Source organism: Drosophila erecta, unplaced genomic scaffold (genome assembly GCF_003286155.1).
Source record: "Drosophila erecta strain 14021-0224.00,06,07 unplaced genomic scaffold, DereRS2 tig00000055-arrow-pilon, whole genome shotgun sequence".
In the NCBI taxonomy this organism is placed as follows: Eukaryota; Metazoa; Arthropoda; class Insecta; order Diptera; family Drosophilidae; genus Drosophila; species Drosophila erecta.
The window spans coordinates 1,441,359-1,580,430 of NW_020825200.1; the positions used below are offsets into that span (position 1 = coordinate 1,441,359).

The window sequence follows — 139,072 nt, forward strand, 5'->3', positions numbered from 1 at the left end:
CCACTGACCCAACAACTAGCATTAAGGTAAATCCCTTCAAGCACTTCAAGTGTTTGTCGGCGGCGTGGAAGGTGGGCGTGTTTGGCAAACACCCCATCGACGCATTTGAAGCGCGTCGAAAATTATAAATAGCGGTTATTATGAAGCCATAATTTATGCAAATGAAAGGTGGGAGTCCTGTTTCCAGGGTGGCAGAAAGGGCTGTGCTGTCTCGAGCTCCACGCAGGTCTAATTGTTTGATTAATGGTTTTGGTTTAGCGAAACTGCGAAGACCGCGGCACGTGCTGGCCAATATGAAAGGAACCACCCACTTCCTAGACCCAAAACCACCTCCTTCCCCAGCAGCACAGACTCCGCCGCCGAATCTGTAGGGCAAATATTGTTTCAATGCGGAAACTTACCTCTTAGGACGCCGCACTTGCCCCACGGCCACAGACAAACTTCAGACTCCGGCGGAGGATACGTATCTGCTGGATTCGCGCACGTATCTCTACTGCTACAGCGCCCGGCCAAATGCAAATATTCCACACGCATCCGTAGAGCTACACTGTGATCTCCCACTGTGGAAACTACTAAATGATTTAAATGAATAAGATCTGCAAATCGCTGCTAAGCGAATTTCAGTCTCTTCTGATAAAGACTTCTTCCTTATAAAATTGTGTATTATTTTTCAGTGCACTGTATACATACGAGTGTATCTGCAAGGTGGATATATCATGAGTTGCGTTTTCATGCCTTAGCCGGCCAAGGATTCTTGCTGCTTTTTCCACACTCTTTCAACAAGTTTGCTCGCTGGTTTTCATGTTTATAATAGGGGAGCAGTTTTCCCATGCCGCATAGTTTGGCGGAAGGGCAGGTGGAAGGTGGAAGCAAGGTGGATTTGGCCAGAACATTGAAATTGCATTGTTTGCCTTTTGGCCCGGCCGGGTACCTGGCTGTTTGCATTCCGGCTTGCGGCCGAGCCAGATATTTTATGCAGTTTTTATGCATCGCATATTAAAAGTATTGTTTGCCCAGTTAAGCCCCTGGAGTTGCAGTCTAATGGCGCCATATTTTGTGATTATTATGCAGGTACGAGGACTCGAGGACTAGACACGGTCATAATTTGGCCGACCTGACCAGCTCACCAGCTCTCCAGCTCTCGAACAACTATCCATAAAGCGGATATCGACGATTGCTTCATGGACACTGGAGCACAATGGTGGAGATGGATTCGAAGACGATGGCGAAGAAGTTGTTAAAGTTCCTTGGAGGAGGGGCACTGAAAGAGATAAAATAAAGTTTTCAATATGCAAAAAACAGCAGAGGATAAGATGGAGGGGAACAAAGTGTGCAGCAAATTGAAAACCCAATTGAAAAGTTATTGAAATTGCACAATAATTTCTTGAATTGCATGCCCTATTGAATTTCTGTTATAACTTTTTGTACACCCCTTCTCTTTTTCCGCTCCCCATTTTCCTAACTATCCTCTTTATATCTTCCTCTTAGCCATTTTCAAGCATCATTTGCATGGGCCAAGGAAAACTTGATGGCCCCGGGATCTTCCATTGTATTATTGAATTGTTTAATTATGGCTGGGAAACTTTTTCGGTTTCTTTTCAGTTTCTTCAGCTGACAATGAAGGCGGAATGCATTAATCGTGGCCCAATTATAAGTTTTTTATGACACTGTCCCCATTAGCAGATTCTAATAAAAAAGTGTTGGTATCTAAGTAATTTAGCTGCTAGGTGCCCATCTGCTGTGCGATTCACTCACATGAAATGAATGAAATGTGTTTGGTTTAGGCACTCGGCTTATTGAATCCTGCCGCTGGTGGCACTCCTGAATCAGGAGTCCTGATCCCGATGCTAAGTAATTGCCGGACAAAGGGACACTCAACTGCCGGCCATCCAAATTAAAAGCCAACTGAAGAACAATTATCCTGTGGATGCGACTGAGGGCAGCCTGAACCCAGGGATGCATAACAATAACAATTAAATCGTACGACAACTGCAAATTGAAGATGTTTGCAGGCGTAATCGAAGCGGAGGAGGCGGAGGAGCAGGACGAAAGGCAGGGCTCACCTGCTAGGCAGATAACGAAGGTTCCTTCCTCATCCTGCTTATGGCACGTACCTAAAAAGCATAAATAATGGGGCTGCATTTGAACAGGACTCTCATTTCTAACCCTGCCCCGATCCCGCCGAAGTCTGCTCCTCGAGTTGAATGCCAAACGCCTGGGTCCAAACAACGCCAATGCCAATGACGTCAATGCCAACGCCATCATTGTCACACACACTCATCCCCCACCCTCCCCCCTCCCGCACACACATCCTGGCAGCCAGGAGCAACAGCATCCAGACTAGGAACAATGTCGAGTCCTAGCCAGGACATCTACCTGCTGACAACCTCGACGGAGGTTTAGAATGGGAGTGGGGCAGGCAGACGACTACAGCAACACTGTACGAAAATATTGCTTGCCATATTGGTGTATTATTTGATACTGGTAATCCAAATAAGCTATTTTCAGGATCTGCCGAAACTTCGAGTTTCTTCGACTGGTTTTCGTCATAGCTCGGCCAAAAACAGTTGCTCAGACTTAAGAGTAACACTATTTAATATTTAATGATCGAGCCCATATCAATTTTTTTGATCCGTAAAAAAAAAATTTTTTTCAATTTTTCAATTTTTTGTAAGGGGTTACATCATCTTTTTTTGCGAAAAATGGCAAAAATTTTACATTTCAAACTGTGAATGCCATCCGAAAGAGAATTTTATTACGAGTTCAACGATGTATGGCATTCTATATTTGGACAAATGGTTTAAATGGTTTCGGGAAAAAATGGTATTATTTTTGACCAGAATATCAATTTATGAAGAGGGTACTATTTTTCCGAGATTTTTCGTCATAACTCGGCCAAAAAAAGTTTCACAGGCATAAGAGTAACTGTTTTTACAGCTAATGATCGAAACTAACCGCCCATATAATATTTTTTGATACGTAAAAAAAAAAAATTTTTTTCCAATTTTTCCATTTTTTGTAAGGGGTTACATCATCTTTTTTTGCGAAAAATGTCAAAAATTTTACATTTCAAACTGTGAATGCCATCCGAAAGAGAATTTTATTACGAGTTCAACGATGTATGGCATTCTATATTTGGACAAATGGTTTAAATGGTTTCGGGAAAAAATGGTATTATTTTTGACCAGAATATCAATTTATGAAGAGGGTACTATTTTTCCGCGATTTTTCGTCATAACTCGGCCAAAAAAAGTTTCACAGGCATAAGAGTAACTGTTTTTTACAGCTAATGATCGAAACTAACCGCCAATATAATTTTTTTTGATACGTAAAAAAAAAAAATTTCTTTCCAATTTTTCCATTTTTTGTAAGGGGTTACATCATCTTTTTTTGCGAAAAATGGCAAAAATTTTACATTTCAAACTGTGAATGCCATCCGAAAGAGAATTTTATTACGAGTTCAACGATGTATGGCATTCTATATTTGGACAAATGGTTTAAGTGGTTTCGGGAAAAAATGGTATTATTTTTGACCAGAATATCAATTTATGAAGAGGGTACTATTTTTCCGAGATTTTTCGTCATAACTCGGCCAAAAAAAGTTTCACAGGCATAAGAGTAACTGTTTTTTACAGCTAATGATCGAAACTAACCGCCAATATAATTTTTTTTGATACGTAAAAAAAAAAAATTTCTTTCCAATTTTTCCATTTTTTGTAAGGGGTTACATCATCTTTTTTTGCGAAAAATGTCAAAAATTTTACATTTCAAACTGTGAATGCCATCCGAAAGAGAATTTTATTACGAGTTCAACGATGTATGGCATTCTATATTTGGACAAATGGTTTAAATGGTTTCGGGAAAAAATGGTATTATTTTTGACCAGAATATCAATTTATGAAGAGGGTACTATTTTTCCGCGATTTTTCGTCATAACTCGGCCAAAAAAAGTTTCACAGGCATAAGAGTAACTGTTTTTTACAGCTAATGATCGAAACTAACCGCCAATATAATTTTTTTTGATACGTAAAAAAAAAAAATTTCTTTCCAATTTTTCCATTTTTTGTAAGGGGTTACATCATCTTTTTTTGCGAAAAATGGCAAAAATTTTACATTTCAAACTGTGAATGCCATCCGAAAGAGAATTTTATTACGAGTTCAACGATGTATGGCATTCTATATTTGGACAAATGGTTTAAGTGGTTTCGGGAAAAAATGGTATTATTTTTGACCAGAATATCAATTTATGAAGAGGGTACTATTTTTCCGAGATTTTTCGTCATAACTCGGCCAAAAAAAGTTTCACAGGCATAAGAGTAACTGTTTTTACAGCTAATGATCGAAACTAACCGCCCATATAATTTTTTTTGATACGTAAAAAAAAAAAATTTTTTTCCAATTTTTCCATTTTTTGTAAGGGGTTACATCATCTTTTTTTGCGAAAAATGGCAAAAATTTTACATTTCAAACTGTGAATGCCATCCGAAAGAGAATTTTATTACGAGTTCAACGATGTATGGCATTCTATATTTGGACAAATGGTTTAAATGGTTTCGGGAAAAAATGGTATTATTTTTGACCAGAATATCAATTTATGAAGAGGGTACTATTTTTCCGCGATTTTTCGTCATAACTCGGCCAAAAAAAGTTTCACAGGCATAAGAGTAACTGTTTTTTACAGCTAATGATCGAAACTAACCGCCAATATAATTTTTTTTGATACGTAAAAAAAAAAAATTTCTTTCCAATTTTTCCATTTTTTGTAAGGGGTTACATCATCTTTTTTTGCGAAAAATGGCAAAAATTTTACATTTCAAACTGTGAATGCCATCCGAAAGAGAATTTTATTACGAGTTCAACGATGTATGGCATTCTATATTTGGACAAATGGTTTAAATGGTTTCGGGAAAAAATGGTATTATTTTTGACCAGAATATCAATTTATGAAGAGGGTACTATTTTTCCGAGATTTTTCGTCATAACTCGGCCAAAAAAAGTTTCACAGGCATAAGAGTAACTGTTTTTACAGCTAATGATCGAAACTAACCGCCCATATAATTTTTTTTGATACGTAAAAAAATTTTTTTCCAATTTTTCCATTTTTTGTAAGGGGTTACATCATCTTTTTTTGCGAAAAATGGCAAAAATTTTACATTTCAAACTGTGAATGCCATCCGAAAGAGAATTTTATTACGAGTTCAACGATGTATGGCATTCTATATTTGGACAAATGGTTTAAATGGTTTCGGGAAAAAATGGTAATATTTTATAACCAGAATATCAATTTATGAAGAGGGTACTATTTTTCCGAGATTTTTCGTCATAACTCGGCCAAAAAAAGTTTCACAGGCATAAGAGTAACTGTTTTTACAGCTAATGATCGAAACTAACCGCCCATATAATTTTTTTTGATACGTAAAAAAAAAAAATTTTTTTCCAATTTTTCCATTTTTTGTAAGGGGTTACATCATCTTTTTTTGCGAAAAATGTCAAAAATTTTACATTTCAAACTGTGAATGCCATCCGAAAGAGAATTTTATTACGAGTTCAACGATGTATGGCATTCTATATTTGGACAAATGGTTTAAATGGTTTCGGGAAAAAATGGTATTATTTTTGACCAGAATATCAATTTATGAAGAGGGTACTATTTTTCCGCGATTTTTCGTCATAACTCGGCCAAAAAAAGTTTCACAGGCATAAGAGTAACTGTTTTTTACAGCTAATGATCGAAACTAACCGCCAATATAATTTTTTTTGATACGTAAAAAAAAAAAATTTCTTTCCAATTTTTCCATTTTTTGTAAGGGGTTACATCATCTTTTTTTGCGAAAAATGGCAAAAATTTTACATTTCAAACTGTGAATGCCATCCGAAAGAGAATTTTATTACGAGTTCAACGATGTATGGCATTCTATATTTGGACAAATGGTTTAAATGGTTTCGGGAAAAAATGGTATTATTTTTGACCAGAATATCAATTTATGAAGAGGGTACTATTTTTCCGCGATTTTTCGTCATAACTCGGCCAAAAAAAGTTTCACAGGCATAAGAGTAACTGTTTTTTACAGCTAATGATCGAAACTAACCGCCCATATAATTTTTTTTGATACGTAAAAAAAAAAAAATTTTTTCCAATTTTTCCATTTTTTGTAAGGGGTTACATCATCTTTTTTTGCGAAAAATGGCAAAAAATTTACATTTCAAACTGTGAATGCCATCCGAAAGAGAATTTTATTACGAGTTCAACGATGTATGGCATTCTATATTTGGACAAATGGTTTAAATGGTTTCGGGAAAAAATGGTATTATTTTTGACCAGAACATCAATTTATGAAGAGGGTACCATTTTTCCGCGATTTTTCGTCATAACTCGGCCAAAAAAAGTTTCACAGGCATAAGAGTAACTGTTTTTTACAGCTAATGATCGAAACTAACCGCCCATATAATTTTTTTTGATACGTAAAAAAAAAAAAATTCTTTCCAATTTTTCCATTTTTTGTAAGGGGTTACATCATCTTTTTTTGCGAAAAATGGCAAAAAATTTACATTTCAAACTGTGAATGCCATCCGAAAGAGAATTTTATTACGAGTTCAACGATGTATGGCATTCTATATTTGGACAAATGGTTTAAATGGTTTCGGGAAAAAATCGTATTATTTTTGACCAGAATATCAATTTATGAAGAGAGCACTACTTTTCCGCGTTTTTTCGTCAAAATTCCGCCAAAAAAAGTTTCACAGGCGTAAGAGTAACTGTTTTTTACAGCTAATGATCGAAACTAACCGCCCATATAATTTTTTTTGATACGTAGAAAAAAAAAATTTTTTTTCCAATTTTTCCATTTTTTGTAAGGGGTTACATCATCTTTTTTTGCGAAAAATGGCAAAAATTTTACATTTCAAACTGTGAATGCCATCCGAAAGAGAATTTTATTACGAGTTCAACGATGTATGGCATTCTATATTTGGACAAATGGTTTAAATGGTTTCGGGAAAAAATGGTATTATTTTTGACCAGAATATCAATTTATGAAGAGGGTACTATTTTTCCGCGATTTTTCGTCATAACTCGGCCAAAAAAAGTTTCACAGGCATAAGTAACTGTTTTTTACAGCTAATGATCGAAACTAACCGCCAATATAATTTTTTTTGATACGTAAAAAAAAAAATTTTTTCCAATTTTTCCATTTTTTGTAAGGGGTTACATCATCTTTTTTTGCGAAAAATGGCAAAAAATTTACATTTCAAACTGTGAATGCCATCCGAAAGAGAATTTTATTACGAGTTCAACAAGGTATGGCATTCTATATTTGGACCAAAATTAATGCCTATATTATTTGACCTTCACCATCCCGCTCATTTTCACCGTTCAATATTTCAAATTTACTCCCGTTTTTTGCACTGTTCATCGGAATTATTGGTAGCTGTCCACATGGCCAAGAACCAAACACAAAGGGAATAAGTGACTGCAACTGGGAGTGGAGAGGAGAACTGGGAGCGCGACAGCTAGAGGGGTGGATGCGGGCCGTGGGGCGGGGGTTTTAGAAGACAGGCAAATGGGTTTCGCCCCCTGACACGCTGAACTCTCAAAGCGAAATGAGAAAAATCCCCACACACGGACGACACCGGAAACTGGGACAATCACAGCCCACGCCCCTGCACGCCACCCTCCCACATCAGACGCCCATGTGCCCACACCCACGGGGCGGACGAAGCGGGGCTGGTAGCATCAAAAAGCAATGGCTTAAGTGCCCTGGCATTGTGAGGCTGACAGGAGCAGAATGCGTCCAGAGCTGGGGGCTGCGCAGGGGGACAGGGGTACAGGAGAGCCCCACTGCCACTGCCACTGCCGCAGGAGTGTCGTGTCACCCATTGTTCTTTTCACCACTTTTTTCTTGTGTACTGCGCCCCAGAGTTGTGCAAGTGAAGAAGGTGCCTTTGGTGGAGGTGCCGTGCACTGAGAGAAACGCACTTATAACAACGATAAGGGATATATTTAACGAGAATGTGTTCAACTGTGCTCGAACTGTACTGTACACACGCTTGGTTGAGATGGGCTTAGTGGACAGGAAGGTAGCATACTTTTTCCCAGTGCAGCTGAAGGTGTTCGACAAACCGCTGCAGTGGGCGGCGGAGGGGGGCGGGAAAAAGGGAAAACAGGGATGCAGCGGCGAGTTGATTACGGGCAGTGCCCCTCGGGCGGACTTAAGTGGGCTGACTGACTCGCCAGAACATGGAGCACCTTTTGTTGTAATGAGTTTCGAGTGCGATTTTTGAATGTGCCGCTCTGGCCGGCGGAGAGAAATGCGCCCCTCAGCCCCTCCTCCCCGCCCACCGAAGGATTTTCCCTTTTCAGATTTTTAAGCGGCTTATGGCGGATCGGGCGTGGAAAATGGGGGCGTGGCCGAGCAATTCCGTCATTTCTGGCTGCCATGGTCACGAGCGGGAATTTCGGTGAAATTATTTTCGGTTTCATTGCGGACACCCAAATCCCTCAACTGCAGTGGAGAAAGCTTTTCAAGTGGCAGGTGTCTCATTTGGTTTAAAGTGTAAGGCCATTCAAGGGAAAATATTTTCTAAATGCAATAATGTACTTTTATAAATATAGTTGTACAGCTAAGAAACGCAATACTCTGTTTCCTAATTACTGAAATATAATTATTAGAAAACACGCATATTTCGAAATTAAAAATTTGAATTTTCCACCAGCTTAAATGTTGATGTATTTATTTAATTTAACTGGATTACATTCAAATCAATTTCATGCCAATTCCGAAACACCAAAAGCATTTTGGACTTTCGTTTTAATTATCGCCGTTCCACAACTAAAACGCAATGCAATTAGCATTAAATGGAAAATAAAACCGAATAGACAAACACACACAATTAAAACGAAATTCGGCTTTAAAATGGCCAACGAATTTCCGAACTTCCGAATTTCCGAATCAGAAATTAAATGAACTGATCAACGAATTGAACTGCCTGCGAAATGGGGCGGAAAGAGGCGAGTGGAAAGAGGCGTGGTCCAAGGCCTTTGTAAAATTTCCAATTGCAGTTGCCAATTACAGAGGAAAGTGCACGGAAAACCCTGTCCGCCTGCAGGCCCTTTTTGTGAGGTCCCAGCAAATTGAATATGAAATGAAGAGAGTATTTTCGGGGAAAATGTGTAATTTTATAGTGATGAAATTAAATGCCCTGCAGCTCAATATGCCAAAGAAGAAATGTTGGCTCAAAAACGCACTAACAATAAGCAAACATTTTTGCAATGACAACTAAATAAACTCGCCGAAAACTGAGATAGAAATGGACCTGGTCTGCAAACCAATACAAATATGCTCAATGGTACACGGGAAAAAGTCGAAGTTCCTTTTCAGCCCAAAATAGGTGGGAGATGTCCGCTCCTCCATCGCATTCAGCTACACTTTTTGCCCAGTGCACCTGCCATCCATTCGCTCGAAATGGACCCCACAAAAATCAAACTGACAACAAATCCCAATGACAAAATCAAGCAATGGCAATCGATAGCTTCCCCAGTAAATGGTCATGTTTCGGTCTGGCAGCCAGGACGAATCCTGGAGGGGCTCCGTGCTCCACGGGGCTTCGAGGACGAGCAGTTGCCTCTGTCGAAATGTCAATGCAATTGTCATTGTCTTTCCCCCTGAACATCGCCCTGTTTGTAGTTGCTTCTCGTGTTTGCCGTATGCATCATCAATTCGGTCTGTCCAGTGGCAGGGTTTGTTTTCCGGTAGGATCGGGCCAGGAATCGGGATCGGGATTGGGATGGGTAGGGGTAGGGGTATGGGTGTCCTGCCAGCTGCTGTGGCCCTTCACATTGATGGGTTAGACAACTGAAATGCAATAACCGATTCGAACTACTTATCGGATGAGTTGGGGAGCGGAGCAAGTGCAGCAGTTAGTCAAATGAGGAATACGTTTACATCCCGTCCTTTATGACTTATATTTGCACATAATACAGATATTGTGCTATTTATTCGCACTTATTAAATGTTCATCCTGCTTTACAACCCCATTCCGAGTGCTCCTTCGACCTCTGAGTTTCCCTCTCAACTGGCGAGTTTCCAAATCGACTTGAGCACGTTTTTCCTGCCCGAACTTCCTTGGGCTCGAAGTCGTGAGGCAAACAAGTGAAAGGCTTCTCCTTCGAGGACTTCTTTTGGCCCTTGGCTTATTTCAGCCGTTGGACTGCTGGTCCAGATGGGCTTGCATCTTTAATTGGAATCAAATTGGACTCTTTCGTTTTTATGAATAATTGAAGTGGGCCAAGCAACTTAACCGATCATCCCCCACCCTCTATCAATTTCAATTACATAATAATCATTTCCGTCTGGCCTCGCAGGGTCGCAGGCTTTTCCGACGAATTTCCCGGGCTGCGCGTGTCTGTCACTCATAAATGCCAGACTGCGAACCGATGTTAGTTACAGAGATGGTCACGTGATTGAGAAAATGCCCAATGGTTAAAGGGTAGTTTCATTTATAGCTTTCATTTTTCAATCCACAAGTTCTTAAGTATAGTGTTTGTTCTTAAGATACATCCAACTAAACTTCAAGTTCAAGTGTCGCGCTGGCATCTCTGCCGATATGGAGCTATGCCAATCTCATCGGGGGAGCTGCGCTGGCATTTGCTGCAAGTTCATGCCAATTAGGGCTAATCAAATTATTTATAATGCTCAACCTAATTTCGCCTAGACGAACGTCACTCCTGCAGCTCCCCTTCTGCGCCTCCCCCTTCTCCCCTCCTGTAACCCAATAAAAAGTGCGCCAACGTGAAGGGGGAGTGAACACTTTCGCTACTTGATGCCGCCATTCTGCCAACTTTTGCAATAACCACTTAAAATTCACTCAGCTGTGAATTATGCTCACGACGCGGAGTGTTGTTCCTGCTCCAAGGCGAAAACAGGGACGTGGACGTAGGGGATCCATCATTTTCCGGTTCTCTGAAAATTCCCACGACAATCCTACACCTAAACAGTTAGGAAAAAATTATATTAAATACAAGTTAGCGCCCCTTTCGAGGTCAGAGGCCTCCGGCCATGGAAGCCAGTGGCAGTGGCCGCATGTGCCGCTGATGGTGGGCGTGGCAGGTCCTCGTTATGGGGCGTCGATTTTAATTTGGCCCCGATGAGGATGCAGTCGAGTGTGTGACTTTTGGCCACCCAGCGGATGTCGGGCAATGCGGCGATTGAGTCCTTAAAGGTGTGAGCTCTTTATTCCGAAAGGGTGAGCGCCTTCACTTTGTCTTGGCACAAAAAACAAAGCAAAGTGAGTATAAGGCATTTGTTTTTAATTTTAATTCATTTGATGTATGTTTGCTGTAGAGGCGCTCTTAATCAAGCGCGAACTAAAAACTTGCAGAGTGAAAATCTTATTAGCCAGCCACTTACAGGCGCCTCAGCTGGTGGCAACTTAATTTGTCAACTCGACTGTAATTTATCTATCCCACTCCCGGAATCTGAACAGCGCTCACTCTTCAGCCTGCGACTCATTCATTATTGTAATTTATTTGCAGCTGAAAAATGCCAAATATTTATTTAATTTTCGAGTATTCTTCAATTTATTTGTTTGCACAAGACCGAATCGCAGACAGATCCAGCCAGAGTGCCACCCCATTTCCCACTCTGCCAGGCTGAGTGACATTTGGCAGGGCATATCGATTGCGATTAGTCGAAAATTTTCAATTTTCTTGGCAGAAATGTCAGGCTGGCGAAAAGCCGCCTCGAGCGCAGTGTACAAAAATGAGGAAAAGAACAAAGGAACGGCGCGCAGCAGGAAAAATGTACAAAAAATGTGCGGAAAACAAACTTTTGGTTTTGCGCTTCTGGTGATGTTGACACCCGATGGCGGCTTTCCCCCTGGCCTCCACTATAGCCTAGATATCTCCCCGGACTCCGTGGCAATTTGCCTTCTTGGTGTAACCACTGTGAAAATATTGTGTGGCATTATCGGCACGGCACAGTGGGTCAAATTGGGAAACTAAATTTCCATTTATGCCTTAATCGTTCCCGGAGTAATAGGAAACATCCCATCCTCGAACGAGCCAAGTAACTTGTGAAGATAAATATTACCGCGCTGAAACTTACAGCAATTTCCATCGAGTGACCACTGTGCCGGAGGAAACAATGCCCATGTCGCAGGGATGGTTGCCATGGTCCCCGCTCCATCTGTGTCGGTTCGCCTTGTAGTACAGTGAAGCTCGTGGGTTGGGCAGCCTGACGGGCATCCCCCAATCCCCCCCAATTCTCTATTCGAAATCCATTTTGTTTGCCTTATGGATTTGCGGGGCTTAAAGTGGCTTCGCCGCTTCGTTTGCTTCATTTTGCCATTGTTGAAAATTTCAAGTTGTGCCCCACAACAATCCCGAGCCGAAACCCCGGAAAACCTCGACGTCAAGTGTGTCGTCTGGCCGCTGTTTTGTTTTATTTTCCCATGTTGACTATTGGCTTAGAGTTATGGGCCAGCGGCAAAACTGTTTACAATCGCGAAAGGCGAAGGCGTCGGATTTTTGTTGGCGCCCTAAGACTTTAATTGGGGGCGCCCCCAAATAAAAGGCGCTAATTGGGAGGGGCGGAGTTTGTGCGGCGGATTAGCTGATGGCTGGGGAAAATCCAAAAGGGATCTGCACCCAAGCTCCGGTCAACAGGTGGGATTTGGTAGTTAACATGTGGACTTAAAGGGCCTTTTGAAAGTATTTAAATGCAGTGAAACTAATAATGATTTGCATACAATATTCCTTTCGCTGCTGATTTATATTACAATAGTCTTAAATTATACATATTAATTATACCCTTCCGCATGAAGAGGGGGGTGTTGGTTTTTATTGGCTTTCCTTTTAGAAAATTCCCTCAAATGCGCGTTACTCGTGTTTTCCCTCCCTTTTGCAATTAAACTTTTCTGGCGTTTCATTTATTCCGCTTGGCTTTATTTGCTGAATTCTCGTTTTCGCATTTGATTTATCAGCGCTTCTCATTTCCGTTTTGGCCATTGATTATCTCCAGCAGCTTCTGCGTCCTTTTGGTCCTCTTGGTCCTTTGGCGTGCGTGTGTGTCCGTGAATCGCTGTATCCTTGTATCTCACAGCTCGTTGTAAACTCGTTCTGGCAGCTTTAATGTTTGCCTAAGCGGAAATGGAAAACTTTTGCACGTAGTCCTTCGTTTTCTAAGTGGCCAAGTAGAAGAATGCACGTCTCGGCTGCTATTTTGTTGCCCCAGCGATCGAGCATGAAAAGTTTTGGTTTCATTTTGGCCGTACACGTATTTGCACCCGCACACATTCCATTGCCATGTAACACTTGCCAGGATTTCTTTAAGGACCTAAGCGGTGAGCGGGATCCAGATGGTCTGGGCTCGAATTTGCACGCACGTCTGCTCATTAAATACGCATAGAAACAAAACTGAAATGAATAGATGCTGGCTTGTCAGGGGCGCAGCTGCAACTTCAAGGGGGTTCCTTAAAGTCAGCCATTGAGAATAAAGAGATGCAATCCTCATTGGAATATTGTACATAAGTTTGTGAGAGATTAGTATAGCCATGTGCAGCTTTCAGTCATAGTCTTGCATCTTCATAAAACAAGTTTACCTCGTTCTATGCAATCTGCACACCCTACTTGGCTTTCTAAGCCCCTGGAACTCTGAGGACACGCACACACTGGGATGTGTGTTGTGCTAGATAATGAATCTTCCGATTCCCGAATTCCCTCCCGATGCCCCCGACCCACAAGCGCTTTTGTATCCATCGGATTGTCTGTCTCCGTGTGGCTGCCTCTGTTGAGCTGCTGTCTGCCCTATTTGCTTTTATTGTCTTCAACTTTATTCATATCCTGTTAAAATGTATAACTTTGGGTTTTCGGGTTATAAATTAAATACGAGACTTGGCGACGAGGATGGGCAGGGGAGGTTAGGCCCCTCAAAGTAGACGATTGTGTTGATAAACTGCGATATGCAGCATAATTAATGAGCTTGTCATACAATGCCAATATTTTACATTAAACACACGCACACACACACACCCGGAGAGACTTGTTTGACATGTGCATTGTGTACTTGAGGCAAATGTGTAATGGTTTTAATGAGTAAATTACATAATGCACTCGAAATCTCCGAGCTGCAAGCCATGCAATTAAATTGAGATAATTGCTTTCGATTCCCCAGCAGCCTCCACAAAGCGCCACTTCTTATAGAGGTATTCATCCTAATTAACTCTTACCTGTGTTATTTGCGGTCCTTGATGTAGCGAAACTCGACAGGTCATCAATTATTGAGCGAAATCACTGAAAATTGTCCAGAAGAAAAGAGAAACCGTTGAGGCACAAAGGAGCTGTGACTCTTGGTTACTTTTCATCAGCTCCGTGCAGCAAAATGTGGCATAAAAACAATTGATGTGGCTGCAATGGACACTTTGCACACTTTTTAGATACTCTATACCTGAACCATTTAGGTGACCATGCTGGCTTTTTAACGCAGCCCAATGTGATTTGAAGTAATTACCCCCAACTAAGGGTATAAATAATGAAAACCACTTGAGCAAGTCAAGCCAAGCCGAGTGGAAGACGTTGGAAATCAATAAACACAAGCACAGACACAAAGCCAGAGTGGGAAAATGGCAAAGTCGAAATGCAAGACGAAAACGATAAAAATCAAGTTCATTTACCAAGCCCAAAGAGGCAGGAGGCAGGGGAGCCCAAACAGGTGGAGACACAGCCAGATAGCACACCTGGTTAGTTTGTCGTATTTTTTCAGGAGCTGCTGGTTGCCTGGCATTAAAGTTAATAGAAAAAGTTGCTGTTGGCCAAGATTCAATCATGCGATATAAATAAGCAGCACACACACACTGAGACCGAAAAGTTGGCGGCCAGGTAAATAAAACAATGGTCAAAGTCAGCACCCCTTCAGCTCTGCTCCACCCGGAAGAAGTGCCCTTACCACAGTGGGAAAACGATAAGAAGTCACAGAAACTTTTCTCCGCTCCTTCATTTCCCGGCTTTCCCATTTTTTGTCAGTCTCAAGTTGAAAAATTACACAATGCAGGACAGTTGGGAGCGCTAAGTTTTTTGGCCTTCTCTATTCTGATATTTGCTGTTGATTGAAGTTTGCATGTTGACTATCAGCCAGGAGGAGCAACTCGGAGTAACTCAAATAACAACTTAAAATGCACCCCTCAAATTGAAAAGTGAAAGGGGCAGAAGGTGAGGAATTGATACCCAAGACATTCAACCTATGAAAATATTAAATCAGCAAAATAAGAGGAACGCTTCCATTAAATACCCCATGGCAACGCCTTTAATCTTTAAGTCGAAATCAGGCTCCTGCCATCGATGTTCTGCCCCCGCCGCTTCAGATTAAATCCGTTGAAGCATGTGCCCGCATATTGAAATCTCATTTAATTCAATTACAAAGCGCCACAACTTAAAGCGGCAAAGGTCTTCAGGGGTCAGCCACTGAACTCCACCCAGATTTCTGCCCCACTCGGGGTTTCACTTACGATTATTGCCTACTTTTCAGGGTGGCAGGACGGGAGCTGATGGAGAGTGTACAACACGGCTTATGCGCCACATGCAACATGTACGAGTGTGCCTCCTTCGGCGAACGTATCTGCACCCCACGTATATACTTTACATGCTCGGATTGTCATTGAAGCGCTTAGACATTTTATTAGATTGTTCCAAAGACCATCGCCAGGATATCGCCCCTTGGCTCGACTGCCCCGAGATTTATGCACATATGCTAAGCTCAGGCAATCGAGGGTTGTCCTGCGGACAAGGGGTTGTCTGCTGACTCCTGGCCGCCTGAGTTTTCCGGCTGTCCCTGCCTTTCTTTGCTTTTCTTTTCGCCTGCCTTGGCATTTTCCCGCTTTCCCGCTTTTCCGGCTGCTTGTTCCCCAAATTAAAATTGATTTGATTTTTGTGTGCTCCCTCCTTGACTTCTGGGTTTTTGCTAATACGCCTAAATTGCACATGTCCTCTGTGGGCATCCTTGGAATTTTTGTAATTTTTGTTAATAAGGGAATAAGGGGATCAAGGAATTTTAGTTCTGACTAAAGGGAAAAGTGTGCGGTTTGCCTAGATTTGTTTTAGATATCATGTGCTTATCGCCGATATAGACATAAGCCCTTTTACCCACAATTCATTGCGCTGAGCTCCCAAAGCAATCAATTAAATGTAACTCGCTCAAAGCGCTACTTAAAAATCCAGACACAACCCAGCCCTAGGAATTATGCAAAGAATTTGTGTAAATTCCCCCATAATATGCTGTTCCCCCAAAACAAAGAACGTTAAACATCTATGCATGCAAGAATGCTAGAGATTTTTTAATGAAGCCAGGCACACGCCTGGCACACAAATCTCCCTGGGATTTGACGAGCGAAAATTAATGCGAAATCGAAAAATCATTTACCGTCGCTTATCGCAACGACGACAGGCAGATTGGAGGGCCAACGCTGCGTATGCGCAATGCGGCGCAGAGTGGAGCTGGAGCTGGCAAGTAGCTTATTTAAATTATCAACACGTTCGATACTCAGCTCCACGGGTCGCCATGGCCATATGTTTGGTCCATTAAGATAAGCGTCAATCGAATGGAGAGCTGGAAAACGGGAGCTGGGACTCATCCACGGGGTGGTTCGGAATTTTTAGACGGAGCGAAGCTGTAAATCCGGCAAATGTGTAAAATATTGTGGGGCACGTTTTAAAATTACCATCAATAATGTAGGCTGAAATCAGCCCGAACACGGAAAGCCTCGCAGGGTGCTTTTCCACCTAGATTTCCCCGCTTTCCCAGCCGATGTCAGTGACACTTGGCCCGGTCCTTGGACTTTTGTTTAAGTCCCGGCGACAGGACTCGTTTCCCAGTTTGATGGCTTGATAGGCATCAGAGCTCGGCCCTTCCTCTTTGTGGGAGGCAGCAGGACCGGAATCCTTGATTCTTGATTTGGTTGACATTTTATTGTCTCCAGCTCGTTTCGTATTTATTGAAAATGTGTTTGCTTTGGGCTTAGAACGGTGGAGTTCAGCTTTTCAATAGAACTTGCACGGAAATGCCTTTAACTTAAAGTTGGGTACTTAAAGATATTAGACTTAAGTTTCAGACACTGAAGGCGGTGAAAAATAAATATGAAATTACTCCTTGATAACATTTCCATTTACTGCCGGAAAGGGCGTTTACTTTCGCCTCGATTCGCCCAACATTTTCTTTTATATTTCCTCTTTTAGCCACCTTTAACATTCTGTTGTGGAAGCTGCCACCTGTGCCGAGTACTCTTTGCTGCCAAAAGCCGATTTTCAGAGTATTTCATGCTTTAATCCGCACAGTTGTAGTCAAAACTCCGCCAGTGCGTCCCTGTCAACCCTTCGTCCTGGGTCCTTTCAGGTAAATGGACTGGCCGTAGAGGCAGACGCATTCCGGAGCTCGCAATTCAATAAAAATGCCAGAGTTGTGCGGCGTTTTCTATTCGCGCTGGCAAATTCGTTTGGTCCTTTGGCCAGGACACGGATTCGGATTCGGACTCGGATTCGAGCCAGCCACCCAGCGCCCAGTCCATGGTGCCAACTTTTGCATTAATCACTTTTGCAAGCTTTCCGCTGCGAGGACCATGAACAAAAAATAAAGAAATAGCGCACGAAAACCAAGAAAATCCCTACGCAAAGGCATAATAAATGGTGGGCGAGACAAAGTGAGTTGGGGAGCTGGGAAATCGACAAGTTGGGAGTTGGGGAGCTGGGAAATTGGGGAGTGCAAAACCCCGACGAGACCCTTTAATCCGCTGTGCAAATGAGCGTAGGCAGAGTGGAAAATTTATGGTCTCTATGGCCGTCTGTCGCTGTTACCTATTTTTTGGAGCAGTTTCATTTTTTCGGCGCACTTTTCACTTTGGGAATTGTGCATGCGAGAGCTGGGTAAAATATAGATGTGGAATTTGATATAGAACTCTGGCAATATCCCCTAATAGAGGCCCTTTCGGCTCCGCCAGCGTTCAATCAATGAAAGTGCACACATATTTGGCGCTTTTTCGCTTGTTTTCGCAGGCAGTGATATTTATTTTGAGTGCCTCGCATTGATGAAGAGCTTGATGCACGAAATTTAAGGGCATTTTTTGGGTTAATTATTGTTGAATTTATATGGATTGCACTTCCCGCACTTCCGTTTCCACTAGCACACAAGTATCAATCAAAAATTGCCCCTGGAAATTGCGAGTATAAAAGTGTTTGCTTTGGATAATTTGGAAACTTTTAAACTCGCAGCGAATCAACTCGAAATTGAATATTCATTTGGTTTACACTTTCCCGCCCTCCTTCACTGGACTCATTCATTTACTTTGCGTCTCGGTCCTCGGGCCATTTGGCTGCTGCGATGTAAATTGTCAAATTAATGTTAAATTTGTTGTAAAATTCGGACGGCAAACTTTCGGTAATGTTTGATAATGGCCAAGTTTTGTCTGGCCAGAAGTATTATTAAATTTTTCTTCATTATTTATTGGCGCAAACTTCGCACTGCTGCCAGGCATCAAAATGGAGCGTACTTCGATAACAAAGTATCTCAAATTGGTGGTTAATTTTTAATACTTTTCCCTCTGTGGGCCGTGGCAAATTTAAAGCCTCGTCGCAAAATGAGTCCCATGTGAGGTGCTGCTTGCAAGAATTGGGCCAACCAAAAACTCAGTCAGCAGTGAAATTCTACTTGTTTCCCAGCTCCAGCTTCCTCCGCAGAAATTCAGCAATTCTGACGCAAATTGGGCTTACATACCTGGCCGAGTAAGGAGCGTTTCGGTGCTGAAGACACTGCCCACCAAATATTGCCACCAACTAAAACTATAAGTACAAGTGAATTAATTTCCCAGCGATATAATCCATATATTTCTGTTCAGACTTTAAGCTGCCTGAAGTTTGCGGTCCATATGGCTGTGAAACGCACTGTCTACGCACACAGACGCATGGTAAGTGCATTTGCACACACACATATGCTTATTTATGAACCGATTCATAAACCGCAATAAAACAGAAATGGCGCTCCCACTGCTGCCCCTCTGTCCCTCTCACCGACTGAAGCTGCTCCAATTTGGCCAAGATTGTGGGATGGGGCGGGGGGTGAGGCTGGGCGAAAAGCGATTTTGTGGGGTTTTGGAAGACAAAGTATGGCCGCATTGGGTTACGACTCCTTGCATCCTAATGCGACTCCTGCGGTTTGCATTTGAATGCAATTTGTGGCCAAAGCCGAGATAAAAACTAAGGCAATTGGCGAGGCTTATGGGCCAAATGAAATGTCTGGATAAATGTATGACAATGGAGCCGAGTGAGCCCTAAACTTTTGGAGTGGTTTCTGGTATATGGTTGTCAGGCCATTTCGAATTGGCTGCCTTGCAATAACCTGGGAACTTTGAAATCTCCGAATAATGCAGTTAAATAAAAATCACATTTAAAATTTGCCAAGGGAATTGCTTTCGCCTGCTTTCATGGCGCTGGATGTGGCTTTAAGCTTAAATTCAAAAGCTGCCACTCCAAGTTTTGAAAACGTTAACTGCTCATAATTCTGGGAATTTGGTAAGAGGCCTTTCCCGTTCCAGCGAGCCGCATAACTCGCGTTTATGTGTTTATTAACGAACCGCAGCCGAAAGTTGCCAGCCAGATCCAATAAAAATATTAATGACGTCTAATAAAAAGAGCGGGTATAATATTCGCCAGCCAGCAGGCCACAAAGCGATTAACCCAGAAGGTCCTAGCAACTGGGCCCGAAAGCAGCCTAAAGCCAGAAATATGCAGCGAAATAACAAGAAAATACTCGCTGTTAACGATAACAAATCGCCAACGGTTAACAAGCGACATTAATTCCCATTCGCCGGGGCATTTATTGGCTAATTAAACTGGGGGCATGGGAAGCATGGGAAGCAGCCAGCCTGCGGCTATTCTGTCAAGGAATTACGAGGCAATTAATAATTTTTGACAATTTACACAACATTGCGCATCGGCCGAGATAAGAAGTGAAGGCGCCTCGGGCTGAAACCCTTTAGTAATTTGTCCATTTCGCTAATAATTTCATCAACAGGACATTTTCACCGCCTCGGCCTTTGTCTTTAAATTCGCATTTATTTTTAAGTGCGCAGAAAGAGGAGCGCACTTTCTTTTCCCTCTGCGACTGACAACTTGGAGTGCGGTTGTCCTTTTTATGATTTTCCCTTTGGCCCAAAAACAAACCAGCAGCCATGCCATCAGTTTGTTTATTCGCTTAACTTGCGTTAAAATAAATCAATTATTTTAATTCGCGCTGACAACTCGCGTCATTTTCAGGCCAACTTTTTGCCCGCCGTTCCCTTGACATGGGATAAGGATGCGGAAAGGATGTGCGGGTTGAGTGGGGAATGTCATGCATAAAATGTCAATAGCAGATATGAATACGAATGACTGGCTTTATGGCTGTGTGCATATTTTAGAGAGCCTGCCATTTTTAACCGCAGTATTTTGAAATCAGCTAATACATCTCACTGAAATAACCATAAACCAATAGAAATTACTTAAGCCTTTAATAGCTTTGCCGAGCAGCTTGCAGTGCTCAGAAAGTTTGGACAGCACTTAAAAATGCGCCTGCCACGCCCCTGTGGCATCCAGCCCCCGAAATGTGCACACAGATAGATGCACGAAATGGCATTTGGAAATTTCAGTGTTGTATCCTTTGGCAAACACGCCGCGCGGAAGGGAGACGGGGCACTCAAAGCGCCAGGATATGTATATCCATTTCGCTTTTTCGAGGATTCTTCGCGTGCCATGTTAAGAGCTGCAACAACAATGGCTACAGCCATTGTGTATTACATGCGTGTGAACCAAAACTCAGACAAGAGGATTTCCCATTTCCCAGTTCCCATTTTCAACGCCCCCCTCCATCCAACGAACATTTCCATTCACAATCAAACATATTCACAATCGCAGAATGGAATTGTTCATTTTCCAACTTTGGCATTGGATAAGCACTTTTTGTGTTTATTTATTTAAGTGTTATTTCGTTTTACTTTCTGCTCTCGTGTGTGTGTGCGTGTGCCTGCGAAAATTGAGTTATAAACAAGTTTTTTGAAAATTGTTTAAATGGAAAGAACAGATTGAATTTCCCCCTGTCGAGGGGCGCGGGCCACTTGAGCTTATGTCAAGTGGAAAATCGGTTTGTTACAAGTGTCTGTCTGCGCTGTGTGGCTGCACTATGAATATGTTTTTGATCATCTTGATTTATTTATGTATGCAAATCGCCCAACGCTCCAAAGGGTTTTCCGCCCCACTTTAAAGTCCCCAATTCCTCCACGAGAAGTGCTCCTTTGATTGGCCGCTTCTTGGGTTGGCCTACTCAAGTTTCCAGTTGAACTGAGACCCGCTTGCAATTCTTTTATTGGTTTCATGGATGGCACTCTTTATTATTTCACTGATTTCAGCTTATTTAGTCTCAATCTAAAGCTACACAAATTTGTTACAGAAAGAGCTGCAGATTTTCATGAAATTCTTAGTACTTCGCCTTTAGAGGAGTAAGTAATTCAGCTGAAGTGAAACTGTGAACATTTCAAAGCCATAGAAGTAGCACCCAAAACTGAGTGCCACCCTCTGGATATTTGTGCTCCTCTGTTTCCAACTCTTTGAAAGCATTTCGCAGACAGAAGCCCTTGCACTGATAAGCTGGAAAATTAAACGAGCTGATATCTTAGCCCAGCTCCATGACCGCCCCCCTGCAAATTGGCATTGTTCTGGCTGCTGAAGTGCTGAACTTGCAGCACTTGCAGCACTTGCTTGCCACAATTTATGCATTTTCCATGGCATTAGCGCTGAAAGGCGTCGCAAATGAAATGCCATTCAAAAGCTTTTGCCTCTGCCTGCTCAGTTGGTTCGGCTGCTGTTGTCTGGTTAGTTGGTTACCTGGTTAGCCGCCCACCATGTCAGCCAACCAGCCAACCAGCCACCCACCCACAGGAGGTCACGCAAATTAGTGCAGCAACTGGAGATCGCAGCTCCGGAAAAGTTTCCTGGGCGGAAAACTGCCAACTCTGGCTGGGGAAACTTGTAAAAGTAACTAGATAACGCAGCAGCCAGCAAATTAAGTAGTATTCGGGGGAATCCCCATAAAACCCCCGGGATATTGGGGAAAGTCGGCTGGGTGCCATTGACCTCACTCAAGGTTCGATACCCAAGCTGATACCCAAGTTGAACTCGCATGATTGGCAATTTTTAATAGCGCAAAATGCTGGAAATTTTAAATTGACATAAAAGCATTTCAAGCGCAATTGAAATGTGTATTTAAATGAAATTGAATAATAAAGATATAATGAGAAAATAATTGCCAAATAATACAAGCTATTACAAGAATTGCATGAGGGGAGTGCCTATTAATTAGGCAGTTAATTATTTTCTACTCATCGACTTATAATTTGAGCTGTGCTAATGCCAAGTTTAATTTAGTCAGTTATCACATAAAACAGCGTATACATTGAAAACATCGTGTTAAAACCCCAATTATGCCCGTCATTAAAGCTGAAATAAAGCCAAGCCAATAGATGCAACTTTCTCTTTTCCCAACTAATTGCCTGAATATAAATAACTTTTTGCCCAAATCTCTGCGACATGTCAGAAACATCAGTGGAGTTGCCATCGCACGGCGTCGTTGAAATAATTAATAAGCTAATTAATCTATAATAATGTCAAATAATGAGCCAATATTTGAGCAAATATTGGTCCAGGAAAAGCGCCGGCGACGGTGGAAATGGCGATGATGACGGCGACGGGAAAGCGAGGGAAAGCGAGGGAAATTCGTGTTCGGCGCACTCAGTGTGTGTGAGCTCATTGAAATGCCATCATTATCGTGCTCATCATCGTTTACATGGCAAGTGCCTCATGGTTGCATGCCGCAAACGCTGCCGCTTCATTATCCTTATTACTCCTTTCGCTACAGTTCCCCAATCTGCACATGTGTGCGTGCACTGCGAGAAAAACATGACAGCATCCCGTCGATTCATGTTTTCAGAATGTCATGTTCCTTGTCATATATTGAATTTGTGTTAATTTGGGAAAATTGTGTTTTGTTTGTGAAATGTCCTTTTCATTGATCACTTGCAGGGTGTCATTTAATTGGCATTTTGCCAGAGTTTTCTTGCCGTGCAGCTAACCAACTCTGCGCTGGCGGGTTATTGTTTCCATTTTGATTTATGTCTGCCATCCTTGGGCTCCTCTTGGCCTCGTCTACTATTTTAACGTTGTTAACCAAATTGCATAAATTAAGTGCGTTCGTCTGCTTGAGTGGCTCTGGTTCAGGCTCTAGTCCAGGCTGTGCTCCTCCGCATCCTGGTCTCCGTGCTCTGGATCCATCTACTGTTTCTGGCTCCAAGGCTCCCACATCGTCCCTCGTCCTTCGTCCTGCATTTGTGTTGCTAATGTGCGCACATTAGACGCACATGTTGCCAACCGAATTGTGTTTGCTTTTTCCTAGCCGGCATTTTTTGTGCTCGACATGGGGAAATCATGTAAGGCAGCTGGAATATTTTATAATTGGCATGTAAATGCATCAGCTTATGTAATCCTTTGGCAGCCATAATGAAATAATTTATAATTCCCAGCATTGCCTTGGATTTCGCAGAATGAAGTCATGTGTGCAAGGCTAAAAGTCATTAAGATTAAGTTTGAACTAATTGTTTTGCCATGAATGAACTCATTAAGTTGTGTATGTTAGTCAGGGAAACGGCCAGATTTCTGCACAAGTGCTACAAATATACAGAAATACATTTATTTTCAAGAAACTCATATGCGGCATGAAACTTCTCTCATATGCAGTGCAAAGAATTTTGTACACTGCGTGTCTATAATTTCCGCTGGTTAGTGGAATGAATGAATTTCAATTGCACTGCGCCAATTTTAGTTAAGCCAATCAACAGAAATAAATTGTAAATATTTGCCCAGCTGTTGTTCAAACGTTTTGGAGCTCCATAGCAAATTGCCATAATTACCGCTCAATTATTGTAATAATATTTGCTATTGATATATCGACTATATAAGTGCGGTGTAGAGCAGGCTTTTCAGTTTTACAGCCTTACCATGAAATTGCTTGCATTGCATTTGTTATTCCTGGCTTCCATTTGCCTCGTTCGCAGTCAGGACAACGACGAGGATGTCCGGAGGATCATGAAGGAAATGGCGGTGATCCCCGACATTCTGGACGAGCCCCCGAGGCAGTTGCTTAGGGTAAGTTCAAACTGTGCTGTCTCTGCGACTTGACCTCTGCCATTTGATCACTAGGTCAAGTACGACAACACCTTTGATATCGAGGAGGGCAAGACCTATACTCCCACGGAGCTGAAGTTCCAGCCGCGACTCGACTGGAATGCGGATCCCGAGTCCTTCTACACCGTGCTCATGATTTGTCCCGATGCGCCGAACCGGGAGAATCCCATGTACCGCTCCTGGCTCCACTGGCTGGTGGTCAATGTACCCGGATTGGACGTAATGAAGGGCCAGCCGATATCGGAGTACTTCGGCCCACTGCCTCCAAAGGATAGTGGCATTCAGCGCTATCTTATTCTGGTGTATCAGCAGTCCGACAAACTGGACTTCGACGAGAAGAAAATGGAGCTGAGCAACGCCGATGGTCACAGCAATTTCGACGTGATGAAGTTCGCCCAGAAATACGAGATGGGCCCTCCAGTGGCGGGAAATGTGTTCCAGTCCAGGTGGGATGAGTACGTGTCCGAGCTGATGAAGACACTCTATGGTGTCAGTGAGTAACGAACGAAAAGCACACGAGCAACGGATGCAGATTTGATCCTTGGTGGAGTTTTAGGTTAAATACTATCTTCTGTGCGTAATAAACCCATTTAGCTAGTGACGAGCATTCCATAATTTAATGGTTTTCTATTATTGCTTGCTTGGGAGTCAATAGGGTCAATAGAGTCTATGGTGTCAGTGAGTAACGAACGAAAAGCACACGAGCAACGGATGCAGATTTGATCCTTGGTGGAGTTTTAGGTTAAAAACTATCTTCTGTGCGTAATAAACCCATTTAGCTAGTGACGAGCATTCCATAACTTAATGGTTTCCTATTATTGCTTGCTTGGGAGTCAGAGGGAGCCTCCCTTGGGGGATCAGCCGAGTGCAATGATATACTCTATCTGATTTGCCTCGAACGCCTTGATTGACTGGCTACAGTTTCCAAATCCCCGAGCTCTGAAACAACAAGAAACCAGTAATCTCAAGCAGCTTTGCACTCGGCACAAGCTCACTTCAACTTTGCAATCATGATAGGACGTAATGTTGGATTTCCATTTATATAAACTCGGGCAAGTGTGAAAGGTGCAACTTTCCCGGCGCGCTGGTAAAAGAAAAGCCCCGGGGTGGGGAGTGCCGTGCTTTCCACTTCCGCCTCCAGTTTCCAGTTTCCACTCAAATAGTAACTAAACGCAGTCGAGCACAAAGCGCTTTTTGTGGGCAATGGCAAATAACCTTAAGGTTAAGATTACAAGGTAATTTGATTCAATTCGAGTGATAGGCGTGCCAAGGCAACAACAAACGGCCCAAGATGGCAGCGGAGATGAAGACGGTTTTCCACGGGGCGAGCGGGGGAAAATACCCGGTGTTGGGCCAATTTCCCCAGTTTCCCAGCTTCAGTCGGATAGATGACAGTGTCAAGATAGGAATTGTTGCAGCTTTGCCTTTGCACCCCTCCAGCCAAAAAAGCCGTGCCCTCCTTGGGCTTTTTCTTTCGGCTTTCCTTCAATGAATTTCCTTTTTCCTTTCCGGCTCTCCTTTTGTTGGTATTTCTGTTTATCAGTTTGTGTATAAATTTGCCTTTATTCTGACATATTTAGTGGCGGTTCCAAGACAATTGTCTCGCCGATAAAAAGCTCAGAGATCTGGCTGCGATTTGCTTGTTACTCCATTAAAACGCCATTTATGGAGGCAAAATCCGCCTAGAATAATTGGATTTAGTGGGAAATGCTAGTCGATTGTTGTCATATAAATAAACGTTTCAGGACAAATGTATTGTGATAGCTTATTAAAAGCAAACCAGCAGAAAACGTGTGTGAACTTTACTCTAAAAAGTGTCGTTGTCAGGTCACTTCTTTATATACTTAGCTAGACTTTTGTTGACACAAATATTTCTGGAAAATCCAGCGTCATCGCCGATGGTAAACCTATGATAAATGGCCATTCCCAAGCCCCATCTCGCCGAGCTTAGCTCTAATTTCACGCTCGCCCGATCCCACTATTATATACTAGGAAACCCTTCTTTCCTCCAAGTTGCCAACGGGCGTATGAGTAATCTGGTGGCAATGCTCCTCCTCATCATCGTGGATTTTTTGCGGAAGAACTTTTCTTCTTATTATTTATCCCATGTGACAAATTTGGTGCACAAGACTTTGCACCGCATAATAAATTACGCGTTGCAGCTGGGAAGGCGAAAAAAGATAGAGAAATTAAATTATAGGGAAGAAAATGCGAGAGAGTTGCAAGTTTTCCATCGTTCGTCGGGATTTAAAAGTTTTCCGTGCACGTTTTAATTTAATAATCGCTGTCTGGAGTCGTTAAGTTGGGGCAAAGTTTTGTGGCCAGTTTACAGGATTTGACATTGCACTTAATCGCTTAAAAACGCTCTTAATTGGAGCGTTGTTTGCGTGAATAAATCATGTAATAAATAAACAAGCCGGCACACTTGTTGGCCATGCATTATTTATGGCCCGAATCAATAACTGTGACACTTTGCCCACCGCCTCCCCTGCATGCCAATGACTGATGCAGATGAGCAGGACCTGGATCCTGCACATCCTGCACATCCTGCGGGCTTGGTCCTGCCAAATGTGCGAGCCTGCAACCGGCAGCCTGGCTCCTGTCACACAGTTAAAATGTGATAAATTCCATTAAGTGACAGGGCAACGCACACGAAATGCAAACTTAGAGATGGCCAAATCAGTCGGCATTAGGTCGTAAATTATGGCGATTCAGCCTGCAGTTTCAAGGCACACAGCTCCGAGGTGATTGCTCGTTCGTTCGTTCAATGAATTAATAAAGGCTTAATTATAGTAATAACCAAACTCATGCTGTTAGGCAGCTTCTTTAACAATTAGTTCCCTTTATGTTGATTTACTTTTGCCCAGCAGTAAAGTGGCATACATTACAAAGTAGCTTTGCACTCGCATCTCTAGTTGCGGTGGCTTCGCATAGAAATGTTTTGAATGGACAGCCAAGAAATCCATTTGTGTGGCGCCAAATCAAAATGTGGCAGTCAGGAACAGACACACACACTCGCAGGCACACACTCTACCCACACAATCGCATCTATGTGTGCAGCCTGCAAGCATCAAGTTGCATGTTGCATGTTGCACATTGAAAGCCAAAACTGACACCAGCAGACATTTAGTACGCATCGCATATTGAAAATGTAATTTGATTTCTGCCTTTTGCCACCGACTGTCCAACTTTCCATCTGCCTGTCTCCCTCTGCCGTACATCTCGCTCTCTCTGTCGCTCTCTCTGCATAGCCCCATCTAAATGTATATTCCCCCGATTGAGTGGTATTTCCACAGCAGTTTGCATGCCCCAGAGGTCCTTGCCCCGAGTCCTGACAGTTGCGTATTCTGCAGCCGAATAAACCCCATTGCAGCTCAAGGACTGAAAACTGGGTCAAGCCAAAACAAAAGGGGCGGGCTATCAAAAGGGACTGCAATTTGTTTAGACAACGAAATATGCCAGTGGTTTCAGTGGTATAAAAAATAGATGTTTAATGGAAGCAGCGCCCTTAAATAATGACTGCAAATGCATTTAAAGCTGCACTACCAATTCGGTTGAAAAGCTTCAAAAAGAGCATCATTTCCCAGCTCTTTAGCTCTTTAGGTTGCATGGAAACCATGCCCGGGAAAAGGGGCTTATCTGACTGCAGCACACCTGAGGAAGTTGCTGCACCTGACCCACTCCATGGGGGATCGGAACCCCACCCGCTGCACTTGTGTGCTGACAAAGCCTCTTGGGGCACTTAAATCATTATTTAATTTGAATTTAAAATGCAGCAAGGCATTTTCCACGGCTGTCGCTGTTTGTCGTCTGAAACAAAGCGCGGACAAATAAATAAAATAAAGTGCCAAGCTCATTACGAGCCGACTGCTGGACTGCTGATGATGATGATGATGATGATGACGATGGCGATGACGATGATGTGGCAACAAGTCGGAGTCGGGCATCACTTTCAACAATGCCCCGTGCACACGCACTCGTGCACAGTGGGGGCGAAAAAAAGTGGCCAACAAAGGCACAATGGCACACAGGGTCCACGCCCACAGCCCACCGCCCACCGCCCACCACTGGGCTCTCCCACTTGGCCGCCTGCATTGTTGGTTTTCTCGGGAGGGGCTGGAGGAAAAGCGGGGTGCAGGAAAAGCGCGGAACAGGAAGGGAAACAGCGCCAGCGGCATCTGGGGCATTGATGCCAGGTGACAGACGGCAAAATGGTGGCGCGTCCTTCTGTGAGGCACTGTGTGTACAATTTTCAGCCTGCATATGCCGCCGTTTCCCAGCTAATTGCCGGCTATTTACATTTTAAATCGCTAGAAACTTTAAAACCAAGTTTTCCACAAATGCAACTAAGTTCGGCCGACTGGAGAAACGCTGTAATTTCAGTCGCGGCGGATGAATAGTTAACATGGCTAAAACCTTTGCAGTAGCTACTCAACGTAATACCCCTTGTATGAAATATTTTAATCATTAATTTGATGGTATTTTTAGAGCTATTTCTTTAAGCTTTCTACTCTTCAGCCACGAATCAATCAAATAAAGAAAGAAGAAAAAACGCAACAAACTAAATTGCCGCACAAATTGAATCCCGAAGATTGCGAGCTCATGAATACGAAATGTGGTTTCGTCATATTCGAGATTCGGCACTTGAAGTATGTCAATCCTTTGTCGTTTCTGTGGCCCACCTCACTGAAAGTGACAAGTGGGGCAGGGAACAGCAAATATTTTGCCTCTAGTCAACCTGCTTCGGTATTCAGGAAGTATAAAAAAGCCACTGACTTTCTTACAGGGTACTGAGATAGCACGGGTATATTGGTGCGCTACAGTGTCTTATTTGTTATTTCTCTGATCAAGTGTTCCAGGAGTGACACTTCCCATTAGGACAGCTGTCAAATCCATCCGTCGACCATCCATACATACAAAAATTCGTCACTTGAAAGTACAAACTTTTGAGAGCTGGCGCCAACCCAAGATATGGAAATGCCAGCTTCTGTAGAGGATGACACACCTTGCTGCACCCGGAAATTCAACAGCAGTGCGGTCAAGAGGATCCAGAGGGAGCTGGAGGAGATGTCGCGGGATCCGCCGCCGCACTGCAGCGCCGGGCCGAAGGAGGACAACCTGTACGAGTGGACCTCGACGATCATCGGACCAACGGACTCCGTCTACGAGGGCGGCATATTCAAGCTGGACATACTCTTTCCGGTTGAGTATCCTTTTGTGCCGCCGAGTGTCGTGTTCCGCACGCCCATCTATCACTGCAACATCGATCGCCTGGGCTTCATCTGCCTGGACATCCTGAAGGAGAACTGGTCGCCGGCACTGACCATCTCGAAGATTCTGCTATCCATTTGCTCCCTACTCACCGACTGCAATCCCAGGGATCCGCTGGTGAACAGTATTGCCGTCGAATATCTGAACAACCGAGTGGAACATGACAAGATAGCGCGTCTCTGGACCAAACGGTACTGGAACCTTATCAGCAGTCTTACTATTAATAATTATTTATTTCACTTAGTTATGCCAAGGACGACTAGGGTCTGAAACTCTTAATGCCCCAAAAGCCATTAAGTCCGCCAAATTAAGAGTAGGTTCAGCCTTAAATCGACGATTTGTAGATCTTTTTGTTGTTCACCGCGTTGTTAAATGCAATATACCCATGCTGTTCGATCACTCGGTATCTCGCTGTCGGGACTGACTCCTTCGAACTTACTTTTCATTGACAACTTTGGAAATTGCTCATGCCGCAATTGGGGAACGTGGACCACGCCCACACACCTACGCCCCTTGTGGTAATACCTGCGAGTGGTCGAGCGATGGCGTTGCCAACGAACTTCGGCCGGGCCAAAACAAAAATTCGCTGGGGAATGGAAATGTTTTTTTGACATCCACTTCGTGCTTTTCATGCGAAAATATACACTTTGCGAAACAAAGGAAGCAGGCCAAGGGGCAAGGTGGCAAGGTGGCAAGGTGGCAAGCTGGCAACGTGGCAAAGTAGGTGCTCCACTCTGTTGCTTATCGATTTGAAAAATACATGAAGGGGAGCTGGGGAGCGGGAAACACGAAATTAGCACAGGCCACGTCGCTGCCAGAAACTGTCAAGTGTTGCATACTTTTTCGGGCAATTTGAGGGCCAAACGGGGATTCGCCGGAAAAACAGCAGCGAAGTGGAGCACATTTGCATGAAACTGGAGTTGGAGGAGGACAAACATTAGCAGAAGTCTGCCGGAGTTTGAAGCTCAACCCTTTTTGGCAGCCAAGCCCTTTGGCGAACCAACAACTGGGCTGCAAGTCAAATATGCTGCCAAAGTTATTGATGGCACCCGCACCAAAACAAATTTGCTCAAATCTGTTTAATGTTTTCCCATTTTTTGTGCCGCCCTTAGCCGCCCCAATCCCAGCCACCGCTTTTGATTTTCCCTTATTTTTTAATATTTATAAATATGCTTTCTCCCCAAACAATTTGTTTAAATGTTGCTGCTTCCTTCGGCTGTGTTTCTGATTGGCCGCATAGATCATTGTGATGAGGGTGCTGCAAAGGGTTGGGCTCTGATAATTCGAACGAGCTACATATTGGAAACGGGTCCAAAGATACATATTTTGAGCCATTCAGCTCTGCACGCTAAGTCACAAGCCTTATGAATCCTCATTACACTTTCGCCAGGGTCTTCACTCAGCATTTTCGAATTCTCTTTCATTAAGCATTCCCGAAAGCCGAAAAGCCAGGGCCGAACGTTGCAACTATTAGATACCCACTACAAAAATTAGGCAGTTTTAACTCAAAATATTATCTAAAAGGTGCAGCTGCACTACCCGGGCTGGAATGGAACCAAGCTACCTCTGCTACCCTGTAGGCGGCGGCTGCAAAAACGGGCGAAAATCCCCAACACACATTCGCAGCGTAATCAACAAAAGCACTAATTGCATAGAAGACACGCGCTGACATTGATGTCTGATGCGCCCAAGTGCGAGAGAGAGGGGCGGCGGCATATAGCGACGTCTCTGTCTGGCCGCCTGCAATTTCATTTCGTTTGCGCTCCATGTGCAGCGGTATTAACGTTACGGTTGCCATTTACCTCTGCCAACGAGGGCGCTGATGACGCTAAGCTGTCTGCATGCGTAGACACCACCCCCATTTCCCCCACTTTCCACCCATTTTCCACCCACTTTCCCCCATTTCTCCACCCGGCCGTCACACAACTTCATTAAGGCAGAGTAAACACACGCATGCAGTTTTCGAGCTGAAGCCGGGAGCAAAGTGTTTGATGTTGTTGCCTCTCCTCGGGCAGTTTAAAGTTACATTTTAGGATCTGCTCGCTGCACGTGGAAGGGGCGGCTGGTGCGGTGGGTGTGGCACCCAGACATTCCCGAATGCTCGGCGTATTTGCTCAGGTGAGTACTTTTGGTCTGGCAGCGATAGGAAGCACGAAGGACGCAGGACGAGTGCTTTAAGCCCAACAAAGTCGAAAATTAAATTGGGCAATGTGCAACTGCAGTGTGTATTAGATGAAGTGCTCTCGCTACGAAATAGCAAATCAATTGAATTCTTTACGAGACATTTTGCAGCAAAGTGTAATCGACGACAATTTGCCGCAGCTTCCTTTTAAATGTATGCAAATTAACACGATCTGAATAATTAAGTATAATTTGATGCCGAGACAGACTTTCCACGCATTTCCTGCGTCCCCCTGCGCCCGAACTTCACCTCATTTGGACCGGGCCCAAAGTCCATTAACAAAGCATAACGATGTGTCATGTGGCAAACACACACACGCACACACACACAATAACCGCAAATATCGCACTTGCTTTTGCGCCTTTCTCCGCCTGCTTTCTCCGCGGCTCTTTGTTGTTATTCATATTTACGAGGCTGCGTGTGCGAGTGTGAGTGTGAGCCAGCCTAACGAACTGCCAAATTACGCTGAAATAGCATTAAGAATTTACATTTTTCCCAGCGTGCTCTCTTGTTTGCCGTTTTGTGGACCGTCAAAAGCGAAAACGCCAACAAGTCCTTAATGACATTAAAAAGAAAGCGAATTTCCCCGGGTGTCTGTGGGTGCGTGTGGGGGAAATTATTATTATTCTGCTGGTCTGGAGCAATTTAGGCCGTCTTACGATCTATTGAGAAGCAAGGAAAAGAAAGAAAAGCAAGCTGACAGATTTTCCTGTTGACTTTTATCCCCAATTGCCGCCAATGCCTCTAGTGACCCAATGAATGTTCGAATATGTAGGTGATTTCCACTTGGCAATCGTATTTGAACACCACGAAGGACATACAGATGTGGCCAAGAAATGCTAAAAATGCCACAGAATGCTAAAAAAAAAAAAAAAGAAAACAGCGGAGGAACAAAAGTTGCATCAACTTGGGATGGGAAAGTTTTAATCTGCCGCATGCAAAACTTTAATCGAAAAGCTGCCAGCGCTGAGGAACTAAGTCAAACTTTTCAAATTGAAATATCAACATAAAAAGGCAAAAAGGCAAAATGGCAAAATGGCAAAGCCGGGAAACCGGCAGCCAGATAGGAAAAATTCGATTCGTATGTTTTGTCGTCACATGCCAATTGCGTGTTTGAAGTGCATGCAGAAATTTAAGCCGAAAACTTTGATCGCCTTTCAGTGCGACAGAGACAAATGTGAAAGTTTTCCGATGCTCTCGAAGCAGCAGGAAAAGCGGGAAAGCAGTTTGCAAAGTATGCAAAGGGCATGCAAACAATGGCCTGTGCTGGCATGCTCCTCCTGTTTCGTGGGCGCTGCATTTTCGCCACTTGAACTTGTTAACTTGGCTCTGGCACAGTAATGAGAACCATAAATATCCCTGATGGAGGGCACACATATTTATTTAGCCCGCTGAAGTGGAGCTTCGATTTACATTCGGGAAAAACCCATGTTGTTTGATTGGCAGTGCAGTAAAAAATGATATTTTCTGATATTCCGTGGAGGCTGTGAAGCGCACAGCAAATACCCTTTAGCAAACATCGACGGGCATGAGTACTATTAGTAACTTAGATGTGTGCCCTAGAAAAACTAGCCTGCTTAGCCTGCAACAGGCATTTTGCGATAAAAGCCAAGTCATTGCACAGCCGTTTTTAATTAACCAAATGTGTTTGCACGACGCAGGCCCACAATTACACTGGTGCACAAAAATACGGAGCGGAGCGGAGTAAGTAAATACGGCAGGCAAAATTAATTTGCCCAATGCAAATACTCGTATGCAGCATGTGGAAATGGTTCCGTATGTGCGTTGTCATAAATTTCGGCAGTCGAGCCAAAAAACCCCGAAAAGCATAAGGCAAACAGCCTGACAATTTTCGCTGACGCTGAGCTGGAGCTCGCCCACTATTGAAGTGCAAGTGAGTTAACCAAGCTCCAGTTTCTGCTGGCTGCTTCCAAGAAATGGCACCTGCCCTTGGATACCGCCACCCCCACTGCCGCGCTTCCATATGTCCTGCTAATATGCCAGGATTTCGGTCCTTGTCGGCTTGTTGCCAACTCTATGGCTACATGACTCTGCCAACTACTCCGACTGCAGTTGGTTGCCCGGCGGGCGACATTGCAAACAAGGAGCTCATTTTCGAGCGCTCCCGGCCACCCAGCAAGCATTTCCAGCCAGCTGGAGTGCAACTAGCTAGTATCTCACCTACCAACTTGTTCAGCAGCAACTTTGCTCGCTGGGTATCCAGCTGCATGGGCGTGGAACGTGGAGCGTGGAGCAGGACCAGACCGTGCTCATTATGCATAAATTCTCGCTGCGAAACTGCACTGAATTATGGCAAAGTTAATGGCATTATAATGCCAAAACGCTGACATCTGCCCGAGCCAAGAGCCCAGCGCCATCCCAAGAAATATCAAGTTGGCCAAGGGCACGAGTGCCTCGATTCCGAGCTGCTGCGAATGCTGCTCCTCCTTGGCTGCCGCACGGCTGACTTGTTGCCCCAAGGGCGGAATGACCCTCGTTTGTTGTCCGCTGTGGCAAACACGGGTCGCCATGTCACACATGGAGCCGCGGACTCAGACCAACACCTTGCAGTCCCACACCCCGGCACTTTAGCCATAATCTTTCCTTCTAATCGCGGGTCTGGAGTCACAGGACATGGATGCGAGGCTACACTTTAAAGCCACCTATCAGTGCAAACGCATCTAAGAAATACATTTTAATGTCCGGTACTCGATGCATTCCATACCCCCAAACTAATCAGGAATGAGGTGTTCCCTTTTTTTCAGTGCACGCCACAACAAGATGGTTGTTGTCCCCATTCGGCTCCATCGACTCGCTGCGGCGCTGCGCTCCCCAGATGTACTGTGTGTATGGGTGTACTTCCGCACACGCCGCACGCCGCCACCGCAAACTTGCGGCACTGAGCCCTGTTCTCACTTCCGGTTTCCGGTTTGCCTTTCGCCTCGGCTAGTTCGGTTACCGCTGCCGTTAACTTGTTTTGATTTTTTAATGGCTCGCCTGGCGACAGCGAGCGGAGCCTTTCGCGCTCGTAACTTAAAGCCCGAAACATGAACGGTGGCAGTTGCACCCTGGAGTGGTGCAGTAATGTACATTTTTCACAATTCGTCGGGCGACTTTTGTCAAATAGGAGAAGAACAGAGTCGTGAAAGATACTCGCCATTTGACGTGTTGCAGGTCTGAGTCTGGGCTTTTGTCATGCAAATTGTTCAGAAGCAAGGCGGCTTGTCGGCGGTGACGTTGATTGCTCATGAAGTGAAATTAAAAGCAAACAATACTCTACAAACGCTTTGGTATAATCGCCTTCGATGGTACAACTGGTAGGCGAAAGCTTACCCGAATTCACATCTATCTGAACTAAATCACAAGCTTAGGATTTATATTTTATTTTAATTTCCTCGAAAGGACTCGCCAATCTGACGTCGATACACCTATATGGCCCAGCAGGGATTCCCCGAATCAGGGAAGAACCTAACGCGGCGAGGCTTACCTTCCAGCCCATTTCCCCATTACCTCCATTAACCATTTTCGTGTTGTTCGCATGCAACTCTGGTTAAAAACAAAAGAGCTGCCAACAGGCAAGAAAAGCCACCGAGGAGCGGGAAAGCGTGGCAAGCGTGGCAAGTGGGGAGAAAGGTAAGAGGGAAATGGGAAATGGGTAAAGAAATACAGTTGACGTTAAAGGGGAAGCACACACGACGAGTCGAGTCAGAAAACTTTTGTTCGCATTGTTCCTCCAGCTATTGTTGTTGCCACTGGGTTTTCCTTTCGCTGTTGCTGTAATTGCGGCTGAAAAGGAGGTGGCCAAGTCGAGGGTCCTGCGCAGAGTCGTCGATTTTAATTACGTATGCAATTTATTTATTACCTTCGCCCGGAAATATTGTGCAATTGTGTTGCTCTTGCTCGCTGCGGATGTGGCGCAGGGGCGTAGCAGGAAAAGGGGGCGTGGCAGGGCAGCGAAGATTCAGCGTGCGGTTATGAAGTTACTTTTCATTTTCGCAAGTGAGTCCTGTCAGAAAATGCAGTGCAGCCACAAAGTGCCCCATGCTGCATGTCAGGGCTGCAACTTATTGGTTTAAGCAGGGCTGGGATTTTATCCACTTCATTTATAAGAAGACGTGATTCTTAACAGATCTGAATACGCCCACCAGCGAAACATCAAAGTTCATTGCTCAAATACAATGGCATCATTTCTCATTTCCGGCCCGCACAACATACATATTGTGCAAAAATTTGTGATAAATGATTTGGCTAAATGTGAGTTATGGGAGCCTAGCGGATGTGGAAAATCCTGCATTCAAGGCCCAGCAAACCGGCTATAAATTAGATTACCAGGCTCGGAAAAGTCCAGCCCAAAGAACCGTGACCATTACCATGGCGTGTGTCCAATAAATTAGCGTTTTCATTAGGAAAACAAGAGAAATTTGTTCACAATGTTGTCGTTCTTGGGCTCAGGAACACACATACTATACGAGTATACCTCGATCCCGTTCAAAATTGGTTGCATTACTTGATTAGTGTCCGCGCAGTGCTGTTATTAAAATTCAATCTAACATTTTAGCCCAGCAGTGGCAGTCCCGTGAGCTGATTGCATGTCTAATCGAATTTAACAACCTTTTCACCGTGGATTGGGAAAAGGAGCAGCGGGAAATAAACGAACTTCATATTAAGTGCAAATTCCGGCCTCAAACTCGTGTCATGCGATTCTGATTTGAAGCTCAAAGTCGTTAGGCTTTTCCATCCACTCTACGTAATGCCATTTGCATGTTGGTCACGTGACCGATGGAGGGACAGTAGGAGAAGTCCCTATTTCAGGGCGGTACTAGGGAATAAAGCCGATGGTTGGTCGGAAATAGTCAATGCGCCAAAGATTTTCGTTTACTTGTGAGCCACCATTTATAATTATGTTACTTCCAGCTGCACACGAAATGAGTTTAGATCACGCGTACTTCAATTTTGTTTTCACGATCTGTGACTATTATTAAAAACTTTAAATTATTCCAACCATTCATCCATAAACAAGAATTGAAATATTATAATTGCCATTGCATAATAGCACTAATGTATCCATGAGCTATTAACAACCACCGAATTGGAGAGTTCCCGAATGAAAAATATTAGAGTTATGTTCCTCTGTAAGTTGGTTTTATTTTTAAAATAATAAAATTGGGTTAAAATATTTTGGCGTATACGTCCACAGTAAGACGTTTAATATCGGAAACATACCAGTTCGAGTGAAATAGGTAGTCCCCATGAGGAACTGGAAGAACATCTGTTACTTGCTTATTAACATGATTTATAGAAAGTTTTTCCAAAATGATATCGTGCTGCAAAAGGAAGGAGTTCGTAAAAGAAACCTGACACTATAATGCTTTCTTTATGAAAACTCACATCATAGGGGCAGGAATGATTTAAGTTTGAGTAATCTTTAAATAAATTGTAAAGGTAAAAAGCAACTGGATTTGATTTTTGGTTTTTAAAAAACCTGCAGGCATCTACCGTAACATTATACAGAAAGGGCTTATAGCCATTTAATCTCTGAAATGTTGCTGCGTTGACCTGAAACGACAACATATAAGCATATATCATATATCATATACATCACATATCATACATATGATATAGATAAACAGAATTATGCTACATTTACGAACTTTTACTTTGGTAACGGGCTTCTGAAACAAGTGCGCTTTCACGGATAGATACTTGTACGTACGATTAATCGATTTTAGAAAGCAATAGTCGACTACTAAAAACTCTGGATCGTGGGTAATGCACTTAATGTTGGTAAACTCCAGTTTGGATATAGCCTAAAAGTTTAAGTGTTTAAGTGCGTTATTAGTACTGTACTGTTTTTAGGTTATTAGTAGGTTGGATATTTAAACTGTACTTACTAGATGAATCGTAAACAATAAAACACTCAGTTGAAGTAGGCGAACAGTAGAAATCATTTTCGACCGCAGTTATGAACAGTTTCGCTGGCAATAACAAAATGTACTCTTAATCAATTTTGCAAGCCGATTTAAATAGGAAAAAAAATTCAAAAAACATATAAAAAACAAGACAGAATGCTATATTCGAGTTCCCCGACTATCAGATACCCGTTACTCAGCTAGTGGAAGTGCAAACGAGAAATTTCAACATTTTCTGCAACATCGGTAGAAATTGGGAAAAAAGTAATGAAATGAAAAAACTTCAAAAGTGTGGGCGTGACAGGTTTAACCGGTTTGTGGGGGAAGAAGTGGGCGTGGCAAAATTTGGAAACAAACTTGCGCTGCAATTATGTCTCTGGAAGTTTCATGCTTAATCTCAACATTCTAGCTTCTGTAGTTCCTGAGATCGAGGCGTTCATACGGACAAACGGACGGACATGATCTTTTACTCTACGAGTAAAGGGTATAAAAAAAACAAAACCAGCTTACCTACTCTCCAATTTGATGGTTGTTAATAGCTCATGGATACATTAGTGCTATTATGAATTATAAGCAATGGCATTTATAATATTTTAATTCTTGTTTATGGATGAATGGTTGGAATAATTTAAAGTTTAACTACATAACAGTCACAGATCATGAATACAAAATTGAAGTACGCGTAATCTAAACTCATTCCGCAAGTGTACAAATAATATGTTACAAAAATAACATATTTATAAATGGTGGCTCACAGTGTTAATTAGTTCGAGTACAGTGAAACAAAAAATCTTTGGCGCATTGTTTAGTTCTGACCAATCATCGGATTTATCCCCTTCCCCTACGTCCCTCCATCGGTCACACGACCAACATGCAAATGGCATTACGTAGAGTGGATGGAAAAGCTCAACGACTTTGGAGGCCGGAATCTGCACGGGACTTCCACAGCACGGCTACACTTTTAGATTAAATTTCAGTGGGCGTCGTGGTATTGGGGCGTCCCAGGCATCCCAGGCGTCGTGGTTCGGTTAACCGCTCTTGAAGAGCAGAATGGCCACCTGGCCCAGGTAGAAGTAGATGAAGTGGCGCGTCTCGTGGGTCACATAGGATCCGAAGTTGCGGCCCACGATGCAGTGCCAGGTGGGGTTGTACTTCTTGTCGAACTCCTTCTTGATGAAGGCGGCGATGTCCTTCTCGATGTTGTACTTCTCCAGGGCCTGGGTGGCGCAGTCGACAGCGTCCTGCTGCATCTCCTCGCTCATGTCCGCGTTCTTGATCACCGCCTTGCGATCCGACATCGTGACTGGATTGGATTAGATTATCCCTCTTGCTGGTTATCTGCGGAAAAGCTTTGGGCGCACCTCAGTATTAGTACTATATTTGATTTTAGCCGACTCACTTTGGGGCTCTTGCTATCCGGCTCTTGCTCTGTTCAATGCTAATTTTTTGTGAGCTGCCGCTTTCGACTTCCGGTGCTATGTCAAACTGACGCTTGCTTTGATTTGCCTTTTTGGAATGTCAAACGTGCATTTCTCACTCTCGCTCTCGCTCCCTCTATCTCTTTCTCTCCTTTTTTCTCTCTCTCTCTCTCTTTCTTTCCCTACATCTACGGCTATTGTCAAACCAAAGACACTAGAATAATAAGCTGCGAAACGGCCATACATTTGTTTTGCACTATGCAGCCACTTTTTTGGTGGCAGCCATAATTGCTCTCTCCCCGCTCGCGTAAAATTGAGAGCATTCAAATCTAAAAATAGAATTCACTTGCTTGTGTGAGTGAAAACAGTAAGTAAAAAAGTGTGCATGTGTGCGTAGATTTGCTAGAAGACACGAAGAACCGAATTTGATTATTGTTTTGGTCAATTTCGTTGTAATCTATAAAATATTATTTATCAAATTAGAATATAACAACAACACACATTTTCTATTATAAAGTAATTTATGAAATTAATTAGGTACATTTTCTTCACCTATTACTATTTCTATGATGTATTTAAATATTTATCCTGTTAAGGCAATGCAAAATTAGAGTTTTTTACATGGTGGCAATCGATTACAAATAATATAGATTGAAAGTCCATAAACTTCTGAAGTGAAGGACATATTTTGTCAAATTTACAATACATGAGCATACGTGTGCACACAACAGTGATCGACGTCGCTGTAGAGCTTCTGGCTCTAGAGCGCTCTCTCTCTCTCTCTCTCTCTCTCTCTCTCTCTCTCTCTCTCTCTCTCTCTCTCTCTCTCTCTCTCTCTCTCTCTCTCTCTCTCTCTCTCTCTCTCTCTCTCTCTCTCTCTCTCTCTCTCTCTCTCTCTCTCTCCCTGGCTCTTCAACAATAATTCGAGAGAGCCTGGAGCCAGCACAACAAAATTGTGTACAAAAAATCGTATGGCGTTAGGCATCTTATTATTCTAATTGTCTTTGATTAACTGACGCTTGCTTTGATTTTCTTCTTTGGAATGTCAAACTTGCATTTCTCTTCAGACTATAATCTCTCTCTCTGTCTCTTCCCTACATCCAACCAAAGGCACTAGAATAATTCTAGAATACTCTAGAATAATAATTCTATAATTATTCTAGTGTCTTTGATCCAGTTGTAGGATTTAATTAGTTTATTAAAGGGAGATTTGGTTTAATTGGAATATATACAATGTATAAAGCGATTAAAAACGAATTATATGTTATTAGAATATTTACCGATATAAATCGGTGAGCTACATTTTTTAAGAATACATTTTGCCATTGCTAGCGAAACTGTTCATAACGGCGGTCGAAAATGATTTCTATTATTCGTCTAGTTCAACTGAGTGTTTTCTTGTGTTCAATTCATCTAGCAAGTACAGTTTGAATATCCAACCCACTAATAACCTAATAAAACACCTTTTTAGGCTATATCCAAATTGGAGTTTACCAACGTTAAGTGCTTTTCCCACCAGCCCGAGTTTGCCCTCTACGACTATTGCTTTATAAAATCGATTAATCGTACTTACAAGTACATTTCAATGAAAGTGAAATTGCTGAAGACGCCCGTTGTCAAAGTAAAAGTTCGTAAATATAGCATAATATTTATAGCATATGGATTATTATATTCAGTCGTTTCAGGTCAACGCAGCAATATTTCAGAGATTAAATGGCTATAAGCCATTTCTCTATAACGTTACGGTAGATGCCTGCAGGTTTTTTAAAAACCAAAAATCAAATCCAGTTGCTTTTTACCTTTACAATTTATTTAAAGATTACTCAAACTTAAATCATTCCTGCCCCTATGATGTGAGTCTTCATAAAGAAAACATTATAGTGCAGGTTTCTTTTACGAACTCCTTCCTTTTGCAGCACGATATCATTTTGGAAAAACTTTCTATAAATCATGTTAATACGCAAGTAACAGATGTTCTTCCAGTTCCTCATGGGGACTACCTATTTCACTCGGACTGGTATATTTCCGATATTAAACGTCTTACTGCGGACGTATACGTCAAAATATATTAACCCAATAAGGGTTATCCAAAAGAGAGAATGCTATAGTCTAGTCCCCGACTATCAGATACCAGTTACTCAGCTAGTGGAAGTGCGAACGAGAAATTTCTTAATTTTGTGGAACATTGATAGAAATGCGTAAAAAAATAAAATAATTAAAAAAAAAAGATTTAAATTTTTTCAAACGTGTGGGCGTGACAGTTTTGGGCGTTGCGTAAATGTCTCTAGAATCTGCATGCCGAATCTCAATCTTTATAGTTCCTGAGATCTCGTGTTCATACGGACGGACAGACGGACATGGCCAGATCAAATCGGCTATTCAACCTGTTACTCTACGAGTAACGGGTATACACATTTTTGTAATCGTAGAGCGCCCTAGAGCCAGAAGCTCTCTTGTACGCATACAGCGATGTCGATCACTGTTGTGTGCACACCTATGCTCATGTATTGTAAATTTGACAAAATATGTCCTTCACTTCAGAAGTTTATGGACTTTCAATCTATATTATTTGTAATCGATTGCCACCATGTAAAAAACTCTAATTTTGCATTGCCTTAACAGGATAAATATTTAAATACATCATAGAAATAGTAATAGGTGAAGAAAATGTACCTAATTAATTTCATAAATTACTTTATAATAGAAAATGTGTGTTGTTGTTATATTCTAATTTGATAAATAATATTTTATAGATTACAACGAAATTGACCAAAACAATAATCAAATTCGGTTCTTCGTGTCTTCTAGCAAATCTACGCACACATGCACACTTTTTTACTTACTGTTTTCACTCACACAAGCAAGTGAATTCTATTTTTAGATTTGAATGCTCTCAATTTTACGCGAGCGGGGAGAGAGCAATTATGGCTGCCACCAAAAAAGTGGCTGCATAGTGCAAAACAAATGTATGGCCGTTTCGCAGCTTATTATTCTAGTGTCTTTGGTTTGACAATAGCCGTAGATGTAGGGAAAGAAAGAGAGAGAAAGAAGGAGAGGAAGAGATAGAGGGAGCGAGAGCGAGAGTGAGAAATGCACGTTTGACATTCCAAAAAGGCAAATCAAAGCAAGCGTCAGTTTGACATAGCACCGGAAGTCGAAAGCGGCAGCTCACAAAAAATTAGCATTGAACAGAGCAAGAGCCGGATAGCAAGAGCCCCAAAGTGAGTCGGCTAAAATCAAATATAGTACTAATACTGAGGTGCGCCCAAAGCTTTTCCGCAGATAACCAGCAAGAGGGATAATCTAATCCAATCCAGTCACGATGTCGGATCGCAAGGCGGTGATCAAGAACGCGGACATGAGCGAGGAGATGCAGCAGGACGCTGTCGACTGCGCCACCCAGGCCCTGGAGAAGTACAACATCGAGAAGGACATCGCCGCCTTCATCAAGAAGGAGTTCGACAAGAAGTACAACCCCACCTGGCACTGCATCGTGGGCCGCAACTTCGGATCCTATGTGACCCACGAGACGCGCCACTTCATCTACTTCTACCTGGGCCAGGTGGCCATTCTGCTCTTCAAGAGCGGTTAACCGAACCACGACGCCTGGGATGCCTGGGACGCCCGGGACGCCCCTATACTGCGGCGCCCACCGATGTTTTCCGGAGGAGGTCGCCGAACACTCGTTCCTTGTCAACTCGCACACACACACGCGCAAACTCTCACACACACATGCACACATGCACACACGCACACTCGCACATGCACACTGGACGTTGCGTTGATACGTTTTGCCCAAATTCCAAACACTTCGCTGTGCTGACTTAACCTAACCCCTCTGATGCCAATTAAATTGAATGCTGGTCCTCATGCCTTACTTATGAATGGTGGGAAGGGGCTTAAGGCTTAAAGGCGCTATGGCCTTTATCGACTGTAGGCCACATTTTCCACGGCACACTGCAGACCTGAAAACAGGGGATAATGCTTTTTGGGTTAAGTCCTGCATTCATGGTGTCCTTCGGTTCAGCAGAAGGCAAACAATGGGAGCACGGAGACTCGGACACCTGGCTGTGGGCAAATAAAAATTGCTTAATTAAGTTAATTAAAATATTGTCGCTGTCCGCCGAGCTTCCATGTGCTGGCGGCGGTGGCATTTATGCGTTTTTATTATCACTGCGATTGGCCAATTTCGGACAGGACATCGTTTGGGTAATTATGCCAGCTCACGTCCAGGGCGCAATAATAATCATAAAAATAATATTAATAAAGTTCGCAGCGCGCCGGCATATGTATGAGTGTGTATTTTGCGAAATGCTTTTACACTTGGCCGGCAGGCTCAGCATATGAAAATGTTTTTTGTGTCGAGTGGGTGTTTATAGTTGGTTTGAGCCGCTTTCACAGTTCGACGACTTTTGGCCTTGTCTCCCCGGCCTTTCGCCATGTGGCACCCCGTTCCCGGTGTTCCGAGCCATTGCATCCCCATTTCCATTGGGCTGTTGGGTCAGACAGATTCCCATGCATATTTCATGGCTCGCTTAAGCGCGGCAGGTGCCGCACTTGAAGGCCAAAACTGGTCGTCAAATCGAAGTGCCTCGCAATCGGGTTTACGTCCAACGAGCCCCAGATAAAGGCCTTATTAATATTTGTACGCATTTTGCTACTTTATGCACTGATTTTTATGACATTACAGGCAGGGCTCCTAACTGTCCCGCTTCCCTTGAAAGTGGCGCCCACCTTTCGACCACCACATCCTGCGCCCACCTATTGCATTGTCGAAGTGAAGTTCCAGCTCTGTCTTCCTCTCCGGAAGACCGGGTCTCTGCCTCCACTGGGCTGAATGAGTGTGGTGCCTTCGCTCCGGGATGAGTTGAGTCTGCGCAGTGGGAGTGTGAGATTGAGTGGCACTTTTGAAGCGACGAGTAGATAGATGGCGCCAGCGAGAAGTTCGAATCGCGTTCTCGTCAGATTTCTAGATGCTGAAAAGAGCGTTTTTGAAATGCGTGTTGCAAATGCTTAGCTGCAGCAAAAGCTGTGCTACAACTCAAATCGCAGGAAAATATAGCAATATTAGGCCATGGCACTGCAGCCTATAGTTAAAATAAAATATTTGTCAAAAGCAGACCATGCATCTCAAATTTAGGAAGGAAAGTACATAGTGCTCGAGTTCCTAAGAGTAAAGGAACTTTTTAATTTCATTTCATTTATGCCCCGCAAAGATGATATTGCAAATCTGCTGGTAGATTCGCTCACCGCTTTGTTTTGTGCCCACATAATTCCAATTTAATCTCGCATAGTCGCATAGTCGCATTCGCCATTCGCCATTCACAGCCACAGCCATCAAGTGACTACAAATGAGCAAAACTCTTGACCTTTTTGTGCCCCGGGCGGAAAAAATGAACAAAACTTTTATAAATTACTGTCAGCAGCAGTGACCTCAATATAAAATTGCACAACATAACTTGAACACACACCGATGCACAGATACACCAACACACTGGCAGCGGAACAATTGCGAGTGCAATAGATACGAGTGTAATTGCATTTCTCTTGGCCGCTAGAAAGCTAGAAAAACCAACCCAGAACCACAGAAACATACGCACACTAATATGCTCACTTTTTGTGACCTCAGCAGCTATAATTATTGCCATTTTTTGCTGCCCAAGCACACGTATGTATAGTGTACATTGTACATCCATGTGTATTCATATATGAGCCAGCAAAGCGGGTCAGTCCAAAGTCAACATTAGTTTTATCGCAGTGCGGGTCGGGGGATTCCCATTCTCCACCATGACAAAAGTCCAAATTAAACATAAACAAGACGGGTGGCGGGGGCGGAGGGCGAAACAAACAATAAAAACCGCACCGGATAGAAAGTCGGGGAAAATTTTCATTAAACAAAAATAAATGTTCCGAATTTGTAACAAAAATTAAAATGGTACGTTGCTTTTGAGCTCGCTCTGCAAAATGTTCCAAGGATATAAGAGGCTTTCCAAGGAAAATAATTTGTTAAAATAGCTCGTCGATTGAGGAAAATGTTTATATTAACAAGAGTATCCACAGCTAATTTTGTTTAAATTGTACCATTTTGCACAATAATAATTCTGCTTTCTAATAGCCTTCTACACATGAATACACAGCGAATTTCCATCAGATTATTCGCTGGATAATCGCGCACTTAAACAAAAATAATCTGAAAACAGGCAACGGATAACAGAAGACCCTGCGAAGTGGCGGAAGTTGCATGCCCCTTCATGGTCTCTGCTCCCTTTTCGGGCTGGTGTGATGGATGAGGCTGCAAGGACCCGCAAGGACACATGCAGAAGTCACCCACTTGGGGAGTCGATTTTTCATTTGGCTTACGTATCATCAACCCGAGCTGGGCTCGTCTCGTTTCCCCTTTCTTTTTGGCCACTATCTCCGCCTGACCAACTCCATTGTCGTCAACGAGGCTGAGGCTCTTCCGCTTCATCCTGCCACTTTTCCCGTCTCCTGGCACTGCTGAGCTCCGGATTTGGGTGTCCATCTAATACCCCTTTGTTACCATTTGTCGCTTTAAGGCTGGCGGCTTTGCTGGTGGTGGTGATTAAGGAAACATGCTACGCCACATGGGAAAAGGGTTAACTGCAGCTGGATTAGGAGCATGTGCATCGCACTACCGTACTGGGTATCATGCAGTCCATACTACTCCGCAGCTACCCACTTATCGAGCTCCTATTGTCTCCTCTTTGGATCCCCACAGTACTTTTGAGGGCTTTATTTGCGTTATTGTTGCCTGTGATAAATTGTGCGCTTTTCGTTTTGACAGATGTCAGCGTTTGTCTGCCCAATGCGAACCAGAAGTCTTTTGGGTTTGTCTAGGCCGGACTGCAAGTCCTCGGAGGTTATCGTCCTTTTCTCATTTTAATTTTCCAATGCCTTTCAGGCAATCCAGTTCTCGCAACCTTTAACCTCAGCCTGATCTTTGACTCAACCATAGTTGTTGCAACATTTCAGACGCGTGTGTGTTTGTACGTTTTTTGCTGCTCGCAGTCGACTTGTTGACATTTTCAGGCCTGTCACAGGACTCTGAAGTCCTGCGTCTGAGATCCCCAACCTGTGTCCTGTCAGTCTCCAGGAACCGAGTCCTGTGTCCCATGTCCTGGCCCCATGTTCTCGTGTCCGTGTCAGGCGTCACTTTATGCCCCTGACAGCGGCAACAATTTTATTTACTTAATTTGGCTTTAGTTTGTCATTTATTTACTTGTTTGCCGCAACAGCACACCAGTTGGTCAAAGTGTCCACCCCACCGGGCTCCTCCGCCCGTTCCTGCTCCATATCTCCAGTCCTCGCTCCGATCTGGCCCGACTTCTGTTGTTGTCACTTTGGCGCTGCCGCTGGAGTTGCAGGTAGGGATTTTGATGTTGCTGCTCCTCGCTTTTATTTCGTTGCATGGGGCATGGTGCCATTAGCACACATGGAATGTTGCAGCCTTGAGCCACTTACTTAATCATTTCCATTTTTCATTACCTTATACCCGCTACATGAAAATCATCACTGAGCCTCCCTTTTGAACCCGCCGCCTTTGCCTTTCCAGGGTATCCCCCATTCGATTTGCGCATCCCCCAAGTCCCCGTCTGGTTTTATTTGTAGCACGGTGACACATTTTGCTGCCCGCACTTTATTGCATATCGTTGTCGGCTGTTGGCGGAGCGTGGCATTGAATTTTTTATGAAAATTTAGAGCAAGCTGCTTTTTGCCTTGTTTCCTGGCTGCTGCTTTTGCTTTTGCTGCTGTTGCACTTTGGCACCTTAATTAAATATTTATTTCAATCATTTTCGCAAATGGATGGACACCTCCGCCCATCAGGAGGCACGAAACCCATTCACGGCCGAGATTAAAACCTCCAACTGGAAAGGGGCGCTGGCGGTGGCGGGGGCGTGGCATTCGGGGCACTAACATTTGTCATTACACATTAATAGCGCACCATTAATCTTTTCGTGAGCCGGCAGCTGGGGAAGGGGGGCTCAGGCTCGGAATGAATGCCATTCTGGGGTCTGGACCTGAATCTGAACCTGGATCTGGACCCGAGTCGCCTGTCGCACAAAACCGTTAATTAATGTATGCCATTTAGCTGGAAAATTGCAAAAGGACACATACTCACGTACACAAATTGGTTTAGCAGGCAGAGATGGCAGCGTGAAACTAGAAATAGCCCAACTATTTCACAATAGTCACTTAAATGATTAATTTACGTATGAATGCAATCGCGGAACCTTTGAGTTACTTTCAAGCCACGTGCATCTGGCTTTCTACCTTAAGCGTTCAAATATATTATACCCTAATTTAATACCCTAAGTCACGTTGTCACCACTAGGGCATACGTGTTATGCCAGCCCATCATAATGAGCGGCAATTTAGTGCCCTTTTGAATGGTGGTGGCCGTGGGCTTGAGCCACTGGACGAGTGGCCTGCGGGGGAGGGGGGATTGGGTGGCTGGGTGGTTGGGTGGTTGGGTGGTGCGTCGTTGTCGCCACCACAAACAGCAAAGGCAAAGGCCGCAGTGGAAAGAGAGTGGGGATTGCGATTGGGTTGGGGTTGGGGATTGCCCAGCAGGTATGCTTGATTAATGCTTTATAACAAGGCTCGCACAAAGCTCACTCTGAATGCACACCCACGCCCACAGAAACCACAGGATGGCGGTTCGCGACCCTCACCCGCCCAGCCACCCGCCTCCTGCGTCCTTGCATTTTAACATTAATTTAGCGGAATGCTGGGTAAGACTATGAAAAGCTTTTCAGCACTGGTCGACACATGTTAATCCGCGTTGCTGTTCCAGCCAAAATCGCAGGAGCACTTGAATCGCGGAAATAATGCGGCTTCGGTAGTCGAAAAGCGTTGCCATTGGCATGTAATGATGCAAAAATTACATATTGCTCAGCAAGAGGTTATCAAAGATTTATCGATCGAATTGGTTTTAAAACATGTTCAACAATTTAATGTTCGTGTTACTTTAACTTTTGGTGCCTTTGTTTGCTTTGTGGCTTAAATGCGTTACCATTTACCAGCAGTCAGCTTACTTCGCACTGAATCTGAGATACCCCGTGGCTCTTTTTCTTGGCTTAATTAAATGAAGCTGTTAAAAAATCGCAGATTTCGTTTGACGCTCACAATTATTTTTACTTTTACTCCTCATGGCACTTTCCATTTTATGCGATTTCTTTTCACTATTTTCATGCATTTTCAGTTCTGCTGAGCTTTTCGCCCTTGAGTGCTTCCTGTGGCGCCCGTTCATTAGGCAGAAACGGAAGAAAAGCCAGGGAAAAGTTAAAAAATAAGGCCAAAAAATGTGTGTAAAGAGTTAAAAGGTTTATTCACTTTGCGCCATCTGACGTTTTTAGGAGTCGTGGGGCTAAGCCCGACTTTTGGGGGCAGGAGACACATTTTCCGAGCTGAACATTAAGTAATTATAAGTTGCCAGCAGTTGGCTGAAAGTTGCAAGTTGGCATCTGCAACTAGGCAAACATATTGCATGTCTACACCCTTGTAGACACCGGCAGACACACACACACATACACACACACACAGTCGCACACATTCGCACACTGGCGCACACTGCGTATGCGTAATGTGTTGAATAATTAAATTGTCAAACAATTGGCTTTTGGCAGAGAGACAGAGCAAAGATGACGGCAAGAAAATGCAGAACGCAACCGGGATTTATTGTCTTGCAGAATGCGAATCCAGTGAATGCGGAGAATGGAAAACGCTTAATCATCTTTAATTGAAAGCACTTGATGAGCTAGTCAAATGCCAATGAACAACGAACACGGAACAATGGCAAAATTCAGACAATCGGCATTATTTATAATGCTCTTTAATCTCCATCTGAATTTGCATTGCCTTTTTTCTATGAGTGTGTGCTCGCTGATAGGATTCAATTTCCTTGTTATCCCGAAAGCGTTTTCAATTAAACCATATTCATTATTCAGCAGATGAGCAAACAATTCCCTTTTCAATAGTTTATAATAATGCTAAGTCGGCTTATCGCAGCTCGGAGTTTTATGGATCAACTCAATGCTTCAACTCAAAGTAACAAGAAAAATGCTTCAATTAATTGGCATTTCATTAACACCAAGTAATGAACACGTGCATTTAGCAAATCTTTCACAGCAGCTAGGATTTAATATGCTAAGCTTTTAAGTTAAAATCCCCCTTTCTACTTGCAAAAGCTTTTAGGCAGATTGCCTGCATTTGGACGGATATTGAACCGCAAATCTGCTGAGTTGTTAACTACGTATGAATTGGCTTGAAGGGTTGAAATACCAGCGGATGCAAAAATGGACATATTAAAGCCAGCGCTTATGACTTATCACTTTTACTAGTTGTGGCAGTATGTTCTACGCATATTAACCAGTTATTCCCAAAGATGCAATACAATAAAATCCGGAACAATTTGCACTATGCAACCTCCTGGCCTTCGCCCTCCTCCTCCTCCCCCTCGTCGGCATCCGCATCAGCTTTCTTCAGGGCAGCGGAATCCCGCTGACTTGCCGCGGATTTTTGGGTACTACGACGACTTGGAGGCTTGGATTTCCGGGGAGGCGGTTCCGTGCAGCTGTACGGCGGCATATTGAACTCCTCCGGGTCGAACTCCTCCAGGGTTTCCAGACGCAAAGTGGCCAGCTCCGACCAGCAGCAGGGAAGGTCCTTTTCGGCCAACATTACCACCGGCAGTCGGGCGTCCGTCGCGGCCTGGACTCCCTTGGGAGTGCCATCGAAAACCAGGGTGCAGTCTGGTCCGGCGTCTCCCAGCCGCCTCATGGCAATCAAATAGACATCCGGCTCCGGCTTTGGGGCCTTCAAGTCCGCATCATCGGCGCAGATCACCGAGGAGAAACTCTCGAAGAAGTCCTCCCTATCCCGGATCTTAGTGCAGTACATGGACTCGGAGCACGAGGTGACCAGGCCCAGTCCCATGCAGCACCTGCCCAAGTGGGTGACCAACCGCTCTACTCCGGGCATCAGGGTGGGATTGGCAATCAAGTCGGAGGTTCGTTCATTCAGCTGGAAGCGAAAGGACTCCCAGCTCACGGGCAGATCGCATTTCCGGCAGACCATCTCGGCCATCTCAGCCGTTTCCATGGGACCACATTGCATCAGGACCGCTTCGGGAACCATCCTGTTGTAACTCGAGGCCAGCTCAATCAGGGCCCTCCTATAGACATGACGTGTGTCTATATGGGAAGTCTGGTCTTAGTTACATGGGCCATATGTGCGATGACTACCTCACCGAAAACGGCGCTCTCCAGATCGAAAATGCAATAGCTGATGCCCGGACTACAGCACATCGGTGGACAGCGGGAACATCCTGGCGGAGCCTTGCAAGACTTACAGCACGCACTGCACATTTTTGGGCCGAACTTAACAAATTTTTCAACACTTCAATTTTGTTCTACGAATTTGGCCGAGCACTGACATTGAAAACAAAGTGGACCTTCTCACTCACAATCGCACTCCTTTGTGGAGAAATTTCCTCTTATTTTTATTAGCTTACAAAAACACATGTTTTCTTATAGATCTGCTCTAATGGCTCATTCTCTCAAATTTAAAATGGATAGTTCGGCGGCTACGAAGCGCAAGGCGGCCAGCTCGGACCAACAGCAGGGCAGGTCCTTGTCGGCCAACATTATGACGGGCAGTCGAGCATCGCTCGCCGCCTGAACGCCCTTGGGAGTGCCATCGAAAACCAGGGTGCAGTCCGGTCCAGCGTCGCCCAGCCTGGACATGGCAATCAGGTAGACGTCGGGCTCGGGCTTGTAGGCCCTCAACTCCGGGTCATCCGCACAGACCACGGTGGAGAAGTTCTCGAAGAAGTCCTCCCGACCGCGGATCTTCGCGCAGTAGTTCACCTCGTTGCTGGAGGTGATCAGGCCCAATTCCAGGCAGGAGTTGCGCAGGTGCGGGACCAACCGCTCGATACCATCCATAAACGGGGGATTTGCAATCAGTTGGGAGGTCCGCTCGTTAAGTTCGTACCTAAACGATTCCCAACTCATCGGAATGTCGAGTTTCCGGCAAAACAGTTCGGACATCTCCGACGTCGTCATAGGCCCACTCTGGACGTGTAAAATATCTGGGATCCTCTTACCAAAACCACGAGCCAGCTCCTTGAGAGCCTTCCGGTAGACGTGGCGAGTATCTGAAAAGACACACTGCTTTACAAAGGCACTTCTTCAGCTCTAGTCTCACCAAAGACGGCACTTTCCAGATCGAAAATGCAGTAGCTGATACACGGACCGCAGCACGCTGGGGAACAGCCAGCACAAGCTGGTTGAGATTTGCAGGTCCTGCAGCCGGAAGTGCACATCTTCCTTTTCTCCCAGACGAATTTCGGGGCTGGAGAAATTTTCAACGAATTTAAATCAACATTATCTGCATCAAGGTCTAAAAATACGAAAATTTACACTAGAAACATGGTTATGTTGTCTATATTTCTCAAGCTTGACAAGCTTCAACATTTTATTTCAAACTGCATGGTATTGGTGTCTCATAAAGGAGGCAGTCCAAAATATTGTGGCCTGAACGCTTCCAGCGATCGCAGCCTCAAAGTGGCCGGAGCACTTGCTCGAATGGATACGAGAGGATCGGGCACCAGGACCACCTGCATGCCGGCGGCCAGAGCAGCCTCCATTCCAACCAAAGAAGACTCGAAGACGAGGCACTTGCTCGGCTCCGGCGAGTCCTCGAAACGAGAGGCGGTGGTGAGGAAAATATCCGGAGCGGGCTTGCCCATCTTGACTTCTTCGTCGGAGCCGCTCAAGACCACGTGGTGGAAGACATCGAAGAGCCTGGAGTGCCGGCGGGTCTTTATCCTAAACGAGTCCCGACAGCTGCCACTGCCGATCGCCATGGGAATGTGGCACTCCTCCAGGTGATGCAGCAGACGCTCCACACCAGGCATCAGTCGAATGGAACCCATTTTGCCACGACACTGAAGTTCCTGCTGGCTCTCAAACTCCGTCAGACTGAAGGGCAGATTGAAGGTGTTTACGATGAGCGCAGCCTGCTCGGAGTCCGGCTTGCCCATGCACCTCATCTTCAGATCGAAGCTATACGTGTGACCATAGGGCTCCAGAATGTTCTGAACGGATTCTGTTCTCAAACGCTCGCTGTCTATCAGCAGACCATCGAGCTCGAAAATGCAATGGGTAACTGGCTGGAAAAAGCAGCGCCTGGAACTCGCCTTTCTAGCCCCATCTTCCTCCGACATTTTAGTACACTTGAATTTAGGACTATTTTTTATTTCATTGATAGAAACTATAATGGAATTTTGACGGATCAATTTTGGCTGCTAGGCGCTAGCCGAACTCGAACTTGGAGCAGGTGTCAAGCGCTGGGAGGCCAAAGAGCTCGGGCCTAAAGTCCGCCATCGACTTGAGCACCATGCTGGCGCCCTTTTTCTGCTGCTTGGTAACTTGATCAGTTGGAATAAAGACCACTTGAATTCCAGCTGCTATGCCGCCCCTTAGGCCCACCGGAGCATCCTCGAATATGAGGCACTTTTTGGGATCTGCGGGCGGATTGAATCGCGAGGCGGCCAGGAGATATATATCCGGCTGGGGCTTTCCTCTTCCCGGTCCCAGTTCCGGGTCGTCGCCACAGACAACGTGGTGGAAGGCCAGAAATAAATCCTTGAAGGACTCGGCCTTCACTTTGAACAGGTTTTTAAACGAACTCGTCGCAATGCAGAAGGGTATGCGGTATTCGTGCAAGTGCAGAATCAGATCCCTGACCCCTGGCAGCAAACTCACATTTTTCATGTTCTTCTCAGTAGCCGCTTCGAATCGCTGGCGAAATTCGGCAGCTGACAGCGGCAGATTTAGATCCTTGACGATATGCTGGGAAAATGCACAGATCGGCATTCCCATATGCAGCGTCTGGTCGGCTTTGGTGTACGTGAGGCCATATGGAGCCAGCACCTCCTGAACCGTTTTGAGGTAGATGCCTTCGCTATCTGAAAAGCGCGCGGAAAATCATTTATTCAATCAATTATTTATGCAATCAGTTAAATGGAGGACTGTTGACCTATCAAGGTTCCATCGCAGTCAAAGATGACATGAGTGACGGGGCAGTAACACTTCTTGGAGGGCATTTCTACGATGGTCTATCGCAAGCTCTTCAAATCACAGCATGCTCCTTAATTTGCAGGGTGCGCCTTGGCCAGAATGTTGCCTAATGAATCCAAAAACTAACTACACAAATTTGTTACTCTGTTATTGATTTTCTTTTGAGAATTTTGAGAGACTATTCCGAGAGGTCCCGATTTCATTTTCACATTTTCATGCCCTTCGGGGATAGCTGCACTTTCGTATTTTTAGCTCAGTCTAATGCATGCGGCGCACGCTTTTTGGCCAAGACTCGCATGTTGTTACAAAGTTGCGTAATTGATTAAGCAGTTGGCAGCCAAGCCGCAAGAGACGTTTTCACCAGCGCGTCGCCGAAACTTTGGCTTTGGCCAATACGTGCCACAACATTTTGGGCTGAGAGGCTGGTGCATGCAGCATGTGGTGCGAAACTTTCTGCGGTGGGTGGAGCGGGTGGCGGGTCAAAGGTGAATGCGTCACGACGCTTGATTTTGGCACGGGTTTAATAGCCAAGCGCACCTGAGCCGTATAAAACGAGTTAACGAAATGTTTGCGCATTTTGATAACTTTCAGAGGGAGTTGACAACGGAAATTTACGATGTAATTATACCAGTTACGCGTAGAGTAAATGGGTATACTACATTCGTTTAAAAGTATGTAACAGACAGAAGGAAGCATTAATCTAAAAACCTGCATCAAATTTAGAAATTTATTTCTTTTTAATTTTTTTGTAGTTTTTCTGATGTAGAAATTCTAGATTATTAAAAAATGACCCAAGGCAGAACTTCTAAACTCCATAACTCAACTTATATTAGTCGGATTTTGAAGTGGCATACCTCTAAATGTTTCTGGAGCAATTCTCTAAAGAACTGCATTCAAATTTAGAAATTTATTTTTTTTTACTTTTTTTGTAGTTTTTCTGATGTAGAAATTCTAGATTATCAAGAAATGCCCCAAGGCAGAACTTCAAAACTCCATAACTCAACTTATATTAGACGGATTTTGAAGTGGCATACCTCTAAATGTTTCTGGTGCAATTCTCTAAAGAACTGCATTCAAATTTAGAAATTTATTTTTTTTTAATTTTTTTGTAGTTTTTCTGATGTAGAAATTCTAGGATATTAAAAAATGACCCAAGGCAGAACTTCTAAACTCCATAACTCAACTTATATTAGTCGGATTTTGAAGTGGCATACCTCTAAATGTTTCTGGAGCAATTCTCTAAAGAACTGCATTTAAATTTAGAAATTTATTTTTTTTTAATTTTTTTGTAGTTTTTCTGATGTAGAAATTCTAGGATATTAAAAAATGACCCAAGGCAGAACTTCTAAACTCCATAACTCAACTTATATTAGTCGGATTTTGAAGTGGCATACCTCTAAATGTTTCTGGAGCAATTCTCTAACGAACTGCATTCAAATTTAGAAATTTATTTTTTTTTAATTTTTTTGTAGTTTTTCTGATGTAGAAATTCTAGATTATCAAGAAATGACCCAAGGCAGAACTTCTAAACTCCATAACTCAACTTATATTGATTGGATTTTGAAGTGGCATACCTCTAAATGTTTCTGGCGCAATTCTCTAAAGAACTGCTTTCAAATTTAGAAATTAATTTTTTAAAAATTTTTTTGTAGTTTTTCTGATGTAGAAATTCTAGATTATCAAGAAATGCCCCAAGGCAGAACTTCAAAACTCCATAACTCAACTTATATTAGACGGATTTTGAAGTGGCATACCTCTAAATGTTTCTGGTGCAATTCTCTAAAGAACTGCATTCAAATTTAGAAATTTATTTTTTTTTAATTTTTTTGTAGTTTTTCTGATGTAGAAATTCTAGATTATCAAGAAATGCCCCAAGGCAGAACTTCTAAACTCCATAACTCAACTTATATTGATTGGATTTTGAAGTGGCATACCTCTAAATGTTTCTGGCGCAATTCTCTAAAGAACTGCTTTCAAATTTAGAAATTAATTTTTTAAAAATTTTTTTGTAGTTTTTCTGATGTAGAAATTCTAGATTATCAAGAAATGCCCCAAGGCAGAACTTCAAAACTCCATAACTCAACTTATATTAGACGGATTTTGAAGTGGCATACCTCTAAATGTTTCTGGTGCAATTCTCTAAAGAACTGCATTCAAATTTAGAAATTTATTTTTTTTTAATTTTTTTGTAGTTTTTCTGATGTAGAAATTCTAGATTATCAAGAAATGCCCCAAGGCAGAATTCTAAACTCCATAACTCAACTTATATTGATTGGATTTTGAAGTGGCATACCTCTAAATGTTTCTGGCGCAATTCTCTAAAGAACTGCATTCAAATTTAGAAATTTATTTTTTTTTAATTTTTTTGTAGTTTTTCTGATGTATGATGTTGTAGAAATTCTAGATTATCAAGAAATGCCCCAAGGCAGAACTTCTAAACTCCATAACTCAACTTATATTGATTGGATTTTGAAGTGGCATACCTCTAAATGTTTCTGGCGCAATTCTCTAAAGAACTGCTTTCAAATTTAGAAATTAATTTTTTAAAAATTTTTTTGTAGTTTTTCTGATGTAGAAATTCTAGATTATCAAGAAATGCCCCAAGGCAGAACTTCTAAACTCCATAACTCAACTTATACTGATTGGATTTTGAAGTGGCATACCTCTAAATGTTTCTGGAGCAATTCTCTAAAGAACTGCATTCAAATTTAGAAATTTATTTTTTTTTAATTTTTTTGTAGTTTTTCTGATGTATGATGTTGTAGAAATTCTAGATTATCAAGAAATGCCCAAAGGCAGAACTTCTAGACTCCATAACTCAACTTTTATTAGTCGGATTTTGAAGTGGCATACCTCTAAATGCTTCTGGAGCAATTCTCTAAAGAACTGCATTCAAATTTAGAAATTTATTTTTTTTTAATTTTTTTGTGTTTTTCTGAGGTAGAAATTCTAGATTATCAAGAAATGCCCCAAGGCAGAACTTCTAAACTCCATAACTCAACTTATATTGATTGGATTTTGAAGTGGCATACCTCTAAATGTTTCTGGAGCAATAAATTTAGAAATTTATTTTTTTTTAATTTTTTTGTAGTTTTTCTGATGTAGAAATTCTAGATTATCAAGAAATGCCCCAAGGCAGAACTTCTAAACTCCATAACTCAACTTATATTAGTCGGATTTTGAAGTGGCATACCTCTAAATGTTTCTGGCGCAATTCTCTAAAGAACTGCATTCAAATTTAGAAATTTATTTTTTTTTAATTTTTTTGTAGTTTTTCTGATGTAGAAATTCTACATTATCAAGAAATGCCCCAAGGCAGAACTTCTAAACTCCATAACTCAACTTATATTGATTGGATTTTGAAGTGGCATACCTCTAAATGTTTCTGGCGCAATTCTCTAAAGAACTACATTCAAATTTAGAAATTTATTTTTTTTTAATTTTTTTGTGTTTTTTTGATGTAGAAATTCTAGATTATCAAGAAATGCCCCAAGGCAGAACTTCTAAACTCCATAACTCAACTTATATTGATTGGATTTTGAAGTGGCATACCTCTAAATGTTTCTGGCGCAATTCTCTAAAGAACTACATTCAAATTTAGAAATTTATTTTTTTTTAATTTTTTTGTGTTTTTTTGATGTAGAAATTCTAGATTATCAAGAAATGCCCCAAGGCAGAACTTCTAAACTCCATAACTCAACTTATATTGATTGGATTTTGAAGTGGCATACCTCTAAATGTTTCTGGAGCAATTCTCTAAAGAACTGCATTCAAATTTAGAAATTTATTTTTTTTTAATTTTTTTGTGTTTTTCTGATGTAGAAATTCTAGATTATCAAGAAATGCCCCAAGGCAGAACTTCTAAACTCCATAACTCAACTTATATTGATTGGATTTTGAAGTGGCATACCTCTAAATGTTTCTGGAGCAATTCTCTAAAGAACTGCATTCAAATTTAGAAATTTATTTTTTTTTAATTTTTTTGTGTTTTTCTGATGTAGAAATTCTAGATTATCAAGAAATGCCCCAAGGCAGAACTTCTAAACTCCATAACTCAACTTATATTGATTGGATTTTGAAGTGGCATACCTCTAAATGTTTCTGGAGCAATTCTCTAAAGAACTGCATTCAAATTTAGAAATTTATTTTTTTTTAATTTTTTTGTAGTTTTTCTGATGTAGAAATTCTAGATTATCAAGAAATGCCCCAAGGCAGAACTTCTAAACTCCATAACTCAACTTATATTAGTCGGATTTTGAAGTGGCATACCTCTAAATGTTTCTGGCGCAATTCTCTAAAGAACTGCATTCAAATTTAGAAATTTATTTTTTTTTAATTTTTTTGTAGTTTTTCTGATGTAGAAATTCTAGATTATTAAAAAATGACCTAAGGCAGAACTTCTAAACTCCATAACTCAACTTATATTAGTCGGATTTTGAAGTGGCATACCTCTAAATGTTTCTGGAGCAATTCTCTAAAGAACTGCATTCAAATTTAGAAATTTATTTTTTTTAAATTTATTTGTAGTTTTTCTGATGTAGAAATTCTAGATTATCAAGAAATGCCCCAAGGCGGAAGTTCTAAACTCCATAACTCAACTTATCTTAATCGGATTTTGAAGTGGCATGCCTCTAAATGTTTCTGGCGAAATTCTCTAAAAATCTGCATTAATAATTATAAATTTATTTTTTAAATTTAATTTATTATAATTATACCCGCTACTCGTAGAGTTAAAGGTATCTGATAGTCTGGGAACTCGACTTGCTTTCGCTCTGGCTTTTACATTGGCACAATTGTAATTGATCCTAACTGAGCAAACCCACTTAGTAGCTGCAGAAGTCACTCCATTGCGAAACTTCGACCATCGCCATTGACTATCGAAGGATGGGCCATTTTATTACCTTTTATTGGCAGCGTTGGCTCAGTTGCAGTCGCAACCATTGACCGTAACGCATTAATGTCCTGTGGTCGCCAAATCGAACCAGAAGTTGTGCGATGTCGAATGGCGAATGCCGAATGGCTAACTGGTTCGCTGAGCTTGCATATTTTATGACCAAGTCCAACTTTAATTGGAACAATACCAATAAATGCCAAATGCAGATGGCCCGCAGGGAGAGCCAAAAAGTTTGATGTGCTTTGACCGGGATATCGAAGGACCCACCAACCAGTGCGGAAATCAGCTCAAGGGGACCCGTCCACATTCACCTCCACATTCACATCCACATCTACACTCGCAGTCGCGTTCACACAAAGCCACAAGGACCACAAGGATAACAACGGCTTTTGGCCGCCCTCGCTGCAAGTTTGCGGTTTTCGGGCACTGAAATGCAGGCTGGCAGACAAGCAGACCAGTTAACAATTCAATGAACGCAATTACAGCGCCCAGATTTCAGGTGGCAGGTGGAGAGTCCTCGTTGCCAGGACAGCGATTAGAGACGCGTTCAAATTAAACGTTTGCAACATATTGTTGCTGGTCAGCCAAGTGGGAATTTCCCTAACCAGTCCAAAAAAAGGAAGTAAATTCGTTGAATCCTTTGGTTGCGACCACAAGTTACTCTATACAATACTTGGCCTACTACTAGGCAATACTAATTAAAGTAGTGGAAACTAATTGGCAGCAGCTGAGGCACATCCCGTGATTGCTATACATAAGCACATAAAATATTCCCCATTAAAGGTGCTGTATAAATGGATCAATGCTGGATATCCTTCTACCCATACCGTGTACATAAAAAAAAGGTAAAATACCATAAATGTGGTGCTCCCAAAATGGCTGGCTGCATAATTTATGCACACAATTCGTCGCTGCATTCGAATGTCCTGTTCCCGGAGTCCTGTTCCCCTTTGGTAGCCACAACAGCTGACGCACAGCGTCCGGAAAATTGTCCGTCCTCCGGCCAGCCGTCCGATTAATTAAAAGGCATTTTATTGACTGGGAGGAGGAGGTGGCCAAATGGGGATCTGCCTGTGTGTGGAGTGGGCCACTTTTATCGCCAGTACCTTGCTGACAGCAAATTGCTTTAGCTGATTTGGCATTTTCCATTGAGGAGATGATAAATGAAAGGCGATTGAAGGAGGTGCCAACATGGATGTGGTGTGAAGTGCAGCTGGAACAAAGTAAAGTCAATTTCAGGGCATTTTAATGGAGGAATTACAGCATCAGCACTGAATAACGTAAGTGAATCAGGCGAACCTTAGTTGGTGCCCACAATTACACTCACTATACATTCTCCAGAATGCACCATAAAAATGGCAGCATCTTCAACCAACTGTCTTCAGTGGGCCCTTTAAAAGCCCTCCCATCCAAGGCCCCAAACTCAGGCGGTCAGACGGATCTGAGCCCTCGGGCAGCCGCAAGGAATACCAAATTGAATAAATAGGGTAGGATATAATCTCCAAAGAGTAACCCAATAGCCGGCGGGCAAACCGCAAAAACTGCAAGCCGGAATCGTCCTTTGGCACTCAATAAATGCTATCCATCTACATCTGTGTGTGCGGAGCAGGCTCAAATGTCAGTCACATATTCCTTCAATCATCAGGACGCTCCGCAGAGCGATTTCCCAAAGGATGCCAGTGCAACAATGTCCTGGCTGGGGTGGGTGTAAAACATGGGCACAAAGTCCAATTTGTTTGTAATGGCATTACTTTGTTTACAAAACAAATTTTGTATGCATAGCGAGTAGCAGGCGTTGTGGAAAGAGGAAAGAGGTGAGTTGGCCGGGGACTCCCACACGACCCACACGATTCCTAGCCCGATTCCTCGACTCTTGCAACAAATGCTGCAAAGCAGCTCGAAATGCCGCGGGAGCTGCCGCAGTCTGGGCAGCTGGAAAACAAAAATGGAAGGCGGGCAAATAAAATATAGACATAGATATACTTGTATACTATGTATATGTTTGTACAGCTTCTGAAAATCGTTGTACCATAAAATTTCCCCAATGGACGCTCGGAGTTTTCGTTCAGCGAGGACCTTTCGTCCTGCCTTTTCGCTGTTTAATTTTACAATTGTCCTTTTTCTTTATTCCTGTCCAGGGAACGAGATGAGTTGGTGGGCCAGGTCTATCTATGCGCATCCGTTCCAAGTGCGGTTTTGTGATTTATGCTCGTTTCTGTGGGCCGACATTTGTCTTGCTCACCAGGGCCGACCAAATAAGGCAGTCTTGGGAGGAAATGGGTTCACTTTAAATCACTATGAAATGTATTAATGAAGCTTTTAACGAAAATAAATACAACAAGTTCCCAGCACAGTGTAATTTCCTTATAGGCGGTAACGGAGTCCATAATCGATCTGATGCGCTGATTGAGACTGGCAAGTCACACTTTTATTTCAAAACAAGCTTACATTGCTCAAGTGTCATGCGGACAAGACTCCTGGGGAACTTTGCTCATGAAACCTATTTCCAGACCGGCTTTCCTTCCATAGTACTGAGCCATATATATCACCTGAACAGTGGGCAATCGCTTTCGGGTCTGGATGACAGCCCAATCTGTGGGATGCAGGAATCGAATTAGGGGCAAGTATTGATTAGTCACGGCAGTACACTCACGAAAACTGATTATTTTGCTGGCATCGAAGCACATAAATCGGATGGCAAAGTTCACATAATCGGTATCCAGAACGTACATCAGAACGCCCTCGGGAAATGCTGCAATTGAAAACAAGTTAACAATTGGCACTAGGCTAATTCCACAATTCGCTACCCGTATTCCTTGTGCCCAAGATATACCTCCCAAATTGGGGCTCTATGTTCAGAATGTCCGCCTTCCTCATCTTTACAGTGCCAGTTCTGTGAAAATGGCTTATAGAGCGACTTCAAGTAATAAAATCACTTACTGGTTGCTCAGTTCCCGGGCCTCCACTCTGAACTTGTTTTCTTCCTCCTCAACGAAATCCGTCGACTGACATTTTGGCACTCGCAACGAGAGATTGGGATACATCGAGTGGGTGTACCACTTGCCTTTGAATCGTTCCATGTCCAAATCCCCGACAGCACTCATATTGGAGGGGCAGGCGCCATTGAAAGCCCTCATGGCGATCGCCAGTTGAAGATGTAGGATCGCAGGGCTTTGAGAGTATTGGGTAGTGTATTAATATTCGTTTCACTGTGCGGGCTACACTCACACGAAGATCTTCCACTTGATCATGCTGGCGCGGTTTGAGGATAAATGGAAACTGAATCCGCTGGTCTGGCTTACTTGAATCTGCTGGATGCGGCTTAATGAAAAATAATCGAGATTATGCGGAGCACGTTACACCTAAAAGTGTGAAAAGATATGTCCAGTTGTGTATAGAAACTCTATAGAAAGGCACTGAATCGATTTTCTTCGTATTTATTCCTCGTAGTAACAACAAGCTAAAACTGGAGCCCCAAAGAACATTGAACAATCGATATGTGATCCCTGCGATAACATGACACTCAGTAACTCAGGAAGTTCATAAAAATGTCGTACAGACGCTCGTAGAGGCGTCGAAGCCACTCTCATGCCTTTTCGATGGCATTCGGCACGGTGGAGGACACAAAGTCATCCACATCGAGCCCAGTGGCATTGCCATCCAGCCCGGGACAGTTCTTCTGGACAGTATCGATGAGGAAGGCCTGGGATACGTCGTTGTCATCCAAGATCTTTCTGGCCGCATCCACAGCTTCCGCCGAAGGTTCGCGCTGACGCGTCAAGATCCAAACAATTTCTGCGATTAAAATAGTAGTTGTCATTATTACCATTAAGTGCTAGTCACTGCATCTTGGTTATGGCACAGTTGGCACTCCCCATTAACTTACTGAAATTGGCCAAAGGCGTTACACCGGTGCAGCTGTAGACGACGGCGTATGACTCGTAATCGGTGCCCAAAACCAGGTAGTTGGCCTTGGTCAATGGCTCTAAAATGAGTTGGTTAAGTAACAATGTTTGTTGAAGAGCACTTTCAATGTTGGCAGTAACTCACGCGAGGGGAAAAAGGCCACCGCCAGTTGACCGGGTCCAAGGACCTTGGCCTGCCCAGTGACATTCGAGGGTTGCCCGGTGCTGTTTCATCGATTTTTGATTAATTGGAGTGCTTCAGATTATGTTGCTCGTACTCACAATCGATTGACTGCCGCATTCACCACCGAAACCGTGCTGTTGTCTATGAGACTGTAGTTGGCGTAGATGCACTTCTTGCCGATCTCGAATGCAAATGGATAGGCCGCGTACTCGTACCAGACGCCCATGTACTGGAGTATTCACAAAAGTAATAATTACATACACAATGTAAACAATTATTTAAGCAGATGGTCATGTAATAAGCAATACAAAATGCAGCTCGAGCTGCTTACTTACTACTTAAAAATCTGGGAATAATTTAAGCTAGATTAGATAGTAGGGTCGATAATTAAAAAACATAGTCAAATACAAATATTTACTTAGAATGTCGTAACAACAGTGACCAATTCCTTATCTCATTGTTAAAGTTTTTCGCTGGGATCGTAGATCATTTGCACTATCAATTTTCAGAACTAAGAAGGTTTTGAATTGGAAGATGTGCAGCTTTGCTTATATCACTTAGTGCGATATATTCCCTTGTTTTTAAACTTTAGCTCGTTATCTGTTGAAACTTCATTAGCATGCCCGCCTTAAACCGATCGTCTAGACTTCCCTATTCTCCAGCCATCAGAATGAGATGAGTGACATGCGATGCGAGATGGATTGTCTAGGGCACTCACCGCTTCCGCGTCGAAGGTGTCCAGCAGCTTAACTTGTGGACACTTGCCGGGAAACGGCACCTGGGCGTGGGCCACCCACAGCGCCCCAAATACGAGGGGGATAAGCCACAGGTGCGAGCTGTGGGGATGAATAATGAAGGTAAATAGCTGGGAGCTAGGTGGAAGTTTAGTGGGTGGCGCTTACCTGGAGTGGTGATTCATAGTGCAAGCTGCGGGGAGATACGATTGCTATCCACGGAATGCGCGCGTATCCGTTCTACTTCTGGCTTAGAACTGAGGTTCGACTGCAGCTGCATTGTATCTTTTATACGCTGGATGCGAAGCTTTGCTTTTCGCGAGCGAGCTTTTCGAGTGCGCCGAATCGGATTGCCATGTGAACAAAAGCGAAATGCAGACGATCTGGATGAAGTATCTGAACATGCTGCTCTGAATCCATCCCCATGTAGCTCGCATAATTTCTGTATGCACATCGCGATGATTCGATTTCGATAAGGGCTTCCGCGTGCAAAGCGGAACAATTTGCACTGCAATTACTGGCGACAGTTAATTAGGAGAGATCGCGGGTGAGTAGGTTCAATGTCCTGAAATGGCGAAGTGAAATTCAGTGGTCAGTCATCAGAAATTCATTGCACTCACAAATCAGAATGATTATTAATTGCATATATTAATTGTTACAATTTCGCGTAGTAATTGAATACATAATATTTAATTCAAAGCTTGACTACTAAATACTCATTTATATGGTTACATAATTACATAATAAACTCATAAATAAATACAAATACAATGCACTTGTCAACCCACATAGCCATAGACCCTGCAGCCAGCGCTATAATATAAATAAATAATATTATAAATAAATATAATAAATAAATAAAATAAAAAAAATTATTACATAATTATGCCTCTTTGTGTTCATTTACTACCCAGTACTAGAAATAATACTACATCACAATACTTGTGCATTAATGATTTTAATAAAATATTTAAGATTAGCCACCACTGCATTAAAAATGTATAATAAATGGCATTTCTTAGCATCCACCAGCAGCGGAGCTTTTTGCTTCATGTGGATTGCGTTCGCGGCGCCCTCTATGCTCGCCTCTGCCAGCGCCATCTGTTGAGCGCTTTGCCGTCGCTGGTCGAAATAAGTAAATATTTTCGTATTTTTGAGGTTCCTTCAGCTCGTATCCTTTATCCTTCAGCTCGTTCGCGGACTGGTCAGAGGAATTGTTGACAGTGGCGGGATTTCTGCGGTTTTTCTCTTTGCAGCTGGGAAGGAGGAGAATTTAATTTCCCCATATATTATTAAATTAATTAAATGTGAACCACAAATTGAGTTACATGTGCAAAAATGCCCGCAGGACGAACGCTGAAGCGTCTGAGTGGATAAAGGGGTTTTGGGCGCCAGGGAGGTGAGGTGGGGCATTTCAGGTGATATATGGCTGAGCAAGGGTGGATTGGTAAGTTGAAGAGCATCATTATTTCTGGAGAAAACATCAGACACGAACAAAAATATCCGATTTTCATAGTGGTTTTCGTTCCCATTACATGACCGGCAATTGAATATGGATTATATTCAAAACGCTTCGATCCACCCTCGTTGGAACGCTCATATTTTTATCCACGTGCGGCTAGCGCAGATTTTGAATGACCAGCCAACTATTCGGGCCACGAAAGGAGTGTGCTTGCCCCATTTGGATGGATGGATATCCTGGCTCGGATTTGCCGTGGCTGCCACTGTTTGCTGCATGCAGCGTGTAGTAATTAAATTTAAAATATGTACGCATTTGCCGGACATCTGAGCTTAAAACAGGTGCAATCCTTGAGGGCTGCCGGTGGAGTGGGGTTTCAGGGATAATTTGATCAAAGGCAACCGAAAGCCTGCAGCTGGGAGTGGACAGATGAGAGCTGGTTATTACAGGGCATAAGTGCAGTTTTCGGTAGGTGCAGCCAGGGGCGTATGTCAGTGGTAGTGCAGAGGGGTCAGGCACTGCTGCCTTTAATTTCATCAAATTGTGATAAATAATCTTCCGGGTCAATATTTAATATTTGCCGAGCTTGGTCCCCATTGCAACCTGTCACTGTGGTGCACTTGTGCGGTTTAAAGTGCATTGGCAGTGGGAGATGAGTGCGTGAATATCAGATATCACTTGCTGTTATTATAGGATCTACTTCACTAAAGTTTCCCTAATGCAATCAAACTCAGTTGTTCCCACTAACCAGCCCACAAAATAAAGATACTTTAAGGATGAACGTATCTTTTATAGGGGTACCATTTTCGAAATAGTTTAGCAACTGCTTTAAATGCTTTTAAAAACTGCATCGTGTCACGTTGGCCTCTCGAAAAACCCTGCCCACAATTCAATCACTTTGCCATTTTAAGTGCTCGAATATTTTGCGGTTATTCATTCGCTTTATGGGCATTTTGTTGAATGTAATTTGATTTAAACAGATTTTTGCCAGATGCAGGAAAATCAGTGCAGTGCCACAGGATATGAGGATGTGCATATGGAGCACGCGTGTGGCCATTTAATTAAGTGGCTACCTTTAAAGCCAGCCGCCGAAATTGAATTAATTTTGATTATTGCTGCAGTTCAGCCCGGTTTTGATATCCTTTTCATAGCTCTGCACTGCTGCAATCAACAGTTGACATAAAAAAGGAGTCCCGAGGGCTTCACACTAAACTGTCGGCCAAATAACATCCAGGCGAGGACAGCTGGAGCAGCAACATCAAGTGGGTGGAGACACACTCCGGCGACCTTTAACCCGAGCGGGAGAGTTGCGCAAGTGGGGGTGGGGAGCTCCGCAGAATGCGTGGGAATTGCAAAACATGTCGCAATTTGTTCTCGCTTTTGTTGCCTGTCCTTTTGCATGCCATTCCCCAGGATATTACCAACTGCCCGTGTTCTGCTGCACACGCAATGGGCCATAGATTAGGATGGGTCCTGGGGAAGTACTGCCATTAAGCCGAGATATGGCCGAGAAGTCTGGGGAAAAAACTGCATGCTGCAAGTGGCTGTTCCCGAAAGGAATAATTTACTTGGAATTAAAGCCTGAGTCGCTAGGGTTTGTGCTTGGCGCTTGTTTGTTCAATAACCTCATTACGCCCATTTGAATTACACTCATATCTTCCTGTTTGATCCTGGCATCCAACATGACAACCACCTGATCACCTGCCACGCCATAAGAGCAGCCATATCCCCAGTTCTTGCACCTTATTTTGATGTGCAATCTTGGACAAATTTATTTATTTAGCACATTGTTTTTCGCATCGCTCCTTGGGGCATCAGTTGTTGAGGGGGCAAAGGGCGGAAAACGCGGAAAAGTCTGGCACACGAGAAAGGCAACATTAAGAACAATAACAATAACCACTGGTGGCAGACAACAAAGCGCGGGAAGGGCTCCACTTGCGAAAAGGACCAACTCTCGAAAGTATTTTGATTTGTGAAATGCTCGTAAGTATTGTCGTTTTTGGCGCTGGCGCTGGCGCTGGTAGCAATTTCTTAAATTTTTTATAGCGCATAACCTGTCTGGCGCACATGTGCACCCCCTCGAAGGAGCCCTCCCCCAACCCACCCACAAGCGCAGTGGCTCAAGCGCTGGAGGGCCCAAAGTCGCAGGACGAAGACGTTGCCGCTTGTTGGCAACGCTTATTGCATTATCCCCGGCTCGAGTCAGTCAGCCCAGGATATATGTCGGCCGATCTGGATGGTGGTGGTGGCAGTTGGCGGGGGCGGGTTCGGGGGCGGGGCTAGATATATCCGCGCCAACTGCCGCAGCTGATGCCACTTTTGGCTCGTGGCAGCCGCGAGCTGTTTGCCCGTTTGTTGTTATCCTGGTTATGGCTGCAGCCAAGGAGCCAACCGGCGAGCAACTCATATTCCTTCGGGGCACTGCGAATACTCTGCACCCTCCACGGGGATCTCGGCCAGACTAAAGACTTCTGGCAGGCGATACGTTCCCGCTTCAGCACTCCATCTAGCAACAAAAATTTAAGTTTGCCTCCTTGACTATGAAGCCTCTTCTCAATTGTGCCTAACTTTAATCAGCATCAGCATCGGCATATGCCCAGCGAAAACTGAACAGAATTATGAAATTGGCACGACTTCAGCTGGGCTCCCAGCCACGCCCATCAATCCCCCACTTCGCGCCTGGCGAGAAATGTTAATACCGAAAAAAGCAAACCATTTGCCGCAATGAAAATCGCGTAAATTTCATACTGATTGTAAGTGTCGCCGTTTTCTTGACGCTGCCATGAAGGCGGCCGCTAGACGGACAGTACACTGCGCAAAACTGGGCAGTGACAAACATTCGTGGTACTACCCTAACTGGAAGTAATGAAAAACTCACTTGATTCAACTGGAAACATCGTAATCGAGCTATATAAATGCAGCCTTAATCGTCCAGCGTTAATGCAATAAACGCTTGATATATGCAAGTGTGCATTTTTCTGAGTGCAGAGAGGAGCTGCAGACGGAACTGCCATTGCCGTCTGTTTCCCCATCCTTCACAGTTACTGCCCGATTCCCCCGACTTCCGGTTGGAACTCTGTGTTGGCTGTCGCCTGCAGATTGTCAGCATTGTCACAATTGCAATTTTTAGGATGGCAGGGGATCCGCTGATTTGGTTGCCATTTCACCATTTTACCATTTGAGCTCTTCAAGCATTTTGCGGGCATTTACCATAAGGAGCCAGCTCCCAATCCCAATCCCAATCCGAGTCCCAATCCCAATCCGAGCCAGAACGTCATTCGATTGCGTTAATAGCGGAGAGTGGCGACCAATGCCAGCTGCAAGTCTTGCAAATTGCAAAAGTTTCTTGCCACTTTTTGGCTTACTTCTTTGTTGTTTTTATGGTTTATGTGTGAGTGGATGCTTTATACACATGTAGTTGTCATCTTTTGTTCGAGGACTTTTTAGTTGGCATTCGAGGGGTATGAGACATTTTACAGAATCACTGAAAAGAACGAAAAATATTGATTTAAGTAATGTTGTTATAATCGACTCCATAACTCAAGGGTAATATCATATATCTAATTTCGTATAAATGTTATGATATTTTTAGTAAGCACCTTAGCAGCTTTAAGGACACCAGCTTTCAATCTGTTCCCCATGTCCCATTGATTCGGCAACTGCTCACTTTGTATTCGATCAGCTCCCATATTTGCCAGACTTCAGGCAACTATGATTAAAAAATAATTTCGCAAAAATATTGAATCACGTCGCGCACTTGGCAGCTTGGCAGTCAAAGAGAACGTTTGCTGGAAGACGGATGGCGCTTTTGATGGCCGAGAATCAAGTTTGTTTTTACGTGCCATGTAGTTTGGCCCCGGAACGTGGAGGACTTGGGCCTGGGGGATGTCAAAGGTCGGTCGCAGCTGCTGCAAATGGCTGGTGCTTTGGCGAAATGAGCGCTCCTGAGTAGATCCCAGTTCCAGTTCCAGTTCCAATACCAATCCCCCGCCCGCCCAAAACTCACTTTTGGCTATGAGAAATCGCTCGTCATTATCGACGCCTGCGAAAATCCGCCAGCTCAGACACACTCACATGCGAAGGCGCCATAAATTATGCTGCTCCCATACATATATACATTCTTATGCACACATATAGACATCTGGGGCCGTGAAAAATCGTGCCCCAAAAACTTTGACCCCGCCGCCAGGAACTCGCAACTTATTGAAAATCACTTAGACACACATGTGACGCCCTCTAGTTCGTGAGCATGAAAATGAAGCGGGAAATTCGGGGCTATAATTTATGTCTCGGGGATTTGAATTCGAGGGCGCAGGGTTAAGCCACCAAGAGCACCTATGAAAAGTTGCAAAACGGCCAGCGAGGGCTGCTCCAAGTATGCAAAGCCAAAGGATTGGCAAAATAAACCCAAAGGAGTGTCAAAAATCGGACAGCTGGACAGTTGGATATCCTTAGGACTTCTTAATAGACATGACCACCGGCTAAGACCACCGCCAGCATGTGACGACAAACTCATAATTTATGGCCACATCCCGGCCAGACGCCGAGTGCTATCTCTCCTGCTCCTGCTCCTGCTCCTGCTCCCACTGGTAGAATGCGTCCAGGATCTCAGTTTCAGTTTCGGTCGGCATTTCGAGCCTGTCAGTGTCGGCAGTAATTGTTTTCCTAATGGAGGGGAGTCCTGGATGGAGATCTGGAGAACTGGACCCCAAAAACATGACCGCACTTAAGTTGTCAGCCCAGTTATGGGCGTGGACAAATTTATGGGACCGAGCGAAACCAGATAATCGCCTCAGAAGCGGAGGGCAGTGGCAGTTGGAACGGAAACAGCTCCCTTTCATCTCTTGGGGGATTGAAATGCAACTGTGGGTACAGGAAGTGGCTTGAATGCAACCTTGAATGCAAAGTTGAAAAATGTAAGCTTACAACACTGATACCAGTGTGGGTCAAATCAATAGTTATAGGGTTTGTGATGAATCCAGCTTGGTGCACACTACAATGCAGTCAAACTTTCCGAAAATATTACTGCTGGAAGTCGGTTTTTAAATCTTGCTCCAAGTAGGCTTTGCAGCTAAATTAACAGACTTGTTAATAAAAAATCGTTGTGCTAAATTCCGTTTGAACTTGGTGCTTGGGCAGTGCGAAAAAGACAAAATCATGTTCCTGGACGACTATGGATATCCCAAGGAGGTGACTCCCGAAACCCTGAGCACCTACACCTACGATCTGGTAATTCTCCCACTACAATATTTCTGATTTCAAGAGCAACATTTTTTGTATAGCATGGCACCAAGCTGCTGACGTCGGCGGACTCCGAGATTTATCTGCCGCCGCAGTGGCACGGCACGATTTACAGCACTGAAAAGCTGCTGGACACCTACAGGCGGCGGTTCAACGTAAGTTGCCTTCGAGGAGCTGAAGACATTGATCCATCCATCCATTTACCAGCCCGATCCGGCTCTGCTGACCTTCCATGCCATGCAGCCCTATGAGCCCGAGTTCATCTGCGTCCAACGGGCCGTGGTGGAGCTGACACTCCTGCCGGCTGGCCAGAGCCTCTACAGCGACAAGGACATCGTGGTGTTCCTGATCAAGCAGCCCGCCCAGGAGCGGAACTCGCTGCTCACTAAGGAGCTGAGCACGCTGCTGGACTTCTTTCCGCACAACCACCACTACCACTCCAGAATCCTGGACGAGGGCATCGACGTGGTCTACGTGGACGACAAGGTCTACAACAATGTCCCGCCCACCAGTCACCACTACCACCGCCTGTACAATCTGCTCCGGAACATCCAGCCCGGTGCCGTGCTGAGCCTCTCGGGCACTCCTCTGCCCGATGTCCTGCGCAGTGCCTGCAGGAAGCCGGCCCAGAAGGGCAAGGAGTCGCACTGAGGCGCTGCCTCCTCCCGGGGAATGGTGTGCCTCCAAAACATTGTCATAGTCCGGTTTAATAAACTTTGTGACTGCAGAAGATTCGTCTGCTCGCCGATTGTTTGCATATCTGATGGCGACGCATTAGTCGCAGTTGGTTGGGCCAACTGTCTGCGCTTTCCTGTCTGCCAATTGATTTGATTAAGTCCTTGGAGCGGGAGAGGAGGTGGCCATCTGGAGATTATCAGGAGCTAGTCATTTTTTCATTACAATATTTATTTGGAGTAATGGATATATGTTTAAGCACCGCCCCACGAAGATTAAATCATAAGTAGTGGGCGTAGTTCCCCACAAATATATTCTCGCTTTCCCATTCCCCTTGTCAATAAATATATTTTTGGACTATGCAAAGCAGTCCTTGGCGTAAACTTTTAAGTCGCCCCCTTCGGCCCTCCAGCTCACATTAGTATTCATAACAAAATGTCATATATTACATATATTTTGGGCGTACCAATGGCCAAATCCCCTTGGGCAACGCACTGCGTGACATCTTTGTTTGTGGTCTGACCTCCTGAATGGCCAAAAAATAATCTCCTTTCCTCTCTTAGGGTCCTTGGGCCCTCGGCTATTCGATGGCTTTGCAATCGCTTTACTCTTTTGTTTTGTGCCTGGAATATCTAATGGATGCGGCAACTAATTGAGTTGCCTGCAAAGGATTTCGATTTCCTTCTTGCATTTGCAAATCCCTTTCAGAGCCAAATCGTTTTGGTTCCTTCGGTTGGGTCCGGCATTTGGGAAGGTCTCAGTACTTAATGAAGCGGATGTGAGGATTTTCTGGCACAAACAAATTCAGCGCAAATCAAAAAGTTAAACATTCCGGGGAAAGTTTTCAGCGAGAGTTGGCTGAGAAGTTGATGGGCATGTTAAGTTGGAACTGGATGCCAATTTAACAGATAATATAAATATGTCAAACTGGAAAAGTATGTTTTTGTGCCTCTTTGACCATCCAAATGGAATTCAAGCTCTTGATGTTTTTGTAAAATGTTCCCTTCCATCATCGAACAACCTGTTAGTCCGCACCTGTTCAATAATTGATGCAAATCTGTCAGCTCTGAGAGGCGCCACACGCGGTGGCATTCCCATTTCTGCTGCTGGTGTTGAGTACCTTGTTGTTTCAAACCTGCAACTTGTTCACAACTTTTGATGGCCCTTGCTGGAAAAGCCACACCATGGAAACTTCACAGCTGCTGGCTGAAGGAGGGCGAGGGGGTTTGCTGTGGTAACCGAGGACTACGGGACGCAGAAGCCTATGGACAGGCTGAAGTTATGTACAAGCTCCTGGGGAATGATAAATAGCCGGGCTCAAGTGGCTGCCCCGGCATAAAGCGACTGCAGGCCAAACGAGCTTCTCACCTTTTGGCCTCATGCAAAAGGCAGGAGACGGGCAGGTCCTGGAGAAAAGAAACAGGAAGGCTGCCCAGGATAAGCCCGAAAACGTAATGAAAATGAGATGAAAATTATTGCAACGTAAATCAGGCGCTCCTGAGGCGCCCAGCTGGGAAAATCCTTGGATGGAAAGCCTGGCTCCTGGCTCCTGGCTGGCTCCTTGCTATCCAGCCATCCAGCCATCCAGCCATCCAACTATCCAGCCACCAACTCCCTCCGCCGATTATCCCCCATCTGGCTAAACGGTTTCACTGCTTAATTTGGCTTTCATTGCTGCGGATTCGGTTCGCTTCCCGCCGCTTTTCCCTCCACTTTCCGATTTCGAAGCGGCCTGACATGAATTATTTAACGATCTCCAGCTGCGTTGATGCGATTTTCGCCAAGGATGCCTCTAAATTAAAGCCATAACAAGCTTAATGCAAAGACAACCGCAAAAGAGGGCATCAGCAAAAAACCCAAATGGGAATGGTCTTCTTCATTTGAGGCAACAATGTGTGGGTCAGAACAATAAGCGATTCCAATCCCCCCCAGGACTCCTTTTCCGCACATGCAAGGACTTAACTCTTTGTGCCGACGTCGACTTTCCAATTTCAAGTGAAAAATCCCGCGAATGAACATGTAAACAACACACTAGGTGGACCAATGCATCCCGACAAGGGGGAAAACTGGCAGCCAGGAGCGACAGGCAGGAAAACAAAAGGAAACCCGAAATGCAAAGAAAAATCTACTTAGAATGGCTGCGGTTCGTGTGGCTATATGCGAATAAATAGGTGTCCTATCTCGACTTTCAGCACTTAAATATGTAAATCAGATTTTTATGTCGTGGACAGCTGATTTCGCAAGGAATATATAGTGGCCTCTGTGAAATCAATAATTATATTAACCCAATGATAGCGATCTTTAGTGTTCTTAAGTGGGAAAAGTATGTAAAGAGTAGTTACATTATATTTAATCCAAGTTGATTCAACGTCCCCTTCGAATTCAGGAACTCCATCCCATGTGAGGCAGGGCTAGAAACCAAATGAAAACTGCTCTGCGGGAGGTCAAGCGAAGTATCTCTATCTGCGAACTGCAAACTGCAATGGCCGAAATGTATCTGTATCTGCAGAGTGCCAATGTGTCTGCGCGCACGAAACAGTTTGTGTGCATGAAACAGTTTGCAACAAACTCGTGCGTTTTCGGGGCGAAAAATCCTAAAACCAAACAGAAAGCGCTCTGCAGTTGAACCCACTTGAAATATATATTTTTGGCAGTGAAAATAAACCCCAGAACGGCGGAAAAAACTCCAAAAACTTGTTATAATAAATGGAATGAAGCGCCAACGCGTTGAGCTGCAGGAAAATGTTGCAACATCGGCGTGGCACCAACAAACTGCAGCCAGCGCATCCTTCGCATCCTTCGCAGATAATCCCTGCGAAATTTGTCTAACTTCCAGCCCAACCCCCTTTAAGGCTGATGAATGGCGCCGCTGCTGTGCAAATTATAATAGCAATTTGCATTATGTGGGTGGTCCGCCCTTGGCCCCCCAAGCCCCAAGCCCCAAGCCCCCAGATTGCCCCTCTTTTATGAGGCGGATTTAGGGGCACATTGTTGCCAGCTGCGTGGCGAATGAAATTCTAGATTGCCGAGTTAGTTATAGTTCCCCTGCCGGTGGCTTAATCACCGCGAGTTGTCAGCTATTCATGGTCAAGGACCACTATTTAAAATGAAAAGAGTTATGCAAAAACACTTCAAGGAAACACACTTGCAAGTACCCTTATCCAATGCCAATAAATATATCGCTTTCCTCAACCTAAAACAATTCGCTCCCTGTTCCGCATCACTGCTGACATCATCAGCTCCTCGGATGTGCTCCCCCATGAAGATATCCTCACATTCTAACAATCATCTAATTGAAATCGAGATGAGATCAACCGCACTAGCCCACACCAAACCAAGCCGAAAGCCATTCAGAACTGGGCTTGGAACCAATTCCACCCCGTGCAGAAATAATTGCAAATACATAAATAAATTGATGGGGACTGTGTGTTAGCGGGCTTTAAAGCATAATAAATTTTGAATGCGCCATTAGCATGATTTATGCCCATTTAATTTTTCATAACAATGAAAAAAGCACAACAAGGACGCAGGACGCGCAGGACACGCAGGACACGCGGGCTGACAAACAGGACAGGCCGGCATTAGCAGGACAATAGAGCAGGAAGTTTCGAAGGGACTGCCTCATCATAAACGGAGTGCATAAAAAATGCTCGAATGAGGCGACAAGCGGCAACATAATTGAATAGTAAAAGCGTTGCACTGAAATTAACCACCACAAAATGACGCAAATAATGCTGAAAGGGTGGGTGGCGCGGGTGGCCGTATGAACGGACGATTAAATTTCATTGAAATTGAAATTGAATTACATTAAAAAGGAGAAAAGGAATATAAAGCCAGCCAGCCGGGCAGCTGGCCAGCCGGGCAGCAAAGTGCAAAAGGCAAACGTCGGACAATAGTGCACAAATTAACTTACAAAAGCTAAATAAAAACTGCCATCGCGGCAGTCAACGTGTCGTGTGAATGGGTGGCTATACTACACCATACTACACTACACTACACTGAGCTATATAGCTGATCCAGACTGGACGCATTTTCCTTTCATCCTCCGGCCATCTGCCTTAATTCCAGTCCCATTCCTCACTCCATGCGCCTGCACTTTGTGCGGCTTTGGTCTTTGGGTTGTTTATGCCAACTTCTTATCGCGCTCATTGTCATCCCACCGCGCAAACAAAATAAGCAGCCCGAAAACGAGTTGCTTATAAAGTAATTTGCGGATTTATTAAAACTTTTGCGCGCCTTCAGCCGCACTCTTAGTCGGAAAAGTCGGGAAAGGCGGGAAAGCGGGAAAGGCTGTTTTCCTTTCGCTCCGGGAGACTGCGGCCAATTAGTTTGCCTAATTCCTGAGGTGAAACGCAAAACGCTTTAATTGAATTCAGCGGTCCTGGTTCGCAAAGGACACAAACGTTTGAGAGGTACTTAATCAGTTAGGAAGTCAGCAGATTGGCACTGGAGTCCTTTTGAGTTCTAGGTTCTGCAGATCACTACTCTGCCGCTCTAGAGTCGAAGTTTAAGAGAGAATCTTCAATCCCTGCCGTCCTGAATAGATGATTTGAATATTATCCCGGCAGATGTTCCCTTTTATGGGCTGGCTAAGTTCCTGTGTACGAGCTCGCCTCGCCAGAATAAATCAGTAAGGAACTCATCACCACACGACAAAACAGCAGCAGGAACTACATAAATCCACTTGACGCAGCGAGACCCCAGCTTCAGCCCTTGTGGGTGAGATTTATGAAACAGTCAAGTATTTTCTATTTAAGTTAATAACAATCATAATAATGGCAACGGGAAAATGGATGCAGCGCCGGAAGAAAGCAGGGAAATGGGAGTCGAGATGGGAAAGGAAAGCAAAAGTGGGGCCATTTCGCCCACACACCACCTGATGATAGATGATAGATGATGTGCATATAAGCGCAAATAAACACAAGATTCGCTCTTGTCTACGAAAATAAGTTCCTTTTTTCCAGCTCCCCATGTTGCAAGCTCGGCGGGGAGTCCTTGCGGGAGGGGTGGGTGCGTGGGGGTTTTCCTTGGCTGGGTGAACGTAATAAGCTATAAGGTGTCCTCCATGTCTGCGAGTGCTCAGGGTAAAAGTCTTTGCATATTTGAGCAGCTTGTTGTCTCATTGTACTTTGTGCATTTCTGTGACATTCGCTTAAAAATTCCATTACACTAAGCTCGAATTACAAACATCAGCAATGGATTCAACGCAGCGTCGTTTGTTTTGGAAAAAATGGTAGAATGCCCTTTGTTTTGCTACATCTTTACCAAATACTTAGCAGTGTAGCAATTTTTCATATAACTAGTAGTCTTCTGACCCAATAGCCCTACTCCATTAAAGGGTATTCGGCTTTTCATTTCGGACTATATATGAAATATGAAATACATCACGCAGTCAGCGGTAAAGTGTTTGGCTTTCCCAAAAGGACACTTTCCAGTTGGTCCCACCAAATATCATTTCACTTTTCATTTCACTGCGAAGAGCACTTGTACAGCTGTCGGCTTGTGATTTTCGATGGCCTGCGGCTGCACTTACCCAACACCTTGAGAAGTTCTGAAGTTCTACGAATTTTCCACACAGAATACGTTCTAATGCCGTTCCTGGAACTTTGTAATGAAATTACATTTGTGTTTTTAGCAACAAGTCGAACAACAAATTTCCAAACTCACCCACAGACTGGGGAAATTAAGCAAAATGCGAGGAAAAAAGCCTGCGGCAGCATATCAATTTTTGTCTGTCCCAAATCCTTGATTTTTTGGCAGAAGTGAGCCCAAGTACGAGCTGATGGATTGCGGTGAGCCTCGGGAAATTTGCTACTCAGAGCCATTAAAATTTTAATCATCCTGTTGTGGGGCCAAGCCATAACTGTCAATAGCAATTAGTTGGGGCCAAAATGAATTTGTATCCCCGCCACTTGGCAAAGTGTTTGGGCCTGGTTTTGTGGATGCTTGGTCAGAACTTTGAGGTCAAGACAAGTCAATTATGCCGCCGGCGTGACCGTGCGTACATCAATTTAATTATAGCTCCGCAACTGGGTTTTCCCCGAGTATCTATACCATTCAGCTGTCAGGCCAACTTAGGCGGTTAAAGATTGGTTATCGAGTTGAGCACTCAGAAAATAAACGGGCGTCAAAATGATTTGCCTGCATACATAAAATATTACAACAAATGATTATAAGGATATTCATAAAGTAAGTGTAAGTGTTTTTCTCGTGTATTTACTGGCAGTTTCCATGTATTTAAGCATTCCCGCCCTGGGCAAACGATTCCATTGATTCCTCCAACGGGAGAGTGGCAATTGCAACGCCTAATTAGGCAAAAACTAAAGCTAGTTCAGTGCCATGCCTTGTGGAAATAAGTCGGAAAGCCTTTAAGCAGCTCCCAGACGCAGAATGGCCAAAACAACAGAACAACTATTTATGTCTGGCCAGGTATTCGCCATTCAGGGTAATTTCCCTAATGCGATTTGGGCCCAGAACAGAACGGCCGAAAGGGAACGGAACTTAACTCGAGTCTTCCCGCCCAGATGGCCATAATTAACACACGTTGTCAGTCAGTTGGGCGAAAGGAAAAACAGAGGGATCTGCAGATCTGAGGAGGTAAGTGCCAGACAGACGGCAAACCAAAGTTTTGGGTAGAAGTTGGCTGGTCTGGGCTCCAAAATACACATGACAATAATTATTATTGTCTTGATTATGCTCCCGTGCATGCTTTACTTGGCCAAGTTTGCCATTTAGCCAAATTGCCAGACATTTGTCTTCCTCTTGGCCCGTCGTTCGGGTATCCTGCTCAGGGCGAATTCATCTCTGGCACTTTTATGCTCGTCTTCACCTTGAACGGCGATGCTGATGCTGAAGAGCTTTTCATTTGGCTTAATTAACTTATAACCATTTTTATGCAGGTTTATTGTCTTAATTAATAACCGCCAGACAAAAGTCTTGAGCGGCATTAAAGCAAGTGACATTTGCTTGATTTGTGCTTGATTTGAAGGGCAGCTATAAAAATAAATAAATACATTCCTTCAACTAATGCTCCACATTATCCGTCAGCTCTCTTTGATTTATAGCTGGCTAATCAAAGGACTCAATCAGGCCAGAAGAAATGCGTCTCGAATACAACTAATTTATTTAAAATGCTCATTCATGTCATGCCGAATTCTCGGCCATTCATCAAAAGTCAAGCGCAGGGACAGGACACGGGTCACTCGCCATGTCCTTTGTGCTGGTCTCGCACTGACCTGACCAGCCCATCGCCAGTCTCATCTTATCCGTCTTGGTCGGACCTCCGAGGCTGCGCAATTAATATTGAAAAGCTGGGCAGGATCTCCTCCGCCACCAGCAGCTCCTTAAGGATGCGGATGGGGTCGCTACCCCAATGGATGAATGAGTGAATGAATGAATGGATGGCCATCCAAATCAAGATGATGATGGAGCTGGTGAAAGCGAGCGTGTGACAAATGTCCTGCTGCCTGTCCGAAAAAGATTTTCTAAATTCTGACAAAACATTTTTGCTTGGGTCTGCGTTCTTGGGTGGGGTAATTAATTGAGCTCCACGATAGTTTGGCTCTTTGAAGCTAAATGGATTATTATTCACTATTTCAAGGATAACCACACAAAGTTATGCTTGAAATAGTGGAATCAACCTAGAACTGCACTTGCAAATTATTTCTGTACAGTGCCTTCAATCCGTTCCACTTCCTGCGCTCAAAGCCGTAATATCGCCCCGGCTAATTGAACTTTTCAGGCGAGTTTAATAAGCGTTGAGCTGTGAAAATTTGTCAGTCAGCCGCTCGGTCCTCGGAGGCTTAGTCATTATGGGGGCGTGGCATGACAGGGCAGATACTTTGGGCCCGGTGCCAGAGCCCTATGCTTAATGAGCTATAAGTATCTGAAAACTGTCGAGGCATTTGCATGATGATGTGGCAATCTCAGGCCCGTTGTATACACTGTATCTGGCTGCCAGCAAGTATGCAACAAAGTTTTTGACAAACGACTACGATTGTCGACGGTGGCGTCTCTGGCAATTAATTGTCCGACTTGATGAGACTGCAAACTCGATCCTCGAGTGGCCCACTGAGAAATGGGATTCATTCGCGTCACGGCCATCACATTACGTCTCATTAACGTTTTGAATGCATCGCGGAAATCATTCATTTCCACCCGAAAACGAAAATGAACACAATTTTGGCCGAACTTTGTAAGCTCTCAAAGTGATTTTTCAGCCGACAAAAAGCAAAAAACCAAAGCAGCGGCGATGACATCGCAGACTATCCACAAAAAAGGAAAACACAGTGAAAAGTCAACCCTCCGCAAAAGGAACAAAAAACCAGGGGGAAATGTTTTTCAATTGAATTGATTTTGAATGCGTCTGTCTGACTTCTGTCTGTGTTTGGACCATTGAAGAGTGCGTACTTACCAACAGCCAAAACGCCCAACCCACACCTAATACACTGGAAATAAAGTCAGCAAGCTGATGGAAGAAAATGATTCCCTCTGTGTATCCATAGTATTTACACTCATGTTTTATCTTCTGCTAACTTCTATAATTTGAACTGAGAATTTGAAGTCTATGGAGTAGTTTTGTTTTTCACTGTGCCATCCCCAGCTTGCTCCTGCCACGCCCACCACCCCCTGGGGATACAGTCCGCCCCTGGCCACGCCCCCTGCCCCACTCATCTGCTGAGCATCAATGCATTGATTGACTTTTGCGCTGACATTTGCGCCGGGTTATCACTTCTTTGGGGGATTCCCCAGCTGGTTCCCCCACAATAAACGCATTATGTAGCCATTAGTTGAGTGCCAGGAGAGCCTTCCGCTTGTTTGCCAGCTTCCGTTGTTGTCCTCCGTCTGTCGTGCGTTTTGTTCGGCTGTTTATTTGTTTGTTTGTTTGTTGGCTTGTTGCCTGCCTTTCACCTAACAATAAAAATTCCACTCAATGGGACTTTGAACAGGGAAACTTGAAAAGTTTTCATGCCTGGAATTGTTAATTCAGTTAAACAGTTCTCAAGTTGCCCATTGAGTTTAAGCTGAAGCGCATTCCAGTTGATTGAATGGCGCTATTTTCGGGACTATCAATTAATTAATTCGCAACCTTGTGCACTTATTCGTTTAAATAAACTAAATATACGTCGAAAATCAACTACAAATTCAGAGCAACTATTCGGGCCAACCATCGCGTGCCACATTATCGTTTAAATATTCCCTCGAGCTGAATAAAAGCCACTTCAATTATGTAAACGCTCAAGCAAAAATGGCTTCACCGCCCATTAAAAGTTGCGATTAATATGTAAACAATCATGGGCAATTGCCGGCAGCAGTTTATCCCTGAAAGTCCTTGGCCCATCCTCACGTTCCATCCTCGCCAGTTCTGCCAGCATAAAAACAACACATAATCATTTTATTAGCTCAAGGAGAACGATGCACTGGGGCATGATGGTCCATCCTGTTGCTATATCGTCGATTCGGTGGAATCAACTGAGCTCAGCGGAGCGAGTCCGTTGATGTCCTGCTCCTGCTTCCCGGGTTAACTTGCTGCACCAGGGCTTCGGATTGGGATTGGGATTGGGCTTGGGGTCCAAGTGCCATGTGTGTGGGAGGTTCGAGGAAGCCGATGGAAGTTTTCTCGTTAGTGAAACTAATTATCCGTTGTCGCTGTCAGCAAATTTATCGTTAAACGTTAGGTGACAAGCTGAAGCCGAACGCATCTGTTGCCCCACCAAAGTCGCATCTATCTATCCGAATCCTGGCTGGAGAGTCCTTTGGGAGGATGCTGGATGACTGGCTGATTTGCTACGCCTTGAGCACAAGATAAACAGTGACTTTTGTATTGGCACACAAGCTATTAAATGATAATACATTTATTAGACGGGATTTCAGTTTGCTGAGCTGGGGGACTCAAGGTACCGGTTAACATATGGGCACAAAATCTGATAAAAAGTTTCCGGTTCCTTGATAAATTTCTTTCAGCATTTCGCAAATGCGTTTCCTGTTTAATCATCATTTAAACACATTTCTCCTCCGCCTATTTTGCTGCTCCTTTAGCTGTTTAAATTATCATTAAACAATGTGAGGGCTTCTTTTTCGCATTAAAAACCGCAGCTCACAAATGCTGTTCCGCTTGCCGAGCTCACTCTCCCTACGGAATTTCATGCACCGGAAACGGTTGTCGATTTGCAACAAATGGCCTCCGGATGTTGCCACATGGCGCACGTGGAAGCTTCGGGCGGCAAAAAATTACCGGATTTTTGTAACCCTAACCCCTTTGGGCCATTAATTGCCTAGCACGTAATTATTTTGTAGTTAAAATGGGCGCGGTCGCCCCGCACCCACACACACCCGCGCAGCACACACCCACACTGTTGCACCGGGAGTCATGCATAATTCGTGTCCTGGAGTTTGCAGCTAATTAAAAGCGCGTTCCGGGCTGAAATTAGTCGCGCCATAAAAAGGGTGAGTGGGAAATTTGTGGAATTTAGGAAAGGCAAACGACGGACGGGGCAGCAGTCGGAGTCACAGGTGGCAAGTTGTGACTTTTCAATTAGTCCATCCGGAGGAGAAGCGGATTCTGTGGGTTTCATTCAGTTGCCTACTTCAGGGGATCCAAATAAAGGGCGGCAAAATAACTATAGCTACAGCTTAATTCAATCATTTCAGCTGCTGACTATTTACCCAGCACAAAGTCAACAGAACCCAAACAGTAGACAGCAGCTTTCGCTCACGTTTTGTTGGTTTTAATTTCATAATTATGGCATTTTATTTCGCTTTTGTAATTGCTACATTGTAAATACGTATTCGATATCAATAATTACAATTACGCATAGACACACATACAGAACGCACTTAATTTCCATCAATTGGGGTGCGGTAAACAACATGCTGAATGAACCTGTGCTTGCTGAAGTTCTCAAATCGATGGATGTATCTTTATACTCGTATAATTGCCTGCCATTTCGCGCAGTTCATTAGTGCGAACCAAAGAGGGAGTAAAAAGGATCTGCTCGCTTTTCTTGGCTCATTGAGGGATTGAAGGATATTTTCATATATGCCTGGGCGGTATTTCTATTACTAAACGGGTTAGATACGTGTGTACGAGTACGAGTATGTATGCGTACGGGTATTTAAACAACAACTAATTAATTGGGCGTGTGGGCTGCGTTGGTTATTACAGTTTAAATTACTATATGCACAATTTATTCACTTGTCTGTAACTATTCGTGTTAAATATTATTTGTTAGGTCTACTCGTTTGTGTTCACATTTGCATAATTATATTGAATAATTCATTTGATATTTATAGAGATATATATGCGTACGTATAATTAACTACAGCTAGTGCATTACAATATGTACACTTACTGGATAAACATTCGTGGGTACTGAATTGATATCTGCCTGGACGCTTAGACTAATTACGAACCCCTTAAGTAACAAACAAAATGCTGTCCATCGATCTATCTAAGTGGCTGTATACACTACACTCGTATATATATTCTAAAGCTAACGCAGCGTTTTGGCTATCATCGTCTGCATACTTGGAGGAACTTATCATACGTTTTTGTTTCATTTACAGTGATCTTTGCTATAGCTACCTTAGCCTAAGGTGTAACGAAAGCAGTTCTTAGTCGGAGATTAGCGCGAGCAGAGATAGATTGATAGATTGAGCTGGAGAGATGGAGAAAGGAGTAATATGTCTATCACTAGCATAGGGCCGAGGCTCGGAGTTCGGAGCTCGGCTTTCTTCATAGGGAAACGAAACCTTGTAATACTAATCGAACTAAAAGTAATCCTCACACGAATCTCGCACTCTGTCAGTCTCAGTCTTGGTCACATTTCTCCTTTGTGACGAACGCAGCAGGCAACAGGCAAACTCAGTGCAGTGGTTTTTAAGAGTTCTTCGTTACTTGAAAAATCAATCAAGGGCGTGGGTTATTTAAATAGCTTGGTTGGTTTACCAGTTGTTCGGTTGCACAATTTCGAATCAATCACAAGATTCAGATTATCCTTTACAGTCCACCACATCACTCATTTCGCCTGCTCCCTGATCCTGCCCACCGTTCAATGTGTATACCCTTCCTTCGCACAATCTTTCCTTCAGCACATACCCCTGCAAATACCCTTTCTCAGCAGACTACTCAAAGTTCTCCACGCCTCCGTTGTTGAAGCGTTCGCACCAGGCGAGTAGTTCCCGCACTTCCCGAGCGTAGAGCTGCTCCTGGGACTGCAGATCACTCTGGGACTGCGACTGGGACTGCGACTGGGACTGCGACTGGGATTTGGACTGAGACTGGCCCAAGGACGAACCAGGGAGCAAAGGTCAGACATTGTGGCCAGCTGGCTGGCTGCTGGTGCCGCTGCCCGAGTTGCTGAGGAGGCTCCTTTCGCTGGCCACGCTGCCCGGTGCGTAGATCAACTCGCTGGGTTCCTTGATGCACTCCTGGCCGTTCTTGCGACTGCTCCGCGTGCTCTGATTCCGCCAGGACTGCAGATGTGCCTCCGCCGGATGCTGTGGCACCAGCGGAATCAGCTGCTGCTGCTGCTGCGGCGGCTGCTGCTCATCCACCTTGACGTACAGTCGTTCCATGTCGTCCAGATCCCCATCCGCCGTGTGGTACAGCGCGTGCTCGTCCTCGTGCGACATCAACATGGCCATCGGGGAGGGAGACCCACCGCAACCCGAGTCCGCCAGTCCGTTGTAGCACATCGAGGAGCCGTCGAGGTCCAGCAGATTCTGCTGGTTCTTGCCCTGATCCGTGTTCAGCACCTTGAAGCGGGCACTTTCCCTGCCGATGCTGCAGTTCGGCGGCAGCTGCTGTCGCCGCACGCTGGCGAACTGCGAGGATATGGGCGAGGACTGCTTGGCGCCAGGAGCCGCCTCGTAGGTGTGGCAGTTGCTCAGCTTGTTCTCGGTGATGTGGATGTGCCTCTGCTTGTCCTTGGGGTAGTAGTACTGCTCCGAGTAGACGGAGCGCGGCGGGCCCGTGCTCGTGGGGTATATCTCGCTGGTGGTGGACATCTGCTGGTAGATGTTGCTGGGGGGCAGTTGCTGGTGCTGCTGCAGAGCCTGGTGTTGCTGGTGCGCCTGCTGCGCCTGCTGCTGCTGCTGCTGCTGCTGGTAGTGCGGATGCATGGGACGCTGGAGGCCGTAGCCGGGAACTGGTCGCTGTTGATAACGCGGCTGCTGCTGCTGCTGCTGCTGGTGGGGACTGAGGATGGAGGAGGTGGCATAAGGGGCCGGGGAGGCGTTGCCGTGCCGCCCATACTCGCTGGGTGCCTTGCCAAAACTGGACACCTCTGCGTAGTCGGTGGGTATGTTGGAGTACTCGCCCACGTACCTGCAATGAACAGATAAAAGCAAACAGAGTTGAAACACAGAGCACTCGGTTATTACTTGGCTTGTTTATTACAATACTCCTCTGACCCACTGGCTCCATGGCCCCATCGCCCACTTCGGTTATAAATTTGTGCAATTTATGGCGCGGCGGAAATTTGCATTTTCGGTCATGCTGCTGCGCGCTTTTCCGAGCGGGAAATATGAGAATTTAGTTGGATTTCCCAAGCACATGGTACACTGCGGACACACACTCACGGCCGGGGAGATCAGGTGGCACAATAGTGCTGGAGACGGCTATCCTTACATCCATTAAATAAATTACCAGCTTAAAACAAAGGCGAAAATGCCGGACTTTCCCAAAGGCAGCCGCCCCAGTTTCCCACCCGCCAGTCGACCGCTTCATTCTCGCATTTTTAGCATTATTTTCACATTTAAATACTGAAAGCGGATTAACCTGGCGGGGCCATCGCGAGCCCAGCCCGAAAAAGGGGAAAAACGATTTTAAAACTCTCTGAAAAGCTTGTAAAAATATACGGCGCATTGATGGAGTTGCCATGGCGAAGGGATAAAGCCAGGACTTCACATAGAAGGCTTTTAATGCCCTTAATGAGTGGCGTTGGATCCGTGGAATGAAAGTTGCTTCCGTACAGGTAGTGGTAATGAGCTTGTCAAATGTCTGATGTCTGGCTCAACGGGGCACGAACATTTTAATAATTTTTAAGCGAATTAATTATCACAAGGCCATTTGCGAGGGCAGCTCAAGTTGCACAGTATCTGCAAAAACTGGTTTTGCTTTCTTTGGAGTAGAGTATCTTTCGCATATGACTCTCATTATTGCTATGGTTATTATTTTGTTGCAATTATTATTTTTAATACTTCGGTTAAATTGCACACGGCCGCGGGTGAGAAGGTGATGGTCATTTTCAATTGCGTTTTAATGGCTAATTAAGTGTGCAAAATAATTATAATTATCTGGGCTGCGTATTTATTTACAGTAGTCGTTTGAAAACCGGAAAAGCCAGACAGTGCGTTTTTAAATTAAACATTTTTTGCCTTCTTTTATTCCTTTATTCAAGTGTGACTCTTTAGCTTTTGATGGCTGATTGGCGTTTAATTGCCATTTTGCACGCCAGCTGACACACAGATAGCACAAAAATGCACATTTTTAAACAAATCAGGTTTTAATGCTAAAGCAATTGAGCTAAGCAAGCAAAATGTGTTTATAATTTGGTAGTCATATAGTAAACTGCTTTAAAGTGGCCTTAATCTGGAGTATTTAACTCATAAATATTCACCACTCGAAATAATTTTTGTTTAATTTGCGGCCGGCATAAAATCAGCCGCAAATAAATAACAATTACAATTCGATGCCAGGAACATTGCGCCAAAACACTTTCGAGTCGAAACAATATTTTCACTGCCCCATTTGATTATTTTGCTGCATTTGCCAGGGGCCAGACAAATAAATTAGATCGCCCTCGGCGGAAAGTCCGGCTACATGGACATGGACTCAACTTTGATTTGCCGTCCACCGCAAAACTAATTGCAAATTCGCGGCCAAATTATGCATAGCATATTTTATCCCAGCCCGAATCCTTTTGCCACTTTTTTCCCTAAACTTAAAGTCGCATTAAAGCCGATCCTCGGAGGCCTCAATAATTACATTGCTCTGTTTTTTCGGCGCGAACTCAACTGGGCTTTGGCGAAAAATCAACATAAATAGCGTGGCCAACATTTCTATTCCTAACTTGATTTTCCCCATGGCCCGGGGAGAACGAAAGAAAAACTCTACCAAAAAGTGAGTTTTTTCGGCGGGCTCCCCTTTTTTGCGGATGCTCCTTTTTTCTGGTAGTCGCCGCGGCAGAAAAATGCAATTTCACAGTTTGGTGAATTTTTATTGTCGTCGCTTTGAGCTGCCAGGTCGACGAAACACTCTACCCTTCCAAAGGGTGTTTTGGACTGCGCGTGAGGTTGGATCGGTCTGCACCCATTACTGGTTATAACACTTAGTTTGGACGTAATTAAATTGGATAAATAGGGTGCTGACTCCGACTCCTTTCACGCTTTAACTCGAATTATTTGAGGGAAGCTGGTTATGGGTTGCACATCTTTGGGTGATTGTAATCAATATTTAATAAAGAGCATCCCCAAAACCTTGCAGCTTTAACAAAGCACCGCCCTTATCAGCCCCTCTTTACTGGCGGATTGGTTTTTTCGGGGTGAAACTTACCGCTGCTGATTGCGTTCGCTGCCGTGTCCTCCATGAATGTCATCGCCGCCGCTGGCGCCGCTGCCCGCGCCACCGGATCCACCGGAAGAGGCGCCACCGCCGGCCGGAGAACCGGGGGCACCGCAGACCGGCGCATAGTCGGCGATGTGATCCTTTTGCATCTCCAGCGAGTCGCCGCCGGGCGAGGGGCGCCACACCATTCCGCCGGTGGAGGAGTCCAGCCAGTAGCCGTTGCCATTGCGAGTCGATAGACTCGGCATTTTGAGCACGTCGCTCGTGTGATTGCCTGCAGGTGAGAGGAGGGAGGGGAGGGGTGGCAGGGGCCGTCAGTCAGAGCAATTAAATGTGGTGCAACAAATTGTGAGCCGAATAAATTGCTTTCCGGAAATTAAACAAAAACATACAAAAGAGCCGCCTAGACAAGCGGATGTTCCCGCAAAGGATTTCGATGAAACCCCTGGCATTTTGGTAAGCCTATGGCTTTTATTTTGGGAAAGACTAAGGTACCTCATTAAACGGATTTTAAACTCTCGGTGACAGCCAAAATTCGCTTTCAAATTGTAAAAGTTTACTTGCCCGCGAATCAAAATGCTGGAACGCTCAAAGCCGCGGCTATAAATTGAACGCATTAAAATAATATTAACCCATCCAGTGGCGTTGCGACTGAAAGCCACCTCACACTGCCAGCTGCCAAATCAAATAAATTATTGTCAATTTTCCGCTTGCATTGCCTGCGCACAAAACACAACAACTGCAACACGGCTGCGCATAAAAAATGCAACCAATTAAACTGTCCCCGGGTTATAACTGAGCATCAAGCGAGTGTTTTATGGCCCGCCACCTCTGGTCTAGTGTCCCTCATATTTTTGCCTTTTTTCAGTTGGCTGCAGGTGAATATTCCGATCTCCCTCTCTGCAGCAGCTTAGTTTATGGTAAATGGCGCCCATGAATATGCAACTTTTTGTCCACTCTGTTCCGGTGCATTTGGATTTTTGGCTTTCACTTGTCTACGCCATTGCTGAGTGTTGAGTTTCGACAGAACTCCACCACTTCCAGCTTCAAAGATTAAAGCTAGCCTGAATTTGAATGCATTTTCCGCTGTTTCATTAACAAGATCTAAGTGCCCCATTCCCCAGTCAACTTACCTGCTCCTAATTTCAATTATACCACAAGTAGCGCCTCAACCCCCACATTCCCATAGCCATGGACTATATATGCACAATATATCGCGCTCCTTCCTGTTGGCCGCCTGACCAGCACACACACACACAAATTGTTGGTTAATAATGCACACAAAACTAAATGCATAATTGCACTGGCAGCCATTAGGGGGTTGAGTCGAGGAATTCCCGACTGGTAACTAGGGAAGTCGCCGTCACGTGCAAAATGTTAATTTCTATTATGTGTGGCATGTGAGTGTGCCGATGTGGCAATGTGCCTGGTGCTCGGAGCTTAGAGCTCGGCCTGCTAAAATATTTATTCGCACCTATTTCGGTTTTTTGCCCTCCGCTCTGGTTGTTGTTCTTGTGTCCAACAATGGAAAATTAGCGTTATTTATATATGCAAATGTGTGTGTGGCGTGTCTGGCAAGGAAGGAAACGAAAACTAGCAGCTTGCAACGGATGCGGAGCCTGGGGGCCCGGAAGATCACAGGCGCCCCGTAACTGTGGCGCATGCATATGTATTTTGAAATAATGGCGCTGCTACACAACGGAAAAATGTGTATTTTTTGTATTATCCCAATAATGGTAATCTAACTGAACAAGTAACTAAACAGTTTTGATAAAGCAATTCTTGCAACGAGCAGCTGGCACCCATAGTGGGCCTCAGCTTAATGCCCCACATTGGGCGCCACAACTGTGGCTTTCTTTCAATGTACTCACCACGCATGGTATTTAGGGCCGACTGCTTCATCATCATGTGCTTGCGCTTCACAAAGACCATTGCGCCGAAGGACAGCATAAGGACGGCCAGGATGGCGCCCAGGAGTATTATGAACCAGGGCTGCGTCAGCACATCGTTAACGTGGTCCTGATTGATGGGATAGCTGGAAGCACCAAACCAAAATTATAAATAGAAATTATCCACTCACTGCTGAAACCAAAGCCAAAACCAAAACCAAAACCAGAAATAGACAAGTCTTAAAGGACTCATACTTACCGCTGATTGATGAACGGATCGAGTCGCTTTGTGATGGGATCCAAACGCAAAGTAGCTGGGACACAATAGGGACCGATTCCAGCGTTATTTCCAGCCGCCACGCCCACGGTGTACATGACGCCTTCGGTGAGATTGGCCAAAACCAGAGTAGGCGAAGCGGCATCAATCGTGACATTTGTTAAAATTCGTGAAAAGTTGTGGGCAGTGTCAATTCCGCGGACTATAACATGATAGTTCAAGAGAATGCCTGAAAACACCATAGAATAAGTAAAATAATTAAGAGGTGGTGCTTATGGTAATGACTTATTCTCTATTCAACTCACCATGCCGATCCTTGAGTTCCGGCGCCTTCCACTTCAGGAAGACCGCTGAGGAATTGAGCAGCAGAGCCTCCATTCCATATGGAGCCTCAGAGGGAACTGGAAACGAAGCGAATTTCGGGTGGGTTAGATTTTAATTTAAGCTTGGGCTGAGATTGAGGAGCAAAGTTAAATGGCTTTTTGATTGTGGTGCGTGATGTCACCCAGCTGACGTCCGCTCTAATGAGATTTGGTGGCCGTAATTAATTAGCATTTAGTGTGTGGGTTGTGTGCGTTGTGTGGCTGGCCAGGGAATCATGCTGCTGCAACTAGTTCCGGGTGTTGGCCTCAAGGGTTTCCCGACCATTGCACTGCTCAGACACATCCTGCCTGCACATCGAGTGCGTACAGAAGAGGAAACGGTTGAAAAGCAGGAAAAGAATCCTTTCCGTTCTCCCATCTCACTGCACAAGCACACACAGCTCATCTTCATTTGTTTATATGTTTCCTGCTGTCGCTTTTTACAAGTGGTTACACTGGGCAAAATGAGTTTAAAGTTTTTGGCGCCCAACCTGGGATTTATAGCTTACATTGTGTGTTTATTTGGAGCGAAGTGAAGGTGCCATTACTGAATATTTCAAATCATATTTTCCTTTCGGATACCTAATTTCCCGAGATAGACAGATATGTATTTGTCGGAGTGCAATCCCTACTCCCGCAATTCTCCAACTCCTTTCGCAGGTTTTGTATCTTTTTGTGTGTGCGGCTGAGTGAAGCAATTTCTTTAAATAAACACACACGTGCAAAATTCTCAACGAGACAAATGTGGGAGCTCGGGAAAACAAAGCGGAGAAGGAGTGAAATCTCTAAATAGGCAACGTCTAGCGGAGTGTGAAGTGGAGTGCAGTCGTTCTTCTGTCTTTTTTGGCTTTGTTGTTACCCAGCTCGCTGGATTTGGCCCTTTCCCTTGGGGACATTGCGACATGCTAAAGTGCTTGTCGTGCTTTTGTCTATGCGGGCGTTTTTTGCTTTACCCCTTTGCTTTCTTCCTGGTGCTTTCTGCTATTCGCCTTTCTTCCGCTGATGAGGCACCGCGATGCTTAACACGTATCTGCCATTGTGTGGCATAAATGACCCCCGGGCACACGAGATTCGACAATTGTCTCAGACTCTGGCAAGCAATTGAAAAACTCCAAATTGGCACTGCGATCACTTCGAAATGCTGTTGCAACCGAGCACAGCTTATCTAAATGAGGCAGTTCACGGGCTTTACTCGATTGTCTGTGCGAAATTGTGACTCATCTGGTTTTGGGGGTTAAGTCGACGGTGCACATGTGACTCAGATTCGGTTGCATGTGACTGATAGATATCGTGGACACACCTTTTCTCCCATATTCGGTGTCCAACATAGCAAGCGAAAGCTCATTGGGCAGTACAAAGTGTGTTTGTCATAAAAGCATGCTTAAAGCATAAAGCATAAAGCATAAAGCATTTGCTTGCTGCACTGGAACTGTGGTTAAGTGTAGTAGTTTTTGCTAGCTTTGGCTTAGTTGTTTTGAGATAGTTTAAGTTTAAGGGAAATAGTTTAGTTGTAACAAGAGCATTCCCTAGTCGTTTTAACCCACATTTTAGCCCGCCTTCGCTTTGCTCTACCGTTTACCAGGTGGAGCACACCTTTATTTGCCAACTTCCGACGTGGGTAAAAATGTTTCCTGTCGCGGGAAAAGGGAAATGTTACCAGGACTCCAGCCCTCTCCCCTATCCCCTATCCCCTCGCCTAAGCAAACGCACATCAAATTTGCATTGCCAGCACTGCACATTTTTGTGGCCCACTGTGGGGGACTGAGTACTGAGGGGCACTGAGTGCCTTCTACAGCATATAGCAATAATTGTTGTTTATCTTTACACAATTGCGTTGGCAATTTCTTTGAGTCGAGCCGTTGTTGTTGTCAGCAGGAGTCAGAAGGAACGCTCTGGTGAAAATGTGATGCATGCGAAATGAGTTTTGATTTGATGACAGCAGGGAGCAGAAAGGGTTGAGCAGGTGCATCTGAGGACTTTCAGAGAGATTTGGCTTTGCTGCGCGACGAAACGTTGGTGCATTTTATATTGCTGCGGTTTGTTGACTTATTTGCGGCACTGTGAGAGGTCTCCCCGCACAGAGTGTCTCTCGTTTCCCCTTTATTTGACTGGCTTTTGTGTTTTAATTATTTTCTTTTCAATTTGTCCCCTCTGCGAGGTATCCTTGGCGCACTAGGAACTGTTCACTTTTCGTTGCACTTTCGGGTTTTTCAGAAGTTTTTATATCAGAGCAGCCTTACGGCTGATGGAATGCAGTGATAAACCTGTCTGGAAAGTTTCCTTTTTTCCGCTGAGCTTGCATTTCCTTGGCCAGCAAGTTTTCTGCGCTTGAAACAATCTTATCTGACATATTCCCTGGCTGCCAATGATATTTTTGGATAGCCTAATTCCCTGGATCAGCTGCAGACAACCCCTTAACCAACCCCAAAACTCACTCCCTTGGATGGAACACATGTAAATCGCCAGCATCAAGTATTCTGCACACAAACCGCATTTGATTTGAGACTCTCTTTGATTCCCCAACTGTTGTTGGGAAATGTTGTGCTCCCCATCCCCGCGAGCATTTGTTTTCCACGTGGATTTGACATCCCTACCTGGCTGGGATATCCCGCTTGGGCGCTTCCAACATTGTTTGGCATTTACGTACGCATGATTTGCTCTTGTCGGTGCTCGGTGATTGACATACTTTCATTATTCGCCCTATGACATGGCCCCCGATAAAAAAGTAACCGATAAACCTACCGAGCTGCCTACGCCCTTTTTTTGGCTGTGCGACCCCGGAAAAAATAATTTGCCATTATGCGACCCGCATTGAGCGCAGCTGATGTCCGCCAAGGACAAAGGATGCCCCCTTCTACGTATCCGAGCCGTTTCCTTTTACCGCTCATATCCTTTTATTGAATTTGGGTAATTGTTTCAGTGCAAAAAGTGGCCTGTAACCCGCCTTCTGCATTTGTCACATGAGGCTCAGCGTTTTGGGGTTGGAGTTGCCTTGGCTCACAACTACGGGGGTTGTTTCTTGTGAAGGTATTTATACGGCTTGTTGGATTGCGCTGGATTTTATGCACATGCTTCATTAGACCGGGCGGGGAAAGTCCCAAAAACACAATGCAGACAGTCGATAACAAATCCTGACTGACAGTGGGAATAAGCATTCCAAAAGCTGACTGCGAGTATCGGTGAAATCGGCATGATTTACCAAGCGAATAATTAAAGAAAATAATTAATTTCAACAGAAAGCGGTAATCGCAAGCTACTGATTATCCAAGAAATCGATTGCCTTCGATTATTTCGATAGGTATTGATTACGCCTGCCAGGCAGGGTTTTTCCGCCTTCATCCACCCAAAAACGGCGTACGCATTCTAGATATCCCCAATCAAAGCGGCTAATGGTATTTGAGAAACCCTCTTTGAAGCCCTTAAAAGTTGCTTAACTCACCATCTTCAAGGGTGCGAGCGATGCGCGAGTTTGACGGCTTGCCCTCGACGGATTTGTAAAATGGCACGATGAAAAATTCATACAGCGTGTACTGGACGAGCCCGGTGATGGTGCAGGATGAGGCGCCACCGCCATTGAGAATCGTTAGCATGCGATATTTGGTGCTCCGTGGGGCCGGAGTGGCTCCACTCTGGTTGGTCTCCCCATCACGTTTGCCGGCAGCGGCAATATTTGGCTTTGTCGAAATCAATGCCGATGCCGAGGCAGATGCGGATGTGGATGTGGATGTGGCTGTGAGGCCCAGCAGCGGATTGGAATTGCTCGAAACGGGCGCCGGATTGTTGACTATTGGATTTGGCAACTGTCTCGCGTAGACATAGAAACCCTCGACGTATTTGCCATTGATGATCTGCATGGGAAGGGAGGCAGAGCGAATGAGGTGACGATGTGCAATGGGTTGAGGATGTGGTGTCGATTACGTACCTGCCAGGTGAGCTTCATGCTGGTGGAGTCCACCACGCTGGCGTTGCTCAGCTCCACAACATCTCCGGACAGCAGACTGGCACGAGCCTCGCTCAGATCCAGGCCACTATTGAAGTAGCGCTGCCCAGGGGAAATGGAAATAGAAATAAACTATTAATGATGGAAACAAAAGGGTAAACGCAGGATATTCAAAACTCACCGTGCCCACCGTAATGGGTTCAGACATCGGACTGGGCAGCGATAAGCCATGGGAGTTCTCGGCTCGGATTAGGAAGAAGTAATTCACACCCGGCAGCAGGCCCGTTTGGGTAAACGTAGTGTTTTGCACCCTGGTGCCCACAGCCACCCAGCCATCCGTTTCGTTTTTGCCAAACATCTCGATTACATAGCCCACCAGGCTGGAGCCGCCCACCTTGTTGCTCCTCGTCCAGCTGAGAGTCACCGAATGCTCACCCTTCTCCACCATCTGCGGCTTACCCGGCGGCCCTGGGTAGGTGGACAGCTCTGGGGCTCTGAAGAACTTGATATTCGGATTGGTCGGGGTGTCCAGCCGCAGGTAGCCACTCCAAGAGGACTTCCCGTTGCGATTGCTGGCCACGCAGGTGTACAGGCCCTCATCCTCGTGGCGCTGAAGATCCGAAATGGTTAGGGCGCCGGCGTCCGACAGATTCCGCCGCTCGTGCTCCTGCACATCGATGGGTATGCCATCCAGGTACCAAGAGACCTGCGGCACTGGAGTGCCCAGAGTCCGGCAGGGCAGCACCACAATGGATTTGACGGGCAGCGTTTGATTCACCGGCCCCTGTTCGATAATCGGCGGCGGCAGCTCGAACTGCGTATCCACACTGACCACAGTCCGACTGCTGACGCTGCCCACGGCGTTCAGGGCGTTGCAAGTGACCACCTTGCCGGAATCCTCACGGGCGAATCGAGCTATCGAGAGCACGGAGCGCCCCTCGGGCGTCAGGGTCACCTCCATGCGACCGTCCCGGTAGCCGGGGAGCAGCAGGGAGCTGTTGCCCTCCACCGACCAGTAGAGGGTTGGTCGGGGATGACCATTCGCCTGGCACTCGAACAGCACTTCATCACCGATCTCCACCAGCTGATTCTTGGGGCGTATCACAAACTTGGGCGGAGCTGACACGATGGAGGGGGAATAATGTTATACACTGGAAACAACTTTCTAATGGAACAATGGCCGCAGCTTTCGGGCAATTAACTTACCGTGAACGGTGAGGATGCCCGTGGCCGTGATGCCGCCCACCGCATTGTCCGCCTCGCAAGTGTACTCGCCCATGTCCTCCAGAGTAACGTCGTCCAGCTTCAGACTGCGGTCCTCAAGTACGTGCACACGACCTGTCGAAAGAATGGGGAAATCGGGAAATGAATATCGTGTGTGGGGATGTGTGGACTGGGTGGGGATTGGGCCCGGCCCAGAAGCATTCGAAAGAAAAACAAACTTTCCGGCTGCCTGTCTCTGCTTCTACTTCGTTAGTAGTTCAAGTGGCGGAAAAATGGCCAAGCCGTATCCTCCACAGCCGGAGAACCGAGCCGAATAACCGCAGCAAAGTAAGCCAAGACGAGATACGACATGGACTATAACTACCGCCCGGCCAGGAGAAGAGCACCTTTTGTGGTTTTCACCCGCACAATAAACAGAAAGAAAAGACAAAGGTTTTGGGGGCGAGGCTGACTCTGCTTTCTTTTTGGTTGGTTGACTGCGAAATAGGTTTTAAATGTGGCTGCTCCTGCTCACCAGCTCACCAGCTCACCTTTTCGCTTTCCTATTTCTAGCCACTGTGCCAATTGTTTGCTTAACAAAAGTTTAGGACAACAAGCGAGACAGCCAGGAGAGCTGCCACTCCCCAGACTGGAATCTTTTCTGCTACTATTTTCTTTGAGGTCTTTAAAGAAGCGTAAACTAGCTGGAGAAAATTGCCGGCCGGCGGAGGATGAGCGGACATCTCCGGCGGACCCAGCGAGGGGTTAGTGCCACTGCCCTTCGGGTTGGCGAGCGACTCCGTCTGAAGGACAACATTGCAACAGTCGAGTGTTGTGCAAGCAAAATTGTTGATTGCTGCCAACAGAGATTGGCAATTAACGGAATTAAAAGTTACAGTTGTGTTTGCCCAGCTAGGGCGAAAGGGGGCGTGGCTAGTGGTGCGAGGGTGGCTACCCTGGGCCGAAACCGCACCACCCAAACCGTGAAGCCAAACTAACAACAGCCAACGGAGTTGGCTGGGGAGCAGTGTTGTTACAGAGGTGTTTTGCACACTGCCAGAAATGCCGCATGAAATACTACTTAGCCAAACAGCGTTGTATATGAATTGCGAGTCTTGGGAAATATTTGCCAGTGCACAACGCACACGCAGCCAATTGGCAACACGAAAAGCCACTGGCCAAAGCAACCGCATAAACTAACTTTTCGTTTCGTTTCAGTTCGTTTTGTTTTCTATTTTTCTGTCCGTGTGTCCACAGTGCTGTGTGTAACGAACCCTCGACTCTACTTGAGCCATGGGTAAACAAAAAGCTTTAATTTCATTTGAAATTGCGGCCTGTGCATGTGTGAATAACTGGCCCAGTAAGAGAGCCAACATGGCTGCCCGGCCATTTCCGGTTAATTGAAGCTGAATGAAGCCAAGGAAACTTACGCAGTGGCATATTGCCGCCGGAGGCAGTGCGTCGCCACAGGACATCGGGCAGGGGATCGCCTCCGATGCGGCACTGGAAGACCACCGAGCTGCCCACCACCGCCGTCTGGTTCTGGGGTCCTCGGATGAGGAACGGACGTACTGCAACATAAGGGAAAATAAATATACTGTGGGTAGAGATAGAGATCATCTTAAAAGTTAAATGTGTCGTAGCGGAACTAGGACATCCAGCAAGATACAACCTTGCACATTAAAAAGGGACTCCTACTCACCATGGACTTTCAGAAAAGCGGTGGCCGACTCCCGGGTGCCAACCACATTCTTGACCACACACTGGTAGCGTCCGTCGTCCGACTGGCGGGCCTCCTGGATGGCCAGATTGCCGCCGTCGACAATGCGAATCCGCTTGTTCCCGACGAGATTCAGGGTCTGGCCGTTCTTGCGCCACGAGATTTGCGGCTCCGGAGATCCTCGGGGGGCGCCGCATTCCATCAGGGCCACTTCGCCCTGGGCCACGCGGGTATTTGCCGGCTCCAAACGGAATTCGTCGCGGAGAACTGGTGGGGATATATGGGGAAAATGCCAGTGAGATTGACAAGTGGCACGGGAAAACGCCCGGAGTAAGAGCTTTGATTGATTCAATATTAATAACTGTCAGGTGTGCGAGAGGCGCCGTCCACTTTGCCGGGCTGCAGCTATGCTCCTCCATATTTTATAAGCCCGACCCACCTGCCCTCCGGCTCCTCCTCGCGATCCCGCTGCTGCTGCCACCTCAATATGCCAATAAAAGCTTGGTAATGATAGCCGGACTCCAGGTTTACGGCTTTGAACGGACCCAACTCTCTTTCGCAAACAGCCAACGGAAATATTAATAAGCTATGGCATTTGCAATGCTTATTTTTATTTATTCGCCGGCGAGCCACTTGCATCTTCTGTGCTCGCATTTTTATCGAGCGAAAATGCAAACTGGTTGGAGTATACAAAATGTAAAATGAAATGCGAAATGCAAAATGCAAAATGCACTTCAATAAACGCATAATGCGCTCCACTGAGCGCCAAAGGCACTGCAATAAAAACAGCAGCGGTGGCTTTCCTTTGGGAAGTCGGTTATCAGGAAAACGTTAGTAGGATGCCGTGGTCAAGTTTATGTGGCTTAAAGCCCAGCTGAAACCGGAAGCCGGATTAATTAGTCTTTGCTTGGCCTCCAACCACCTGGAATCCCCATCGATTACGGGGCAAGACTTCTCTTTGTATAAATTAAATTTGTTTTATTTTACGGGTGAGGAAGGGAATAGAATTGAAAGGGGAGGACTTCCATGCAGCTGCCCGATTTGGGGTAATTTTCAGGAAATGCAACCCTCCAATTAGCTGGAAATGTTGGCCCAATCAATCAAAGTCGCATTTGCGTCGCTTGTGACATGGCTAACTATATTTTCTGAGCCCTGAGAAAGTCGCCGGGGCACTGCACGAAATACCTGTGTAAAAGTCGGTCTAGCCACCCAAGTCATTTTGATTAGAACTGTTAAGCCACTATTAATTTCAATGAAAAACGCAACACCGATGTATTATCATGTAAATTGTACTGCTGTTAAGACATTCAACCAATTAGTGCCGCCCAAGCAGCAGCGCTTTACTTACATGCCACTTGCAACGTTGCATTCCTGGATCGTGCCACTCCAAACTCGTTCTTGGCCTCGCACCAGTAAGTGCCCGCATCGCTCTCTCTACGTGAGTGGATGACCTGCGGGAAAGGAAATGGAGGGAAAGGAGATTATTAGACACACGAGTTAAGGGATTTAAGTAGTTTTTCGGGGCAGCTTAGGCCGGGTCACGTGTCAGATCAAAAAGTCTCAAAATCGCTCATCCGAAATCAAATAAAAGGGAAACGTGCCATGGGCCCATTGCCCACTGGCCGCCGTTGTCCAGTCTGCGTATACGCAATTTAATTTAATTAAAAAATACATTCAGGGCAGCCCAAGGGGTAGCATCCTTCGCTGCTGGGCCTTAATCACTTGGCCACTTCAATTTTAATTGGCAACAAACCGAATCTCGTTGGGGGTCGGGGTGAGTTACCCCCAAAAAAATCCAAATTGTTATGGACAATAATAAAAGTGAATTGCTGAACTTGAGCTTCGCCTCGAGCTTCAACTTGAGAATTTGTGCGGAATTACTCGAGGGCGTCTACTAGCTTGTTTTTTGTGCATTTACATTTAAAATTTAACACAAATTGAAGACGCACTGAGGCATTATTAATCTGCAGGGAAACAATAACAAAAGCGGAGTGAATTTGTTGCATTTAATGAAAATAGCGGGGCAAGCAGCAAAAAACGAGTAGGAATTTAATATAAACAGAGTCCGAGGAAATTGCAATGCTGACGGCAGAGACAGACAGACGACACCCCTTTTCCATCGGAGTTTGGGGATTTCGAGGAGTCTGTCTCGTTAGCTGGAATTGCGCAATGTGCACGCACGAAATGATATAGGGGTTGCTCGGGGTCCAACCCCAACGAGATCTCTGTTTGCTCATCAGGTTGTTTTCCCTATCAAGCTATCGACTAGAGTGCAACCAGACGGAAGCCCATAAAATAATATGGCAGGCCGAAAAACGAACTGCCTAAGCAAACTGCAAATGTGGCGTTTCACATGGCACTCGAGGAGTAGGACTCGGCCTGGGAACCCAAATAAGGGAACTCCACGCCTCCACGCCTCCTTCGCCGCCGCCTTCGACAGCTGTAAGCCATAATGATAGAGCCGCTACGGAATGAGTTGATTGGTTATGATGCGTACCTTGAGAAAGAATAGACCCCCGGCGGGCAGCATTATGCGGTGCGAGCCCGTATCCGTCTTCAGTTCGCGGCCGTCCTTAAACCACTGAATGGTTGGTGTTGGATTGCCCTCGGCCTGGCAATTAAACGTAAATGGATCATTTTTGGGCACCGTCGTGTCCATGGGATGCTCGATGATGCGTGGATTTTCACCTGGAATGAAGAGCAGATAGCGTTCATTAACATCGTGTCTTCTACCGCCTGCCAAGGAGTGTGCGTGTTGGATTTCCAAAGGATCGCATGTGTGGGATCATCCCCAAGCGAAACTCATCTCTGAGGGCTAAACAAGTTGTGTCACTTAATGCAGCGGCAATTAAGAGGCCATTAAGTAGACGGTCTAGGACCCCCTGGCCCTAAAATCCAGCCAGAAATTATGTTAAGCAGCAGCGAAATTTCACTTGGCCGCCCTGGTCGCTCCTCTCAAATTCAATTAACTTCATGAAAATATTTGCCCGCCCTCGGCTGCGCGCACAAAGGACTCGTCCGCCGACTAAACATAAATTTGCGCATGTCGATAAGGACGAAACAAAGGACTCCGCTAGATAAACTTTATTAAAAGCAGCAGAAAGTAACGATAGACGGCGATAGCAGTTGGATCCAAACCAACAGCCAAACAGCCAAACAGCTGAAATGTAATTACAAAAGCGCTTAAAGGTGAAAAATGTGTGTGTTTGGCCGGCGGAGGAGGAGTGCGATGTAAATCCCTGGACAGAGGTGGAATTCCTTTGGTTGGCAACATCATTCAGCCGGAAATTAAGTTTTCCAGATTTATTGAAAGCGGATAGTAATGAGAGCTGGCTGCGCAGGAGAGTCACGGCAAACAGAGTTGGGCGAAAATCACTGTTTGCAAGTAGTGAACAAGTCACGGGCTGCGGGGGTCACGCACTTCCAGGGTACAATGCGGGTACATTAGTTGGGGAGTGCCGTTAGGCTAGTTAGCATTGTTGAAAAGTTTAAAGCTTGCTGATTCGCGAAGCCCTTCAGTAGTAACTGGATCTGCTCGCAATTCGACACCCGAGGCGTGACCTTTGCGCCCTGGCATTGCCAGTATGCAAATCGAATCGCATCGTGACACGGCTATCACTATGGGAAATCACTGAATCAGCATCCAGTGATTCTATTTCAAGCAGCAGCAGATGAACGATGAACGATGACATTTGTCAAATGTGTTTCACCGAAAAAAGGGGACGAGGCTGGGGAAATGAAAGGACTGCACCTTGGACATTTGTCAATTGCTGTTGTACTTGGCTTTTGATGTTGCTGCCGTTGCGAACGTTGTTGTTGTGATTGCCACCCGGGCAGCAGCCTTTTGTTGTACTCTCAAAGTGGCAAGGGGACTGGTGGGGCTTTGAGCCATTGTCTGATTTCGGCCATGTCCAAAAGGGACTGTGCCGCCCCTTTTGTTTGGCCGAGCTCGTTGTCATGGCTACATTCTTGTGTGCTAATTTAAATGATGAAATATACTCAAATAGTTCTGTCATGCCAACAACGCACAGCTTATTAAAAAGCGCCACACACAAAGTGTACGAATTCTTGCAGTTTTTGCTACCAACACCTGCCAGAACTTTCTTTGCCGGCAAACAAAATATTTAATTAAGCAAAAATCTGCTGCTGGTTGAATAAATATTTCAGCATTTTTTTGTTATCCCACCAGAAGCAAACGAAACCGCACAGAAAAGCAAAACGAAGGGAGACAGGACTTCGATAAGCTAGCCAAAAGGAAATGCAAAAATAAAATCTGGTAAAATGTGTAAACTTTCCAGCAAGAATTTTCCACACGCACAGTCTCTGCGGCAGTTGTTAAATAAAGAGTGGAAGTTTTTCATAATAGCATGTAAAAATGCGGAAACTGAGAGAAAATGCGAGCAGAAAGGAGTTTTTCACTGGGAAATGACAGGAGATCATTGCTCAAAAATAGTATGTATAGCATAAGGCATATTTAGACAAAAAATCAAATCAAGAACTATTAATAAGCGATAGAGAACTGTTTAACAGTCCACAATGGTGGAAAGCATGCTGTAAGCATGCTTTGAGCTGTTAGATTGTGCAAGTTCGTTAAATTTGATTCAAAATGAAATTTGTGTGTTTAGCCGAATTTCCTCAGCTTGTGCCACACAATTACCCATTTTTCCCCAGCACTTAATTACGCTCATTTGGCATATATGCTCTTCATTTGCTCTGCATCTGTGTGCTATGTATGTGGGAGAAAGTACGCACATGTGTGTGGGTGGCATGGAAATTTATGCATGCATACACCGTAAGCAAAGAACTCCGGAGAATGTAAAAGAAGTTTTGAGTAAATAAACAGCAACAGAACAGAACAGGAACGGAACAGAGGCAAAAAGTGCTGCCGGCGATGAAATCATGCAAGCATGCACCTAAGCAAACAATCGCGCTCACTTTTGGGGGCCAGAGAGAGACGGGCGCTGTGGCGGAGAAAGAGATGGCGCGATGGGTGCAGAGGGCGCAGAGGGAGACGGGTATAGGGGTCTGTGCCTGCTGAACTCATAATGCGCCACTAACGTGTTGGGGAGTTTTGCGGGCTGCAGCAGCAAACACCAACAATAATAACAGGAAATGCATTTCGTATATGGGCGCTGTTAAGAAATCTGCTGCTGTCTGTTATCTTAGCTTATATTGTTGTTGTTGTTTGCTGCCGTTTTTGTCTGTTTGTCCAACATAAGCATAAAAGAAATGTGTAGCCCGGGAGCAACACGAGAACATCAAGTGGGTGTCACTCGACTGGGGGCTACCCAGCGAATGGATCATGGTTTGGCCAGAACGGCTTCACGAATCGTTATGAAAGTTGGTATGTGCGCAGAGTGTTATCTTAGGAGCTCGCATCCCAAAAGTTTTGATGATATCATAGCTAGTTCTAGATTTATTCCTTTAAATGTGTGCTCCTCTTCAAATCATCCTGCAGCGCTGAGCCTAAAACTGATATACCCCACGAGAGGGTACCAGAAGACAAGGAGCATTCACAACTGCAACTACAACTTGGACTGCTGGTGGATGCTGTTGCATTTCTGCTAATTTGCTGCTGCCCCGTTGTTTGACTTTGGGCCACTAGGTGCTAAAAGAGACTCCAGACTCCGGGAGTTCTCAAGCATCTTATGCCAATATGCATCATTATTAGCATGTCAACAACGTACATCGCCGCTCGTGCACACCATGACCAAAAATCACAACTTTCCCAACTGACGGCAACATTAAACGTGTAAGCAAGCAGCTGGTCGAAACGCATATGCAAATAACCTGGCCAGTTGTTCCTCACCCACAAGACTTGTAATCAAACAACGAACAGCCGCAATTCCAGGGGGGCAACCAGGTGGAGTTGTTGGGAGCAACCTGCCGGAAAACCATCATGCGAGCTACAAGCTATACATGTGTTCAGGTAATTGAAGATGCACAAACTTGTACGTATATTATTGTAAAGGCATTTATTGTTTTCCCAGTTAAGGACTTTGTAGGCAAACGTGCAACATTAAATTCTGTATGATAAATTTTATAACAAAAATCTACATCCTCGTACTGCCACCAAGATGAACTAAGTTTACTTAAAATCCATTATTGAAATTATTTAACTGCTTCTTAAATACCAATGAACTTTATTCACCCCTCGTCAGAAAGTAAGAGTTTTTCGCTGCCCGGCCCCACAAATCACAGAGTGTCAAACTGTGGCAGCTTGAGTACTGCTGCAACCATTTTCCTTTTTGCGCTTGCCTCTTCCATTTTGCCACATTTTTAAAAATGGGGAAAGCGACAGGTTGGAAGTCCTTGATGTGAACTGTGACGTCGGGCGAGAGGGTCTGCTAAAAAATTAACTGAGCTCCAGCTAGTCCTGCTTCTGTTTTAGTGCCATTTTGATTTTCGGTGCTCCCTTTTGCCGTACACCGGAAAAAAAGCGCTTAAGATCGGCACTTCCTGTCCAAGTAATATCATCTATCACTTCTTCAAGTGTTTCAAGTGAAGCTTGCATCATGTTTTCACCAATGCCCCATATTACAGTACGGAAAAATGTATCTGCAGCATTGCTTTTTCCAGTGTTCTTTCTTGCCCCAATACTGTTGCGTTGTTCTTATTGTTTTTGCATTGGCTCAACAACAAACTGAACAATAATTTATAAGCTTTTAGTGCAGCGCGACTTCTCGGGCAACAGCAACACCAAAAGAGCAACAGCAACAGCAACAGCAAAGTTTTTGATTTCCCGCCAGCTGATGGAGGTTGCTGTGTAGCTGCTATTTCAACTTTCTGCTAGCATTTATTTATTTATGCTGAAATGCTTAATTTTTAATGGGCATGCAACTCGCCCAGGCAGCCAACTCGGAAAATGGGGTATCCTTTCAAAAAGCCGAGGAGTTCGTAAGCCTTTTGCACAACTTTTGCCACTTAAGCTTTTGTACAAGAAAATGGGAAAGAGTGGGTGTTGTTTATTTCCGTACATGGGTATTCCGGATTTCTGTTTACCGACTTGCTCTTGTGAAGTCTAAGTACGCTTAGTATTTTCCCTCCTTTTACTGCCAAATATTGATGGGAGCAGTCATAAAGTCGGTGTAAAATCGCTCAGGTCTTACTTGGAGATTAAAAATAAAACATAAATCTTGCTTTTATAAGTCTATCTACCATATGTTATGTAAATTTGTAGCTCTTGATTACTTTTTTGTATAACTATTGAGTAGACACTGTAACAATTCCACAAACAAGTTTAGAGAATTTCCGAGTCGCCACACTTCAAAACTCAATGTTTCAGGAAAATTCGTTACTCATTGTTTCTGTTTACATCTGTTTGCTTTTGTATTTGCGCGCCTTGCGTTTGCCTTCTGCGTCTTCGCCTCCTGGTTATTGTTGTTATTGTTTGCTTAGTCGGTCGGGAGGAAAAACAGGAGGGAAAACCAGGGGGGGTTTCACAAGAACAACAACATCCTGCAGCGGAAGCTGCCCGCTTGCCAATTATTTAAATGCTGGTATTTACCTACCAACACGGCGGATGTGGGCCAACTCGGGGAGAAAAGAAAGCGGAGTTCGGCAGCATAAATCATTATCACATTTATGTAATATTCACATCGGGCCAAGAACCCTCGAAGGAAGGAGAACCTGGTTGCTTCCTGGGAGTGCAAAGAAATCCAGCGCCGACGGACTGAAGAGCAGCCAAATATTTGCCCAAACATGGAACCCGGGGCAGCAATAAAAACCGCAATAAACCAACCGGGATTACGGTCCATAATGTGAGGACTTTCCACAAGCTCCGGGAAACTCATACGCTTATGTCCCTGCTCCCTACTTCTCCCCTCGATGACTTCGACTTCGATTTCGGCTTTTATTGTTTTCGTTATTACGGCGACAGCAAAAAAGGAATGCCCGAGAAATCAAAAAATCAAATAAATTATTCAAAACGCTGTTTGGGCCATACACGCATATTAATACGCGGAAGGGGAACGAACATATGGCTCTATCCCTGCGCCCAAATGAATCCTCAAGGACCCTCTGCTCCTCAGCTCCTGCCATCCGGAGTCAATCCCTTTGGGCGCAGCATTTGATTAGGCAAAACAAGAGACGGGCAACCGCAGGCGGACTTCAGATGGCCACCGTGGTTTGAAAACGCCGTAAATGCCTTGAAAGTATGTTGCAGATAAGGGCAGCTGCTCTTGTAAGCTGAGAAAAGCTTTGCAAATGCCAAATTATTCTCCACCGATATTAGCCACTGTCTCCGGAGCCATTTGTCTAGTCTGCAGCGCTCCCATCTCGCATTTTCAATGTCAAATTTATGCCAGAGCACGCGGAGTCGAGTCTGGCGGAGTCGCTAATGAGCCAAATCGCCCGAAGGTGCCAGGGAAAATGCTCCAGACCAGACAGTCGTCGGTCTTTGAGTTGCCCCATCTTGGTTTTGGTTTGGTCTTGGTCTTGGCTCCGCAGATTTTTTTCGCACATTGTACGCATATTGTTAATTTGGCGCCACAGGGTACGAATTCCCAGACCACCGACCACCTCTTCCCGCCTTCGATGGAGCAACTTTTCCATTGTCTGAAGGGGTTCTGGGTTTTCCTGGGTTCTCTGCTCCGCTCCACTTTTGTGCGACTTTTGCGCTGTTAATTAAATTCGACATTCGAGTCCCATGTGAGTGTGTGCGTTTTTTCATGTCGGCGGGCGGAGGAAAACCACTTTCCGCCATGGGGAATTTGGGATCCAAGTTTCCTCGCACTCGCACTCGCACTCACTTCGCTTATCAGCAAAATATGCATTCAGCTAAAAAGAAACCGCCACAAAAAGCTCGCCAGCGCGCCTCGGCTCTTATCAATAATTTCATAAATGAAAAACACTGAAATCCTTTTAAAGGTTCCAGCCGAGTATCTACAATACAGTCCCCAGTCATAAATATATATGAGAGGTGCACGCAAAAAGGGACCCATATGGCTGGGAAAGGGCGACTATCAATGTCATATTTTTTACACAGCTTTTTATCAACTCTTTTATATAGTTGATATCTTCGTTTTCTATCTCGCCGTCCTTTTGGGCTCCATTTATGTGAATGGAAAAGGGTTTCTGAGTGGGCCGCAGTTGGCTTTATTGAGAAATTGCATTGGCCAAGAGAACGCTTAACTGGCTTATGATGTAACCAAAAAAACAAAAAATAAAACTGAACCTTATCCTACCCATACAATCATTATGAAGTCAGCTAAGAGCTATGCTAATCCGAAATCTGCATTATAATATGGGATCATTTGTCAAAAGATGAAGTGATAAAGATGATGTATGGTGTATACTGCGCATAATGAAGGTGAGAATGGCAGGAGATCGCGTTTAAGTTACTCTTCAGATACTTTGGACGAAGTCTATAGATTTGTTCTTCAAATATTTGCCACTTTCTGTAGTTTATTTACACACATGGAGCTGAATCTAATAGGTCACTCCCTCGAACTCCGTATTTGTAACCCTGAAAAACACGGAATACAACCCCAGAAAACGAAAAGTCATCGCACCCTCGAAAGAATAAAATATAATACCATCAAGTCTGTCATTATCACCTGTCAAGTTCGTATGCTTTCATATCGAAACCTATGTGCCCGACCTAAATAGAGTATGTATTGTGACAACTAAATAATAGATGGAAAAATGGCTGCGCGGAACAAAAAAGTTTGGGCCACAATACAATTAATCATTCAGCCTAATCTCTTAATTGAATTTTATTTAGATTTTAATTTGCCTATTTCATAAGCCGATTTGAACAATTTCACAGTTCGCATTGTGCGGTAAACGAAACCTGAGACCGAGTTAAAAACCAGAATAAATTCATTTGGAGGATGTAAAAGCAGCAAAGTTCATAATTTGTCTATTTTTCTTGCGGCTTCAAATTAATTACATTTGTCATGCCCATTGACATTTCGACAAGTTTTCTATTAATTATTTTTGATAGATGTTGGAACTGTTAAAAATACAACCCGAAGCTCTAGGAAATGTGTCAATGGCTTGTCTGATTTATGGCAGCGACACAGTTTCCAAAACCGAAATGCTCCACATTTGATATTGGAATTCCAATTTCGTTGGCCAGATCTCTCAAGATCTCTCCAATAGATCGTTATGAGTTGGTTTTTGCTTACCTGGAAAGAGAAGAAAGAAGGAAATTTATTAGTGAATCATGAGGTGCATGGAAAATGAGGTAGCCCTGTTGTTTTCGTGGAAATCTTGGGCCGCAGCGTGGAAAACAGAAGCTCCCGAATCCGAAAACCAGTCTCAAACCAGAGCCATAAAACAATTGCACATAAACCTCGTTTATGGGACGGACTGTCGCATGTGCAGCATAAATTATGTTTCGTCGTTTTGACATCCCTGACAGATATGCATCTACAGTACGAGTTTGCTATAACCCCCGGATCCGTACCGCCAGCTGCCTGCCTCTCAATCCTCCTGCTGCCAATCCAACAAAGAGATCATTATCGAGCAGGGCAGGGTAAGGGTCGACTTGGAGCAGCACAAAAACACAGGCCGTCGGATAGAAGAAAAAATGCTCACAGATGTCGTTTATTGAATATCGATTTACGCCGACTTCGTTAGAGAAAAACGCATGTTAAATGTAAATATGAATAAATGAGCTGAAAAACGGCAGCGCATTCCCCGCCGACTATGATCATAAATAAGCCAGCGATCTGGGGCGAGGGTTCCGACTCTCCAACGACTTGAGTGCCCACTAACAAAGCGGACTGGCTCTCAATGTCACATGTTGCATGTCCTGCGGCCAGGCGAAGGAATCGCCAATCGGGAATCGGGAATCCAGGGCCACTCGAAGCGCGAAACTCAACACTGACCAGGGGGATTGGGCGAGATGGAGGGATGATAACGCGCACGAGGTCGAAGTGGAAATACCCTTAGAATGGCTATTCCAGTGAACTTCTAATGGATGGTGTATTGTGATTTCCAGCCCAATGACTTCGTGGTGCCTTCTGGACAAAAGGCATCGATTTCACATATTTACAGAACCAATAAGTTGATGCTTTGTTCAAAAGATGTAAACATACGTGCTTAGTGAAAAGGTTTCATTTAGAAAAACACTTTCAGTCATGGGGTAATGGCCCACTATATCTTTTAATATTGCTCCACTTCAGAAGCTCGGCGTGTTTAGGATACCCTGCGTTAGGGTATCCACTTAGCGATGGAATAAAAGCGAAAAAGCAAACAGCCTCAGCGGCCCTGGGCGAGATTTCCAAGTCGGATAAGCGGAAGGCAGGACAGCGGCGAGACTTGAACCAAAAAATGGAAATATATATAGGTATATATATATGTGGCAGGAGAAGAAAGAAGGGTTGCCGTCTCTTGCGATGATTGATTTCATGCCAAAGTTGATTTCAATCAGCGATGTTTATGCAGTTTTTGCCCCTCGTCGCTTTTTCTGTCGTCGTCTGCGGACTTTAGAATTCAGACTTCAGACTTCAGTCGCTTGGGGGTTGGCTTTTGACAAGAATTATGACACTAGCCATATTTGGAGCCAGCCACTGCGAAGGAGCCCGTGGAAAGGGGCGGTGGGCGGGGCAAGTGTCGTTTAATTGCCAAAAGCGCATAATTATAAGGCGTACCGAGCGGAGCGACAAGCGTTCACTGAACCTCCTTCGAATCGAAGGCCCAAGCCCCGAGAAAAGGGAAATCGAAAAGCTAATAGGCTTTTTGGCACTGGTCCATTGTCCATCCGAGAACTGAAGAGCTGGAGAACTGAAGTACCAGCAGCTTAAGCGACACAAAACGAAGCCGAAACAACGTTAATCAAGAGCCATGAAATCGCACCGAAAGAGAAAACAACCAGGCGACCAAAAGCGGGGGAAAATCAACAGATTCTAAGCGTTATTATTGGAGTCGAGACTTGAGGAACGGACTTGATGATGATACAAATTGCTGTTATTAAAGCGCGAGCGGAAGAGATACAAATTGGTTCGGAAGAGGGGAAGCTGCAGAGATACTTTTTAAATGAAATGAGATACGTTGCGGAGAGATACGCGGCTAACGCGCTGATTCCATTCCAAGAAGGTACAAGTATTTGCCCAGTTTAAAAGCTACATTTTGTTAGCACATCAACTAAGCCCCGAAAGTGGCAACTAAAACGGGCAAATTCGCAACTGGAATACTGTGCAACCCTTGGGCTAATTTCGGGGCGCAAAAAGCCATTAAAGCGAACCCTTATTATCCCCATCTAACGTCCAGCCGAGACAAACTGATTTAAGCTTCTTTGGCACACACAACATTTAATAAGCGTTAAAAGTAAATGTCATTAGAGAGCATCCTTTGGCGCTGGCAGCATTCTGCGCTGACACTTGATGAGCTGTCATAACATTAGATCATGAAGGTCTACGGCCCCCATTTCGCCACTCGGCCCTCATTAGTCTTGGGAGCAACTGTTTACTCGGCTTATTATGATAAGCATTAAGAGTCTGGCGCGGGACGGCCGAGACTTTAAGGAACTTTAACATTTCAGCATGGGTTTTCTCGGGGAAAAGCGCTCTAATTGACTGATTGATGGGCGCATTGGGTGATTGACTGGCCATATGCCGAAGTCAAAGGTGCCAGGGAAAGTTTTCTTCGTAAGTAAACGGATGAAATATTTATTTGACTTGCTGAAATATTTCCAGCGTTTTCGGCATATTTTTGTGTAATATTCGGAGCAGCTGTCAGCGCGCGGGAAATTCGATGCGCTCAATGAAAAGCGACACTTAAGATTGGCTGGAAAATACACATGCGGGGAAAATTCTCTGCTCTGGCCTGACTAATCAGGGAATTATGAGCCGATTTGTTACAGAAAACTATTGAGTCCAATGAGTGAGGTTGTGGTGGGCTGGAGAAATCTTCCGAGAATGGGAACTTGATTAAGATGTGGGCTCTCATGGGATTTGGGCAGGGAATAGGCAGTGCATATCCCCATATCTAAACGGCTTGGAACTGCAGCTTAGGGCTCTGATTGCCAGTTTGTGCTGCAGTTTTTTCCGCCTCACAAATGACTTCCGCCACAGACACAAATTATAATGTAAATCGATGCAACATGAACATGAAATATAATTGAATTGAAAATGTTGCCACACACGGGAGCAGCAGCCACAACTGACAGGCGACAGCGGCAGCAAAGGGCAAAATGCTAATAAATGCAAACAAAAACTCTGCGACTTGCAGCAGCAGCAGCAGCAGCAGCAGCAACATCAGCGGAGACAACGGCAACATGAGGCACGGAGACAACGACAACGTCATGTAACTTGTAACTTGTAGCCGGGCATCAAATATGGCCAATCGAAGGGGAAAGAATGTTACTTGGGCGGCAATATATCATCAAAGTGGATACTAGATACTGGATACAGGGTACTGGATGGCCTACGGATCATCGGCGATGGGAGGCAGGCATGGAAGGAGATGCAACCCGCCGCAGCAACATCAAATCAATGCAATTTCCATTTGTAAATGACCAAAATGAGCAGCACACAGACGAATGTTTGACTCCTTGGCGGTTCTTGGGTTGCCGGGCTTGCCGGGCTTGCAGCATGCTTGCAACATGGACCACCTGGAGGAGCCACCACTGATAGAGTTCTTAGAGCCCGCCCCTCCCCAAGAACTGGCATTCCATTTTCGCTATAATTAATAAACACATGGCAAAACAATTTATCAGTTGCTGCTGGCGCCCGAGTCATGGCAAATCGATTAAGCAATCTCCGGCTAAGCAAAGCAAAAAACGGAAAGGAAAATGAATTAAAAATTGCAAAAAAGAGCAGCGAACTGGCAACTCATGTGAGTGCAAAAATATGAAAAACGACGCCGACTTCGGTGATGCATGTTGCCAAAGGGCGGCAGTAACTCCAAGACTTGCCCCACGGCAACCGGGGGGAGGGGGGCAGGATGAAAACCACCAAGAAACCGAGAAAACTTGTCTGCTCTTTCGGGCAGATTTGTTTGCTTTTGCTTTACTTTGGCGGCAGCAGGAGGAAAAGCAAAAAATTCAATTTAAAATTATTGCTGCACTTTGCTTGTTGCTTGTTGCACGGCAGCAACATGTGCCTCCTCTGCTGCCGCTGCTGCTGCTGTTGCATTTGCGGCCCAAAAACATGTTGATTATTTTAAAAGGCAGCAGGAAAAATGGGCCTGCGAGAAGCAGCATAATTTGTTGCCTGCAACATGTCCGAATTCCTTGTACTCCTCTCGCGAGTGGCAGCCTAAAAGTTTAATTTCGCATTTCGCATTTGGCATTTGGCTCATTTGCATTTTACTGTCAAATTAATCCAATTTAACACAAGAACCGCGACTCCACTCGACCGGGGAATTTCAATCCATTTCAGAGGGCTACGCAAAATGCGGCCTGCCAAAACGAACAACATAATTACCGTTAAGAATGGCGAGTTGCAACATCAGCAGCGTCAGCAGCGCGGCAGCAGCAACAATAAGAGACATGCCTCGGACAGGCAGCAGAACACAGAACGTTTTGGGCTCCTTAATTGCCATTGGGAGACTCCATTTGGCATGGCCGAGCAGTCCATGGAGTCCATGGCTTCCATGGAGTCCAGCTGCCCAAGTGGCCAAGTGGCCAAGAGCACGACTTTGCGGCCCGAGCTCGGCGCATTAGCAATATGGGAAACGAATCGGGCCGAGTTGCTCTTGACCACAGGTAAAGGCAGCAGCAGCGGCAGCAGCAGCAACATTGCGGCATGTGCAACATGTTGCTGCCTGCTCCCTGTTGCACGTATCGATCGCATTCCGCGTTCCTAATTCGCTAGCATCTTACCAAAGCTTCCTTACCATAAAGGAGCCCAGGCAGCAGATAGCGCGACTCGACTTGACTTGACTGTCGCAAATCAGATACAAGAAAAGTGCTCGCGATGGGCGAGGAGTCGCGCCGAGGAAACAATGCTGGACCCTGTGTTTAGCATATGCAGATGGGTACGGGTCTGGCTCTGGATCTGCATCTCAGCACTGAGGGAAAAGTCTGGGGAAGATCTGGATCTAGAGAGATTAAACAGAGACTAGACAGGATAGGATGGATAACTAATGGAAAGATCGATGCCCAGTTGGGACGATCTGAGGAGCTACATTCAGCTCATAACAGCAGTTGGATAATTTGCGAATTCCGCGCAGTGTATAATTTTGTTGTCTCTCCCGGTTACGCACGCTGGATTTGCAGCTTAAAATATTTGCATACATTGACCCCCCGAACAAGCCCTCCTCTCCTCTTCCGGAGCTACGAAATATATTAAATTTAAAACGGACCTCGAAACGAAACGAAACGAAAATATGTTAAACGCGTGACTAATGTGAGAACGTTCCACAAGATACATTTGGTTCGTTAGCCTTGGCACTCCGGCACTGATCAATGATCAGAGACCGACTTGAGCAACGGCAACTGCGGAGCCAAAGTTGGCTAATTAGCTATGCAAACTATGAGATACACAGCACAAGATACTCGTAGCATGTATCTCAAAATGCCCCGGGCCTCATGCGTGCAATTCGCGGCATTTTGGTTTTTCGGCTTAGCGAAAGAAAGTTTAACTCGATTTACTTCCAATTAGCTGCCATTTTCGGCTATTTGAGTGTGTATCTGTGTGGGCGCCAAATTTGTGGCAGATTTCGCAAAATTGCGCAGATACGGATACGAGACCCCAGGAACGAACCCCAAAGAGTCTGTAATTTGACTAAAGACTGAAATTTGAATGATCGCTTTGTCTAAGTGGAGTCTGCGGTCTGCAGTTTGGAGCTTAGCGTTTCATGCTCGGAATCTCGAATCGCGAATCTCGAGGAGGAAGTATCTCTTAGAGAGCATGCGGATAATGCGATTCGGGGCTGGTCGAATGCGTTCGTTTAGCGACCACTTAAGTGGCTGTATACAGAGTTTATGTATCGGCAGAGGTTCATGAAAACTTAGAGAGAGGAAGTATGTGTTGATCAGTAAGGCTGGCTAAGATGAGAGCTCTTATGATACCGCTACCATAGCTAGTTTTTATCCAGACAGGTTTCTGAGCCGCCTTTACGCAGAATAGTTTTCCATCTGCACAAAAGATCTTAGGACGCTGTCAGCAGGAGTTCCTCAAATATCTTATCCTAATACAGTTTCCTTTCCAATTTCCCTCGGCATATGGTTTTCCCTCGCCTTTCGAGCCAATCTTCGAGTGAACACTGTGCCCTCGGCCAAGTGACACCTGCATCCACGGCTCTACCTAAGGCGAAACCTACTTAAGATACTTTAGATACTTGGCCAGCCCACGAGTGCAGTTATCTATCCATCGAATGGATGGGTCGCCTACCTACTCTGCGGATTGGGATTCGGGTTCGGGTTCGGATTCTGTCGCCGTGGAGAACCTTTTCAGCCTCTTTCTGGGACTATTTGCTTTTCAATGCTGCTTCGATTCGTGTTCGTTCTCCTTTTGTTGGGTTCGTTTTATTGTTTTCCTCTATTTTTTCGGGGAAAATTTATGACTTGCTCATGCGGGGAATGCGTTCCTTGTTTTTCCACCATTGTTTGACTTGGCTCGGCTAGATTTTCTTTTCTTCGAGCTGTGAGGCGGCGATGCCGCTGCACCATCGGAATTCTCTACCTACGCAACAGAGTCCACAGATTTTCCACTCCTTGAGCGGCTCGAATTGCCTTTGACCTTACTTTGCGGCCATTTTCCAGGCGAGCGGCCAGTGGAATAGATTTCCCCGCCACAATTAGGCAACTTCTTGGTCTCGCATTAAACGAAATTGTAGCTGGAAATTGTTGCCACAGCACTCCAAAAGCGGCGGAGATAATCGTAAAAATTGTAGACGGGGAATTGTTAAATTTTATTGCCAAAACTTTTGGCCAACAAAATTTAATTTGCTCAAAGAGAAAAACAACATCAAAAGCAGCTGGTTTTGGCCACGTCGAAGGAGCAGCAGAAATATACAAGTATAATCATAAATACTTTTCGGGCGACTTAGGTGTGCGTTTTGTGTGTGGGTTTCTCTACCTGGTGGGATTAGACCTGCCAATGCGAAATTATACAACTTTTATGTCTGGTCTTTGTTTTCCCTTACTTATTGCTTTTCCAAGTCTTGGTTTTCGTGGGTGCGTGCGCGTGTGTGTGTGGGAGAGCGTGAAAATTCGCTAAGCCAGGTTAAGACAACTTCTGTTATTGCTTCCCCTACGCATTCCCTGGGTCCTGACCCACCTTGTAGCTGCATCTGTATCCGAATCGGAGCTGTATCTGCGCGGCTAATAGAGATATGTCCGGCCTTGCGAGTGCGAAAATTTAATTTATACATTAACCCTTTGGGGCATCGTGTCACACGATTTGCATTGCATGTTGTCACGTCATGCTGTCAACAGTCAGCCAACAGCAACAACAGCAACAACAGCAGCAACAGCAGCAACTGCAGCAACACAGAATGTCGCGCGCAAGTTTGCACCTTGAACGAGATACTCGCGACTGCAAAAAGAAAAGATATTTTCCTGCCTGCTGGCCACTGTGAGTAATTAAGCCGCATGCCTTTTCCCAGCCGATGTCCCTTTGGGGCAGCTTCAAAAAGAGCCAGCCGCCGAGGTCCTCGCCCAATTAAAGCCCTATAAAAATCACTTAAGGGCCGCATTTGACAATCAACTTTAATAATAACACGAAAGCCCCTGCCCACCGCCCCCCTTACTCACTCAACCTTGACCCCAGCCGACGGTGGATATTTTCACAAAACATGGCCAAAGTCAGTGGAGTGGAGTTGGCGAACAAGTTGCGATAACAACAACAGCAGAAAAGGGCGCAAAAAAATTATGAAAAATTAATTTCTGCCCGACGGCAGATTTTCGCTTTTTTCGTGTTTTCTCCTTCTTTTTTTTACTGTGTGTGGGGCAGACAGACAGCAAATTGATGGGGGTTCGAGGGGATCAGGGAGATGTTGCAATGGGGTTTATGCGTTGTGCGTTGGCTGACAAAGGATTCGCTAATAAAATCGAATGGCAAGCAGATAAAGTAGCAGATGAGCAGTATTTGCTGGCGATAGCGAGAACATCGGATGGCATATTTTAGATGCATATAATTTACGGAACAAACTCCTACCCAGCACGAAGTGTTGAATATATTCTAGTGATACGCACCAGTGGTATTCGCGATTTACCGCCACGCATAAACATGATTGTCACACATTCCGCTAACGCAAATTCTCCCATCATTGAGACGGGCTTCGTTTTTACCACACTAAGTTGCAAGTGCTGCTGTTCCTGGACCTAAGCCCTTTTGTGCGGATGTTTTACAATGTGCTCCACTGTGTTGTGTTGTGTTGTGGTAACGATGACGATTGCTGTCGATTGTGAGACCGACAAGGAGCAGCAGCAGCAGCGGCAGCAGCAACATCACAACCACCAACAACATACAACAGTGGCAAGTTTGGCCTGCAGCCTGCAGCCTGCGAAACCTTCGATTTGTTGGTCTGTCATCATGCCTCATCATTGTCAGCCGACTCATCGCGGCAGCCCGGCATGTGCAACGTTTTCATCATCATTATTTTATGTTGCAGAATCCCGAAGGCAGCCCAAGGCTCCTCCGTTCCCATGTACTCCAGTCCTTGCTCCTTTTTTGTTATGCATTATTGAATTTTTGTTTATAAGACAACGACGTGTTTGGATGTCTGCTGTCGGGCAATTATTAGACTTTTAGCCCCGGCCTGAGAATGTTTACAAAATGCGCTGCACTGCACGGCAATGATGTTTATGAACCGAGAGGGGCTCCCGCAACGCCACGATTTCCGTTGAGATCGATCAAATAAAGTTATCACCCGGCCAGCAGGCAATTGGCAATTGTCACAGGAACCGAATCACAGCCAATCCGAGTGCCAAACAGTGTCAGTCAGGCTGATCCGATCCTCGTGTTGATTTCAGCCACTTTTCCCCCAATCCCCCAGAGAACCCAGGTCCCAAATTCCAGATTGCAGATCGCGGATCGCGGATCGCTGGACGCTGATGCCTATTGACAGCTCACAGCGGTTTATTAATGATCATGCTGCGGCTGCCCAGAGATCGAGATATAGTATCTGTGTATCTGCTGGATGGCTGCTTGGCTGGATGGCTGGATGTCTGGATGGTTGGCCCTGCACGCGATGCGCATCAATCTCAGATAAAGAAAGATCACTCAGCTGTCGGGCGATCACTTTAAGATCGCCGATCGCCGATCAGCGATCTGCGCTATGCAAATTCCTCGATCCCTTCCCATCGCTTGATTAATTGCCGCTGCACTTTTAATTATTTTCCAGAGCCGGATTCCGGGGCTCCCTTCAGGGGTTAATAATAGCTGCCTTCCCAGAAATTCAAAGCCCGTTTCCCACAAGGTGCGTCAGCTAGCCAAATATTTGCTCCCCCGGAGACGAACACACCCGCCGTCTAACCCAGTTTCAAATTCTGATTGCAATGTTTGCCAGGTTCTCTGGCATTTACCACAGCGCAAACAAATCCAGCATCGAATGCCGGAGAGTTCTGTAACTCGATCCCAGACCCCGGAGACAGTCGACTTTCGAGAGTCTTCAAATGTAAATACTGCTAAAATAAAAACAAAGACGAATACCGAGAGGCGACAAGTGAGGCCTTATCTTAAATGCATGCCCCACGGAGGAGGAGGAGTTGGGAAAGTGTCGCCGCACTGGGGAGTGATTGGCATATCGCATTTCCCCATTTGCCGTCGTCGCAAAAGTGCAATAAATTAACTCGGTGAAAAAGCACAAAATAAAGGAAAACGAAAGCCGAGTGGGGAGGGAAACCAGTAAAATCTTGTGCCGCAGAACAGGTTGACTGCCCGGTGGACCGTCCTCATCATCAAGTAACCAACTAAAAACCAAATTAATTTTATGACAAACTCGTTGAATGGCCAAAGCTACCAAATCTCCAGACGGACGTGGGCAGGTTGCCCAGCCCACTCTGGGTTTACTTTTCAGTTGGCAGCGGAGAACAAAAAAAGGAATTATAAAACACAAACCGATGCGGCGATACGTGAATTAAAAGTGCTTAACTCCAGTGACCAGGCTCTGGTTACCCGGGAAAATGCATGGGAAATTTATGCGTGATTTCTTCGAGAGGTTTACGGGTAGTGGGGAGAAATGAAGTTGTTGAATATTTTATACATAGCATTTTAATTTAGGAGCTGGCTTAAGTGCCATATGTTGCATCAATTTAAATGGAAATTAATAAGAAAGGAGCTATCTAGCCGAAGCTACTAGAGCATATTTGTAATAACAATAAATTGTACAAATAATATCCCAGCAAAGAACTCCTTTTCTCTGCACATTTAGCTGACCATTTAAACAGATTGCATTGTGTGTTTGGCGCATTATAGACACCATAGACATCTTCTACTTCAGCATTCTTGACCAGGTACTGCGAATTCCTAGTGGAGCACGATCCCTAACTAAATGCTTTCTGCTTTATGGCACTGGCAATGCCACCGCAATATCAATATCAAGTTTATTTTAGCTTTTTAGCATATTTTAGTGTCTTATCAGCGGTCGCCAATGGCAGCAAATGAGCGTGAGTAGAGGCAGGGGGACTGGCAACATGTTGCTGCTGCAAGAACAAGGCTCCATTGTAGGTTTCGCCTGGGTTGACAGTCATTTAGATTTATGGCTGATTGTCTGCAACGGCAGCGCCTTTTTATAGCCAACTTGCTGTGGCTTTAACTTCACCTTGTTGTTGCCTTATTTGCACGCAGAGTCGGCAATCCAATTTTTGCATGTTTGTTGTCGTTGCTGCTGCTGTTGTTGCAACTTGCTGTTGTTGCTGTTGCTGTCGCTGTTGTCGGCGTACGCAGGTGAGTACAAGCCGCAAATGCAACAGCCGCGAAACTTGTTTAGCAACATGGGCCAATTTGCATGTGTCGCACTCGCTGGCAAGACTTTAGACACGGCTCTTGGACTTGGAGTTCCCATTGGAGTCGCAGTCGCAGTCCCCTCCAGATATTAGATATCCGCAATGCGATAAACGTCCGGCGATGGACATCTAGTCGATTCGAATCGAGGGACCCGGCTCATTGATTTAAATGCCGCGCATCTTCGGTGATTCGGGGATCGCACAGCAAGTCGCCGATTGAGATTAAGCCGTTTGTCAACTTGTCATAATGGCCGGCATTGCGGACTCCACGGCGCCGATCTTCTGGGGCTTGTTAACAAATTATAAAATCTTTTCAGACCCACTCCGAAAGAGGCAGAAATAGAGAGAGAAAAATCCAAACGCCAACGTTGTGGCAACTGACTGCAAACGATGACTCAAGGCGATTCTTTGAACATTTTTCATAATTTCCTCGCCGCGCGTAGGCAGCTGAAACTTAAGCCCCAGCCCGAACTCAAACCGAACCCCAAATGGCGATTGCTGGCGGCCATGTCTGCCACAGCAGCGAGTTGCAACCAGCAACCAGCAACTTGCAACTGGCAGCAGCAGCGGCAGCATCATCAAGTGCAAATATGCAAATCTCTGGCGACGACGACTTGCTTAAGGATAAATGGCAAAGACAAAGACAAACCTCTTTTCGGGGCAGCTTCAGATTCAGGAAGTTTCAGATTTGTGTAATTAAATACGTATTAGCCGAGCGAAACTTGTTGATCCACCCAGTTAACTCATTTTGCCTAACTGTTAACGTTTTCCTGCGGGCAAAGGATAATAGTGGCTGACTTAAGGCGTTAGCATGAATCCGGTATGTAGGTGCCTCTGAGGCATCTCCCAATTGCATTCGATGTTGCACTAAGATTTCCACGAATCTCGCATAGATAGGCCGCTCTCCCGTCGATTTGCCGCACTGCTTTCCCATAACTTGTGAATCAAATTTCCATGTTGATTGACCCCACCAGAATTGCATATCCTCCTCCAGTTGCAGCCCCTTCCCGAGCTCTTTTCTCCGCGAAAAACTCCTTTGCACACAGCATTTCCAATGCAATTTGCGAACCTTTTTCTCACCAAGCTGGGCTCCGATTTGCTCCGAGCTAAGCACCACGAACGAATATAAACGGGCCGAAAAAACTTTTCGGAAAATCCAGCAGTAACGCCTTCTCGAAAAACGAATAACCATTTTCCAGGCACTGCATTGCATTGCATTGCATGCAAAAATGTGGCCAACAGCAACGGCTTTAAACGCCAACTGGCATAACTGCAACATTTCGGATGCAAGTTTGCATTTTACGCGGCTGCCAGGCTTAATTTTCCTTTATTTTTAATATCACAGCCGAGCAACGGCAACGAAATGTACATAAAACCCACGGCTATATCAACCACGGCACCCAAGCACCCAGATATACCCACATATATACACTGTTCACTGTTCGCTGGACGGGCTGGCTGTCAGGCTGGGTCTCCAAATCTCCAGGAGGCAAGAAATAACAAAAATCTTTGCGTAGGCAAAACTTGGCTCCGACTACCCAGCTGACCATGTCCACCATGTCCAAGTCGCCTTTCAGACTTCCAGGCCAATGTCTCTGCCTCTGGATCTGCGTTCTGCATTCTGGGTTCTGAGTTCTGGCCGCCTCGTAAGCCTGTTGTTTTAAATAATTAATTATTGTTTGGCTGGCAAATAGCCGACTCGAGATCGAGTGCTCTTAGAAAAGGCGTACTGCAGCCAGTGGAAGCGTGGTTGCAATTAGTAGTAAATGCCTTGCCCCAAGGAGTGGCGATATGTTTTCTAAGGAATTCGAACCAAGTTGGTTTGGTTATTAGAAGCACAACTACATAAAATTAGGAGCAATTGGGAACAGGAGTGACCTGTGCTAGTCGCTATATTCAAATATCCCTAGAAGTACTAGTAGTCGCTATCCGCAAGACCTTTCGCCAGCCGACGTGCAACACCTCCACCCACATTGGCCCGACTTTCAATCACATTCGTGCCCCAAACTGTGTGCCAACGTATCGGTGCAAGCTATCCCATAGTATCCATACCCCTCATTATCTAGCCTGCAGCTGGGAGCAAATGGGAGATCTCGTTGAGTGCCGGGCGATTGGTAGGGCAATCATGTGATTGAACAAATAACATGCTACGGAGCTGCCACAGCACTTGACTCCGTTTCTTTCGCCCGGGAAAGTAGGAAAACTAAGCCAGAGACCGCTACTTAGCCCAATTTTCGCATAATGCACATGAGAAAATTGCACAAGAGCCGAAAGGCTTTTGCCAGGCGGGCACCAAAAAAAAAAAAAAACCCAAAAAATGCCAACATAAACGGCCAAGACAAAGGAAAGGATAGACTGCCACCCCCGGTCTCGAAAACAAAAAGAGAAGTGCAGTCAGTCCAGTTAGCTGGAAAAACGCTCCCCAGAGTGGCATTAGAAGGTTGCCAAGGCTGTCAACCCTGCAACTTTGTGTCGAGGGCGATAATTTTTATGACCCCGACAGATTCTCAAGCCGACTGCGATTGACCCACCACCCAAGAGCCAAAAGCTGGGCTGCTAACTGGATCTCGCTGGTCACACACCACCAGAAGTGAGGAACGAAATCCTGTCGTGTGCCGGTGCAGATAATTTTATACAATTTATTATATCAAACGGGCGACGTCGCGTGCAACACTTGCCACGTCACATCGGGGCTTTCGGGATGGGGACACTGAGATACAGATACTCGGTGTTGTTGTGTTGCAGCACACAGCCTCAGGTTGCGTGTTCAAGTGTTTACTGAAATCCGAATTCAAAAATCCCAATCCCAATCCGAATCCGAATTGCGTGTGTCCATGGACGATATCGGCGGACTGGGCGTCGTTGGTTTGGCATTAAAAAGCGTTTAATAAGCATTAGATTACAACATTCTCAGCGTTGCAAGGGGTGTGACGACTTAAGCTCATTTAGATATATGTTTTATCGGCGCAGCTATAGAGCCATGAAATCGCCAAAGGGTCTAATTCAAAAGCGTTGCTTGACTCCCCCGTTCCTTAGCCCGCCAACCTCAAAGCATTTCGCCTTAGTTTTCTTTTTGAACTTGCCATCTCGACCACAAAAGCCACAGACTCGATTCTTTGTTTGATTTTCCTGTAATCAGTTGCGAGATTGGTGCGGGGAAACTACACTCGGTTGATTAGTCTTTCGAACTCATTACTCATTTATCTAAAGTTCGGTTTTGGTTTTGGTTTTGATGAGTGATCTTTCCCGAGATCCTCCCTTAGGGGCTTACGTTTTCTGTGTCTCGGCTTACCCTCATCCAACTCATTTTCCACATATGCATTTTGTTCACTTTGCTTTTCGGGTTTGATGTGTAATACGATCTCTGTATTCTGTGGCAGTTGTATTCGTTTTCCCAAATGTGATCCCTAAGTGGGTTCAGTGGGTTAGCATTAGTTTTTTGGTCTTCGTTTATGTTGTGATAAGGAGAGGGAATACGCCACATTGTTCTTGAAAGTATCTATACTAATGGATACTTCTTAACCTTCCCTAACCTGCAGAGAACTTCTGAGAGATCTCCGGAATGACGCTACCGATTGCACTGCCCTGCCAAACATCCAACCCAAACATCCAGCTACGCCCATCCGAAAAGTCGCCCCATTTTGTGCATCTCTAATGAGAATCGGGCGAGAGAGGCATGAATAATGGGTCTATGGGCAGAGTCGATGTCGCGTTGTCTATAAAGCGGCCTTAAAATCCATTAGCGAACGTTGCAGGCATAAATAAACCGCAGTGCCTTAATTTCACTTTGTTGTTCGGTCGGGCCGCGTGTGTTGCAACCAAAAATAGCCAAAAGACGGAGTCGACATAGCCAACAAAAAAACGTAAATGGAAACAAATGACGCTAATAAATAAATGCGGAGTGCAGCGACACGAGGAGGCAACTCATATGCGATCGCAAAGGATTTTCGCTGGCTCCGGGAGGAAAAAATTCGTCATATTGCCCTTCAAATGCGAACGGTGCACCGCGGTGCTCCCACATTGCAACCCTGGGCTGCAAATGCAACTCTGTAGCTGGGCGCATCTCGCATCTGTTGACACTTACCCTTGAGCGCTCCGACTTGAGTTAATCCGTTTAATCCCGCGAGGAGCAGCAGCAGTGGGAATACCGAGCGTCGACTCCGATCGACTGGCATTATTTTTAGCCGCTCCCCATGCAGATCTCGATTGTTTCTGTGTCGGCGTTTGATCTCGCTGGCAGTTTTATTTTTGATTTTACTTTTGATTTTCATTTGAATTTCGCTTTCGTTGGTTAAACACTGAGGTTGCAACCGCTGCGGCATGCCACGCATCTCGCACAAATGCATTTTGTCAAGTATTCTCGTTTCGCCTCCTTAATTGCACACCATTTAAAATAGATTCGCACTCATTTCGCGATACGCGCAATCTTTCGGATCTTCTTCTTTTGGCACACACAGTATTTTCTATTCCTCCGAGTTCGTTATTCGCTACTATCTGAATCTGAGTCCATGGCGGCGCCACTAAGTCCGTTTCCCGGAACGACGACGCGCGGAACCCGACGGATCGCACGGATACGGATTTATGCACTGTCTCTGTATCCGCGGCACATGCGAACCGGCTGACAATCGAAATGCGACTGAGGAACGAATTCTCGTTTCGCATCGGCAGCGTCGCTTCGTGCGCCGTTCCGAACCGAACACTCGTCCCGAATCCCGAATCGTCCGCTTGTTGCATGCTGTGGAACGCGTTTGGCCTTTGTTTACTGCCGTTTCGGATTGTTTTGTTCCATGTTCACTCGTTGCGATCCACGTGCGTCTGGTCGGCAACATTTCGGGCGGAACGCTCGGAATGGTGCATCATCATGTTGCTATGGACATGGAGTGGGTGTGAATTGTTGAAATACAATCTACAATGTATGCATAAATGTGCTTCGAAGGACTTTCAGGACTCCTCAAACATGGTATTCAGTATTATATTTAGAGATATCAAACAAAGTGGATTTTTGTTACATTTTCTAGTTGTGGAATTCATTTAGTATTCATTTGGTTATGGAAACAAGGTGTCATTAATAATCTACACTTACTAACACAACAAATCGGCATTCAGCCGGTCTTTAACACCATGCCACATCCATTTCCCAGCTCAACTTGTTTATCTTCAGCTCTTGCGCATGTTTATTCGATCATTCAACTCTTTTTACGTTGTCAAGCCAACAAATTGCCAGCCTTTGTGCCGCTCAGCCTCGATAGTTTCCAACCGAAAATCCGAATCGGAAAACATTTCAGCTCGGATAATCCCTACTTGTTGCGCTTTATTGCCCCTGGCTCCACTACGTCCCCTTAACCCTCTGTCACTGGCCAAAAGAGCGTGGAAAGAACAGCTCCAAAGGGGCGACCATTTCCTATCTAATCTGCTCGAGTGCCCCACTCACTCTCCAGCTGTTAGCTCATCTATTTCCAAACTGCAATAAAGCCAGACACAGTTCTAGACGATCCGTTTCACAATGCGATGAATAGAAATCAAAGTGGAGACCCGTTCTTGGACAGTGTCCCAGTATCTAGACGCCTCTGCGCGCTAATGAATTTCGAAATCAATTGAATGGCCAGCTAGACGATATTGTATTAATTTATCAAAGTGCATATCCGAAAGGGCTTTCCTCTATAAATCGCTGCCTAATTTCCCAGCGTTTGTTAAATAATCAATAACTTTTCCTCCAGGTAGAGTCTTTCGGCCGAGTGTGAAGTCGGTTCATTAATGTCGCTGCTCAGAAGAGATACAGATACATTCGAATGCAAGAGAAGTGTAAAATAAAGGTGTGTACCTTTCCTATAAAGGAACTGTGCGTGCATTTAGGAGCGGGCAGGTGTGGGTTCCCCTTCCCCTCTCCGTTTCCATTCCCCATCTCAGATGCATCACAATGTGCATTGTCTCTGCCAGAAAGAAAGGTCAAAGTGCGTACGGCGTATGAGAGTTTGTTGCCTTCTCAAGTCCCTCGATTCTCCGATCCCGATTCCCACTGCCGCTCACCTTTTATAGCGGCGAAGAATCCAGGTAGAGGAAAGAGAGAATTCGTGGCAGGTAAACCATATTTCAAATGCTGATAATTGGCCAATTTACAGCCGGGGCGAGTTGCTCTGCTTGAAAGGCGAGATATCTGAGCCCGGTTGCCACGCTTCATTAGCACTCCAGTGAAGTTGGGCAACGCTGCAGCGGCTGGCTATCCGATATAGTACTATAATGTCCCCATGTATTTATATCTCTTAGCCAACTAAAGTAAAAGGAATGCTATTTGCTAACTATCCGAAGGATACATGGATTTGCGATCTACACCGGCAACACCCAAAATATTTACATCTTAAGCTGGCCCGATTAAACCTGCCAACCCATGACCTTACCAAAACAGAGAGCCCAAGAAGTTTGGCAACACGGCACTGCATTCTGAATTATCTAGGCTGAAATGTTGACACTGTCTTTGTCGTGTTTGGCCCTAGCGCCCTCTCCTTCCACCAGCTCGTCCCCTCTCTGTCACACAGTCTACTGAGTGACTGTTTGTCTGTCATGTCGCCTGCTTTAAGCCTTGGTAATGACATGTAAGTTGCGTCTCAATTGCGGATTTGCGAGCTTCCAAACGAAATGAAATGACATTTTGATTGTCAAGCCAGAGCCGAAAAAGATGAGGGGAGCGGCGAAGCGAAGCTCACGAAACTTATAAATGCACTTTAATGTACGTGTTTAACTTATTGGAAGGATGCGCTGCCTTCTTTTCATTTCTCGGGCCATTTGTGCGCTCAAAAGTAAACAAATTACGTATACGTGCACACTCAAGATAATTGAAATTAGCGACTGTGACAGCATGATTACCTTCCCCAACATCTCCAGGGATCCGCCCATCCACAAATCCCGTGGACAAACAACACACGAGTGAGGATGCGGGGACTCAGATACGAAATACGTCCGAAAGATACAGATACACACGCACCACGTATCCGAAGACGCCGAACGCCCACTCGAGTGCCAAACCCCTATTGAGTGGGTTTTTTGGACAGGCCGCGAGTGTGGATGCTTCTGCCTTCCCATTTCCCATGCCACACACTCGAGAAAATCACCCAAATTACTCAATAAGAACTCCAGAAACATATAACTATGCAAATACGCGAGGTTCTTCCATTCCTATGGCTAAGTGGTTATCAGCTTTATCAGCACTTCGAGCGGCTGTAAAAGTATAGTGATCGTAAAGGTGCCTTTGTTTCGCTGAGTGTACCAAGCCGATTGAGCCTCCCCGAAAACAGAAAGCCCAACCCAGAACGCATTGAGATTGCGTCTGAGGTTTGTACAATTGCTGGATATATGATAATGAGCAGGAAATGAGTTGAGTGTGAAATTTATGGGCAGGAGTGCTGTTCTATGATTTCCACAATGACTTATGATTGTAATTAAAAAGTTTCCAGAGAGTGTCAATAAAATATTACGCCTTTAAAAGGTGGCTTGTTGGCAGTGTAAGTCCATGCCTTTCACACATCATCTATCACAAACACACTCTCTAATCCCTTTGGTCCCAAAAATATGCGTGAAAATGCCGCAGCTTCTCCATAAAATGGTAATCCCATTAGCATAAGCTGAATACAACAAATGAAATTAAAAGTCAATAAAAGTTTAACTAGCTCGAACAATAGAAATCAGCGACTGTATTCTGATGGCCGGAATGAAATGAACATAAAATAACAAAAATATTGCCAAAATAACACAGTTTGAGTGAATTATACGGATATATCCAGCCCAATGCAACCAAATAATGACTGTTTTTGTGTTTAATTACAAAACTAAACAAGCAAAATCGGTGTATTGTTATGAGCTGGGGGATTTCTAATTTGCTTTTGGTAGTTACTGAAAATTAAAATTGTACAGGGCTGCATTAGTAAAGCTATGAGTAAATACATCTTTACTTTTCAATACCTAAGTAATATCTCCTTGTAAGTCCTTAAGCCATTATACTCCCAACCAAACGATCCGAAGTACCCTATTCTATCCGAAATTAGAGCACATTTATTTGCAAATGTTTTGTAAAATTAGCATTCGCTTTAATTTCGTTTGAATTTGGATTTCGATGTGCAGGCGATGATAACTGCTTATTAACATTTGTTGCTTTTTATGGCTTTTAATTAATATTTTCAGTAGTTCGCCGCCGGAAAGACCACCAGGCGAGACGGCAATAGCGGAGAAAGAGACGGCGATGGCGATAACTCTTCATGCATTCAGTCGTGCATTCAGCTTTTTGTTTGAGTGGGCGGGAGTATTTCATTTGAATGGTTTATTTGTGTGGCGCTTTTTTCGGTTTGGGCAGCAGTTTCGTAATCAAGATAATCATAGAGTGGATTCATTAAAATCGAAATATGAGCAGCAACAAAAACAAAAAGCCAGCGACGCTTTTGAAGCTGCTGGCGGTCCCTCCGAAAACCCAACAAACCAACAATCCAGCAATCTAACAATCGAAAAGTCCCAAACCCCCAACGTTTTCCAATGTGTGGCAAATAGTTTTGTAGATTTCTATCGAAAAAAAAATGTTTGTTGTTTTTCGGTTTCCATTTTAGTTGTTTTCTGGTAGCAGAAAATAAACAGCAGGCGACCACCGCCTATGGGCATAATTAATTACATATTTCAATTGTGCGACACTCGGGGATTACGAAATGTTCAAATTGTCATTTGTTTGTTTAATGCCTGCCCTTTTCATGTGAGCATTTCATTTCCATTTTTTCGAGTACCATTGAATTGCGATTGAAAGTTCATCGGGCTTTAGCCGTAGCTAATCCCAAAACAAGCCCCTCTTGCCCGCTCCCTCCGCCTAATCACTTAATACCGCCAATAACCCATTGTTAGCCATCCAGACAGACGGCCAGTCAATTTGGGAACCATCTATCATTAAATAATTTGTTAAATTTCTGCCAAACTAACAGCGCCACGAAGACCCTCGGGAACCGCAGTTTGGCCTCTTCGACGTTCTTTTTCACTTTTAATTAGCTGTGCAGCCGATAAAAATGCGCTGAAAATGAAGCGGATCGGCTCCGCCAACCACAAAACAAAGGCATCCGCGAAGGGGATTCAGATATAGATATGGGGAGCCAGTCGGCAGAAGATTCGCACGACGGCTTCTGGGAGAAAGGGTTCGAGGAGGGGCCTTAGAGAGGAGCGAAAATAGAATTGCAGTGATCACCCAAATTACCAGATACCCATTCAATTTTATATATTTTAAGAACCTACACTGGTTATGGGTGCCCAGTTACCATGGTTTTTACTTGTCAGGATACTATTTTTTTGTCTTAGGGAAACCCGTGAAAGCAGGATTCGTCTTAGCGATCGACCACCGTACCGATCTGCGAAAGAGGGACAGATTTGAGTAGTGCCGTTGGCAATGGCAAAGGCGCTGGCGAAATGATCGCGTCTGAATGGTTAGTACGTGATCGGTTCATAAAACTAAAAGCAGCCATAAACTGATAATTTGAGAATTTATAAAAAAGCGGAGATCCAGACATCGCGGTCTTATGGGTTTCGGGCGATTGATCGACTTGAGTAGCCCAAACACAGACAGGAAGCACCGGCCATCATTGATTTTGATGATATTGATCATAACGATGATGGTGATGACGATAATGATGACGATCCCGATGTTTTCTTGGAAGCTCTGATCAGGATTGCTCATAATCTATCATCTAAGACACCCACTTTGAACACTCCCAATTAAGAAGGCTAAAATGAAATAATTATTAATATAGTTATACTAGATTCGTTGAAAAGTATGTAACAGGCAGAAGGAAGCGTTTCCGACCATATAAATTATATATATTCTTTAGAATCTATAATATATAGAAATTGGAAAAAATGTCCCAAGGGCTGAAGTTCTAAGCTCAATAACACAACTTATCTTAATCGGATTTTGAAGTGGCATACCTCTAAATGTTTCTGGAGCAATTCTCTAAAAAACTGCATTCAAATTTAGAAATTTATTTTTTTTGATTTTTTTTGTAATTTTTTTGGTGTGATGATGTAGAAATTCAAGAATATTAAGAAATGCCCCAAGGCTGAAGCTCTAAACTCCATAACTCAACTTATCTTAATCGGATTTTGAAGTGGCATACCTCTAAATGTTTGTGACGAAATTCTCTAAAAAACTGCATTCAAATTTAGAAATTTATTTTTTTTGATTTTTTTTGTAATTTTTTTGATGTGATGATGTAGACATTCAAGGATATTAAGAAATGCCCCAAGGCTGAAGTTCTAAACTCCATAAGTCAACTTATCTTAATCGGATTTTGAAGTGGCATACCTCTAAATGTTTGTGACGCAATTCTCTAAAAAACTGCATTCAAATTTAGAAATTTTTTTTTTTTGAATATTTTTGTAATTTTTTTGATGTGATGATGTAGAAATTCAAGGATATTAAGAAATGCCCCAAGGCGGAAGTTCTAACCTCCATAACTCAACTTATATTAATCGGATTTTGAAGTGGCATACCTCTAAATGTTTCTAGAGCAATTCTCTAAAAAACTGCATTCAAATTTAGAAATTTATTTTTTTTGAATATTTTTGTAATTTTTTTGATGTGATGATGTAGAAATTCAAGGATATTAAGAAATGCCCCAAGGCGGAAGTTCTAAACTCCATAACTCAACTTATATTAATCGGATTTTGAAGTGGCATACCTCTAAATGTTTTTAGAGCAATTCTCTAAAAAACTGCATTCAAATTTAGAAATTTATTTTTTTTGAATATTTTTGTAATTTTTTTGATGTGATGATGTAGAAATTCAAGGATATTAAGAAATGCCCCAAGGCGGAAGTTCTAAACTCCATAACTCAACTTATATTAATCGGATTTTGAAGTGGCATACCTCTAAATGTTTGTGACGCAATTCTCTAAAACACTGCATTCAAATTTAGAAATTTATTTTTTTTGAATATTTTTGTAATTTTTTTGATGTGATGATGTAGAAATTCAAGGATATTAAGAAATGCCCCAAGGCGGAAGTTCTAAACTCCATAACTCAACTTATATTAATCGGATTTTGAAGTGGCATACCTCTAAATGTTTCTAGAGCAATTCTCTAAAAAACTGCATTCAAATTTAAAAATTAATTTTTTTTTAATTTTTTTGTAATTTTTTTGATGTGATGATGTAGACATTCAAGAATATTAAGAAATGCCCCAAGGCTGAAGTTCTAAACTCCATAACTAAACTTATCTTAATCGGATTTTGAAGTGGCATACCTCTAAATGTTTGTGACGCAATTCTCTAAAAAACTGCATTCAAATTTAGAAATTTTTTTTTTTTGAATATTTTTGTAATTTTTTTGATGTGATGATGTAGAAATTCAAGGATATTAAGAAATGCCCCAAGGCGGAAGTTCTAACCTCCATAACTCAACTTATATTAATCGGATTTTGAAGTGGCATACCTCTAAATGTTTCTAGAGCAATTCTCTAAAAAACTGCATTCAAATTTAGAAATTTATTTTTTTTGAATATTTTTGTAATTTTTTTGATGTGATGATGTAGAAATTCAAGGATATTAAGAAATGCCCCAAGGCGGAAGTTCTAAACTCCATAACTCAACTTATATTAATCGGATTTTGAAGTGGCATACCTCTAAATGTTTTTAGAGCAATTCTCTAAAAAACTGCATTCAAATTTAGAAATTTATTTTTTTTGAATATTTTTGTAATTTTTTTGATGTGATGATGTAGACATTCAAGAATATTAAGAAATGCCCCAAGGCTGAAGTTCTAAACTCCATAACTCAACTTATCTTAATCGGATTTTGAAGTGGCATACCTCTAAATGTTTGTGACGCAATTCTCTAAAAATCTGCATTCAAATTTAGAAATTTATTTTTTTTGAATTTTTTTGTAATTTTTTTGATGTGATGATGTAGACATTCAAGAATATTAAGAAATGCCCCAAGGCTGAAGTTCTAACCTCCATAACTCAACTTATATTAATCGGATTTTGAAGTGGCATACCTCTAAATGTTTTTAGAGCAATTCTCTAAAAAACTGCATTCAAATTTAGAAATTTATTTTTTTTGAATATTTTTGTAATTTTTTTGATGTGATGATGTAGACATTCAAGAATATTAAGAAATGACCCAAGGCGGAAGTTCTAAACTCCATAACTCAACTTATATTAGTCGGATTTTGAAGTGGCATACCTCTAAATGTTTCTGACGCAATTCTCTAAAAAACTGCATTCAAAATTAAATTTTTTATTTTGATTTATTTTTTTTTTAATTTAATTTTTTTGTAATTTCGTAGAATAAAAGGGTAGACTAGATTCGTTGAAAAGTATGTGCACACTTTAAACACATTTTTAAGTTTCTTTTCATTTTATTACCCCTTCCCTTATTTCAACTGATATTCCAGAAAATGTTGAAATTTCGGATTTGCACTTCCACTAGCTGAGTAACGGGTATCTGATAGTCGGGGAGCTCGACTATAGCACTCTATCTTGTTTTATCTTATCTTACAGTTTGGAAAGTTAAGACCTCCTAGGAAACGCCTGACTTTTATGCGACTTCGTCTCGACGGAAAATAATCCTCGTGAGGCGAAAATACCTTACAGAAAGCTGTAAACTCCCAAAGTTTGTTGACTAATCCCCTTGTGGCCGAAAGAATGTGCTTCGAATTTCATTGCCAGGCTTGATCCGTGATCCCTGTTTATGTTCCAGTTAGCCGACTGGGCTTCATGATTAAGTTTTATTGCGTTTTCGTTTCGGGCGATCCATTGTGCAAACTCTTTCGACACAAGAACACAGCTCACTGAGTGGCGAGTTGTAGCTGTTGCTTCTGGCAGATCGTAAAACGCTCAGTTTTCCCCGCCCAAGTTTAATGATCGTCGGAGCTAATTAAAATATTTAGCCGGGGACGGTGCAGCGGAACTGGGTGTGCTGCACACACAAATGAAATTCGTGTTAATTTTTTTACGGCCTCTATTTGCAATTTGCCATAATTAAGCATTAGCTTTTGTGGCGTGTCATGAATTGGGAGGATAAGTAAAGTGAGGTCTTGCTGGGGAAGGAAACAATCTTTATCTGCAGGTCAAGAGTGTCGGCGACCCAAGATGCCTATAAAAATTGAAAATTACCAACGCAACGAGATAGAGTCGCAGCTACAGATACAGATGCAGGTACGGATGCATATACAGATACAGATACATATACTGTTGCAGGGCTGAGGGCGTCCCGAATCGCAGCCATGAATGGAGTGCGCACTGAATGAAATGGGTCTGGTCTGGGAAACAGAATTCCCAGACCCAAATCCAGAACTCGAACTCGACTCATCGCCATGGCAAATTCGAGCTAAAAGACACAAAAAACGATGTTCTTCTTCCCCCATTATGATTATTACAGTTTTTGTTTGGCTGTGTGACATTGTCGGATTCGATCCCGTGTCTTTCGCTCGCATTTCAATCGTCGGATGAACGCAGCACCGATCCGAATCCGAATCGGAATCAGGATTCTGCTGTCGCAGAGGCGTCGATAAAACCACAGGGGGTCATAAATTCTTCGAGCTTCTTGCGTTTTGTTTGCCTGGAAATATCAATTGAAGTAGCCGCCGGCAGTCCGGCTGAAGTTATCGCCAAAAAATAAAGAATGCTCCTCGGGGAGATACAAGTTCTGTTCTTTCCTGCAATATAACTTTTATTTTTGTTTTTAGCCACTGCAGCCCTTCTTCCGATCTCTCTCTGTTTTTTATACGGGAATGTGTCATGTAAGATTGGAATTATCGTCGATAGGTATTTTCGAAGGGGTAATGACATGACAACTTCAGCCGGAGAACGACATTAAATAAGCGGGCAGCCCTGGGATCTCGATCTCAGGGGTGTATATCATAGCATTACAATATGTTTTTTGTATGTCTTATTTATAGAAGCTTACTTAGCCACACAATTATCTATCTGAATATTTAAATCCCTCCAATTCATGTAATATTTGTATTTAGTTATAGGTGATGCGTGCGTCTACCCCTTCTCGAAATACGCATCTTTCTCGCTGCTATCGCACACGATTTCTGTCGTCTTTGTAGCTTATCTGCGGCTGCTTTCTTCCACAGAAGACGCGTCTTCGGCCTGAGCCACCTCTGCGGTATCCCCGTCTCGCTCTGCGATCAGCCCCCTCTGTCGCACTTGGAAGACGTCTGGGGAGCGTGTGTCATCGCAGTTAAGTGGCGCGGCAAAGAGTTAATCTCGTCGATAATTATAATTTATGGCTCGCTGTGGGTTCACCTTCTTCAAAAATACTGCAACTTAGCGTGGATGCAGTTCACTTTTCCAGTTATTTTAGTAATGTCTCTTGCTTATTTCAGTTTGTTTTGTTGCTTCTCTTTGGGCTCAGTGGGCTACAGTGCTCCATCATAATCTCAGTTTTAATTGGAGTTTCGGCATAAAGGAAAATCAACGCATCGAGTTGTTTTTCCTTATTTTTACTTTCGCTGCCGTCGAACTGACAATATTTATGGTTCAGATTGCTCATTGTAATTGATCATTGTCTGTGGCGATCATAAACCATGTGCCCCACTCTACTGCTGCGTTTATGGTGCGCCCAATTGTGTCAATCACAGTTAGGGGCTACTACACTTTTCCGTTGACCACATTTCACTCGGGCCGGGACGCCTCCCCCCACACTCACCTACATAGATACCGGAGCTGCATTGTATCTAAATCGTAATTTATCAAGTTGATAAGGCCGGGCGGCGATGTCCGGAGGTGGAATGATCTATGGTGCCCTGTGATCGCAGCTAGTCCTTAATCTCAGCCACATTAACTCAATTTGCGTGATAAATAATAAGCGCGGCTCAGCATTCGGGCAAATCGTCTGCTCAATCTGCTCAGCCACAATCATAATTTATCAGTGGCCCATCGCACAGTGGGGCGAAACCAGCTCCATGGCTGGCAATATGTATTTCTCCTAATCTGCCTTATACATACGTTAAGATTACTCGCTTTACTTAGATGATGCACTTAAAACCAAGTGCCCATGGGAATTTAGCGGAATTAAAGCGCATTCCACCGTGAACTCGAGGCCTGGTCAGAACGAATCTATTTAAAGACCCACTCTCAGCGGCAACCACCTCCCGTTTAACTCGCCCACCTCCATTCCGATTCGGAATTCACATCCACTTCCACCTCGACCCCAACCTCAACTGAAGTCTCCACCTCCTCCCGAGTGCGAACAGGCCCAGAGCACTTAATCATGCGAGTCTTGTTGCAGATTAACTCATTACTTAACACTTTTCCGCCGCCGAAGAAACTGACGGATGTTGATGAGCATAATTGTGTGGCCACAGTGTAAATCGCAGAGGCCAGCTAAACTGGCGAGATGAAGACGACAACACCTACAAATCAGCAAGGCCTCAGATGCGGAATGGTACACTTCAAAAAATTGATGTCACATTTCGAAATCTATTATTGACTGTTTCCGAACGAAAGAGAAGCCTTTTTTTTATCACATAAAAGTAGAAATAGTTGATTTCATAAGATAATATCTGCAATAGAGTATTTTAATATTTTTCAGTGCTATCCCCTGTGGGGCGGGGCCATCGACATCGATTTGGACTGTTTCAAGCGCTGGGGAAATGTTTCAAAATTGATGTTCACCTTCTGCCATGTTTGCCAACCCTCCTTGGAAGTCGGGGGACTCCTCCTAATGACTCGGAATATGTTTTGCTGTATTTGTGGCATTAACATTCCTCCGCAGCCGAAAATGTCTTCAGAACTCATAGTGGATGTTGCGCAAACAGGCTTAAGTAGAACTCATCCGCGTAAGTAGCTCATGGATGTCACTGGAAACTGTTGTGCTGATGGCTTTTTGGGATTGGCTGGGCTTCGAGTGCATTGGCGGTTAATTATGCTTCCAAAGATTTTGTGTGGCATATTCCGAATTAAAATTAATGATCTCCGATGAAAGTCAACCACAAGGTTCACTTGCATAAGGAAGTGCATGGCCGTCAATTGGGGGAAATTGCCAAGAAGGAAGTGTGGAGTTGGTGATGATCAAGGAGAAGGAACAAAGTTCAATGAAATGCATGAAAACTTCTAAGTAAATAAACAAATACACATCAAAATGCTGGAGAATTATTTCTTAGTAATAGGGCCATCACGAAATTGTTATTCAGCACCATAGGTTTCCTACAGTTCCCAACAATTAAACTATTCAAAGCCAAAAATTTGTTATAATTATTTATTGCACCTTATTTTTGAACAAATTTATTCTGGGCGAACGAGGCTCTCTGGAAAATTTTCATTTATTATTTATTGAATTCATAACTCAGGCGAGTTTCCATTTCACCAGCAGGATTTATGTGATTTCTAGGCAAATTTACAGGCATTAATTGAACAAAACTCTCACGCACAGGCATCGGGCCATATAAAATGCGGCTGACAGACGTCAGAATGGAGAAATGCGTAGATAACTACTGAGGTATAGAGGAATCAAAGCGAACCACTCCCGAATATCCCCTTCCACCTATGGAGTATTTTGTTTCATTTGTTTTCGGATTTTTCCGGCATGGCCTGCCTGCATATTGTCTGCCATTCGGAGAGCCATAACCAATTATTTACCAACACTCTCGTGTCCTCGCACATCCTGGACAATCGGAAATGCAGTCGAAAATGCGAGTGCAACCCTCTGTCGCAGTTTCCATGGCCATTGCCGTAATTACAGACATTTTTGCAACAATTGTGCTACAAATTTAATGGTTTCCCTACCTGGATTGCGTATGCAAAGGGCCAAATTTATGGCTCTGTGAAATCTTTTTCCGATTCTGTGGTTTGGCCCGACTCGGTGATCATTCAAGCAAATGATTTCGATCTTTTCCCGGCCCACAATAATCCCCCAGATAAACTTGGGCTATATGGTAAACGAGGAGATTGAGGAACTTTGGCCAGAAAAGCGCTCGGCGTTTGTAATCCTTTAATGGCCAACTATAAATGCACAAAGCTTTGGGGCCAACTGATTAATACCCCTCATTACTTCCTCGCTATGCTTAATCCATTGTGTTTTCCGATGACTAAGAACTCCCATTTGTTGTGGCAGCCAAATGGGGAACGAAAAAATATCCATGCTTTATTGGGCGATAATTTACCTAAAATTAACTCAGCGTCGTATGGATTTTTTACCGCTGTATTCATAATTTTCACATTCAGATATCTTACACTTAATAAAATAAATAATTTCATGATGTTTGCAATACTTAGTTGCCTTCCCAGCCATTGTTTAACCCACTTCCCATATCCGAGTGGCTTTTTGTTCGATAAGCCATCACCGCGTCACCGCATCTGTAAGATGCGCCGAAGAGTATCTTTTCTTGTTGACTTGCTAATGAAAGCAAATGCATATGATTAATTACAAGGGAGTCTCCGCGTGTGACAGCAACAACAAATGAGCATTTTTATGTTGGCTCAACCCCTCGACTTTCCCGACTTCCCCGACATCCCTGATTTTCCCGACTATGCCGCCTTTTTAAAAATAACATCAAAGCAAACAAAGGCCAGTGAAAATATGAACTGCAAACTGCAGTGATTTGGGGAGGCACAAATCGGGAAGTGGCGAGTGGAAAACACAAGACTCAGATGAAAATCTTGGCGACAGTTGAGCAGTCGAACAGTTGCTGTTGTTGTTGTTGTCCCGCTTGATGTTCCTGTTATTATGGCCTTTGGGGAGACCGTCCCATTGGCATGGGCCAACTTCTTCCAGCCGAATCTCGGCTCGTCCGCGTCTCCATCTTCATTTCCATCTGACGAGTGTCTGGCTGACAGGCGACTCCACGTTTGACGTTTGACAGTCGACACTGGGCAGGAAAACTCGGGGAAAGAGCCAAGGTGCACGGATTTGCAGGCGGTGGAAACGTGATACTCGAATGGATGTAAAGTCTCAGAAAGTAACAGCTAATTGTCTTTCAAATGCTAAAAGTAATACAAAGGATTAGACTCATGTGTTTTTAATAGTAATTTTACTCACCGCTCATATGGAAAAAGTTATGGTAAATTATTTAAAATTTGAATTGGATTTTCGGGCGGCCCAAGGATCACCTGTCCACCTCAACCCGCCGATATGCCAATCAATCCCTGGCGTGAGTCACGCTGCCATTCCCATTTCCCAACAGACGACACTTGCATCCCCTTCAAATTTTCCTTTTTTATTCAGCGGCTGCCAAATTCCGATGGCGAGATGTCCGGAGATGCAATGGTGAGATGGTGAGATGGCAGCATGCAAATTGCGAATTGCGAGTTGCAAGTTGCGAGTTGCGAGTTGCAAGGGGGCCAACGCACAAATCGAGTTGTCGTAAAATTAGCACTTAATGCTTTAATTAATTACGGAGACGTGCGATGCGGGAATCGAGCTGAGTTGTCCCCATGTCCGATGATTGTTGTTGGATTGTTGTTTGGTTGTTCGTTGTTGTTTGGCTGTTGTGTGCGCGGCATTTAATGCATTTCGCATTTATTTATGGCCATTGGATGCGCGTAACTCAGCGATTCCACTCCTTCCGCCCGGTGCCCCATGTTCGGCCACGTCAAGTGTCAGGCCATTTCACCAGAAAGCCAGAAAGCCAGAAAGCCGTACGAATCCGAATCTGAATGCCAAAATACAAAAGACGAAAATAAGCGGCAGTGCGAAAGATATTCATTGGGCATCTCTCGCAAATATTTCACACTTTCACAAAAGGGCAACCTCACTTCTGGCACCTCATTCCTGCGTCTTGCGAGTTTGCCTTTATGAATGGATTGTTTTCTGGGGATCACAGAGCACACAAAAGATATTGCGGTTGCAGTTTTACATGTCTTCTTATCTGGCGACTTGGTGACTTGAACAAGCTGCAATTTGGCTAACCGAAGGCATTGCAATGACCCACATTTGAAGTACATTGTTGTGCCAACGAAAGTCGAAGGAATTCAGTTGCAAATAAATGCAACTAAAAGTCCAATTAAACTACTAAGAAATTGAGCATCTTTTTAGTATGTGTGGTAAATTTGAATCCATCAATTAAGGACGATTCAGACTGTGATGGAAAACGCATCTCATTTCGCCTATCGGCTCAATTGTCACATGATTAATGCCAACGTGGGATATAATATACCTTTGTGAGCCATGACCACGCCCCTTCTGGCCGTGACTTAATGAATAACCGCCCGAATGAATGAATGAGACGAATGATGGATGAATTGATAGCGGCAAATGGCGAAACTGTGTATTTGTTGGTGCCCATTGTGCGGTCCACTCATCTGCGATATGGAAAGCAGGTTCGGCCTTATCTTAGCCCGTCTTGACCCCAACTTATTGTCAACATATTGTTGCTGAGCCTGTGCGGATGCCTCGGCTGTGGGCTGTGATTCATTCATTTGCCACAGTAATGCCCTCGAAAACACAATTTATCTGGCTTGGGGGATTTAGACATTGGCATGGGTTCTCGGCCAGACAGTGAGATACGGAGATACAGAGATACAACCGCATCGGCATCCGCACCCACCGAAATCCTTTCGGCCACTTGACTCATTAGGCGCGTATTGATACCGGACCCACTGCATCATCATCGTCGTCGGAATCATCCTCCTCACTCGACGGTTGGATCTTCTGGTGTTTGCATGATTTGCATTAATTTGGCAAATGTTGTCGATACCGGACGCCGACGATAAGCGCTGACATGACCAGATACATTTGGTCATTAATTAGCCCTCAGCTTTCCGTTCCTCCGCCTTCCTCCTCTGCGTTTCTGGTGCTCTGCTGTACTGGTGCTCTGTTTTGGCCCACATGAAAGCCATGACATTGCATAATAAATTACCAATTCATTTCGGATTTCGCACGTTCTTCGGCTGCGGCTGCGGCTGCCACCTTCCTCGTTTTGGTTACACATTTGAGCTGCTTTCACAAAATCGGGAAAAAACTGACACAGAAATCCGTTAACGGTACGCCGCTCAACAAGTAAAAGGCTTTCCGGCGATGTTCTATTAAAAATTCATCAATTAATGGCTGCTTGGATTGGCAAGCATGTGTGGGAAATAAAATAACTACCTGTTTTTAACAACTACTTTTAATGTGGCAAAATGCCCAGTTAATGCAACTTTGTTCACAGAGTTGTCACTTATAAAAGTTCAATTATATTTAGAACAGGATACGAGATACTAATACATATGGGCAATTACCATTCACTTATTGCTCAATTCAATGGTGTCAATTAAATACAAGTTACCCAATTAACAACGGTGAGGGTGACGTTCAACTTTCCATAAAAAATATAATTTTGCCACCCACAAAAAACGAACTTTCCCGCTGGCAATGAATATAAACGATCTGAGTTGACGGGAGCAATGGAAAAACTGCTGCCCAATCGAATAAAACAAATTGTGATTCATTAGAATGCCAGGAGGAAGTGGTCGCCGACTATGTCAAGTTAATCGGGGCACTGTATCTACATGATATGAAGCCACAAGAAACGAAAATTTGCTAATTAAAGTTAATATTGACAAATGATGGGGCGTTGGCGAGTGGACAATGCCAAGATGTCATGTGGAGCCCACTATTTCGCCCTCCTTCCCTGTTCCAGTCCCGATTTCCAGTCGCCGATGCGCCAAGTGTTGAGAGATCTATGGGCTCGGATGCAGGGGAGCGTTGGGGATTATGCACAGGGAGAAAAGTAGCCACCATCACTACAAAATGTGCTAAAAGTATGCATTCAGCCAAGTAAGCTCGGTATTTCACACTGATGGCAGGCCTCCGAGTTTCCTAGGACTAAGGAAGAACTGTTTTCTCCCAGTGTACTTGGGGAGGGGCGCTCGTGCCGCTGCTGCCGCCTCCGCTGTCGCTGTCGATGTCGATGTAGCCGCGTTCAGATGCGAACGTAAATGATGCATGTTTAATTGCCCGCGCATAAATTTAATTTTTGGACACTGGCAGCGAGTGGGTGCGCCCAGTGCCTGTGCCACATTTGCCTGTGGCATTCGGGGGTTCCAGTTGCTACAGCTGGTTGATATGAGCAATCAGTTGCTTGGGGCAGATCTGGCTTTATAATCTGGCATATCAAGGCTTTGGCGGCAACATCACTCCATTTGACTGGGAGTTCTTTCAGTGCAATAAAACATCGAAATGGAATGCACAAAGCCCATCAGTTTGGCAACTCACATGTATAAATAGCACTAAACTTAGGTAGAGTTCATAAGTGCAGAGGAATGGGCTTACAAACTCATTTTACTATTTACAAATATTTTCCAACCAGTCGAATGATGGATAATGCAACGTAATGCAACCAAAAGATGCCATTAGGCCGCTCAGCACGTACTCATAAATTTCACATATGCAACTGATGTTTCTGCCCCCCAAAAGGCAGATGCAATGCAATGGACACTCGATGTGTTTTTAATTGTTGCTTTATTATTTTGCCAAATTAGCACGTCGTTCGCCGGATGAAAATGGGGAAGCGGGGGAAAATGCCTAAGACAAAGTGGTAGCAGCACTTCAAAGGCCCTTTTTCTCTGGGGCTTAGCCAGGCTAATGGGCCGCTAAGGGCGATCGGTCTGGCTAGATACTCGTATGTGGCATAAATCATAAGATAGGAATTCCCGAAAAGTAAAAAGCATTTTCAGTCCACGGCGAATGCAAATAGAAACGAAGTTTTCCGAAATGTAAAAGAAAACATTTTTGGGAAGCGCGCCAAGCAGGCAAGTGGGTGGCAACTGAATTAATTTCTGTTTTTCTCCGGCGCTGCTTTCATCAATTTTATTATTTTTCCTCCTCTTTCCTCCGCCGGTTTTATGTTTGCGTGTCGAGCAGAGCGACGCAAAATAAATAAAAACTTTAAGTACTTTTCGAAATTTTTGTTGTTGTGTAATCTTGAGTAGTGCGGCGTGCACACTCGTAAACACTCACACTGATTCACGAAAACACTCGCACGAACACTCACTCAGCCATAAACAGTCATTCGCTTTGTATATTGACATATTAATGCAATTAGTTGCTGGGTCGGGCCGAGTGCTAATTTCGCAGCACTCCCCCATTTTAAGGACTCATATGGTTTATGTAGGTGGGAAGTGGCTTACGAAGTCGGAGGAAAATTCATGCATGAAGTATAAAAGTAAAAGTAGGCAGATGCTACTACTTTCCTATGACTTGGCGCAATCTTAGAGACTCGAAGTCCTTAAACAATATGCTGCATGCAACATGGAAACCTTCCCTGCTGGTGAAGGACTTTAACGAACGGCAGTCGGGGATCACCCACTGGAAAAATCAACCTTTGCCCGTTGTATCCGACAAACACAATTTACACAACTCCTCGAATGCAATTATCCTGCGCAGTTTGTTATTCCCTGATTATGAACCCCGACGGCGGCCGTGCCAAAACCAAATTACATGGATCGCAACAAAGGACGGACCCAATTCGGGCCCTAATTTATGGGATGTACAATGTGCGATGTGTGTGCTCTATAAAAAATGGTGCTCATAGAACTGGGACACTGTGCCTGCGAAACAACCCATTTCCGCTGTGCGCAGAAGGCTAATCAACGTGGACCAACCCCGGGGAAGGCAACCTAAAAAACGGAAGAGCCCCGCGGCGATTTCGGAACTCGGAGCTCGGCACCCAGCATCCCAGTTGTAATCCCAGCTGTAGTTGTGACGCTGATCCCGCAACTCTTAAATCACGTTTGTATTTATGTTGTCGCAGGAGATTTGCGTGTTCCTCAGCCGCTGGATGCGACTGCCATGCGTTGTGCCATAAGAAAGGCGAATAGTTTGGATCGGGGCTTGGAGAGGTGTTGGTAAGTCGGCTTAAGGATAATACCAGGCGTTACTTTCGTCACCCTGCGCGTTGCAACTGGTTCTCAAGGGCTGTTTTTTTAATGCCACCCTCCCCGTTGCCGCTGCGATCGATCATCCATTTTAATTAGCAACAGTGTGTCGATGGCATTCACAACTATCAATTTCACTCACCCTTCTTCGTCTGCGTCTATTTACATAAGCTCGTTTCACTCGTGACGAATCCTGAAGTGCCTCTCGCAGTCCTGCGCCTCGAAAC

The 139,072-nt window shown here is 44.4% G+C and overlaps 15 protein-coding genes and 1 long non-coding RNA gene across 19 annotated transcripts; 6 read left to right on the forward strand and 10 right to left on the reverse strand.

Annotated features, from left to right (window-relative positions):
* The first annotated feature begins 24,048 nt into the window (after positions 1 to 24,048).
* Positions 24,049 to 24,935, forward strand: LOC6541462 (putative odorant-binding protein A5). Of its 2 annotated transcripts, XM_026978867.1 has the most exons (3): positions 24,049 to 24,205; positions 24,260 to 24,731; positions 24,917 to 24,935. In XM_026978867.1, exons 1-3 carry the CDS (start codon positions 24,059 to 24,061, stop codon positions 24,928 to 24,930), a joined length of 633 nt encoding a protein of 210 aa, XP_026834668.1. In that variant the 5' UTR covers positions 24,049 to 24,058; the 3' UTR covers positions 24,931 to 24,935. The 2 variants fall into 2 exon arrangements, with proteins under 2 accessions (XP_026834668.1, XP_001968274.1); XM_001968238.3 differs by lacking the exon at positions 24,917 to 24,935 and having other exon boundaries at positions 24,260 to 24,864.
* Positions 24,936 to 29,135: 4,200 nt separating this feature from the next.
* Positions 29,136 to 29,919, forward strand: LOC6543339 (ubiquitin-conjugating enzyme E2-24 kDa). Its single transcript, XM_001968239.2, has 2 exons — positions 29,136 to 29,706; positions 29,760 to 29,919. Exons 1-2 carry the CDS (start codon positions 29,216 to 29,218, stop codon positions 29,776 to 29,778), a joined length of 510 nt encoding a protein of 169 aa, XP_001968275.1. The 5' UTR covers positions 29,136 to 29,215; the 3' UTR covers positions 29,779 to 29,919.
* A 6,946-nt stretch (positions 29,920 to 36,865) lies between these two features.
* LOC6542275 lies at positions 36,866 to 37,688 on the reverse strand. The gene is made up of 4 exons (XM_001968240.2): positions 37,589 to 37,688; positions 37,349 to 37,504; positions 37,086 to 37,253; positions 36,866 to 37,021 (listed from the first exon to the last, which is right to left on the reverse strand). Exons 1-4 carry the CDS (start codon positions 37,643 to 37,645, stop codon positions 36,866 to 36,868), a joined length of 537 nt encoding a protein of 178 aa, XP_001968276.1. The 5' UTR covers positions 37,646 to 37,688.
* A 685-nt stretch (positions 37,689 to 38,373) lies between these two features.
* On the reverse strand, positions 38,374 to 39,116 carry LOC6542223 (dynein light chain 2, cytoplasmic). 2 transcript variants are annotated; one of them, XM_026978983.1, is made up of 2 exons: positions 39,006 to 39,116; positions 38,374 to 38,944 (listed from the first exon to the last, which is right to left on the reverse strand). In XM_026978983.1, the coding sequence occupies exon 2, from the start codon at positions 38,902 to 38,904 to the stop codon at positions 38,635 to 38,637; it is 270 nt and encodes an 89-aa protein (XP_026834784.1). In that variant the 5' UTR covers positions 38,905 to 38,944; positions 39,006 to 39,116; the 3' UTR covers positions 38,374 to 38,634. The 2 variants fall into 2 exon arrangements, with proteins under 2 accessions (XP_026834784.1, XP_001968277.1); XM_001968241.3 differs by having other exon boundaries at positions 38,376 to 38,955; positions 39,006 to 39,107.
* Positions 39,117 to 40,361: 1,245 nt separating this feature from the next.
* On the forward strand, positions 40,362 to 41,096 carry LOC6541255. The gene is made up of 4 exons (XM_001968242.3): positions 40,362 to 40,440; positions 40,496 to 40,651; positions 40,710 to 40,877; positions 40,941 to 41,096. Exons 1-4 carry the CDS (start codon positions 40,384 to 40,386, stop codon positions 41,094 to 41,096), a joined length of 537 nt encoding a protein of 178 aa, XP_001968278.2. The 5' UTR covers positions 40,362 to 40,383.
* A 1,047-nt stretch (positions 41,097 to 42,143) lies between these two features.
* Positions 42,144 to 42,770, forward strand: LOC6542709 (dynein light chain 2, cytoplasmic). 2 transcript variants are annotated; one of them, XM_026978748.1, is made up of 2 exons: positions 42,144 to 42,245; positions 42,307 to 42,770. In XM_026978748.1, the coding sequence occupies exon 2, from the start codon at positions 42,347 to 42,349 to the stop codon at positions 42,614 to 42,616; it is 270 nt and encodes an 89-aa protein (XP_026834549.1). In that variant the 5' UTR covers positions 42,144 to 42,245; positions 42,307 to 42,346; the 3' UTR covers positions 42,617 to 42,770. The 2 variants fall into 2 exon arrangements, with proteins under 2 accessions (XP_026834549.1, XP_001968279.1); XM_001968243.3 differs by having other exon boundaries at positions 42,296 to 42,769.
* A 6,592-nt stretch (positions 42,771 to 49,362) lies between these two features.
* On the reverse strand, positions 49,363 to 50,509 carry LOC6540926 (probable pseudouridine-5'-phosphatase). The gene is made up of 2 exons (XM_001968244.3): positions 50,294 to 50,509; positions 49,363 to 50,237 (listed from the first exon to the last, which is right to left on the reverse strand). Exons 1-2 carry the CDS (start codon positions 50,409 to 50,411, stop codon positions 49,462 to 49,464), a joined length of 894 nt encoding a protein of 297 aa, XP_001968280.1. The 5' UTR covers positions 50,412 to 50,509; the 3' UTR covers positions 49,363 to 49,461.
* On the reverse strand, positions 50,506 to 51,474 carry LOC6542399 (pseudouridine-5'-phosphatase). The gene is made up of 2 exons (XM_026979387.1): positions 51,253 to 51,474; positions 50,506 to 51,202 (listed from the first exon to the last, which is right to left on the reverse strand). Exons 1-2 carry the CDS (start codon positions 51,368 to 51,370, stop codon positions 50,595 to 50,597), a joined length of 726 nt encoding a protein of 241 aa, XP_026835188.1. The 5' UTR covers positions 51,371 to 51,474; the 3' UTR covers positions 50,506 to 50,594.
* LOC6542260 (probable pseudouridine-5'-phosphatase) lies at positions 51,463 to 52,295 on the reverse strand. The gene has a single exon (XM_001968246.3). The coding sequence runs from the start codon at positions 52,271 to 52,273 to the stop codon at positions 51,551 to 51,553; it is 723 nt and encodes a 240-aa protein (XP_001968282.1). The 5' UTR covers positions 52,274 to 52,295; the 3' UTR covers positions 51,463 to 51,550.
* Position 52,296: 1 nt separating this feature from the next.
* LOC6541484 (pseudouridine-5'-phosphatase) lies at positions 52,297 to 53,309 on the reverse strand. Its single transcript, XM_001968247.3, has 2 exons — positions 53,089 to 53,309; positions 52,297 to 53,017 (listed from the first exon to the last, which is right to left on the reverse strand). Exons 1-2 carry the CDS (start codon positions 53,153 to 53,155, stop codon positions 52,362 to 52,364), a joined length of 723 nt encoding a protein of 240 aa, XP_001968283.3. The 5' UTR covers positions 53,156 to 53,309; the 3' UTR covers positions 52,297 to 52,361.
* A 7,107-nt stretch (positions 53,310 to 60,416) lies between these two features.
* LOC6541873 lies at positions 60,417 to 61,313 on the reverse strand. The gene is made up of 5 exons (XM_001968249.3): positions 61,252 to 61,313; positions 60,964 to 61,194; positions 60,831 to 60,916; positions 60,677 to 60,775; positions 60,417 to 60,616 (listed from the first exon to the last, which is right to left on the reverse strand). The coding sequence occupies exons 1-5, from the start codon at positions 61,272 to 61,274 to the stop codon at positions 60,477 to 60,479; spliced, it is 579 nt and encodes a 192-aa protein (XP_001968285.1). The 5' UTR covers positions 61,275 to 61,313; the 3' UTR covers positions 60,417 to 60,476.
* Positions 61,314 to 61,444: 131 nt separating this feature from the next.
* LOC6543313 (apolipoprotein D) lies at positions 61,445 to 63,197 on the reverse strand. Its single transcript, XM_001968250.3, has 6 exons — positions 63,015 to 63,197; positions 62,831 to 62,948; positions 62,211 to 62,341; positions 62,074 to 62,153; positions 61,910 to 62,008; positions 61,445 to 61,818 (listed from the first exon to the last, which is right to left on the reverse strand). Exons 1-6 carry the CDS (start codon positions 63,029 to 63,031, stop codon positions 61,610 to 61,612), a joined length of 654 nt encoding a protein of 217 aa, XP_001968286.3. The 5' UTR covers positions 63,032 to 63,197; the 3' UTR covers positions 61,445 to 61,609.
* A 6,140-nt stretch (positions 63,198 to 69,337) lies between these two features.
* On the forward strand, positions 69,338 to 70,274 carry LOC6543138. The gene is made up of 3 exons (XM_001968251.3): positions 69,338 to 69,534; positions 69,588 to 69,701; positions 69,754 to 70,274. Exons 1-3 carry the CDS (start codon positions 69,463 to 69,465, stop codon positions 70,195 to 70,197), a joined length of 630 nt encoding a protein of 209 aa, XP_001968287.1. The 5' UTR covers positions 69,338 to 69,462; the 3' UTR covers positions 70,198 to 70,274.
* Positions 70,275 to 82,454: 12,180 nt separating this feature from the next.
* LOC6541317 (roundabout homolog 2) lies at positions 82,455 to 120,371 on the reverse strand. Its single transcript, XM_001968252.3, has 14 exons — positions 120,110 to 120,371; positions 97,678 to 97,868; positions 96,529 to 96,631; positions 95,163 to 95,447; positions 94,891 to 95,031; positions 93,464 to 93,595; positions 92,439 to 93,376; positions 92,240 to 92,359; positions 91,757 to 92,165; positions 88,261 to 88,356; positions 87,938 to 88,184; positions 87,661 to 87,824; positions 85,778 to 86,063; positions 82,455 to 83,548 (listed from the first exon to the last, which is right to left on the reverse strand). The coding sequence occupies exons 1-14, from the start codon at positions 120,369 to 120,371 to the stop codon at positions 82,531 to 82,533; spliced, it is 4,392 nt and encodes a 1,463-aa protein (XP_001968288.3). The 3' UTR covers positions 82,455 to 82,530.
* On the reverse strand, positions 105,017 to 105,861 carry LOC113564041. The gene is made up of 2 exons (XR_003407755.1): positions 105,592 to 105,861; positions 105,017 to 105,310 (listed from the first exon to the last, which is right to left on the reverse strand). It is a non-coding gene; the product is annotated as an uncharacterized LOC113564041 (long non-coding RNA).
* Positions 120,372 to 131,513: 11,142 nt separating the features above from the next.
* Positions 131,514 to 131,966, forward strand: LOC26526520. The gene has a single exon (XM_015160035.2). The coding sequence runs from the start codon at positions 131,659 to 131,661 to the stop codon at positions 131,836 to 131,838; it is 180 nt and encodes a 59-aa protein (XP_015015521.1). The 5' UTR covers positions 131,514 to 131,658; the 3' UTR covers positions 131,839 to 131,966.
* The last annotated feature ends 7,106 nt before the right edge of the window (positions 131,967 to 139,072 follow it).

What these genes read in the sequence shown, in the direction of transcription:
- LOC6541462 (XM_026978867.1), top strand. Translation starts at nt 24,059, where the DNA reads ATGAAATTGCTTGCATTGCATTTGTTATTCCTGGCTTCCATTTGCCTC. An exon ending in CCCCGAGGCAGTTGCTTAGG is followed by an intron (nt 24,206 to 24,259) that starts GTAAGTTCAAAC and finishes TTTGATCACTAG; the next exon opens with GTCAAGTACGACAACACCTT.
- LOC6543339 (XM_001968239.2), top strand. Translation starts at nt 29,216, where the DNA reads ATGGAAATGCCAGCTTCTGTAGAGGATGACACACCTTGCTGCACCCGG.
- LOC6542275 (XM_001968240.2), bottom strand. Translation starts at nt 37,645, where the DNA reads ATGATTTCTACTGTTCGCCTACTTCAACTGAGTGTTTTATTGTTTACG. An exon ending in TATTGTTTACGATTCATCTA is followed by an intron (nt 37,505 to 37,588) that starts GTAAGTACAGTT and finishes TTAAACTTTTAG; the next exon opens with GCTATATCCAAACTGGAGTT. An exon ending in AGCCCGTTACCAAAGTAAAA is followed by an intron (nt 37,254 to 37,348) that starts GTTCGTAAATGT and finishes TTGTCGTTTCAG; the next exon opens with GTCAACGCAGCAACATTTCA.
- LOC6542223 (XM_026978983.1), bottom strand. Translation starts at nt 38,904, where the DNA reads ATGTCGGATCGCAAGGCGGTGATCAAGAACGCGGACATGAGCGAGGAG.
- LOC6541255 (XM_001968242.3), top strand. Translation starts at nt 40,384, where the DNA reads ATGATTTCTATTATTCGTCTAGTTCAACTGAGTGTTTTCTTGTGTTCA. An exon ending in TCTTGTGTTCAATTCATCTA is followed by an intron (nt 40,441 to 40,495) that starts GCAAGTACAGTT and finishes ACACCTTTTTAG; the next exon opens with GCTATATCCAAATTGGAGTT. An exon ending in ATCATTCCTGCCCCTATGAT is followed by an intron (nt 40,878 to 40,940) that starts GTGAGTCTTCAT and finishes TTCCTTTTGCAG; the next exon opens with CACGATATCATTTTGGAAAA.
- LOC6542709 (XM_026978748.1), top strand. Translation starts at nt 42,347, where the DNA reads ATGTCGGATCGCAAGGCGGTGATCAAGAACGCGGACATGAGCGAGGAG.
- LOC6540926 (XM_001968244.3), bottom strand. Translation starts at nt 50,411, where the DNA reads ATGTGCAGTGCGTGCTGTAAGTCTTGCAAGGCTCCGCCAGGATGTTCC. An exon ending in TCTGGAGAGCGCCGTTTTCG is followed by an intron (nt 50,238 to 50,293) that starts GTGAGGTAGTCA and finishes CTTCCCATATAG; the next exon opens with ACACACGTCATGTCTATAGG.
- LOC6542399 (XM_026979387.1), bottom strand. Translation starts at nt 51,370, where the DNA reads ATGTGCACTTCCGGCTGCAGGACCTGCAAATCTCAACCAGCTTGTGCT. An exon ending in TCTGGAAAGTGCCGTCTTTG is followed by an intron (nt 51,203 to 51,252) that starts GTGAGACTAGAG and finishes GTGTCTTTTCAG; the next exon opens with ATACTCGCCACGTCTACCGG.
- LOC6542260 (XM_001968246.3), bottom strand. Translation starts at nt 52,273, where the DNA reads ATGTCGGAGGAAGATGGGGCTAGAAAGGCGAGTTCCAGGCGCTGCTTT.
- LOC6541484 (XM_001968247.3), bottom strand. Translation starts at nt 53,155, where the DNA reads ATGCCCTCCAAGAAGTGTTACTGCCCCGTCACTCATGTCATCTTTGAC. An exon ending in CTGCGATGGAACCTTGATAG is followed by an intron (nt 53,018 to 53,088) that starts GTCAACAGTCCT and finishes CGCGCTTTTCAG; the next exon opens with ATAGCGAAGGCATCTACCTC.
- LOC6541873 (XM_001968249.3), bottom strand. Translation starts at nt 61,274, where the DNA reads ATGATCAAGTGGAAGATCTTCGT. An exon ending in ATCAAGTGGAAGATCTTCGT is followed by an intron (nt 61,195 to 61,251) that starts GTGAGTGTAGCC and finishes ATACTCTCAAAG; the next exon opens with CCCTGCGATCCTACATCTTC. An exon ending in CAGCAAAATAATCAGTTTTC is followed by an intron (nt 60,617 to 60,676) that starts GTGAGTGTACTG and finishes TGCATCCCACAG; the next exon opens with ATTGGGCTGTCATCCAGACC.
- LOC6543313 (XM_001968250.3), bottom strand. An exon ending in AATGCGGCAGTCAATCGATT is followed by an intron (nt 62,154 to 62,210) that starts GTGAGTACGAGC and finishes TCGATGAAACAG; the next exon opens with CACCGGGCAACCCTCGAATG. An exon ending in GGTGGCCTTTTTCCCCTCGC is followed by an intron (nt 62,009 to 62,073) that starts GTGAGTTACTGC and finishes AACTCATTTTAG; the next exon opens with AGCCATTGACCAAGGCCAAC.
- LOC6543138 (XM_001968251.3), top strand. Translation starts at nt 69,463, where the DNA reads ATGTTCCTGGACGACTATGGATATCCCAAGGAGGTGACTCCCGAAACC. An exon ending in GCACCTACACCTACGATCTG is followed by an intron (nt 69,535 to 69,587) that starts GTAATTCTCCCA and finishes TTTTTTGTATAG; the next exon opens with CATGGCACCAAGCTGCTGAC. An exon ending in CCTACAGGCGGCGGTTCAAC is followed by an intron (nt 69,702 to 69,753) that starts GTAAGTTGCCTT and finishes TCCATTTACCAG; the next exon opens with CCCGATCCGGCTCTGCTGAC.
- LOC6541317 (XM_001968252.3), bottom strand. Translation starts at nt 120,371, where the DNA reads ATGCATTTGTGCGAGATGCGTGGCATGCCGCAGCGGTTGCAACCTCAG. An exon ending in CGGCGGCAATATGCCACTGC is followed by an intron (nt 93,596 to 94,890) that starts GTAAGTTTCCTT and finishes TTCTTTCGACAG; the next exon opens with GTCGTGTGCACGTACTTGAG. An exon ending in CGCTCGCACCCTTGAAGATG is followed by an intron (nt 88,357 to 91,756) that starts GTGAGTTAAGCA and finishes CTTCGTTTCCAG; the next exon opens with TTCCCTCTGAGGCTCCATAT.
- LOC26526520 (XM_015160035.2), top strand. Translation starts at nt 131,659, where the DNA reads ATGTTCACCTTCTGCCATGTTTGCCAACCCTCCTTGGAAGTCGGGGGA.